Source organism: Panulirus ornatus, chromosome 59 (assembly GCF_036320965.1).
Source record: "Panulirus ornatus isolate Po-2019 chromosome 59, ASM3632096v1, whole genome shotgun sequence".
NCBI classification, from domain to species: Eukaryota; Metazoa; Arthropoda; class Malacostraca; order Decapoda; family Palinuridae; genus Panulirus; species Panulirus ornatus.
The window spans coordinates 24,108,473-24,230,368 of record NC_092282.1 but is presented as its reverse complement, the minus strand read 5'-3'; the positions used below and the strand labels follow the sequence as shown (position 1 = coordinate 24,230,368).

At 41.5% G+C, this 121,896-nt stretch overlaps 1 protein-coding gene across 1 annotated transcript; it reads right to left on the bottom strand.

Moving 5' to 3' along the window:
- Positions 1 to 758: 758 nt before the first annotated feature.
- Positions 759 to 116,499, bottom strand: LOC139767270 (uncharacterized). The gene is made up of 12 exons (XM_071696451.1): positions 116,176 to 116,499; positions 100,334 to 100,486; positions 98,949 to 99,180; positions 93,286 to 93,356; positions 83,017 to 83,217; positions 77,441 to 77,604; positions 76,455 to 76,552; positions 51,826 to 52,073; positions 33,368 to 33,562; positions 20,101 to 20,258; positions 16,915 to 17,003; positions 759 to 10,990 (listed from the first exon to the last, which is right to left on the bottom strand). The coding sequence occupies exons 2-12, from the start codon at positions 100,439 to 100,441 to the stop codon at positions 6,150 to 6,152; spliced, it is 6,405 nt and encodes a 2,134-aa protein (XP_071552552.1). The 5' UTR covers positions 100,442 to 100,486; positions 116,176 to 116,499; the 3' UTR covers positions 759 to 6,149.
- Positions 116,500 to 121,896: the final 5,397 nt, after the last annotated feature.

The window sequence follows — 121,896 nt, the reverse complement described above, 5'->3', positions numbered from 1 at the left end:
GGATGGAACCATGGAAGCGGAAGTGGATCATAGGGTGGGGGAGGGGGCGAAAATCCTGGGGGCCTTGAAGAATGTGTGGAAGTCGAGAACATTATCTCGGAAAGCAAAAATGGGTATGTTTGAAGGAATAGTGGTTCCAACAATGTTGTATGGTTGCGAGGCGTGGGCTACGGATAGAGTTGTGCGCAGGAGGATGGATGTGCTGGAAATGAGATGTTTGAGGACAATGTGTGGTGTGAGGTGGTTTGATCGAGTGAGTAACGTAAGGGTAAGAGAGATGTGTGGTAATAAAAAGAGCGTGGTTGAGAGAGCAGAAGAGGGTGTTTTGAGGTGGTTTGGGCACATGGAGAGGATGAGTGAGGAGAGATTGACCAAGAAGATATATGTGTCGGAGGTGGAGGGAACAAGGAGAAAAGGGAGACCAAATTGGAGGTGGAAGGATGGAGTGAAAAGGATTTTGTGTGATCGGGGCCTGAACATGCAGGAGGGTGAAAGGAGGGCAAGGAATAGAGTCTGGAAATCCTCCCCTCTCTTTTTTTTTTTAATTTTCCAAAAAAAGGAACAGAGGGGGCCAGGTGAGGATATTCCAAAAAAGGCCCAGTCCTCTGTTCTTAATGCTACCCCGCTAATGCCGGAAATGGCAAATAGTTTAAAAGAAAAAGATATATATATATATATATATATATATATATATATATATATATATATATATATATATATATATATATATATATATATATATTATTTATTTATTTATTTTTATTCATTTTGCTTTGTTGCTGTCTCCTGCGATAGCGAGGTAGCGCAAGGAAACAGACGAAAGAATGGCCCAACCCGCCCACATACACATGTATATACATACACATCCACACACGCAAATATACATAACTATACATCTCAATGTACATATATATATATACACACACAGACATATACATATATACACATGTACATAATTCATACTGTCTGCCTTTATTTGTTCCCATCGCCACCCCGCCACACATGGAATAACATCCCCCTCCCCCCTCATGTGTGCGAGGTAGCGCTAGGAAAGACACCAAAGGCCCCATTCGTTCACACTCAGTCTCTAGCTGTCATGTAATAATGCACCGAAACCACAGCTCCCTTTCCACATCCAGGCCCCACACACTTTCCATGGTTTACCCCAGACGCTTCACATGCCCTGGTTCAATCCATTGACAGCACGTCGACCCCGGTACACCATATCGTTCCAATTCACTCTATTCCTTGCACGCTTTTCACCCTCCTGCATGTTCAGGCCCCGATCACTCAAAATCTTTTTCACTCCATCTTTCCACCTCCAATTTGGTCTCCCAATTCTCCTCGTTCCCTCCACCTCTGACACATATATACTCTTGGTCAATCTTTCCCCACTCATTCTCTCCATGTGACCAAACCATTTCAAAACACCCTCTTCTGCTCTCTCAACCACAGTCTTTTTATTTCCACCCATCTCTCTCACCCTTACGTTACTTACTCGATCAAACTACCTCACACCATATATTGTCCTCAAACATTTCATTTCCAGCACATCCACCCTCCTGCGCACAACTCTATCCATAGCCCACACCTCGTAACCATACAACATTGTTGGAACCACTATTCCTTCAAACATACCCATTTTTGCTTTCCGAGATAATGTTCTCGACTTCCACACATTCTTCAAGGCTCCCAGAATTTTCGCCCCCTCCCCCACCCTATGATTCACTTCCGCTTCCATGGTTCCATCTGCTGCCAGATCCACTCCCAGATATCTAAAACACTTTACTTCCTCCAGTTTTTCTCCATTGAAACTTACCTCCCAATTGACTTGACCCTCAACCCTACTGTACCTAATAACCTTGCTCTTATTCACATTTACTCTTAACTTTCTTCTTTCACACACTTTACCAAACTCAGTCACCAGCTTCTGCAGTTTATTACATAAATCAGCCACCAGCGCTGTATCATCAGAGAACAACAACTGACTCATTTCCCAAGCTCTCTCATCCACAACAGACTGCATACTTGCCCCTCTTTCCAAAACTCTTGCATTCACCTCCCAAACAACCCCAACCATAAACAAATTAAACAACCATGGAGACATCACACACCCCTGCCACAAACCTACATTCACTGAGAACCAATCACTTTCCTCTCTTCCTACACGTACACATGCCTTACATCCTCGATAAAACTTTTCACTGCTTCTAACAACTTGCCTCCCACACCATATATTCTTAAAACCTTCCACAGAGCATCTCTATCAACTCTATCATATGCCTTCTCCAGATCCATAAATGCTACATACAAATCCATTTGTTTTCTAAGTATTTCTCACATACATTCTTCAAAGCAAACACCTGATCCACACATCCTCTACCACTTATAAAACCACACTGCTCTTCCCCAATCTGATGCTCTGTACATGCCTTCACCCTCTCAACCAATAACCTCCCATATAATTTACCAGGAATACTCAACAAACTTGTACCTCTGTAATTTGAGCACTCACTCTTATCTCCTTTGCCTTTGTACACTGGCACTATGCCAATCCTCAGGCACCTCACCATGAGTCATACATACATTAAATAACCTTACCAACCAGTCAACAATACAGTCACCCCCTTTTTTAATAGATTCCACTCCAATACCATCCAAACCTGCTGCCTTGCCGGCTTTCATCTTACGTGAAGCTTTTACTACCTCTTCTCAATTTACCAAATTATTTTCCCTAACCCTCTCACTTTGCACACCACCTCGACCAAAACACCCTATATCTGCCACTCTATCATCAAACACATTCAACAAACCTTCAAAATACTCACTCCATCTCCTTCTCACATCACCACTACTTGTTATCACCTCCCCATTAGCCCCCTTCACTGAAGTTCCCATTTGCTCCCTTGTCTTATGCACTTTATTTACCTCCTTCCAAAACATCTTTTTATTCTCCCTAAAATTTAATGATACTCTCTCACCCCAACTCTCATTTGCCCTCTTTTTCACCTCTTGCACCTTTCTCTTGACCTCCTGCCTCTTTCTTTTATACCTCTCCCACTCATTTGCATTTTTTCCCTGCAAAAATCATCCAAATGCCTCTCTCTTCTCTTTCACTAATAATCTTACTTCTTCATTCCACCACTCACTACCTTTTGTAATGAACCCACCTCCCACGCTTCTCATGCCACAAGCATCTTTTGCGCAAGCCATCACTGCTTCCCTAAATACATCCCATTCCTCCCCCACTCCCCTTACCTCCTTTGTTCTCACCTTTTTCCATTCTGTACTCAGTCCCCTGGTACTTCCTCACACAAGTCCCTTTCCCAAGTTACCTTACTCTCACCACTCTCTTCACCCCAACATTCTCTCTTCTTTTCTGAAAACCCCCACAAACCCCGCAAATGCGGGAGACAGCGACAAACCAAAATTAATAAAATATAAAAATATATACATATTATTTATTATACTTTGTCGCTGTCTCCTGCGTTAGTGAGGTAGCACAAGGAAACAGACAAAAGAATGGCCCAACCCACCCACATACACACGTATATACATACACGTCCACACACGCACATATACATACCTATACATTTCAACGTATACATATATATACACACAGGCATATACATATATACACATGCATAATTCATACTGTCTGCCTTTGTTCATTCCAGTCGCCACCCCGCCACACATGAAATGACAACCCCCTCCCCCCGCATGCGCACGAGGTAGTGCTAGGAAAAGACAACATAGGCCATATTCGTTCACACTCAGTCTCTTGCTGTCATGTATAATGCACCAAAACCACAGCTCCCTTTCCACACTCAGGCCCCACAAAACTTTCCATGGTTTACCCCAGATGCTTCACATGCTCTGGTTCAATCCACTGACAGCACGTCAACCCCGGTATACCACATCGTTCCAATTCACTCTATTCCTTGCATGCCTTTCACCCTCTTGCATGTTTAGGCCCCGATCGCTCAAAATCTTTTTCACTCCATCCTTCCATCTCCAATTTGGTCTCCCACTTCTCCTCATTCCCTCCACCTCTGAAACACATATCCTCTTTGTCAATCTTCCCTCACTCATTCTCTTCATGTGAGCAAACCATTTCAAAACACAATCTTCTGCTCTCTCACCACACTCTTTTTATTACCACCCATCTCTCTCACCCTTTCATTTCTTATTCAATCAAATCACCTCACACCACATATTGTCCTCAGATATATCATTTCCAACACATCCACCCTCTTCCGCACAACTCTATTTATAGCTCACGCCTCGCAACCATATAACATTGTTGGAACCACTATTCCTTCAAACATACCCACTTTTGCTTTCTGAGATAATGTTCTCACCTTCCACACATTTTCCAATGCTCCCAGAACTTTCACCCCCTCCCCCACCTTGTGACTCACTTCCCCTTCCATGGTTCCATCTGCTTCCAAATCCACTCCCAGATATCTAAAACACTTCACTTCCTCCAGTTTTTCTCCATTCAAACTTACCTCCCAATTGACTTGTCCCTCAACCCTACTGTACCTAATAACCTTACTCTTATTCACATCTACTCAGCTTTCTTCTTTCACACACTTTACCAAACTCAGTCACCAGCTTCTGCAGTTTCTCACATGAATCAGCCACCAGCGCTGTATCATCAGCGAACAACAACTGACTCACTTCCCAAGCCCCCTCATCCACAACAGACTGCATACTTGCCCCTCTCCAAAACTTGCATTCACCTCGCTAACAACCCCATCCATAAACAAATTAAACAACCTTGGAGACATCACGTACCCCTGCCACAAACCGACATTCATTGAGAACCAATCACTTTCCTCTCTTCCTATTCGTACACATGCCTTACATCCTCGATAAAAACTTTTCACTGCTCCTAGCAACTTGCCTCCCACACCATATATTCTTAATACCTTCCACAGAGCATCCCTATCAACTCTATCATATGCCTTCTCCAGATCCATAAATGCTACATACAAATCCATTTGTTTTTCAATTTCTCACATAAATTCTTCAAAGCAAACACCTGAACCACACATTCTCTACCACTTCTGAAACCACAAGAATCCCATGATGCAATTACCATGAAGACAGGGAGCACTTACTATATTCATTAGCCCTGCTCTCTCAACACATATAAGTATACACATCACAATACTTCATGACCTGTGATCCTAACCTGTGGACACAGCCAGCTATCCGAGTACTGCAAGAGCCTCTTAAGGATGGAAGGAACTATATGTATATATTTCTCATACTTATTCGCCATTTCCCATGCTGTCAAGGTAATGCCAGGAAAAGATGAAGAATGGCCTCATTTGCTTACATCTAATCTCTTGCTGTTATGTACAATGCACCAAAACCAGAGGATCCCTATCCACTGTCAGGGTCAGGCCTCACAGACCTTTCTTTGGTTTCCCCTAATCACTTCATATGCCCTGGTCCAGCCCACTGAGAGCAAATCACTCCCCGTAAAACACACCACTTCAGTTCACTTTATTCCTTCATTGTCTCACGCATTCCTGCTTGTTCAGGCCTTTCCACCTCCTCCTGCACTTCTAATATGTATAATCCCTTTGTCATCCTCTCCTCACTCATCCTTTCCATTTGTTTAAACCATTTCAGCACACCCTTTTTAGCTCTCTCACACATACTCTTCCTGCTATCACTTACTACTACACAGCACCTCTCTTACCCTATGATTTCTTATTCAATCAACCCTCCTCACACCACATATAGTTCTAAAACCTTTCATTTCTAATAAATACATCCACCCTCCACCATACTTTTTCTTTTATCTAGTGCCCATGCTTTGTATCCATACAAGACTGTTGGGACTATACCATGCAAATCCCATCTTTACCCTCAGAGTGACCTCTCTTTCCTCATACTCCTCAATGCTCCAAAGGCCTATAAACATGAAAATAAAAAATAAGTATACATATGTAATCCTCTTTTCCAATAAAACTTAGGGTATGTATGATTTATGCGCTTATGTTATCTTCTATAAACACTATCTGCCTCTTGAGTGGTAAATGAATTATCAGAAAACAAATCCCTATTCTGTAGTACAATCATATTAACATGTGTGCTATCTCGATCTTTTGATAACCTCTACTGTAATCATCCTAAAGTGGATGTAATAGTGCTACATGTAAATTATGATTATACCTGCTTAAAAATTTTTGTCCACACTTGGAGCATCTGAAACTGATATTAGTCATTTCTACCAAAAATTTCTTTGACCTGAATTCTGATGTACTTCCTTTCTTTGGATTCATGTATGGATATGTTCTGGCACAGCTCTTAAATGCCCTTACAAAGTTTGGACCAGAGCAATGACTCTTAGGACTTTCAGTTACCTCCTGCTCTATTTTGCATTCTTCCATCTCCGCAACATTACATGTTTTTCTCCACTCGCTTCTGTGTCTATCAACATGTGAAGAACCTGCTTGCCTAAAATCTTGATCTTGAAGTCTTGTATAAAAAGTTTCTTTACTCTTACTCTTTTCAGAATAAATCAAGCAATTCAATGATGGAACACAATAATTAAGTGAAGGATCATGGCTGATTGCATTATTGCAAAATTCTTCAACAAATGGCTCATTTACACCATGATCTGATACAGCACACTGCTGACAATGGCTATTCATGTGAGGATTTTTGTGATAGCTAAAATGGGCTACTTTTCTCTTAGCACTGGAAAAGGATGGTCCTCCTGTAGACTGATAGGTTGTAGAATCTTGCAACTTCTTCCCAACGAGTTGCCCAATGGCATTGTTCTTTGCCCTAGCTTCTCTCAAATGAGCCTTATAATCACAATTCTGCCTGTTAACACTCTGAGGATCATAAACAAAGTATGGTTTATTTTCTTTTGTACTGTGTTTTGATGAATAAAGTCCACAACCAAGTCCTTCTTTTTTAGTACATCCCTGATTAGCTACAGGCCCTTGTATATAACAATCTTTTCTAAATTTTTTCTTACCAAACTTACTTCCATCGTTAAAGAGGTGGACTTGTTCATTTTGAGAAGGCTGAGTAGATATATCAGGCTCAGTGGCAACTATACTAATGTTATCCACACTACAGTCAACTTTGTCACAACTGAAATTTTCTTTAGTACTACTAGTGCTTCCAACAGACACATCTTCATCTGTACCAAGATCTAAAGATTGCATACTTTCAGTTTTATTACCAGAACTATTGTGATTTATGGGTTTAAAATAATGAATATAGCAATTTTGTACTTTACCAGAACTGTTACTATGACAAAAGGACTTGTTAGGAAAAATATTGGAGTCAGATAATCTACCGGATATGGTACTATGAAAAGAACTACCAGGATTGGCACGGTGATGTGAGAAGTAAGCTGGACTACTATTATTACAATATGGCATTTTAAGACTGCCACACAGATCTGAAAACTTACTAAGGTGTGGAGACTGATTTGAAGACTTGCTAAGACTGACCTTACAACAACAACAAGACATGCTCCTTATGGCATTATCATAATTTGTGGAAACATCTGAGGATTCATGTACACAGACAATCTTGTCTGAAGATATGTTGGGATGGACAATATGATCTGAGGACCATCTAGGTCTGACAACATTATCTGCAGACCTGCTAGGTCTGCCATCAGGGCCTGAGAACAAATTATCTGATAACCAACAGCCAAGATTATCAGGGTACATGCGGGGACTAACATCACGAGTGGAGGACCTTCTGGGAATGACATCATCCGAGGACCTGCAAGGACTGAAATGACCTAATGAAGCTCTGGGATGAACTTTACAAGATGAGTTGTAAGAAATGACAGTATGACATGAAGACTTGTGGGGACTATGAGCACCATTTAAAGAACCAGAGCCTGAGGATCTATTGGAACTGACAGTATCATCTGAAGACCTGATGGGACTGACAACATGATCAGAAAATCTGCTAGGCTTCTCTAAATGACCTGAGTCGGTGGGGGTCATTGAGCAATAACTAACATCATTATTGTGGGGCAGGCAATAAACAGGAGAACTAGAGGTACTGGCAAGGCTGATCTTAGGAGACGAGGAATTCCTAGAACCAACAGGAACAGTGGGTAACTGGGGATAAACACCATGACCAGGATACCTAGTGAGTGAGACACCCAAATCAGAGGAAATGCAAAGATTAACACATTCAGAGGACCTTTTGGAACTGCTACTGGGATCCGACGATTTGTTTAAAGTATCATCATGGTTTATAAATCCACTACCACAAACAGTATGATGTGAAGACCTGTTAAGAGTCCAAAAAAGATCTGGAGATTTCTCAGGATCAACATTATTATCAAGGTAACTGCTACTGCTGACAAGATTAAATGGGCTGCATGAACTTATCTCATTCTCAGATTCATGTCTGACATCAAGATCAGAGACTTTTTTGGGATTCATATCACCATTGCAAGTTCTTTTTGGACTGACATCACAATCAGAAGACTTGCTAGGGCTGGCATGAAATTCATCTGGCTTGCCAGGACTTGATCTAAAATCATTAGGCCCACTGTGACTGACAAAAGGATCATGTGACCTATTGTGACTGACACCACAATCAGAAAATTTTTTGAGACTGACATCAGATTCATTGGGTAAGTTTGGATTAACACTATGATTAAGGGAGTTACTCTGACACATACTGTGATCTAAGGACCTGTTGAGATACGCATGATCATGTGACCTACTGGGACTAACCTCTTGATCTGATGAAACAATAGAACTCACCCCCTGATCAGAAGACCTCTTATGACTGACACCCATGTCAGGCAGCCTACAGGAACTAACCTCATGATGTGAGGAGCTGCTGGAACCAAATACCCAGTCAGAAGAACTGCTGAGACTGACACCATGATCGGTGGACTTGATAAGAAAGGCATCATCAGAACACCTACTAGGACTGAAACGATACTGAAAAGACATGTTGGCACTAACATCATGAACACCAAACATACTTGGACCAATACTATGATTTGGGGACCTCCTAAAATAGTCCTGATCAGGCTGTCTTGTTCCCAGATCAAAAGGCCTACTTGGAATAACCCGATCTGATGAAACATTAGGACTAATCCCCTGATCAGAGGGCCTCCTGGGACTGAAAGGAAATTCTAGAGATATGTTGGAACAGGCCCCATGATCAGTAATCTTACTTGGACCATTAATATGAACTGAGGACCTCTTGAAATAGTCATGATCATAGCATCTACTAGGACTTGACCCCTGTTCAGAGGACACACTGGAACTGACCTTATAGTCATGGGAGCCAGTGTGACTGACCCTTTGATCAAAGGACCTACTGGGATAAATTTCCTGAACTGAAAACCCCTTTGGGCTGACATCCTGCTGAGATGACACAATGAAAATAGCCCCTTCATCACTTGCCACATTGGCAATAGCCCCCTGATCAAAGGGCTTACCGGCACTGACTTCTTGGTCAAGCCTGTTAGGACTGGCATTATGATTAGAGAACACATTGAAACAGGAATCATAACCAGGGGATATTTTGGGAATGGCTTCATGGTCAATAGAATTCTTGGGGCTGGCACTATGATAAAGGGGACTAGCATAATTAGAAACATGATCAGAGGAATGGCTGGGACTGGGATCATAACCAAAGGGTCTATTAGATTTAGTGACATGACTAGAGCCAATGTCTGGAACAGTAGCATAATCTGAGGTCCTGCTGAGACTAGTACCATGACTGAAAGACTTCTGATGACTAGGATCATCATCCGAGAAATTCTTGGGATTAATACCATAAGAAGCCATGTTGGACCTAATAACATGATCAGAGGCCATGTTAGGACTATCACAATGATCAGAGGCCAAGTCTGGACCAGTACCATGATCAGAGGCCAAGTTGGGACCGGTAACATAAGAGGAACTATCAGAACAAGTACCATGATCAAATGACTTGTTGGTATTGGCAATATGACCAGAGAGTCTGTAAAGAGAAGCAGTATCATATGAAGACCTACTAGGACTAACACAAGAAGAATTGGAGCTACCACCAATATTAGATGCCTTGTTAAAACTATCATGATGAGTGGGACTGCTGGGACTAGCAACTTGATCTGATAGCCTGTTGCAACTATCTTCAAGAGCAAAAGAATTACTGAGAGTGGCACCACAATCATTTAAACAAATGGCAGTGCCATTGTTGTCTGAAAACTTGTTGGGAGTACCCCAGGAATCACAGGATCTTTTGGGGCTAGAGCAATGATCCAAGGACCTGCTCGGACTCTTACCATGATCAGAGGGCCTTTCAGAACTATTGCCACAATCAAGGGATCTATTGAAACCAGCATAATGATCTGACAAATTGATGTCATGATTATTACAGTCAAATGGCTTAACAGTACTAGAATCTCGATAAAAGGTATTACTGGGACTACTAACACAATCAGAGGTTCTGTTTGGACCAGTCCCATGATCTGAGGAATTGATGGGACCAGCATCATCATCATTAGAGGACCTGCTGGATGTGACAGAGAGATCTTGAGTCAAATTGTAATGAGCATCATATTCACTGGACCTAATAGAAGTAACACAATAATCAGAGGATCCCTTATGCTTCCTATCATGTTTAGAAGACTTGCCTGTGATGACAGAACTATATGAAGGTGACCTGATCCTTGTGTTCTGACTGGAACACTTTGTTAAGTTTTCATTTTGATTATGAGGACTAGTTTTCATAGCCTGATGTGTTGTCAACTTACTTTTTTCTTCCATGCCTGTTTCCACACATTCTGTATCATATTTTCTTTTTACCTGCCTGCCTTGCTGTCTGTCATGTTTCTTCCTAGTTGCAGAAGGGCCCATGTTGCCATTTCCTTGAACAACCATACCAGTGTTTTTTTTGCATTTTGCCTGATGTTGTAGAAGATATTTTCGGGAGGTGAACAAAATATGACATTCACTGCACCATCGCTGAAGATCCAGCTCTTCAATAGAAAGAAAAGCAGAGATGAGGAATTGTAAAATATCCTGTTTAACAATTAATTTTTCTTTATGTTTAAACTTTCTCATATGTTTTTGCTCTGTCCCACCTAACAAGGTTGTGTCAGGAAATCACAACTAAGAAAAAATAATCATATCAGGCTGATATCAGACAACATGATTTGAGGGGAAATAAAAAGATCTGAGAGGAAAAAGCCTTGGAGACAAATATTCAGTGTATACTGAAAAATTTCTATTACCAGAAACAGAGGGGTGATACATCATCAATACAATCTTTATGTTTAATAACAAGAAATATAAAACATCATATGTGAAGCATCACTTGAAAAAGAAATTATGCAGGGCCTAAACTTGGCTACATGGTTTGTGAGGAAATAAAAGAGCAGAGAATAAACTACACTCAAAGTAGATGACTGTGAAAACTACACAGATCCAAAGTTCCAAAGCTACAATACCAACACTGTTATGGAAGGTTTTGCAAAATTTATGAAGAAATTTTCAGAAGTGGTAGAGGATGTGTGGATCAGGTGTTTGCTTTGAAGAATGTATGTGAGAAATACTTAGAAAAGCAAATGGATTTGTATGTAGCATTTATGGATCTGGAGAAGGCATATGATAGAGTTGATAGAGATGCTCTGTGGAAGGTATTAAGAATATATGGTGTGGGAGGCAAGTTGTTAGAAGCAGTGAAAAGTTTTTATCGAGGATGTAAGGCATGTGTACGTGTAGGAAGAGAGGAAAGTGATTGGTTCTCAGTGAATGTAGGTTTGCGGCAGGGGTGTGTGATGTCTCCATGGTTGTTTAATTTGTTTATGGATGGGGTGGTTAGGGAGGTGAATGCAAGAGTTTTGGAAAGAGGGGCAAGTATGAAGTCTGTTGGGGATGAGAGAGCTTGGGAAGTGAGTCAGTTGTTGTTCGCTGATGATACAGCGCTGGTGGCTGATTCATGTGAGAAACTGCAGAAGCTGGTGACTGAGTTTGGTAAAGTGTGTGAAAGAAGAAAGTTAAGAGTAAATGTGAATAAGAGCAAGGTTATTAGGTACAGTAGGGTTGAGGGTCAAGTCAATTGGGAGGTGAGTTTGAATGGAGAAAAACTGGAGGAAGTGAAGTGTTTTAGATATCTGGGAGTGGATCTGGCAGCGGATGGAACCATGGAAGCGGAAGTGGATCATAGGGTGGGGGAGGGGGCGAAAATTCTGGGAGCCTTGAAGAATGTGTGGAAGTCGAGAACATCATCTCGGAAAGCAAAAATGGGTATGTTTGAAGGAATAGTGGTTCCAACAATGTTGTATGGTTGCAAGGCGTGGGCTATGGATAGAGTTGTGCGCAGGAGGATGGATGTGCTGGAAATGAGATGTTTGAGGACAATGTGTGGTGTGAGGTGGTTTGATCGAGTAAGTAACGTAAGGGTAAGAGAGATGTGTGGAAATAAAAAGAGCGTGGTTGAGAGAGCAGAAGAGGGTGTTTTGAAATGGTTCGGGCACATGGAGAGAATGAGTGAGGAAAGATTGACCAAGAGAATATATGTGTCGGAGGTGGAGGGAACGAGGAGAAGAGGTAGACCAAATTGGAGGTGGAAAGATGGAGTGAAAAAGATTTTGTGTGATCGGGGCCTGAACATGCAGGAGGGTGAAAGGAGGGCAAGGAATACAGTGAATTGGAGCGATGTGGTATACCGGGGTTGACGTGCTGTCAGTGGATTGAATCAAGGCATGTGAAGCGTCTGGGGTAAACCATGGAAAGCTGTGTAGGTATGTATATTTGCGTGTGTGGACGTATGTATATACATGTGTATGGGGGTGGGTTGGGCCATTTCTTTCGTCTGTTTCCTTGCGCTACCTCGCAAACGCGGGAGACAGCGACAAAGCAAAAAAAAAAAAAAAAAAAATGAAGAAATTAGTACAAAGATACCTTTGCCAATGAACATCAAAATGTTTGGAAATCAGAGATTAAATCTGATAACAGATCTCCAAATTTCAAAACATAAAAGACCACAGGGATGTGATACGGAGGAGATAGACAGTACAACAGCCAGTCAACCAACACAAAAAGTTGTAAGAGAGCAAGAACTGAGTATAACAAGGTAAGGAAAGAAGAGCAAAGGAAATTTGAAAAAAGTACCTTGAACAATGCAAGTGATATCATAAACCTGTCACATGATTGCCTAATAAAATTTCAGATTTCAAAAAAGTTTATTCTTGAGAGAAATGGACCATGTCTACAATACACTGAGGTGCCTACATAAAAAATAATCCCAGTTGCAACTGGCTATGCAAAGTATATGTAGAAAGACTCATCATTCATGAGATGTACACAAGTTTAAGAGATAATCATTTTATGAGATAATCATTTCATTATTATCATACTTGATTGTTGTTTCCTGCATCAGCAAGGTAGCACCAAAAAACAAACGAAGAGAGACCTATCCACTCATAAACATACATATATACATACATGCCCATACGCATATATACATTTTTTTTTTTTTTTGCTGTCTCCCACGTTTGCGAGGTAGCGCAAGGAAACAAACGAAAGAAATGGCCCAACCCACCCCCATACACATGTATATACATATGTCCACACACGCAAATATACATACCTACACAGCTTTCCATGGTTTACCCCAGACGCTTCACATGCCCTGATTCAATCCACTGACAGCACGTCAACCCCGGTATACCACATCGATCCAATTCACCCTATTCCTTGCCCTCCTTTCACCCTTCTGCATGTTCAGGCCCCGATCACTCAAAATCTTTTTCACTCCATCTTTCCACCTCCAATTTGGTCTCCCACTTCTCGTTCCCTCCACCTCCGACACATATATCCTCTTGGTCAATCTTTCCTCACTCATTCTCTCCATGTGCCCAAACCATTTCAAAACACCCTCTTCTGCTCTCTCAATCAAGCTCTTTTTATTTCCACACATCTCTCTTACCCTTACGTTACTTACTCGATCAAACCACCTCACACCACACATTGTCCTCAAACATCTCATTTCTAGCACATCCATCCTCCTGCGCACAACTCTATCCATAGCCCACGCCTCGCAACCATACAACATTGTTGGAACCACTATTCCTTCAAACATACCCATTTTTGCATTCCGAGATAATGTTCTCGACTTTCACACATTCTTCAAGGCTCCCAGGATTTTCGCCCCCTCCCCCACCCTATGATCCACTTCCGCTTCCATGGTTCCATCCGCTGCCAGATCCACTCCCAGATATCTAAAACACTACTTCCTCCAGTTTTTCTCCATTCAAACTTACCTCCCAATTGACTTGACCCTCAACCCTACTGTTCCTAATTACCTTGCTCTTATTCACATTTACTCTTAACTTTCTTCTTTCACACACTTTACCAAACTTAGTCACCAGCTTCTGCAGTTTCTCACATGAATCAGCCACCAGCGCTGTATCATCAGCGAACAACAACTGACTCACTTCCCAAGCTCTCTCATCCCCAACAGACTTCATACTTGCCCCTCTTTCCAAAACTCTTGCATTCACCTCCCTAACAACCCCATCCATAAACAAATTAAACAACCATGGAGACATCACACACCCCTGCCGCAAACCTACATTCACTGAGAACCAATCACTTTCCTCTCTTCCTACACGTACACATGCCTTACATCCTCAATAAAAACTTTTCACTGCTTCTAACAACTTGCCTCCCACACCATATATTCTTAATACCTTCCATAGAGCATCTCTATCAACTCTATCATATAACTTCTCCAGATCCATAAATGCTACATACAAATCCATTTGCTTTTCTAAGTATTTCTCACATACATTCTTCAAAGCAAACACCTGATTCACACATCCTCTACCACTTCTGAAACCACACTGCTCTTCCCCAATTTGATGCTTCGTACATGCCTTCACCCTCTCAATCAATACCCTCCCATATAATTACACAGGAATACTCAACAAATTTATACCTCTGTAATTTGAACACTCACTCCTATCCCCTCTGCCTTTGTACAATGGCACTATGCATGTATTCCACCAACCTACAGGCACTTCACCATGCACCATACATACACTGAATATCCTCACCAACCAGTCAACAACACAGTCACCCCCTTTTTTGATAAATTCCACTGCAATACCATCCCAACCCACTGCCTTGCTGGTTTTCATCTTCCGCAAAGCTTTCACTACCTCTTCTCTATTTACCAAACCACTCTCCCTGACCCTCTCACTTCACACACCACCTCAACCAAAACACACTATATCTGCCACTCTATCATCAAACACATTCAACAAACCTTCAAAATACTCACTCCATCTCCTTCTCATTCACCATTATTTGTTCTCACCTCCCCATTAGCCCCCTTTACCGATGTTCCCATTTGTTGTTCTCTTTGTCTTATGCACTTTATTTAACTCCTTCCAAAACATCTTATTCTCCCTAAAATTTAACAAAACTCTCTCACTCTAACTCTCATTTGTCCTCTTTTTCACCTCCTGCACCTTTCTCTTGATCTCCTGCCTCTTTCTTCTATACATCTCCCAGTCATTTGCACTATTTCTCTGCAAAACTCGTCCAAATGCCTCTCCTCTCTTTCACTAACAATCTTACTTCTTCATCCCACCACTCACTACCCTTTGCTCTTTTCCTCTCACTAACCCCTGACTTTGCTCCCAAGACATTCCAAAACCACTTTTTCCTTTTCCCTTGAGCTTTGTTTCACTTAGATCCAAAACATCCAGGTTCCTTTCCTCAAACATACTACCTCCCTCCTTTTTTCTCATCTTGGTTACATTCACACACATTTAGACACACCAATCTGAGCCTTTGAGGAGGATGAGCACTCCCCGCATGACTCCTTCTTCTGTTTCCCCTTTTAGAAAGTTAAAATAAAAGAAGGAGAGGGTTTCTAGCCCCCCACTCCCGTCCCCTTCATTCGCCTTCTACGACACACAGGGAATGTGTGGGAAGTATTCTTTCTCCCCTACCCCCAGGGATATCAACATATTCACATTTAGTACATATACATATGCATACACAGATATATGCATACATACACATGTACATATTCATATTTGCTTGCCCTCATCCATTCTCTGTGCCAACTCATCCCACAGGAAACAGCACCGCCACCCCCTGCATCAGCAAGGTAGTGGGAGGAAAACAGACAAAAAAAAGGCCACATTCGTTCAAACTCAGTCTCTAACTGTCATGTGTAAAGCACCATAACCACAACTCCCTATCTAAATCCAGGCCCTGTTGACCTTTCCATGGTTTACCCCAGATGTTCCATATGCCCTGGTTCAGTCCACCGACAGCATGTTGACCCCAGTATACCACACTGTTCCAATTCACTCTATTCCTAACACGCCTCTCACCATCCTGCCAGGAAACAGACAAAGAAGTACACATCCACTCACACACACACGTATATATACATATACACACATACATAGGTACATTCATAATTCCAAGCCTTCATCCATTCCTAATGCCATCCTGCCCCCAAAAAAACAGCACAAATACAGAGAGGAAAAGAAAATGATAATATATACACTCTTCTTTTTCTCCACACCCAACTGCTGTTCCCTGCTTAAATGAGGTAGCACCAGGAAGCAGACGAAGAACGGCCACGTCTGTTCACATCCATGCACAAGATGTCTTACGTAAATGCATCGAAACAAATATACATGTACACAGGAAGGGGGTTCAAGGAAGAAAATTTAATCAGAATTCAAAATATAATAAAGTAATTTAGGACGTCAATAAGCATAGAAGAGATGTGTAAATAGTAAAAGTATAATAAAGGTATGTATATGAAGTGAGAAAGTATATTAGACTAGAGATGACCGAGCCACAAATTAATGCCTGTATTCAAAGTAATTGGAAAAAGAAGGCTGAATATCTGAAATAAAAAAGTACTCACCTTTCAGTTGAGGTTTGAAAAAGTCCCTTAGTGATATTCCAAGCAACCTTCCATATGCTGCACCATACCATACCATTAATTCTGTACCACTGTTAACAAAGTACTTTGCTCAGTTTATGTTCTAAATCCATTATTAAGCATGTCTAATCGCCTTAAATGATTATCATAGTGGATTATGATTTTTTTTTTTTTTTTTTTTGCCGCTGTCTCCCGCGTTTGCGAGGTAGCGCAAGGAAACAGACGAAAGAAATGGCCCAACCCACCCCCCCCCCATACACATGTATATACATACGTCCACACACGCAAATATACATACCTACACAGCTTTCCATGGTTTACCCCAGACGCTTCACATGCCTTGATTCAATCCACTGACAGCACGTCAACCCCGGTATACCACATCGCTCCAATTCACTCTATTCCTTGCCCTCCTTTCACCCTCCTGCATGTTCAGGCCCCGATCACACAAAATCTTTTTCACTCCATCTTTCCACCTCCAATTTGGTCTCCCTCTTCTCCTCGTTCCCTCCACCTCCGACACATATATCCTCTTGGTCAATCTTTCCTCACTCATTCTCTCCATGTGACCAAACCATTTCAAAACACCCTCTTCTGCTCTCTCAACCACGCTCTTTTTATTTCCACACATCTCTCTTACCCTTACGTTACTTACTCGATCAAACCACCTCACACCACACATTGTCCTCAAACATCTCATTTCCAGCACATCCATCCTCCTGCGCACAACTCTATCCATAGTCCATGCCTCGCAACCATACAACATTGTTGGAACCACTATTCCTTCAAACATACCCATTTTTGCTTTCCGAGACAATGTTCTCGACTTCCACACATTCTTCAAGGCTCCCAGAATTTTCGCCCCCTCCCCCACCCTATGATCCACTTCCGCTTCCATGTTTCCATCCGCTGCCAGATCCACTCCCAGATATCTAAAACACTTCACTTCCTCCAGTTTTTCTCCATTCAAACTCACCTCCCAATTGACTTGACCCTCAACCCTACTGTACCTAATAACCTTGCTCTTATTCACATTTACTCTTAACTTTCTTCTTTCACACACTTTACCAAACTCAGTCACCAGCTTCTGCAGTTTCTCACATGAATCAGCCACCAGCGCTGTATCATCAGCGAACAACAACTGACTCACTTCCCAAGCTCTCTCATCCCCAACAGACTTTATACTTGCCCCTCTTTCCAAAACTCTTGCATTCACCTCCCTAACAACCCCATCCATAAACAAATTAAACAACCATGGAGACATCACACACCCCTGCCGCAAACCTACATTCACTGAGAACCAATCACTAGGTATGCTTACCAAAAATATGCAGCACACCACCCAAACTATAAAGACCAATCAGATTTACTAAGATTTTTATCTTGAATATCCTTACAACCCCATCTAAAGGTTCAAGATTCCAACTCTTAGTAGTAAGCAGCAAAAATACTCCTTGTCTACAACTACTTATAATCAAATGAAACTTCAAAGTACACACATATGCATTTGAGGAGCAATTTGGATTTTGGTTTCTTTGTACCACCCTATCCTTTTGAGTAATTCTCAGTTCAAAGACTAGGTATCACTATCTAGGGTACACCTTGATATTTCCCATACTGAAAAGTGGCATAAGCGGCAGTAGAGGAGTTTCTGATGTTTTCTTATGCCTATCTGGTTCAATCTCTTTACTGAGGTAGCATCAGGCAGAAACAAACAACAGCCTCATTTGCACACATCCACTTTCTAGCTGTCCTGCACAACATATGAGGGTTGACAAAAGAAGAATTACAAGTCAGAATCCTTAAACTAAAGGTGAAACTATGAACCCTTAGAGTCTTACCACCCTATGGCATTAAAGTTCCAAGCTGCTGTATCTCAAATTCCACCAACAATTATCATAGATGAAGCAACTCCCAATGACGACTAAGGGTTTGCGTGTTTTATGATAGAAGCATTAGCCACCCAGTTTAAATACATTTGAGAAAATATATTATATGAAAGTCTTTATCTCATGACATTTCATTCTGTTGAGCTTTATCAAGTCACTGACCAATGAAGCTAAAGCTAGCTTATATGTGAATGATGAAGCAGGGGAAGGGCAGAAGTGGGGAGGGGGGTGTAGGAAAGGGACAGGTATAGGGGTAAAGTTGGAACATTTTGGAGAGCTGTGAAATAGTAAGAGAACAAGGAGGTACATACATCAAGAAAGAAAGGGAGGTGTGAGGGAGATAAGGAAAGCTGGAAAGCAGGATGGGAATAAGGGAGATGAAGAGAAAAATGGAAAGGAGGATGGATGTAAGTCAATGAAAAACAAGTATTGGAGCAGAAAAAGTAAACAATGCAGATGGGCGTAAAGGAAAGGAGGGAAAGCATGGAGCCAAAAACATTTGGGAGAAGGGAGAGAAAAAGTTAAGAGAGGAGGGAAGTAGGATAAGGAGGGATTATAAACTTGAGAAACAGGGTTAAACTAAAGAAGCACTGAGGGAGGAGAAAGGAAGAATGGTGTAGAGGCAGCCAAGGGAGAGCAGGAATGGAAGGATGCTCGGACTGGTACCACGGGTTGCCCTTCTCATTCTTCCTGGATGTTGCATTGTAAGTTACCCATAACAGCTGTTGTTATTTCATACCATTCAACTAATATCTCCCTTGAACTATGTCATCATCATTTGCCAAGCAATTAGCAGTGTTCTTGTCAGTCTAAGTGAATGTCAGTGTTGTCATTAGTCTCCAGATGAAAGTCTCTGGATAATTAACAGTGTCATCATAAGTCCCTGAGAGACTGTCAGTGTCACTGTTAGTCTTTGGTTGACTGTCAGGAAGAGACAAGTGTTTTGAGAGGAGCTGAGATCATATCAGTAATATCTTTGCTTGCAATCGAGTATCTGTGGTGGGAGATTTAAATGTGGGTGTGTGCAAACATACACCTACGCATAGGCAAGCAACTTATCAATCATAATTGCCTTGCATCATACCTACACGCAATCAATTTCAACAAATCAGAATCTTGCCTTCAACACATAATCCAATATTTCTTCAGACATAGTGGCATTCCCTCACCCTTATAACACTTTCCCTCTCTCATAACAGTCACTTCACTCTGTCAACCAACTGCCATATAAAATTGCTGTATTGTTCAAAATATTGTGACTTTAACAACTGATACAAACCTCTTTATTATACAATTGGTGACATAGAAGATTTCATTTTGAATCTGCATTGCAATAATATTCCTTTCTTTATAATTCCTAGCGCAGTTAATGTAACGAGCCCAATTGCTTACAGATGTATCCTCAGCATCAATGTCTATGTCAGGTCTTCCATGGATCTGAAAATTTGACAATAATCTATTTGTTTATCATCTACACATTATAATCCTATGTACCCCTTTAATATCTTTAAAAAGTGTTCTTTTCATACTTATACAAATACCATCAACCCTCTTTCACCTATGCTTCAATGTTCCAGGTCATGCATGATCTTGAGCTTTTGTCCATTTAAAAAGTCAGAATTCCTCACTAAAGTTAGTAGGCTTTGAATGGTGAAAGGAAGCAAAGGAAAAAAAATAAGAAAACAAAATCTTAAAAACAGACAGCTTTGAGCATCTGGGACCTGAACAAGAAAAGAGGGTGTGAGGTGTGCAATGGATAAAGCAAACTGGAGCAATGTGGTGTACAGTGGGTGATAAGCTGTCAGTGGGCTGAACCAAAGCATGTGAAGCAATCAAGGAAAATCACAGAAAGATCTGTGAGGACTGGTTGTCAACGGGGGCTTTGGTTTCCATGCATTATAATCGCATATAAAGAGTGGGTGTGAGCAAATTAGGCCATTTCTTTGTCTGTTCCTGGCACTGCCTCACTCTAGGGGGAAACAATGAAGAAGGATGAAAGAAAAAAAAAGAAGACAGAGAGGAGGTAAAGTATAAAAAAAAAAAACATAAACTTGTAGAAAGTGTCTATCATGTCCTCACTAAGAGGCAGAATTCACCATTACCTTAGCTAACGAATGTTTAAGTCACGTGTCATTCCATGTTGCAAACCCATACCCAAAAGTAATCCATACTAGAAAATTTTGATGAACTAAAGGTAAATGGTAAATTCTGCCAAAGGGTTTGGACTTTTTAGATATTTTGCACACCTTTCTCCTACTTAAAGAAAAAATAAATAAAAGTGTGGTAAAACCATGCATAGCAAATGTTATAGTATAGAAAATTGGAAATTTGGGATGCTGTCCAAACACCCTTTTTATCATTGCCACCATAGTAAAACTGTTCACAGCATCATGTGGATAGGGAGCAGTGGTTTGGTGCATTACAAATGACAGCTAGAGACTGAGTGTGAATGAATGTGGCCTTTTTTGTCTGTTTTCCTGGTACTACCTCACTGAAACAGGAGGTAGCAATGCTGTTTCCTGTGGGGTTTGGTGGTGCCAGGAATGTATGAAGGCAAGCAAGTATGAATATGTACATGTGTATATGTGTATATGTGTGTATATGTTGATATGTATATGTATGTATATAAAAGCGTATGGTCGTTTATGTATATTCATTTCTATTTATTTTGCTTTGTCGCTGTCACCCGCATTAGCGAGGTAGCGCAAGGAAAAAGACGAAAGAATGGCCAAACCCACCCACATACACATGTATATACATACACGTCCACACACGCAAAATATACATACCTATACATCTCAACGTATACATTATATATATATATATATATATATATATATATATATATATATCTCGGAAAGCAAAAATGGGTATGTTTGAGGGAATAGTGGTTCCAACAATGTTGTATGGTTGCGAGGCGTGGGCTATGGATAGAGATGTGCGCAGGAGGATGGATGTGCTGGAAATGAGATGTTTGAGGACAATGTGTGGTGTGAGGTGGTTTGATCGAGTAAGTAACGTAAGGGTAAGAGAGATGTGTGGAAATAAAAAGAGCGTGGTTGAGAGAGCAGAAGAGGGTGTTTTGAAATGGTTTGGGCACATGGAGAGAATGAGTGAGGAGAGATTGACCAAGAGGATATATGTGTCGGAGGTGGAGGGAACGAGGAGAAGAGGGAGACCAAATTGGAGGTGGAAAGATGGAGTGAAAAAGATTTTGTGTGATCGGGGCCTGAACATGCAGGAGGGTGAAAGGAGGGCAAGAAATAGAGTGAATTGGAGTCATGTGGTATACAGGGGTTGACGTGCTGTCAGTGGATGAAGCAAGGCATGTGAAGCGTCTGGGGTAAACCATGGAAAGCTGTGTAGGTATGTATATTTGCGTGTGTGGACATGTGTATGTACATGTGTATGGGGGGGGGGGCCATTTCTTTCGTCTGTTTCCTTGCGCTACCTCGCAAACGCGGGAGACAGCGACAAAGTATGAAAAAAAAAAAAAAAATATATATATATATATACATCTCAACGTATACATATATATAAACATAAAGAAACATACATATATACACATGTATATAATTCATACTGTCTGCCTTTATTCATTCCCATCGCCACCCCACCACACATGAAATAACCCCGTTCCCCCTCATGTGCACGAGGTAGCACTAGGAAAAGACAACAAAGGCCCCATTCGTTCACACTCAGTCTCTAGCTGTCATATACAATTCACCAAAACCACAGCTACCTTTCCACATCCAAGTCCCATAGAACTTTCCATGGTTTACCCCAGACGCTTCACATGCCCTGGTTCAATCCACTGACAGCACGTCGACCCCAGTATACCACATTGTTCCAATTCACTCTATTCCTTGCACATCTTTCACCCTCCTGCATGTTCAGGCCCCGGTCACTCAAAATCTTTTACACTCCATCTTTCCACCTCCAATTTGGTCTCCCACTTCTCTTCATTCCCGCCACCTCTGACACATATATCCTCTTGGTCAATCTTTCCTATATTTTTCTTTTCTTTTAAACTATTCACATTTCCCGTGTTAGCGAGGTAGCATTAAGAACAGAGGACTGGGCCTTTTTTGGAATATCCTCACCTGGCCCCCTCTGCTCCTTCTTTTTTTTTGGGGGGGGGAGAGAGAGAGAGAGAGAGAGAGAGAGAGAGAGAGAGAGAGAGAGAGAGAGAGAGAGAGAGAGAGAGAGAGGAGGATTTCCAGCCCCCTGCTCCCTCCCCTTTTAGTCGCCTTCTATGACACGCAGGGAATACGTGGGAAGTATTCTTAATCCCCTATCCCCAGGGATATTCCTATATTTACGTATATATATATATCAGTGGATGGGCCATTCTTCATCTGTTTCCTGTCCCTACCTCACTGACAAGGGAAACAATTATGCACAATAATAAAATATAAATGTATGTATATGTACGTGTATATGTGTTTAGGTATATATATATATATATATATATATATATATATATATATATATATATATATATATATATATATATATATATATATATATATATTTTTTTTTTTTTTTTTTATATACTTTGTCGCTGTCTCCCGCGTTTGCGAGGTAGCGCAAGGAAACAGACGAAAGAAATGGCCCAACCCCCCCCCCATACACATGTACATACACACGTCCACACACGCAAATATACATACCTACACAGCTTTCCATGGTTTACCCCAGACGCTTCACATGCCTTGCTTCAATCCACTGACAGCACGTCAACCCCTGTATACCACATGACACCAATTCACTCTATTTCTTGCCCTCCTTTCACCCTCCTGCATGTTCAGGCCCCGATCACACAAAATCTTTTTCACTCCATCTTTCCACCTCCAATTTGGTCTCCCTCTTCTCCTCGTTCCCTCCACCTCCGACACATATATCCTCTTGGTCAATCTCTCCTCACTCATTCTCTCCATGTGCCCAAACCATTTCAAAACACCCTCTTCTGCTCTCTCAACCACGCTCTTTTTATTTCCACACATCTCTCTTACCCTTACGTTACTTACTCGATCAAACCACCTCACACCACACATTGTCCTCAAACATCTCATTTCCAGCACATCCATCCTCCTGCGCACAACTCTATCCATAGCCCACGCCTCGCAACCATACAACATTGTTGGAACCACTATTCCTTCAAACATACCCATTTTTGCTTTCCGAGATAATGTTCTCGACTTCCACACATTCTTCAAGGCCCCCAGAATTTTCGCCCCCTCCCCCACCCTATGATCCACTTCCACTTCCATGGTTCCATCCGCTGCCAGATCCACTCCCAGATATCTAAAACACTTCACTTCCTCCAGTTTTTCTCCATTCAAACTCACCTCCCAATTGACTTGACCCTCAACCCTACTGTACCCAATAACCTTGCTCTTATTCACATTTACTCTTAACTTTCTTCTTCCACACACTTTACCAAACTCAGTCACCAGCTTCTGCAGTTTCTCACATGAATCAGCCACCAGCGCTGTATCATCAGCGAACAACAACTGACTCACTTCCCAAGCTCTCTCATCCTCAACAGACTTCATACTTGCCCTCTTTCCAAAACTCTTGCATTTACTTCCCTAACAACCCCATCCATAAACAAATTAAACAACCATGGAGACATCACACACCCCTGCCGCAAACCTACATTCACTGAGAACCAATCACTTTCCTCTTTTCCTACACGTACACATGCCTTACATCCTCGATAAAAACTTTTCACTGCTTCTAACAACTTTCCTCCCACACCATATATTCTTAATACCTTCCACAGAGCATCTCTATCAACTCTATCATATGCCTTCTCCAGATCCATAAATGCTACATACAAATCCATTTGCTTTTCTAAGTATTTCTCACATACATTCTTCAAAGCAAACACCTGATCCACACATCCTCTACCACTTCTGAAACCACACTGCTCTTCCCCAATCTGATGCTCTGTACATGCCTTCACCCTCTCAATCAATACCCTCCCATATAATTTACCAGGAATACTCAACAAACTTATACCTCTGTAATTTGAGCACTCACTCTTATCCCCTTTGCCTTTGCACAATGGCACTATGCACGCATTCCGCCAATCCTCAGGCACCTCACCACGAGTCATACATACATTAAATAACCTTACCAACCAGTCAACAATACAGTCACCCCCTTTTTTAATAAATTCCACTGCAATACCATCCAAACCTGCTGCCTTGCCGGCTTTCATCTTCCGCAAAGCTTTCACTACCTCTTCTCTGTTTACCAAATAATTTTCCCTAACCCTCTCACTTTGCACACCACCTCGACCAAAACACCCTATATCTGCCACTCTATCATCAAACACATTCAACAAACCTTCAAAATACTCACTCCATCTCCTTCTCACATCGCCACTACTTGTTATCACCTCCCCATTTGCGCCCTTCACTGAAGTTCCCATTTGCTCCCTTGTCTTACGCACTTTATTTGCCTCCTTCCAGAACATCTTTTTATTCTCTCTAAAATTTAATGATACTCTCTCACCCCAACTCTCATTTGCCCTTTTTTTCACCTCTTGCACCTTTCTCTCGACCTCCTGTCTCTTTCTTTTATACATCTCCCACTCAATTGCATTTTTTCCCTGCAAAAATCGTCCAAATGCCTCTCTCTTCTCTTTCACTAATACTCTTACTTCTTCATCCCACCACTCACTACCCTTTCTAATCAACCCACCTCCCACTCTTCTCATGCCACAAGCATCTTTTGCGCAATCCATCACTGATTCCCTAAATACATCCCATTCCTCCCCCACTCCCCTTACTTCCATTGTTCTCACCTTTTTCCATTCTGTACTCAGTCTCTCCTGGTACTTCCTCACACAGGTCTCCTTCCCAAGCTCACTTACTCTCACCACCCTCTTCACCCCAACATTCACTCTTCTTTTCTGAAAACCCATACAAATCTTCACCTTAGCCTCCACAAGATAATGATCAGACATCCCTCCAGTTGCACCTCTCAGCACATTAACATCCAAAAGTCTCTCTTTCGCACGCCTGTCAATTAACACGTAATCCAATAACGCTCTCTGGCCATCTCTCCTACTTACATAAGTATACTTATGTATATCTCGCTTTTTAAACCAGGTATTCCCAATCATCAGTCCTTTTTCAGCACATAAATCTACAAGCTCTTCACCATTTCCATTTACAACACTGAACACCCCATGTATACCAATTATTCCCTCAACTGCCACATTACTCACCTTTGCATTCAAATCACCCATCACTATAACCCGGTCTCGTGCATCAAAACCACCAACACACTCATTCAGCTGCTCCCAAAACACTTGCCTCTCATGATCTTTCTTCTCATGCCCAGGCGCATATGCACCAATAATCACCCACCTCTCTCCATCAACTTTCAGTTTTACCCATATTAATCGAGAATTTACTTTCTTACATTCTATCACATACTCCCATTTCACACATATAGGGAAGAGCTGAGCTGCTGCTACTGCTGCGTCCGCCAGCCAGTTGTACCAGCGATGTATGTGACCACAACCCATCATCCAGATTGAGCGGACGGCCTTACTCGGCTTCATCGAGAAGGACCAGGAACCCGAGGGTCAGAAGACGAACAATGGCATCCACTACAGACTGCAGCTCCTCTTCGCCAACGGAACTACCTTGGCCCACCAGTGATGCTACTACGTTTGTGAATCAAGAACCATTGCAACACAAACCTCGCCAGGTGGTAGAGTGTCCCGCAGTGTATCGAGACAGACTCCCCCAGAACTTTTTTTAAAGGGGAAGTAAATGTTTATAGTTGTGTTACTGGAGTGATAGTTTTCATACATGGTGCTTTGACAAGAAAATAGTGAAATTGGAAAAAATGTAGCTTAGACATTGAAGCTTATTGATACAGTGGTTAAATTGATGAGAACTACTATTGACGTTTGTGTAAATAAATTATACATTTCCCTTTTCCATAGCCAGAGGTTGAACCATTATGTGACATTCATTTTTTCATTTCATTTCAAGCTAGAAGTTTCAGTTTTCTAAATTATTTCTTACATTTTTCATATGTATATATATGTATATGTGTGTGTGTATATATATGTGCGTATGTATGTGTATGTGTGTGTATATGTATATATATATATTTTTTTTTTATTTTTTATTATACTTTGTCGCTGTCTCCCGCGTTTGCGAGGTAGCGCAAGGAAACAGACGAAAGAGATGGCCCAACCCCCCCCCATACACATGTATATACATACGTCCACACACGCAAATATACACACCTACACAGCTTTCCATGGTTTACCCCAGACGCTTCACATGCCTTGATTCAATCCACTGACAGCACGTAAACCCCGGTATACCACATCGCTCCAATTCACTCTATTCCTTGCCCTCCTTTCACCCTCCTGCATGTTCAGGCCCCGATCACACAAAATCTTTTTCACTCCATCTTTCCACCTCCAATTTGGTCTCCCTCTTCTCCTCGTTCCCTCCACCTCCGACACATATATCCTCTTGGTCAATCTTTCCTCACTCATTCTCTCCATGTGCCCAAACCACTTCAAAACACCCTCTTCTGCTCTCTCAACCACGCTCTTTTTATTTCCACACATCTCTCTTACCCTTATGTTACTCACTCGATCAAACCACCTCACACCACACATTGTCCTCAAACATCTCATTTCCAGCACATCCATCCTCCTGCGCACAACTCTATCCATAGTCCACGCCTCGCAACCACACAACATTGTTGGAACCACTATTCCTTCAAACATACCCATTTTTGCTTTCCGAGATAATGTTCTCGACTTCCACACATTCTTCAAGGCCCCCAGAATTTTCGCCCCCTCCCCCACCCTATGATCCACTTCCACTTCCATGGTTCCATCTGCTGCCAGATCCACTCCCAGATATCTAAAACACTTCACTTCCTCCAGTTTTTCTCCATTCAAACTCACCTCCCAATTGACTTGACCCTCAACCCTACTGTACCTAATAACCTTGCTCTTATTCACACTTACTCTTAACTTTCTTCTTCCACACACTTTACCAAACTCAGTCACCAGCTTCTGCAGTTTCTCACATGAATCCGCCACCAGCGCTGTATCATCAGCGAACAACAACTGACTCACTTCCCAAGCTCTCTCATCCCCAACAGACTTCATACTTGCCCCTCTTTCCAAAACTCTTGCATTTACCTCCCTAACAACCCCATCCATAAACAAATTAAACAACCATGGAGACATCACACACCCCTGCCGCAAACCTACATTCACTGAGAACCAATCACTTTCCTCTCTTCCTACACGTACACATGCCTTACATCCTCGATAAAAACTTTTCACTGCTTCTTACAACTTTCCTCCCACACCATATATTCTTAATACCTTCCACAGAGCATCTCTATCAACTCTATCATATGCCTTCTCCAGATCCATAAATGCTACATACAAATCCATTTGCTTTTCTAAGTATTTCTCACAGACATTCTTCAAAGCAAACACCTGATCCACACATCCTCTACCACTTCTGAAACCACACTGCTCTTCCCCAATCTGATGCTCTGTACATGCCTTCACCCTCTCAATCAATACCCTCCCATATAATTTACCAGGAATACTCAACAAACTTATACCTCTGTAATTTGAGCACTCACTCTTATCCCCTTTGCCTTTGTACAATGGCACTATGCACGCATTCCGCCAATCCTCAGGCACCTCACCATGAGTCATACATACATTAAATAACCTTACCAACCAGTCAATAATACAGTCACCCCCTTTTTTAATAAATTCCACTGCAATACCATCCAAACCTGCTGCCTTGCCGGCTTTCATCTTCCGCAAAGCTTTCACTACCTCTTCTCTGTTTACCAAATCATTTTCCCTAACCCTCTCACTTTGCACACCACCTTGACCAAAACACCCTATATCTGCCACTCTATCATCAAACACATTCAACAAACCTTCAAAATACTCACTCCATCTCCTTCTCACATCACCACTACTTGTTATCACCTCCCCATTTGCGCCCTTCACTGAAGTTCCCATTTGCTCCCTTGTCTTACGCACTTTATTTACCTCCTTCCAGAACATCTTTTTATTCTCCCTAAAATTTAATGATACTCTCTCACCCCAACTCTCATTTGCCCTTTTTTTCACCTCTTGCTCTTGACCTCCTGTCTCTTTCTTTTATACATCTCCCACTCAATTGCATTTTTTCCCTGCAAAAATCGTCAAAATGCCTCTCTCTTCTCTTTCACTAATACTCTTACTTCTTCATCCCACCACTCACTACCCTTTCTAATCAACCCACCTCCCTGGGGATAGGGGTGAAAGAATACTTCCCACGCATTCCTCGCGTGTCGTAGAAAGCGACTAAAGGGGACGGGAGCGGGGGGCCAGAAATCCTCCCCTCCTTGTATTCTTTCTTTAACTTTCTAAAATGGGAAACAGAAGGAGGAGTCACGTGGGGAGTGCTCATCCTCCTCGAAGGGTCAGATTGGTGTGTCTAAATGTGTGTGGATGTAACCAAGATGTGAAAAAAGGAGAGATAGGTAGTATGTTTGAGGAAAGGAACCTGGATGTTTTGGCTCTGAGTGAAACAAAGCTCAAGGGTAAAGGGGAAGAGTGGTTTGGGAATGTCTTGGGAGTAAAGTCAGGGGTTAGTGAGAGGACAAGAGCAAGGGAAGGAGTAGCAGTACTCCTGAAACAGGAGTTGTGGGAGTACGTGATAGAATGTAAGAAAGTAAATTCTCGATTAATATGGGTAAAACTGAAAGTTGATGGAGAGAGATGGGTGATTATTGGTGCATATGCACCTGGGCATGAGAAGAAACATCATGAGAGGCAAGTGTTCTGGGAGCAGCTGAATGAGTGTGTTAGTGGTTTTGATGCACAAGACCGGGTTATAGTGATGGGTGATTTGAATGCAAAGGTGAGTAATGTGGCAGTTGAGGGAATAATTGGTATACATGGGGTGTTCAGTGTTGTAAATGGAAATGGTGAAGAGCTTGTAGATTTATGTGCTGAAAAAGGACTGATGATTGGGAATACCTGGTTTAAAAAGCGAGATATACATAAGTATACTTATGTAAGTAGGAGAGATGGCCAGAGAGCGTTATTGGATTACGTGTTAATTGACAGGCGCGCGAAAGAGAGACTTTTGGATGTTAATGTGCTGAGAGGTGCAACTGGAGGGATGTCTGATCATTATCTTGTGAAGGATAAGGTGAAGATTTGTATGGGTTTTCAGAAAAGAAGAGTGAATGTTGGGGTGAAGAGGGTGGTGAGAGTAAGTGAGCTTGGGAAGGAGACTTGTGTGAGGAAGTACCAGGAGAGACTGAGTACAGAATGGAAAAAGGTGAGAACAATGGAAGTAAGGGGAGTGGGGGAGGAATGGGATGTATTTAGGGAATCAGTGATGGATTGCGCAAAAGATGCTTGTGGCATGAGAAGAGTGGGAGGTGGGTTGATTAGAAAGGGTAGTGAGTGGTGGGATGAAGAAGTAAGAGTATTAGTGAAAGAGAAGAGAGAGGCATTTGGACGATTTTTGCAGGGAAAAAATGCAATTGAGTGGGAGATGTATAAAAGAAAGAGACAGGAGGTCAAGAGAAAGGTGCAAGAGGTGAAAAAGAGGGCAAATGAGAGTTGGGGTGAGAGAGTATCATTAAATTTTAGGGAGAATAAAAAGATGTTCTGGAAGGAGGTAAATAAAGTGCGTAAGACAAGGGAGCAAATGGGAACTTCAGTGAAGGGCGCAAATGGAGAGGTGATAACAAGTAGTGGTGATGTGAGAAGGAGATGGAGTGAGTATTTTGAAGGTTTGTTGAATGTGTTTGATGATAGAGTGGCAGATATAGGGTGTTTTGGTCGAGGTGGTGTGCAAAGTGAGAGGGTTAGGGAAAATGATTTGGTAAACAGAGAAGAGGTAGTAAAAGCTTTGCGGAAGATGAAAGCCGGCAAGGCAGCAGGTTTGGATGGTACTGCAGTGGAATTTATTAAAAAAGGGGGTGACTGTATTGTTGACTGGTTGGTAAGGTTATTTAATGTATTTATGACTCATGGTGAGGTGCCTGAGGATTGGCAGAATGCATGCATAGTGCCAGTGTACAAAGGCAAAGGGGATAAGAGTGAGTGCTCAAATTACAGAGGTATAAGTTTGTTGAGTATTCCTGGTAAATTATATGGGAGGGTATTGATTGAGAGGGTGAAGGCATGTACAGAGCATCAGATTGGGGAAGAGCAGTGTGGTTTCAGAAGTGGTAGAGGATGTGTGGATCAGGTGTTTGCTTCGAAGAATGTATGTGAGAAATACTTAGAAAAGCAAATGGATTTGTATGTAGCATTTATGGATCTGGAGAAGGCATATGATAGAGTTGATAGAGATGCTCTGTGGAAGGTATTAAGAATATATGGTGTGGGAGGAAAGTTGTTAGAAGCAGTGAAAAGTTTTTATCGAGGATGTAAGGCATGTGTACGTGTAGGAAGAGAGGAAAGTGATTGCTTCTCAGTGAATGTAGGTTTGCGGCAGGGGCGTGTGATGTCTCCATGGTTGTTTAATTTGTTTATGGATGGGGTTGTTAGGGAGGTGAATGCAAGAGTTTTGGAAAGAGGGGCAAGTATGAAGTCTGTTGGGGATGAGAGAGCTTGGGAAGTGAGTCAGTTGTTGTTCGCTGATGATACAGCGCTGGTGGCTGATTCATGTGAGAAACTGCAGAAGCTGGTGACTGAGTTTGGTAAAGTGTGTGAAAGAAGAAAGTTAAGAGTAAATGTGAATAAGAGCAAGGTTATTAGGTACAGTAGGGTTGAGGGTCAAGTCAACTGGGAGGTAAGTTTGAATGGAGAAAAACTGGAGGAAGTAAAGTGTTTTAGATATCTGGGAGTGGATCTGGCAACGGATGGAACCATGGAAGCGGAAGTGGATCATAATGTGGGGGAGGGGGCGAAAATTCTGGGAGCCTTGAAGAATGTGTGGAAGTCGAGAACATTATCTCGGAAAGCAAAAATGGGTATGTTTGAAGGAATAGTGGTTCCAACAATGTTGTATGGTTGTGAGGCGTGGGCTATGGATAGAGTTGTGCGCTAGGGTGGATGTGCTGGAAATGAGATGTTTGAGGACAATATGTGGTGTGAGGTGGTTTGATCGAGTAAGTAATGTAAGGGTAAGAGAGATGTGTGGAAATAAAAAGAGCGTGGTTGAGAGAGCAGAAGAGGGTGTTTTGAAATGGTTTGGGTACATGGAGAGAATGAGTGAGGAAAGATTGACCAAGAGGATATACGTGTCAGAGGTGGAGGGAATGAGGAGAAGTGGGAGGCCAAATTGGAGGTGGAAAGATGGAGTGAAAAAGATTTTGAGTGATCAGGGCCTGAACATGCAGGAGGGTGAAAGGCAGGCAAGGAATAGAGTGAATTGGATCGATGTGGTATACCGGGGTCGACGTGCTGTCAATGGATTGAATCAGGGCATGTGAAGCGTCTGGGGTGAACCATGGAAAGTTCTGTGGGGCCTGGATGTGGAAAGGGAGCTGTGGTTTTGGGCATTATTACATGACAGCTAGACTGAGTGTGAACGAATGGGGCCTTTGTTGTCTTTTCCTAGCGCTACCTCGCACACATGAGGGGGGAGGGGGATGTTATTCCATGTGTGGCGAGGTGGTGATGGGAATAAATAAAGACAGAAAGTATGAATTATGTACATGTGTATATATGTATATGTCTGTGTGTGTATATATATGTGTACATTGAGATGTATAGGTATGTATATTTGCGTGTGTGGACATGTATGTATATACATGTGTATGGGGGTGGGTTGGGCCATTTCTTTCGTCTGTTTCCTTGCACTACCTCGCAAACGCGGGAGACAGCGACTAAGCAAAATAAATAAATGAATAATGAGTATATGAGTGGATAAGATTCTTAATGTTCTTGTAGCATTTAGTTTGGGTGCTGCTATTGTCTTAATGTTCTTGATATAGGGAGTGAATGTCGTGTGTGTCACATGTGAAGCCTAGAATGGTTGGTGCTTTGCTTTGTGGGACTAATTGTCCATTCAAGATGAGTGGATGGGGTTAGCTAGATTCACATCCGTCTGAGGTTAAAAGAGCGACAGGAGACTTATGTGGGTGAGCCATTGTTCCAATCGTGATGTAGAGATGCATGCTTATATTAACGACTGTGGTGTCTAAATGTTGTGATGTGACTATGAGGTTATCAGCATAAAAGAGGATCTGCTGGAGATATCAAAGAGGGTTGGAAGAAGAGGTGCTCCTTAAGGAACTTCAGACTTTATGGATTTTGGAATTATACTACTGTGAGTGACCACTATGGTGGACCACTATGAAACTGGTCAACCACTTTTTGCACTACTGTGGAGGGTGGTGTCAAGTCTTGTGTGAGGATGTGTCAGAGGACAGTGTTAAATGCTTAGTTAATGTCTATTGGTAACAAGTAAGTGTTGGATAATTATATGTGGTTTAAACATAAAATATTACACAAAGCAAAATAATTGACAAGGAGGTCTATAAATAAAACAAAAATAACATACCTTCCATCCATATCCTGATATTTTTTGATTACCTTTGATAATATGACCCTCACAGGGTCCAAAGACAAGGCCTTTAGGAAGAGTAGCACTGGTCCAGATACCATCCCCAGCACCAATCACTTTGGATTTTTCAACATACAGAGGCCATGGAGCCGTAATGCGAGCTCGGTCTTTCACACTCCCATCACGGGACACCTGTAACAAGCAACTGTTCTTGTCATACTTCCTCCAACAGTAAATGGCATCAATCCCTTTCTTTTTATTTTCAATACTCGTACCATATACTATAACCTGAATCCCTATCTATAAACAAGCCCTAAAGACCTTTCTGTGGCTTTCCCTGACTACTTTACATGTTTTGGTTCAGCTCAATGACAGCATACTCGCCCTGTAAACATCTCTCCACCCTGCTCTACTGCTTGCAAGTCTGCCATCCTCCTCTATCTTATGGCTCTTTCACCCCAAATTGCTTGCAAGTCTGCCATCCTCCTCCATCTTATGGCTCTTTCACCTGATATTGCTTGCAAGTCTGCCATCCTCTTCCATCTTATGGTTCTTTCACCCCATATTGCTTGCAAGTCTGCCATCTTCCTCCATCTTATGGCTCTTTCATCCCATCCTTATATCTCAATTTTGGTCTCCCCCTCCTCTTTGTTCCCTCCTCTTCTGAAAAAAAAATTCACTTGATCAGTCTCCCTTCATTCATCCTTTCCATAAGTCCAAACTACTTCAACGTACCCAATTCAGCTCTAAATCATTCTCAGCTTACTACCACATCTCTCTTTTACACTCATTCTCTGCATGATCAACCCTCCTCACACCACATACTGTTCTAAAGCATACCACTGCCAACAAATCCACCCCCTTCTATTCTCTCCTATTTAGGATCGATGGCATGCTCTCATACAGCACCACTGGGACTACTATCCCATCAAACATAACCATCTTTGCCCTTAGAGTAACCCCACTTTCTACACATTCCCGAATGCACCCACCACCTTTGCACAATCTCCCACCTATCTATCTATACCTCTAAAATCCATTCCCTTAGAACTCCCATGAAGTGGGTGGGTGTCCACAGCAACAGAGTCTACACTCAACCCTATCCTTCTATGCCTCCTTCATTTACACCATTCCACAAATTCTTTCACCATTCTCTCCCTCCAGCATTCTTACACACTATTACTCCATGTCAAAGGTGGTATTCCTCTAACACTAACCAATTTAATCATACTATCATACACTATCCTTATAAACTCCCCACCCTGCATTCTTTCCTCAAGCTCAAACCACCTCAGACTAATATGTGCCATCCACTCAACCAATCCACAATTCATTCCCTTTGCATTTCTTGCTATACCAATTCTCTCATACACCCCATCACCCACAGTATAATTCACTCCTGCTTCCAAAATATCATCCACTGCCAAGCTCACTCCCAGGTATCTAAAACATCTTTCTTAACCAGCCTCTCCCTCACCCTTGCTAACCTGGTAACCTTACTTTTGTTTATATTACTTTTGAACAATGCTACCACCTAATTCTTCTGCCTAATGTTTATATCATATAATCCTTCCTAAATGTTCCTACCTACTACTTCTATCAACTGCTGGCTTACTAAGCAGATGTCACTAACCCTCCTGATACCCAGATGGGTAGAACTGGTAATATGCCTAACTGGATGTTGGCTGCCCACCAACTACTAACCAATCAACATCACTGTCACCCTCTTTCTTGAGAAAGCTGAAATCCCTTCCACTCAAGCTCCCTTGTTAGACTTTTTTTTTTTTGTCAAGCTGTTCCCCACCTCCTCTCATTTCACTTAACCATTTGCCATAATTCTCTCACTCAATATATCTCCACATACCAAACACCCTAAATCTGTCACTATCATATACCCTTCAACAGACTTTAAAAAAAAAAAGAAAAAAAAAAAAAAAAAGAGCTGAGCCAAACAATCTTGTTTGTATTCACATTTACTCTCAACTTTCTCCTTTCACACACTATTCCAAATTTCTCCAGTCACCAACTCTATGGTTTTTCACTTACATCAGCCACCAGTGCTGTGTCATTGGCAAGGCAAACAACAACTGACTCACTTCCCTCTCATCCCCAACAGACTAAATATACTCAACAAATTATTACCTCTGTAGTGAGAACAATCACCTTTATCCCTTTTGCCTTCATACAATGGCACTATACATGGACCTTTTTTCAAACCAGATAAGCCCTTTCACCATTCCCTTTTCAGCACATGGACTATGACATGAACCTTTTTTCAAACCAGATAAGCCCTTTCACCATTCCCTTTTCAGCACACAACTCAATAACCTATTCATCATTCTCATTACAATGGTTACCCCATGCCATCCAATTATACCCTCAACTGCTACATCCCACACTTTGCATTCAAATCTTCCTTCCCTAATACTAAATCCTTACTATAAAAACTACTTATATACTCACTTAGCTCCTCCCAACAACTCATTTCTCATTCTCTTTCTTTTCACGATACAGTGCATAAGGGTGACAATCATACACATTTCATATTCCACTTTCATTCTCACCTACATTACTTTGGACCTCACTTCATTACACTCCAATTCACTCCCAAAACTCTTACAGCAGAAGTGCTATCCATTCCTTTGCTCTCACCCACACATTAACCCTACTCTTTACCATTTGGCCATTACCAAATCATTCTTCCCCCTTCCCCTTGGACTTAGTTTCACTCAGTCAGAACATCCAGGCTCCTCTTCACAAGCATACCACCTTTCTCTCCCTTCTTCTCATCCTGGTTACATCCATATACATTCACACACTCACTGAGGAGGAGCTAGAGCATTCCTCATTTGGCCCTTTCTTCTGATCATACTTTTAGAAATGGAAATACAATTCCAGCACCTTTAAGTTGCCCTCTACAACACGCAAGGGATAAGGGGGTAGTATTTTTCTTCTCTTATCCCCATGGATGCATCTGCTGGTCATCAACCTGATCAACCAAGTTTCTAAATGTCTTCAATAACATAAATGGTAAAATATCACAGTCACTTAATCACACATACATTCATTTTCCAAGCTGACAATTTTTCAGAAAATTGACCAATAAATCAATACTTGCCAGAGGGATCCTGAAGTCATTATTATATAATGAAAGAATATTTGCATGAGAAGAAAGATCAAGAGAGGCAAGTGTTTTGGGAGCAGCTGAATGAGTGTATTAGTGGTTTTGATGCACGAGACCGGGTTATAGTGATGGGTGATTTGAATGCAAAGGTGAGTAATGTGGCAGTTGAGGGAATAATTGGTATACATGGGGTGTTCAGTGTTGTAAATGGAAATGGTGAAGAGCTTGTAGATTTATGTGCTGAAAAAGGACTGATGATTGGGAATACCTGGTTTAAAAAGCGAGATATACATAAGTATACTTATGTAAGTAGGAGAGATGGCCAGAGAGCGTTATTGGATTACGTGTTAATTGACAGGCGTGCGAAAGAGAGACTTTTGGATGTCAATGTGCTGAGAGGTGCAACTGGAGGGATGTCTGATCATTATCTTGTGGAGGCTAAGGTGAAGATTTGTATGGGTTTTCAGAAAAGAAGAGTGAATGTTGGGGTGAAGAGGGTGGTGAGAGTAAGTGAGCTTGAGAAAGAGACCTGTGTGAGGAAGTACCAGGAGAGACTGAGTACAAAATGGAAAAAGGTGAGAACAATGGAAGTAAGGGGAGTGGGGGAGGAATGGGATGTATTTAGGGAATCAGTGATGGATTGCGCAAAAGATGCTTGTGGCATGAGAAGAGTGGGAGGTGGGTTGATTAGAAAGGGTAGTGAGTGGTGGGATGAAGAAGTAAGAGTATTAGTGAAAGAGAAGAGAGAGGCATTTGGACGATTTTTGCAGGGAAAAAATGCAATTGAGTGGGAGATGTATAAAAGAAAGAGACAGGAGGTCAAGAGAAAGGTGCAAGAGGTGAAAAAAAGGGCAAATGAGAGTTGGGGCGAGAGAGTATCATTAAATTTTAGGGAGAATAAAAAGATGTTCTGGAAGGAGGTAAATAAAGTGCGTAAGACAAGGGAGCAAATGGGAACTTCAGTGAAGGGCGCAAATGGGGAGGTGAAAACAAGTAGTGGTGAGGTGAGAAGGAGATGGAGTGAGTATTTTGAAGGTTTGTTGAATGTGTTTGATGATAGAGTGGCAGATATAGGGTGTTTTGGTCGAGGTGGTGTGCAAAGTGAGAGGGTTAGGGAAAATGATTTGGTAAACAGAGAAGAGGTAGTGAAAGCTTTGCGGAAGATGAAAGCCGGCAAGGCAGCAGGTTTGGATGGTATTGCAGTGGAATTTATTAAAAAAGGGGGTGACTGTATTGTTGACTGGTTGGTAAGGTTATTTAATGTATGTATGACTCATGGTGAGGTGCCTGAGGATTGGCGGAATGCGTGCATAGTGCCATTGTACAAAGGCAAAGGGGATAAGAGTGAGTGCTCAAATTACAGAGGTATAAGTTTGTTGAATATTCCTGGTAAATTATATGGGAGGGTATTGATTGAGAGGGTGAAGGCATGTACAGAGCATCAGACTGGGGAAGAGCAGTGTGGTTTCAGAAGTGGTAGAGGATGTGTGGATCAGGTGTTTGCTTTGAAGAATGTATGTGAGAAATACTTAGAAAAGCAAATGGATTTGTACGTAGCATTTATGGATCTGGAAAAGGCATATGATAGAGTTGATAGAGATGCTCTGTGGAAGGTATTAAGAATATATGGTGTGGGAGGAAAGTTGTTAGAAGCAGTGAAAAGTTTTTATCGAGGATGTAAGGCATGTGTACGTGTAGGAAGAGAGGAAAGTGATTGGTTCTCAGTGAATGTAGGTTTGCGGCAGGGGTGTGTGATGTCTCCATGGTTGTTTAATTTGTTTATGGATGGGGTTGTTAGGGAGGTAAATGCAAGAGTTTTGGAAAGAGGGGCAAGTATGAAGTCTGTTGGGGATGAGAGAGCTTGGGAAGTGAGTCAGTTGTTGTTCGCTGATGATACAGCGCTGGTGGCTGATTCATGTGAGAAACTGCAGAAGCTGGTGACTGAGTTTGGAAAAGTGTGTGGAAGAAGAAAGTTAAGAGTAAATGTGAATAAGAGCAAGGTTATTAGGTACAGTAGGGTTGAGGGTCAAGTCAATTGGGAGGTGAGTTTGAATGGAGAAAAACTGGAGGAAGTGAAGTGTTTTAGATATCTGGGAGTGGATCTGGCAGCGGATGGAACCATGGAAGCGGAAGTGGATCATAGGGTGGGGGAGGGGGCGAAAATCCTGGGGGCCTTGAAGAATGTGTGGAAGTCGAGAACATTATCTCGGAAAGCAAAAATGGGTATGTTTGAAGGAATAGTGGTTCCAACAATGTTGTATGGTTGCAAGGCGTGGGCTATGGATAGAGTTGTGCGCAGGAGGATGGATGTGCTGGAAATGAGATGTTTGAGGACAATGTGTGGTGTGAGGTGGTTTGATTGAGTGAGTAACGTAAGGGTAAGAGAGATGTGTGGTAATAAAAAGAGCGTGGTTGAGAGAGCAGAAGAGGGTGTTTTGAAGTGGTTTGGGCACATGGAGAGGATGAGTGAGGAGAGATTGACCAAGAAGATATATGTGTCGGAGGTGGAGGGAACAAGGAGAAGAGGGAGACCAAATTGGAGGTGGAAGGATGGAGTGAAAAGGATTTTGTGTGATCGGGGCCTGAACATGCAGGAGGGTGAAAGGAGGGCAAGGAATAGAGTGAATTGGAGCGATGTGGTATACCAGGGTTGACGTGCTGTCAGTGGATTGAATCGGGGCATGTGAAGCGTCTGGGGTAAACCATGGAAAGCTGTGTAGGTATGTATATTTGCGTGTGTGGACGTATGTATATACATGTGTTTGGGGGGGGGTTGGGCCATTTCTTTCGTCTGTTTCCTTGCGCTACCTCGCAAACGCGGGAGACAGCGACAAAGTATAATAATAAAAAAAAAAAAAAAATTTGCAGTAAACTACTGTAATACAAATTATATGATGTTACTGCTGTCCTGTAAAGGGCAAAACCCAGTTTCCATCACTCAAAATAAGAACTCAGCATCCCTTACAGGATAACCACCCACTAAACAGTTTAATGTCCTTAATTTCTATCTCTTAAATATCACTGCAAACAGGAAAACGAAATTTTCTGCACAACAGGTATAAAATATAAAAATAAATCAATGTGTGGAAGGTGAGAACGTTATCTTGGAAAGCAAAAATGGGTATGTTTGAAGGAATAGTGGTTCCAACAATGTTACACAGTTGTGAGGCATGGGCAATAGATAGGGTTGTTCGGAGGAGGGTGGATGTGTTGGAAATTAGATGTTTGAGGACAATATGTGGTGTGAGGTGGTTTGATCGAGTAAGTGTTGAAAGGATAAGAGAGATGTGTGGTAATAAAGAGTGTGGTTGAGAGAACAGAAGAGGGTGTATTGAAATGGTTTGGTCACCTGGAGTGAATGAGTGAGGAAAGATTGACAAAGAGGATATATGTGTCAGAGGTGGAGGCAACGAGGAGAAGTGGGAGATCAAACTGGAGGTGGAAGGATGGAGTGAAAAAGATTTTGAGAGATCGGGGCCTGAACATACAAGAGGGTGAAAGGCATGCAAGGAATAGTGAATTGGAACGATGTAGTATACTGGGGTCGACATGCTGTCAATGGACTGAACCAGGGCATATGAAGTATCTGGGAGAAATCATGGAAAGTTTTGTGGGGCCTGGATGTGGAAATGGAGCTGCGGTTTCAGTGTATTACACATGACAGCTAGAGTCTGAGTGTGGACAATTGTGGCCTTTGTTGTCCTTTCCTAGCAATACCTTGCACGTACGCGGGGGGAGGGGGGTGTCATTTCATATGTGGCAGGGTGGCAGTGGGAATGGATGAAGGCAGCATGTATGAATATGTGCATGTGTACATACGTATATGTCTGTGTATGTATATATGTACGTGTAGGAAGAGAGGAAAGTGATTGGTTCTCAGTGAATGTAGGTTTGCGGCAGGGGTGTGTGATGTCTCCATGGTTGTTTAATTTGTTTATGGATGGGGTTGTTAGGGAGGTAAATGCAAGAGTCCTGGAAAGAGGGGCAAGTATGAAGTCTGTTGGGGATGAGAGAGCTTGGGAAGTGAGTCAGTTGTTGTTCGCTGATGATACAGCGCTGGTGGCTGATTCATGTGAGAAACTGCAGAAGCTGGTGACTGAGTTTGGTAAAGTGTGTGGAAGAAGAAAGTTAAGAGTAAATGTGAATAAGAGCAAGGTTATTAGGTACAGTAGGGGTGAGGGTCAAGTCAATTGGGAGGTGAGTTTGAATGGAGAAAAACTGGAGGAAGTGAAGTGTTTTAGATATCTGGGAGTGGATCTGTCAGCGGATGGAACCATGGAAGCGGAAGTGGATCATCGGGTGGGGGAGGGGGCGAAAATTTTGGGAGCCTTGAAAAATGTGTGGAAGTCGAGAACATTATCTCGGAAAGCAAAAATGGGTATGTTTGAAGGAATAGTGGTACCAACAATGTTGTATGGTTGCGAGGCGTGGGCTATGGATAGAGATGTGCGCAGGAGGATGGATGTGCTGGAAATGAGATGTTTGAGGAAAATGTGTGGTGTGAGGTGGTTTGATCGAGTAAGTAACGTAAGGGTAAGAGAGATGTGTGGAAATAAAAAGAGCGTGGTTGAGAGAGCAGAAGAGGGTGTTTTGAAATGGTTTGGGCACATGGAGAGAATGAGTGAGGAAAGATTGACCAAGAGGATATATGTGTCGGAGGTGGAGGGACCGAGGAGAAGAGGGAGACCAAATTGGAGGTGGAAAGATGGAGTGAAAAAGATTTTGTGTGATCGGGGCCTGAACATGCAGGAGGGTGAAAGGAGGGCAAGGAATAGAGTGAATTGGAGCGATGTGGTATACAGGGGTTGACGTGCTGTCAGTGGATTGAATCAAGGCATGTGAAGCGTCTGGGGTAAACCATGGAAAGCTGTGTAGGTATGTATATTTGCGTGTGTGGACGTGTGTATGTACATGTGTATGGGGGGGGGGTTGGGCCATTTCTTTCGTCTGTTTCCTTGCGCTACCTCGCAAACGCGGGAGACAGCGACAAAGTATAAAAAAAAAAAAAAAAAAAAAAAAAAAAAAAAATGTATATATTGAAATGTATAGGTATGTATATGTGCGTGTGTGGGCGTTTCTATATATATGCATGTGTATGTGGGCGGGTTGGGCCATTCTTTCATCTGTTTCCTTGTGTTACCTCGCTAACACGGGAGACAGTGACAAAGTATATATGCTAGTATATATGCTAGATTTTATACCAGATATCAGTGCCTCTTTGATTTCATAACTTACAATGAATATGGACTATAATTTACATTCACATCCTGCTAGTTCGGTTATCTATAGATGCGAACAGTAAACACTTTTTTCCCAGGCTAATTGTGGGTGCATAATGCACCTTCCTTCCATAACATCCACTTTCTTCCCTCCTCAGCATTCTCCTTTGTACGTGCCATGCACTAGCTGTATCATCCGGGCAAAATAAATCTCAATAAGTACTCATAAACAACACCCTCCTCCCTCTCTCAAACCCTCTACTCTCCCTAACACATCCATCCCTCTCCAACATCCTTTCCTAACCAACTCCTCCCTCCTTAATTACCTCAGTCCTCTCCATTCTTCCCATTCACCAACTCCATCCTCCCCAATTACCTCATTCCTCTCCATTCTTCCCCTTCACCAACTCCTCCCTCCCTAGTTACCTCATTTCTCTTTTCAACTCCCTCCCCCCATCCCTAAAAAAATCTCTTTCTAACAAACTCATGGCCATGATAAAACCTGCTTCTCAAAAATAAGTCTAGATTTATCATCAATATTTGGCACATTCCTCTTTGAGTTTCAGATTATCATAACTGCCAAGTACTGCAGCCTTGGACAATAAAGTTCTAAGAGCAGAAAAGCAACTATTACTGTAAAAAAAAACTGCATGGTTATTCACAACCTATAAAATGTCACCTTGAACTGCCAAGTTTAGTTTGCTACATCAAAACCCAAATGCTTGCTCATTCTTAAGTCCTTTATGTCCAAACAGCTTGCCCAGTTACTTACCTATATGGACTAGTACATGCTCCAAACATTATTTATTCAAGTAGGCTAATGACATCAAGTTCATGAAGATGCAAAACATAAGAAACTGAAAAAATAGGGAAAATAATACAAGAAAATTGCCTAGTTCATGTATCTACCTGTCTGTTTATATCTCTGATGCCCATCCCCTCAAGGAACTACCATCAATGGGGTGGCCACAGCATAGGAGTCTCCACTTACCCCTGTCATTACGTCTCCTTCGCATAAACAATTCCATGCATTCTTCCACAATTTCTTGCCCTCCGGCGCTCATCCAACATATTTCCCCACGTCACAGGTTGTCTTCCTTTCACACCAACCCCATTAATCACTATCATACACTCTCCTTGTAATTATTGCATTCTTTCCACATCCCCAAACCAATTCAAAGTATTGCATTTTACCCACTCTACTACCCCACAATTCATTCTTTCATACACCCCTCATTTCTTTCTTTATTCCATCCAGTCATACCACATGCTGCTCTCAAATTACTCACTTCCACAGCCTGGATTCTTGACTTCTGCGAATCATTCTATGTCCATGTTTCAGTTGCATAGGCAAGGGTTGGGAGGACTGTGCTGTCCCTTTATCCTTTCTTCACTTCCATACTTACACCTTTATCCTTGATTATTCTATTCAGGGACCCAATGACTTCTACCCTGTAATGCTCTTGCCCTTATCTCTCCATCCATATAACCAAACTTACCCAAGACAGTTCCCAATTACTTAAATTCTGTCATCTCTTTTAGTCTTTCTCCCCTTATATCTATAACACAGTTTAGAGGACTTTCTCCTCTCATTCTATAGGGCTTTGTAAAATCTATACATTCACTCTGTTTCAAAAACCATTACTTTACTTTTACTTGCATTTACTTTCCAGTGCCCATGCCTATACACATCATAAATCAAATTCACAATATTCTTCAACTCCTCTTCACTCTCAGCTAACAACAGAGTATCATCTACAAACAGGCTTGTTGACCACCATACCTTACCACCTAAGTCGCATATTACATGAAACTCCTTGTAATTTATATAAACTGTGAAAAGCCTTTTCAACAACAAAGTAATGAAGATGCAAGATGACATAAAAATAGTTTATACACAGCACAACCATAGACATTTCATATTCGTTTGTTATACTAGTGAGAGTTGTAAATAAGGTTATAATGCAACTATATGACAAATAGAGGCAAATGCTCATTAAAACCAACGAAAATTTGTAATTCTATCATTTACCTATTCATGCTTTAACTATTACTAAATGAATACATGAAAAACAAGGAAAAAACTCACAGGTGTATCCAATATCAATGTCATTAAATGTTTAGTACACATGCCTCTGTAGGTCTTTTTGCACTCTACACAGTCTGTTGAATATCAAAAAAGGAAAATCTGTATGACTCATCAAACAAGATATAAAAATCCACTAATAACATATAATTTCTCTCCATCTATCTACCATCATTATACCATTCCTAATTTCATGGGCAAGATCAAGTGCATAAGGATCCTGAAATCACACACACATTATCAGTATGTTAAACAAGAACCTCCACAACAACAAAACTGCTTCTTACTATTTTACTTTACATGCTGAAGTGATTTGGCAAAGGAAAACAGCATCTCCACTCAAACTACCTCCATACACAAAATACATTAAATGCAAATGATTCCAGTCAATTTTCTACAATCTTCATATGAAATATACCTACCCCTAATCAATTTCTCTGCATCTTGAGCATCTCTATGGTCAACCTCTTTTCTTTGTACCTCTTCTAAACTGCTATCTACCTTCTCAACCAACCTATCGTCTGCCACACATTCCATGCGACCATACTAATTCATAATAATCAACGTGCTTTCCTCATTACTTCTTCAAACACATGACATTCTCACATCATTAGTTTCCAATACATCTAGCCTCTTAATTCTAAGTATACTACACAAGTTACTTACTTCTATAGATCTTCTATTTGAACTATACTAATCGTTTTCCATTTGGGCTTCACATTCATACATTACCATCAGAAGTGGTATTCCTCCTCAACACAAATTTTTCCCATTCACTGGTGATCCCAGTGTGCATTCCTGATCTTTCTCCCTGGCATGACTACTTTCATCTTCAGTTTCCTATCTCTCATCCTTACCAAACTTTACTACAAAGTATTCAAACTCAATCACACTCTTCCAGTCCTTCACCTTGTAAACTGACCTTACACTGTTATCTCAAGTCCCTTTTTCATTTTCTTTCAGTATTCTTCTAAAACCATCATCAAAATGACCAATTAATCTATCCAACCCTTCCCATGATTCATCTAACAACAAAGCATTCTACATACAGCAATTTTGATAACTTCCACCTATTTCTTGGTGGATACACACAGGCTGACCCTAAAAATCTCAAATCCACAAAACCTATAGAATTCCCAATTTCTAAATTATCAATATTTCCAAATAAATACTCTACCAAACATTTGGTTGCAAGCAACTGTTATTTTGATCATTTTCTTGGATGTTTTAACATATCTTTCTAAAAATAAAGCACAAATTTATACAATGTAAACTACAGCTTAGACTTGAAATACACAAATCTACAAACATAGTCTTATTTGCATAACTGATCGCTGTTTCCTGCGTTAGCAAGGTAGTATCAAGAGCAGCCGAAGAAAGGCCATATCCACTCGCATTCATTCTCTAGCTGTCATGTGTAATGCTTCAAAACCACAGACCCTTCCTCGGTTCAAACCAGATGCTGCACACGCTCCAGTTACATCATTCCAAATCACTCTATCCTATGTATACTTTTAACCTACCTGAATGTTCAGGCCCTGATTGCTCAAAATCTTTTTCACTTGATCCTTCCATCTTCAATTTGGTTGCCCCATTCTCCTTCTTCCCTCTACTTTTGACACACAGATCAGCTTTGCCAATCTTTTCTCACTCATTCCCTTCATATGACCAAATTATTTCAGCATACCCTTTACAGCTCTCTCAACCACTTTTTATTACCACATATTTCTCTTACTCTTTCATTACTTACTCAGCTAAACCACCTCACACCACATATAGTCCTCAAACATTTAATATCCAACAAATCTAAGCTCCCCTGCATAGCCTTATCTATTGCCCATGGCTCTCATCCATATAATATCTTTGGGACTGCTATTCCTTCAAACATACCCATTTTTGCCCTCCCAGATATCATTCTCTCTTTCCAAATATTCTTCAGCACTCCCTAAACCTTCGTCCCCTCCACCACCCTATGACTCACTTCCAGTTTCATGGTTCCATTCACTGTCATGTCCACTTACAGGTATCTAAAACACCTCACTTCCTCCAATTTTTCTCCATTTAAACTCGTACCCCAACCAACCTGCCCTTCAACCCTGCTAAACCTATTACCTTAATTTTACTCATATTCATTTTCAATTTTCTCCTTCCACACACTCTTCCAAAGTCAGTCACCAACTGCAATTTCTCACTTGAATCCACCACCACTGTTGTATTATCTGCAAACAACAACTGGCTCACTTCCCAGGCCCTCTTATCCCCCAGACTGCATACTCAACCCTCTCTCCAAGAATCTTGCATTTGCCTTCCCTATCATCCCATTCATAAACAAACTGAACAATCATGGTGACACCACACAACCCAGCCACATACCAACCTTCACTTGGAACCATTCATTCTCCTTTCTTCTCACTCATACATAAGCCCTGCATCCTTGATAAAAATCTCTCACTGCTTCTAGCTGCTTTCCTCCCACACCAGATATTCTTCAACCTTCCACAAAGCATCTCTATGACACCCTATCATATGCCTTCCCCAGATCCATAAATGACATGTACAAATCCATCTGTTTTTCAAACTATTTCTCACACATTCAAAAAATTTCAACACCTGACCCACACATACCTAACCACTTCTGAAACTTTACGGTTCCTTCCCGGGAAAGTTTGATTTTTTGTACACGACTTCTCCCTCTTAATCACTGAGAAAATCCAAATTCTATTTGCATAAGATATAAGCCCATTTGTGCAGGCAAGAGTAACAAGAAATGAAATATGTTATTCAAATAAAATTAATAAGCATACATGTTCGCTGATGATACAGCGCTGGTGGCTGATTCAGGTGAGAAACTGCAGAAGCTGGTGACTAAGTTTGGTAATGTGTGTGAAAGAAGAAAGTTGAGAGTAAATGTGAATAAGAGCAAGGTTATTAGGTACAGTAGGGTTGAGGGATAAGTCAACTGGGAGGTAAGTTTGAGTGGAGAAAAACTGGAGGAAGTGAAGTGTTTTAGATATCTGGGAGTGGATTTGGCAGTGGATGGAACCATGATAAAGGAAGTGAATGATAGGGTGGGAGAAGGGGGAAAGGGTCCGGGAGCACTGAAAAATGTGTGGAAATCGAGAACGTTATCTTGGAAAGCAAAAATGGGCATGTTTGGTTCCAACAACGTTATATGGTTGCGAGGCATGGGCTCTATAGCCCACAGAGTTGTGCGGAGGAGGGTGGATGTGCTGGAAATGAAATGTTTGAGGACAATATGTGGTGTGAGATGGTTTGATTGAGTAAGTATTGAAAGGGTAAGAGAGATGTGTGGTAATAAAAAGAGTGTGGTTGAGAGACAAGAAGAGGGTGTTTTGAAATGGTTTGGTCACATGGAGAGAATGAGTGAGGAAAGATTGACAAAGAGGATATATGTGTCACAGGTGGAGGGAACGAGGAGAAGTAGGAGAGCAAACTGGAGGTGGAAAGATGGAGTGAAAAAGATTCTGAGTGATCAGGGCCTGAACAAGCAGGAGGGTGAAAGGCGTGCAAGGAATAGAGTTAATTGGAACGATGTGGTATACCGGGGTCGACACGCTGTCAATGGACTGAACCAGGGCATGTGAAGCCTCTGGGGTAAACCAAGGAAAGTTTTATGGGGCCTGGATGTGGAAAGGGAGCTGTGGTTTCGGTGCATTATTACACGACAGCTAGAGACTGAGTGTGAACGAATGGGGCCTTTGTTGTCTTTCCTAGCGCTACCTTGCACACATGAGGGAGGAGGGGGTTGGTTATTCCATGTGTGGCCAGGTGGTGATGGGAATGAATAAAGGCAGACAGTATGAATCATGTTCATGTGTATATATGTATATGTCTGTGTGTGTATATATATGTGTACATTGAGATGTATAGGTATGTATATTTGCGTGTGTGGACGTTTATGTATATACATGTGTACGTGAGTGGGTTGGGCCATTCTTTCGTCTGTTTCCTTGCGCTACCTCGCTAACGCGGGAGACAGCGACAAAGCAAAATTATTTTTTTTTTTTTTATTATACTTTGTCGCTGTCTCCCGCGTTTGCGAGGTAGCGCAAGGAAACAGACGAAAGAAATGGCCCAACCCCCCCCATACACATGTATATACATACGTCCACACACGCAAATATACATACCTACACAGCTTTCCATGGTTGACCCCAGACGCTTCACATGCCTTGATTCAATCCACTGACAGCACGTCAACCCCGGTATACCACATCGTTCCAATTCACTCTATTCCTTGCCCTCCTTTCACCCTCCTGCATGTTCAGGCCCCGATCACACAAAATCTTTTCACTCCATCTTTCCACCTCCAATTTGGTCTCCCTCTTCTCCTCGTTCCCTCCACCTCCGACACATATATCCTCTTGGTCAATCTTTCCTCACTCATTCTCTCCATGTGCCCAAACCACTTCAAAACACCCTCTTCTGCTCTCTCAACCATGCTCTTTTTATTTCCACACATCTCTCTTACCCTTACGTTACTCACTCAATCAAACCACCTCACACCACACATTGTCCTCAAACATCTCATTTCCAGCATAATCATCCTCCTGCACAAAACTCTATCCATAGCCCACGCCTCGCAACCATACAACATTGTTGGAACCACTATTCCCTCAAACATACCCACCTTTGCTTTCCGAGATAATGTTCTCGACTTCCACACATTCTTCAAGGCTCCCAGAATTTTCGCCCCCTCCCCCACCCTATGATCCACTTCCGCTTCCATGGTTCCATCCGCTGCCAGATCCACTCCCAGATATCTAAAACACTCCACCTCCTCCAGTTTTTCTCCATTCAAACTCACCTCCCAATTGACTTGACCCTCAACCCTACTGTACCTAATAACCTTGCTCTTATTCACATTTACTCTTAACTTTCTTCTTCCACACACTTTACCAAACTCAGTCACCAGCTTCTGCAGTTTCTCACATGAATCAGCCACCAGCGCTGTATCATCAGCGAACAACAACTGACTCACTTCCCAAGCTCTCTCATCCCCAACAGACTTCATACTTGCACCTCTTTCCAAAACTCTTGCATTTACCTCCCTAACAACCCCATCCATAAACAAATTAAACAACCATGGAGACATCACACACCCCTGCCGCAAACCTACATTCACTGAGAACCAATCACTCTCCTCTCTTCCTACACGTACACATGCCTTACATCCTCGATAAAAACTTTTCACTGCTTCTAACAACTTTCCTCCCACACCATATATTCTTAATACCTTCCACAGAGCATCTCTATCAACTCTATCATATGCCTTCTCCAGATCCATAAATGCTACATACAAATCCATTTGCTTTTCTAAGTATTTCTCACATACATTCTTCAAAGCAAACACCTGATCCACACATCCTCTACCACTTCTGAAACCACACTGCTCTTCCCCAATCTGATGCTCTGTACATGTATAAATTGAGATGTATAGATATGTATATTTGCGTGTGTGGACGTGTATGTATATACATGTGTATGTGGGTGGGTTGGGCCATTCTTTCGTCTGTTTCCTTGTGCTTCCTCGCTAACGCGGGAGACAGCGACAAAGCAAAATAAATTAATATACATAAATAATAATAATAATAATAATAATAATAAACATGACCAAAGAAGGGCTGGTGGCCAGAGTACCCAACTTTATGGTCTGAGCCCCTTCTTTCTGAAGTCCTGTTTTCATCCCTATGAAATCAATGTTTTTATCACTTCTACTGTATATCATATCTTTCAAATTTAATAAGCTACATAATATTCAAAACTCATTCTTTTCATCTTTCACAAGTGCATCCATCCAGTTTCTCAAATTCTGAGCAACCCACCTAGTTACCTGTTGTGAATAAACTTACATGCATGACTGTTCCTGTCATATTTTGTAACAAGTCTTACATTGGAAAATGTTGATGCAAGCTTCATCTCCCACAAGTTTTGTCTAGTACCTGTATTATCATAAGTTTCATCTTCATCAGTCTTAACATTTTCAGGTAAGATATATTGTACCTATAAGATAGGAATAAAAGTATCATTTATGATGGTATGTTAAAGAAAAAAATATCACAAAGTTGTTGTACACTTGTAAAATGGAAACTTCACTATTATAGTGTAAAGGTTTGAAAGAAAATCAATCTGATATCACATTCCAACTTATAACAAGATATGGGTACCTGGCTTAGACTACGGTGGTTACTATTTACATATTACGAGGATAGAGTTTTATGCTCATGTTGGCCCATCTTTTTATCTTGTGTGAGTATACATATCCATACTCTAGCTGTCATGAGTAAATCCACTGAAACCACAGCCCCCTATCTACAAACACATTCCACAGACTCTTCCATAATTTCCCCAGCTAATTCACAAGCCCTGGTTCAATCCACTGACAGAGTAACCCCCTCTATATTATACCACTCAGACTCATTCTATCCTATGCACAACTTTCACCCTCAACCTTTTAAAATCTTTTCTATTCCATCCTTCCACCTCAAATTTGGTCTATCCCTTCTTCTTGTCCACTACATTTCAGACCCATATATCCTCTTTGTCAGCCTCTCCTCACTCACTCTCAATGTGTCCAAACCATTTCAGCATACACTTTTTGGCTTGCTCAACAATACTCTTCTCATCACTACACCTTTCTCTTAATCAACCCGTCCGACACCAAACAGTGTCCTAAGTTGACTTTTTTCAACACATCCATTCTTATCCACACATTCACATCTATACCCCGTGTTTTGCATATATACATCATTGGAACTAATATACCTCCAAACACCCATTTTTGTCAGGTTACAACCTCTCTTTCCTCAATGCTCCCAGAACCTTCAACCTCTTACCTAAACCTATGACTTGCTACCACTTCCATTAACTACCATAACCACTCCCAGGTATCTAAAACACCTCACTTCCACCAAATTTTCTCCATTTAAACACATACCGCAACAAACCCATCTCTCTGCCCTGCTAAACCTAATAACCTTACTTTTATTCACTTTTACTCTAAAGTTCCTCCTCTTGCACACTCTTGCAATCTCTGTCACTAACTCCTCCAATTTCTCAATCAAATTTGCTGACAGTGGTTTAATCAGCAAATAACAACTGACTCACTTCCTAAGCACCCCCTTACTCCCACTGTACTGCATACTTGCCCATCTCTAAAAAACCCTTAAATTTACCTTCCTCACCACCCCATCCATAAAAAACAGCCATGGCAACATAACACACCCCAGCTGCAGACCCACTTTCACCTGGAACCACTCATCTTCCTCTCTACCTTCTTACAGAGTTTTGTTTGTAAGTACGGATGCTTGTAAGTCGGACATTCATAAGTTGAGGACTCACTGTATGTATATACCCTCATCACAGGTTGATAGAAGAGCGAATGATACATGATAATCTACAAATGGCAACATACTGAAGGGATTAAGGATCTATCTATCTATCTATATCTCTGATACCTGTTCCCTTTTGGGACTCCCTCAGGTAGGGTGGCCATGGCAATAGTCTCCATAACTAGTGCCACTTCTTAGCCTCTAATGCATCATCCTTAACAGCCTATTTGCAGAGGGCAAGTCTAATACAGTTTGCAGAGGCTCTTACCTAATGTTCCTACTTACTACTTCTACCTTAGGACAATAATAAAAACTTAAAAGCCTCTCAACAAAAACTTAACAGCTTCAAGTCTGCAACAATAGCAAGGGATACATCAAAAAGATATCAAATACAAACAAGAACCCTGCAAAATTACATATATGATACATGCACAGGACAATCATATAAACATTTGAAACTAAACAGCATAAGGCTGAAGTCGGTCCCACATGAACCCAGGATTAATGACTGTGCAATGACAGTTGGGACTGGAGAAGAGTGTACAATGTACTCTAAATGGAGGCAGTGAAAAGAACCATTCCTTGGAGATAAATTGCAAAATTGAATTCAGCCACTTTTGGATTTCTATAGATGATCAAGGTTAACTAATCTATTCCCTGCAGATCAACTATACCTCAGTGCTGTCATTCTTCCCTGGCTTCAGCCTTGCAGTGATAAACAAGTGTTCTAATTCTGACTGAGATTTGCTAAGTTTCTTTATATCATCCCGAGAATCATTCTTTGCAAGTGACTGTGTTGCATCTGCAACACTTAACCCTTCAACTGGTACTTTTGGTTTTTCAGGCTTCATCCTGGATGCTCTATCTGTTACAGGGAACAGCCCAGTTAGAGTTGGGATATCTTGAAGATGATGGGTTTCCTCTGAAAGTGAAATATGGGTAATTTTCAAGTTCAAACTCTCATATACAGCATAAATGATGATGAGCAGGTTCCTCTTGGTAATTTACAGGTTAAATTCATCAACAATTGAGAACATAAACCTTACAAAATTAAGGATTCTAAACACAGCAAAGAGATGTAAATTCCACAAAACCTAGAATTCTTCAAAACTTAAAACTCATGAATGAGCCTTGTGCCACTAAAGGAAACATTAGGAATTGATTGATTGAACTCTTATGGTTCACTGGGCTGTAACTCAAACTCCCCATGAACTAATAAACCTACAGCATCATTTTTAGCATACCCATGTACAGCTCTTTATCTATATCACTGATGCCTCATTTCCCTAGAAAACACACCCTGGGGTGACGAAAGGTAATGGAAGAAAACTCTTCAGACTACCCTATCTTAACACACCTCTCTAGCATAACCCCCTTCATCGAAGTTCCCATTTGTTCTTTTGGCTTTGGCACATTATTTACCACATTATTCATTCTCCCTAAAGTTTAATGATACTCTCTCACCCCAACTCATCTGCCCTCTTTTTCAACACTTGCACCTTCCTCTTGACCTCCTGCCACTTTCTCTTATACATCTCCTAGTCATTTGCAATCCTTACTTGTATGTACTGCCCAAATGCCTCTCTTCTCTCCTTCACTAACAACTTTATTTCTTTATCCTATCTTCTCTCCCCTTCTTTGAAAGCCTCTACAGATCTTCACCTTGGCCCCCACAAGATCATGATCAGACATCCCACCAACTGCCCCTTTCAGCACATTTTACATCCAGAAGTCTCTCTTTTACACACCTATCAATTATCGTGTAATATAATAATGCCCTTTTACCATCTCTCCTATTCATGTATGTATACTTGTGTATATCTCTCTTTTCAGACCAGATATTCCTAATCACCAGTCTTTTTTCAGCACACAAATCCAAAAGCTCTTCACCATTTCCATTCACAACACTGAATACAAGACGCACACCAATTTTACCCTCAACTTCCACATTACTCACCTTCGCATTAAAATTACACTATTAACCAGTCTTATGCACCAAAACTGCTGACATACTCACTCAGCTGCTCCCAAAACACTTGCCCCTCATCATTTTTCTTCTCATGAACAGTTGCATAAGCACCAAATAATCATGATCTTTCTTCTCATGACCAGATGCATAAGCACCAATAATCACCCATCTCTCGCCATCCACTTTCAGTTTTACCCACATCAATACAGAATTTACTTCCTTGAACTCTATCACACAATCCCATAACTCCTGCTTCAAAAGTACTGCTACTCTTTCTTTAGCTCCTGTCCTCTCACCAACCCCTGACTTTGCTCCCAAGACTTTTCCAAACCATTTTTCCCCTTTATCCTTGAGCTTCATCTCACTTGAGCCAGAATATCCAGGTTTCTTTCCTCAAACATACTACCTACCTCTCTTTTCGTCTCATCTAAGTTACATCCACATACATTCAGACAACCCAATCTGGGATATGAGGAGGATGAGCACTCCCTGCTTGACTCCTTCAGTTTCCTCTTATAGAAATCATATCTATTTATAATACTCAATCGCTGTTTCCAGCATCAGTGGGTTGGCGCCAAGAAACAGGTGAAGAATGGCCCATCCATTCATATACATATATATTTTCTTTCTTTCTTTCATACTATTCGCCACTTCCTGCATTAGCGAGGTAGCATTAGGAACAGCGGACTGAGCCTTTGAGGGAATATTCTCCCCTGACCCCCTTCTCTGTTCCTTCTTTAGGAAAATTAAAAAAACACGAGGAGAGGATTTCCAGCCCCCCACTCTCTCCCCTTTTAGTCGCCTAAAACAAGAGGGGAGGATTTCCAGCCCCCACTCCCTCCCCTTTTAGTTACCTTCTATGACATGCAGGAAATACATGGGAAGCATTCTTTCTCCCCTATCCCCAGGGATACTTAATGAAAACAAAAGTAAATTTTTTCTTATATTGTCATATAAGCTTCATCTTGAGAAATAATATTAAGATACTGTTCATCAAGAGTTCAGATTGAATGAATGTATGTCTTACTTCAAACAAGAACAAGTTTTATCTAAAACCTACTGTTCTGCCAAGTATGAATAGTTATGAAAATCATCAAAAATTTACTGGTGTGAAAGTACTATCACCTCTTACCCTCAGGCACATTTGATGCTTAAATACATGTATATATAAGTATATATATATATATATATATATATATATATATATATATATATATATTCCACGAGGCGCTGGAAATCCTCCCCTCTTGCTTTTTTTTTAATTTTCCAAAAGAGGGAACAGAGAAGGGGGCCAGGTGAGGATATTCCCTCAAAGGCCCAGTCCTCTGTTCTCAACGCTACCTCGCTAATGCGGGAAATGGCAAATAGTATGAAAGAATATATATATATATATATATATATATATATATATATATATATATATATATATATATATATATATATATATATTTATCCCTGGGGATAGGGGAGAAAGAATACTTCCCACGTATTCCCTGCATGTCGTAGAAGGCGACTAAAAGGGGAGAGAGCGGGGGGCTGGAAATCCTCCCCTCTCAATTTTTTTTAATTTTCCAAAAGAAGGAACAGAGAAGGGGGCCAGGTGAGGATATTCCCTCAGTGGCCGAGTTCTCTGTTCTTAACGCTACCTCGCTAACGCGGGAAATGCCGAATAGTTTGAAAAAAAAAATATATATATATATATATATATATATTTTTTTTTTTTTTTTTTTTATACTTTGTCGCTGTTTCCCGCGTCTGCGAGGTAGCGCAAGGAAACAGACGAAAGAAATGGCCCAACCCCCCCCCCCCATACACATGTACATACACACGTCCACACACGCAAATATACATACCTACACAGCTTTCCATGGTTTACCCCAGACGCTTCACATGCCTTGCTTCAATCCACTGACAGCACGTCAACCCCTGTATACCACATGACTCCAATTCACTCTATTTCTTGCCCTCCTTTCACCCTCCTGCATGTTCAGGCACCGATCACACAAAATTTTTTCACTCCATCTTTCCACCTCCAATTTGGTCTCCCTCTTCTCCTCGTTCCCTCCACCTCCGACACATATATCCTCTTGGTCAATCTCTCCTCACTCATTCTCTCCATGTGCCCAAACCATTTCAAAACACCCTCTTCTGCTCTCTCAACCACGCTCTTTTTATTTCCACACATCTCTCTTACCCTTACGTTACTCACTCGATCAAACCACCTCACACCACACATTGTCCTCAAACATCTCATTTCCAGCACATCCATCCTCCTGCGCACAACTCTATCCATAGCCCACGCCTCGCAACCATACAACATTGTTGGAACCACTATTCCTTCAAACATACCCATTTTTGCTTTCCGAGATAATGTTCTCGACTTCCACACATTCTTCAAGGCCCCCAGAATTTTCGCCCCCTCCCCCACCCTATGATCCACTTCCGCTTCCATGGTTCCATCCGCTGCCAGATCCACTCCCATATATCTAAAACACTTCACTTCCTCCAGTTTTTCTCCATTCAAACTCACCTCCCAATTGACTTGACCCTCAACCCTACTGTACCTAATAACCTTGCTCTTATTCACATTTACTCTTAACTTTCTTCTTCCACACACTTTACCAAACTCAGTCACCAGCTTCTGCAGTTTCTCACATGAATCAGCCACCAGCGCTGTATCATCAGCAAACAACAACTGACTCACTTCCCATGTGTATGGAGGTGGGTTGGGCCATTTCTTTCATCTGTTTCCTTGCGCTACCTCACAAACGTGGGAGACAGCGACAAAAAAAAAAAAAAATATATATATATATATATATATATATATATATATATATATATATATATCTATATATATATATATATATATATATATATATATTTTCTTTCTTTCATACTATTCGCCATTTCCCGCATTAGCAAGGTAGCTTTAAGAACAGAGGACTGGGCCTCAGGGTATATCCTAACCTGGCCTCGTTCTCTGTTCCTTCTTTTGGAAAATTAAAAAAAACGAGAGGGGAGGATTTCCAGCCCCCCGCTCCCTCCCCTTTTAGTCGCCTTCTACGTCACGCAGGGAATACATGGGAAGTATTCTTTCTCCCCTATCCCCAGGAATAATATATATATATTATTATTATTATTATTATACTTTGTCGCTGTCTCCTGCGTTTGCGAGGTAGCGCAAGGAAACAGACGAAAGAAATGGCCCAACCCCCCCCATACACATGTATATACATACGTCCACACACGCAAATATACATACCTACACAGCTTTCCATGGTTTACCCCAGACGCTTCACATGCCTTGATTCAATCCACTGACAGCACGTCAACCCCGGTATACCACATCGCTCCAATTCACTCTATTCCTTGCCCTCCTTTCACCCTCCTGCATGTTCAGGCCCCGATCACACAAAATCTCTTTCACTACATCTTTTCACCTCCAATTTGGTCTCCCTCTTCTCCTTGCTCCCTCCACCTCCAACACATATATCCTCTTGGTCAATCTTTCCTCACTCATCCTCTCCATGTGCCCAAACCACTTCAAAACACCCTCTTCTGCTCTCTCAACCACACTCTTTTTATTTCCACACATCTCTCTTACCCTTACGTTACTCACTCGATCAAACCACCTCACACCACACATTGTCCTCAAACATCTCATTTCCAGCACATCCATCCTCCTGCGCACAACTCTATCCATAGCCCACGCCTCGCAACCATACAACATTGTTGGAACCACTATTCCTTCAAACATACCCATTTTTGCTTTCCGAGATAATGTTCTCGACTTCCACACATTCTTCAAGGCCCCCAGAATTTTCGCCCCCTCCCCCACCCTATGATCCACTTCCGCTTCCATGGTTCCATCCGCTGCCAGATCCACTCCCATATATCTTAAACACTTCACTTCCTCCAGTTTTTCTCCATTCAAACTCACCTCCCAATTGACTTGACCCTTAACCCTACTGTACCTAATAACCTTGCTCTTATTCACATTTACTCTTAACTTTCTTCTTCCACACACTTTACCAAACTCAGTCACCAGCTTCTGCAGTTTCTCACATGAATCAGCCACCAGCGCTGTATCATCAGCAAACAACAACTGACTCACTTCCCATGTGTATGGGGGTGGGTTGGGCCATTTCTTTTGTCTGTTTCCTCGCGCTACCTCGCAAATGTGGGAGACAGCGACAAAAAAAAGAAAAAAAAAAAATATATATATATATATATATATACAAATATATATATATTTTTTTTTTATACCTCGTCGCTGTCTCCCGCGGTTGCGAGGTAGCGCAAGGAAACAGACGAAAGAAATGGCCCAACCCCCCCCATACACATGTACATACACACGTCCACACACGCAAATATACATACCTACACAGCTTTCCATGGTTTACCCCGGACGCTTCACATGCCTTGATTCAATCCACCGACAGCACGTCAACCCCTGTATACCACATCGCTCCAATTCACTCTATTCCTTGCCCTCCTTTCACCCTTCTGCATGTTCAGGCCCCGATCACACAAAATCCTTTTCACTCCATCTTTCCACCTCCAATTTGGTCTCCCTCTTCTCCTCGTTCCCTCCACCTCCGACACATATATCCTCTTGGTCAATCTTTCCTCACTCATTCTCTCCATGTGCCCAAACCATTTCAAAACACCCTCTTCTGCTCTCTCAACCACGCTCTTTTTATTTCCACACATCTCTCTTACCCTTACGTTACTTACTCGATCAAACCACCTCACACCACACATTGTCCTCAAACATCTCATTTCCAGCACATCCATCCTCCTGCGCACAACTCTATCCATAGCCCACGCCTCGCAACCATACAACATTGTTGGAACCACTATTCCTTCAAACATACCCATTTTTGCTTTCCGAGATAATGTTCTCGACTTCCACACATTCTTCAAGGCCCCCAGAATTTTCGCCCCCTCCCCCACCCTATAATCCACTTCCGCTTCCATGGTTCCATCCGCTGCCAGATCCACTCCCATATATCTAAAACACTTCACTTCCTCCAGTTTTTCTCCATTCAAACTCACCTCCCAATTGACTTGACCCTCAACCCTACTGTACCTAATAACCTTGCTCTTATTCACATTTACTCTTAACTTTCTTCTTCCACACACTTTACCAAACTCAGTCACCAGCTTCTGCAGTTTCTCACATGAATCAGCCACCAGCGCTGTATCATCAGCAAACAACAACTGACTCACTTCCCATGTGTATGGGGGTGGGTTGGGCCATTTCTTTTGTCTGTTTCCTCGCGCTACCTCGCAAATGTGGGAGACAGCGACAAAAAAAAAAAAAAAATATATATATATATATATATATATATATATATATATATATATATATATATATATATATATATATATATTTTTTTTTTTTATACCTCGTCGCTGTCTCCCGCGGTTGCGAGGTAGCGCAAGGAAACAGACGAAAGAAATGGCCCAACCCCCCCCATACACATGTACATACACACGTCCACACACGCAAATATACATACCTACACAGCTTTCCATGGTTTACCCCGGACGCTTCACATGCCTTGATTCAATCCACCGACAGCACGTCAACCCCTGTATACCACATCGCTCCAATTCACTCTATTCCTTGCCCTCCTTTCACCCTCCTGCATGTTCAGGCCCCGATCACACAAAATCCTTTTCACTCCATCTTTCCACCTCCAATTTGGTCTCCCTCTTCTCCTCGTTCCCTCCACCTCCGACACATATATCCTCTTGGTCAATCTTTCCTCACTCATTCTCTCCATGTGCCCAAACCATTTCAAAACACCCTCTTCTGCTCTCTCAACCACGCTCTTTTTATTTCCACACATCTCTCTTACCCTTACGTTACTTACTCGATCAAACCACCTCACACCACACATTGTCCTCAAACATCTCATTTCCAGCACATCCATCCTCCTGCGCACAACTCTATCCATAGCCCACGCCTCGCAACCATACAACATTGTTGGAACCACTATTCCTTCAAACATACCCATTTTTGCTTTCCGAGATAATGTTCTCGACTTCCACACATTCTTCAAGGCCCCCAGAATTTTCGCCCCCTCCCCCACCCTATGATCCACTTCCGCTTCCATGGTTCCATCCGCTGACAGATCCACTCCCAGATATCTAAAACACTTCACTTCCTCCAGTTTTTCTCCATTCAAACTCACCTCCCAATTGACTTGACCCTCAACCCTACTGTACCTAATAACCTTGCTCTTATTCACATTTACTCTTAACTTTCTTCTTCCACACACTTTACCAAACTCCGTCACCAGCTTCTGCAGTTTCTCCCATGAATCCGCCACCAGCGCTGTATCATCAGCGAACAACAACTGACTCACTTCCCAAGCTCTCTCATCCAAAACAGACTTCATACTTGCCCCTCTTTCCAAAACTCTTGCATTTACCTCCCTAACAACCCCATCCATAAACAAATTAAACAACCATATATATATATATATATATATATATATATATATATATATATATATATATATAAGAGCAGTGTGGTTTCAGAAGTGGTAGAGGATGTGTGGATCAGGTGTTTGCTTTGAAGAATGTATGTGAGAAATACTTAGAAAAGCAAATGGATTTGTATGTAGCATTTATGGATCTGGAGAAGGCATATGATACAGTTGATAGAGATGCTCTGTGGAAGGTATTAAGAATATATGGTGTGGGAGGCAAGTTGTTAGAAGCAGTGAAAAGTTTTTATCGAGGATGTAAGGCATGTGTACGTGTAGGAAGAGAGGAAAGTGATTGGTTCTCAGTGAATGTAGGTTTGCGGCAGGGGTGTGTGATGTCTCCATGGTTGTTTAATTTGTTTATGGATGGGGTTGTTAGGGAGGTAAATGCAAGAGTTTTGGAAAGAGGGGCAAGTATGAAGTCTGTTGGGGATGAGAGAGCTTGGGAAGTGAGTCAGTTGTTGTTCGCTGATGACACAGCGCTGGTGGCTGATTCATGTGAGAAACTGCAGAAGCTGGTGACTGAGTTTGGTAAAGTGTGTGGAAGAAGAAAGTTAAGAGTAAATGTGAATAAGAGCAAGGTTATTAGGTACAGTAGGGTTGAGGGTCAAGTCAATTGGGAGGTGAGTTTGAATGGAGAAAAACTGGAGGAAGTGAAGTGTTTTAGATATCTGGGAGTGGATCTGGCAGCGGATGGAACCATGGAAGCGGAAGTGGATCATAGGGTGGGGGAGGGGGCGAAAATTCTGGGGGCCTTGAAGAATGTGTGGAAGTCGAGAACATTATCTCGGAAAGCAAAAATGGGTATGTTTGAAGGAATAGTGGTTCCAACAATGTTGTATGGTTGCGAGGCGTGGGCTATGGATTGAGTTGTGCGCAGGAGGATGGATGTGCTGGAAATGAGATGTTTGAGGACAATGTGTGGTGTGAGGTGGTTTGATCGAGTGAGTAACGTAAGGGTAAGAGAGATGTGTGGAAATAAAAAGAGCGTGGTTGAGAGAGCAGAAGAGGGTGTTTTGAAGTGGTTTGGGCACATGGAGAGGGTGAGTGAGGAAAGATTGACCAAGAGGATATATGTGTCGGAGGTGGAGGGAACAAGGAGAAGAGGGAGACCAAATTGGAGGTGGAAAGATGGAGTGAAAAAGATTTTGTGTGATCGGGGCCTGAACATGCAGGAGGGTGAAAGGAGGGCAAGGAATAGAGTGAATTGGAGCGATGTGGTATACCGGGGCTGACGTGCTGTCAGTGGATTGAATCAAGGCATGTGAAGCGTCTGGGGTAAACCATGGAAAGCTGTGTAGGTATGTATATTTGCGTGTGTGGACGTATGTATATACATGTGTATGGGGGGGGGGGGTTGGGCCATTTCTTTCGTCTGTTTCCTTGCGCTACCTCGCAAACGCGGGAGACAGCGACAAAGTATAAAAAAAATATATATATATTTTCTTTCTTTTAAACTATTCGCCATTTCCCGCATTAGCGAGGTAACATTAAGAACAGAGGACTGGGCCTTTGAGGGAATAACCTCACCTGGCCCAATTCTCTGTTCCTTCTTTTGGAAAATTAAAAAAAAAACGAGAGGGGAGGATTTCCAGCCCCCCACTCCCTCCCCTTTTAGTCGCCTTCTACGACACGCAGGGAAAACGTGGGAAGTATTCTTAATCCCCTATCCCCAGGGATATATATATATATATATATATATATATATATATATATATATATATATATATATATATATATATATTTTTTTTTTTATACCTCGTCGCTGTCTCCCGCGGTTGCGAGGTAGCGCAAGGAAACAGACGAAAGAAATGGCCCAACCCCCCCCATACACATGTACATACACACGTCCACACACGCAAATATACATACCTACACAGCTTTCCATGGTTTACCCCGGACGCTTCACATGCCTTGATTCAATCCACCGACAGCACGTCAACCCCTGTATACCACATCGCTCCAATTCACTCTATTCCTTGCCCTCCTTTCACCCTTCTGCATGTTCAGGCCCCGATCACACAAAATCCTTTTCACTCCATCTTTCCACCTCCAATTTGGTCTCCCTCTTCTCCTCGTTCCCTCCACCTCCGACACATATATCCTCTTGGTCAATCTTTCCTCACTCATTCTCTCCATGTGCCCAAACCATTTCAAAACACCCTCTTCTGCTCTCTCAACCACGCTCTTTTTATTTCCACACATCTCTCTTACCCTTACGTTACTTACTCGATCAAACCACCTCACACCACACATTGTCCTCAAACATCTCATTTCCAGCACATCCATCCTCCTGCGCACAACTCTATCCATAGCCCACGCCTCGCAACCATACAACATTGTTGGAACCACTATTCCTTCAAACATACCCATTTTTGCTTTCCGAGATAATGTTCTCGACTTCCACACATTCTTCAAGGCCCCCAGAATTTTCGCCCCCTCCCCCACCCTATGATCCACTTCCGCTTCCATGGTTCCATCCGCTGACAGATCCACTCCCAGATATCTAAAACACTTCACTTCCTCCAGTTTTTCTCCATTCAAACTCACCTCCCAATTGACTTGACCCTCAACCCTACTGTACCTAATAACCTTGCTCTTATTCACATTTACTCTTAACTTTCTTCTTCCACACACTTTACCAAACTCCGTCACCAGCTTCTGCAGTTTCTCCCATGAATCCGCCACCAGCGCTGTATCATCAGCGAACAACAACTGACTCACTTCCCAAGCTCTCTCATCCAAAACAGACTTCATACTTGCCCCTCTTTCCAAAACTCTTGCATTTACCTCCCTAACAACCCCATCCATAAACAAATTAAACAACCATATATATATATATATATATATATATATATATATATATATATATATATATATATATATAAGAGCAGTGTGGTTTCAGAAGTGGTAGAGGATGTGTGGATCAGGTGTTTGCTTTGAAGAATGTATGTGAGAAATACTTAGAAAAGCAAATGGATTTGTATGTAGCATTTATGGATCTGGAGAAGGCATATGATACAGTTGATAGAGATGCTCTGTGGAAGGTATTAAGAATATATGGTGTGGGAGGCAAGTTGTTAGAAGCAGTGAAAAGTTTTTATCGAGGATGTAAGGCATGTGTACGTGTAGGAAGAGAGGAAAGTGATTGGTTCTCAGTGAATGTAGGTTTGCGGCAGGGGTGTGTGATGTCTCCATGGTTGTTTAATTTGTTTATGGATGGGGTTGTTAGGGAGGTAAATGCAAGAGTTTTGGAAAGAGGGGCAAGTATGAAGTCTGTTGGGGATGAGAGAGCTTGGGAAGTGAGTCAGTTGTTGTTCGCTGATGACACAGCGCTGGTGGCTGATTCATGTGAGAAACTGCAGAAGCTGGTGACTGAGTTTGGTAAAGTGTGTGGAAGAAGAAAGTTAAGAGTAAATGTGAATAAGAGCAAGGTTATTAGGTACAGTAGGGTTGAGGGTCAAGTCAATTGGGAGGTGAGTTTGAATGGAGAAAAACTGGAGGAAGTGAAGTGTTTTAGATATCTGGGAGTGGATCTGGCAGCGGATGGAACCATGGAAGCGGAAGTGGATCATAGGGTGGGGGAGGGGGCGAAAATTCTGGGGGCCTTGAAGAATGTGTGGAAGTCGAGAACATTATCTCGGAAAGCAAAAATGGGTATGTTTGAAGGAATAGTGGTTCCAACAATGTTGTATGGTTGCGAGGCGTGGGCTATGGATTGAGTTGTGCGCAGGAGGATGGATGTGCTGGAAATGAGATGTTTGAGGACAATGTGTGGTGTGAGGTGGTTTGATCGAGTGAGTAACGTAAGGGTAAGAGAGATGTGTGGAAATAAAAAGAGCGTGGTTGAGAGAGCAGAAGAGGGTGTTTTGAAGTGGTTTGGGCACATGGAGAGGGTGAGTGAGGAAAGATTGACCAAGAGGATATATGTGTCGGAGGTGGAGGGAACAAGGAGAAGAGGGAGACCAAATTGGAGGTGGAAAGATGGAGTGAAAAAGATTTTGTGTGATCGGGGCCTGAACATGCAGGAGGGTGAAAGGAGGGCAAGGAATAGAGTGAATTGGAGCGATGTGGTATACCGGGGCTGACGTGCTGTCAGTGGATTGAATCAAGGCATGTGAAGCGTCTGGGGTAAACCATGGAAAGCTGTGTAGGTATGTATATTTGCGTGTGTGGACGTATGTATATACATGTGTATGGGGGGGGGGGGTTGGGCCATTTCTTTCGTCTGTTTCCTTGCGCTACCTCGCAAACGCGGGAGACAGCGACAAAGTATAAAAAAAATATATATATATTTTCTTTCTTTTAAACTATTCGCCATTTCCCGCATTAGCGAGGTAACATTAAGAACAGAGGACTGGGCCTTTGAGGGAATAACCTCACCTGGCCCAATTCTCTGTTCCTTCTTTTGGAAAATTAAAAAAAAAACGAGAGGGGAGGATTTCCAGCCCCCCACTCCCTCCCCTTTTAGTCGCCTTCTACGACACGCAGGGAAAACGTGGGAAGTATTCTTAATCCCCTATCCCCAGGGATATATATATATATATATATATATATATATATATATATATATATATAAAAATATATATAAATATATTTTTTTTTTATTATACTTTGTCCCTGTCTCCCGCGTTTTCGAGGTAGCGCAAGGAAACAGACGAAATAAATGGCCCAACCCCCCCCCATACACATGTATATACATACGTCCACACACGCAAATATACATACCTACACAGCTTTCCATGGTTTACCCCAGACGCTTCACATGCCCTGATTCAATCCCCTGACAGCACGTCAACCCCGGTATACCACATCGTTCCAATTCACTCTATTCCTTGCCCTCCTTTCACCCTCCTGCATGTTCAGGTCCCGATCACACAAAATCTTTTTCACTCCATCTTTCCACCTCCAATTTGGTCTCCCTCTTCTCCTCGTTCCCTCCACCTCCGACACATATATCATCTTGGTCAATCTTTCCTCACTCATTCTCTCCATGTGCCCAAACCACTTCAAAACACCCTCTTCTGCTCTCTCAACCACGCTCTTTTTATTTCCACACATCTCTCTTACCCTTACGTTACTCACTCGATCAAACCACCTCACATCACACATTGTCCTCAAACATCTCATTTCCAGCACATCCATCCTCCTGCGCACAACTCTATCCATAGCCCACGCCTCGCAACCATACAACATTGTTGGAACCACTATTCCTTCAAACATACCCATTTTTGCTTTCCGAGATAATGTTCTCGACTTCCACACATTCTTCAAGGCCACCAGAATTTTCGCCCTCTCCCCCACCATATGATCCACTTCCGCTTCCATGGTTCCATCCGCTGCCAGATCCACTCCCAGATATCTAAAACACTTCACTTCCTCCAGTTTTTCTCCATTCAAACTCACCTCCCAATTGACTTGACCCTCAACCCTACTGTACCTAATAACCTTGCTCTTATTCACATTTACTCTTAACTTTCTTACTTCACACACTTTACCAAACTCAGTCACCAGCTTCTGCAGTTTCTCACATGAATCAGCCACCAGCGCTGTATCATCAGCGAACAACAACTGACTCACTTCCCAAGCTCTCTCATCCACAACAGACTTCATACTTGCCCCTCTTTCCAAAACTCTTGCATTCACCTCCCTAACAAACCCATCCATAAACAAATTAAACAACCATGGAGACATCACACATCCCTGCCGCAAACCTACATTCACTGAGAACCAATCACTTTCCTCTCTTCCTACACGTACACATGCCTTACATCCTCGATAAAAACTTTTCACTGCTTCTAACAACTTGCCTCCCACACCATATATTCTTAATACCTTCCACAGAGCATCTCTATCAACTCTATCATATGCCTTCTCCAGATCCATAAATGCTACATACAAATCCATTTGCTTTTCTAAGTATTTCTCACATACATTCTTCAACGTATACATATATATACACACAAAGTCATATACATATATACACATGTACATAATTCATAGTCTGCCCTTATTCATTCCCGTCGCCAACCCGCCACACATGAAATGAAAACCCCCTCCTCCCGCACGTGCGCGAGGTAGCACTAGGAAAAGACAACAAAGGCCATATTCGTTCACTCTCAGTCTCTAGCTGTAATTTATAATGCACTGAAACCACAGCTCCCTTTCCACATCCAGGTCCCATAAAACTTTCCATGGTTTACCCCAGATGCTTCACATGCCCTGGTTCAATCCATTGACAGCGCGTTGGCGCCGGTACACCACATCGTTCCAATTAACTCTATTTCTTGCACACCTTTCACCCTCCTGCATGTTCAGGCACCGATCACTCAAAATCTTTTTCACTCCATCTTTCCACCTCCAATTTGGTCTCCCACTTCTCCTCATTCCCTCCACCTCTGACACATATATCCCCTGGGGATAGGGGAGAAAAAATGCTTCCCATGTTTTCCCTGCATGTCGTAAAAGGCAACTAAAAGGGGAGGGAGCGGGTGGCTGGAAATCCTTCCCTCTCGTATTTTTTTAATTTTCCAAAAGAGGAACAGAGAAAGGGGCCAAGTGAGGATGTTACCTCAAAGGCTCAGTCCTCTATTCTTAACACTATCTCGCTAGCGTGGGAAATGGCAAATAGTATAAAAAAAAATATTATCTTTATTTCATTTTACTTTGTCGCTGTCTCTCGCGTTAGTGAGGTAGCACAAGGAAACAGACGAAAGAATGGCCCAACCCAACCAAATACACATGTATAAACATACGCATCCACACTCGCAAATATACACACCTATACATCTCAACGTATACACATATATACACACACACACATACATATATACACATGTATATAATTCATACTGTCTGCCTTTATTCATTCCTATTGCCACCTCGCCACACATGAAATAACATCCCCCTTCCCCCGCATGTGCATGAGGTAGTGCTAGGAAAAGACAACAAAGGCCCCATTCGTTCACACTCAGTCTCTAGCTGTCATATATAATACACTGAAACCACAGCTCCCTTTCCATAGCCTGGCCCCACACAACTTTCCATTGTTTACCCCAGACGCTTCACATGCCCTGGTTCAATCCACTGACAGCACGTTGACCCCAGTATACCACATCGTTCCAATTAACTCTATTCCTTGCACGCCTTTCACTCTCCTGCATGTTCAGGCACCGATCACTCAAAATCATTTTCACTCCATCTTTCCACCTCTAATCTAGTCTCCCACTTCTCCTCGTTCCCTCCACCTCTGACACATACATCCCCTGGGAATAGGGGAGAAAGAATGCTTCCCAAGTTTTCGCTGTATGTCGTAAAAGGCAACTAAAAGGGGAGGGATCAGGTGGCTGGAAATCCTTCCCTCTCGTATTTTTTTAATTTTCCAAAAGAGGAACAGAGAAAGGGGCCAAGTGAGGATATTACCTCAAAGGCTCAGTCCTGTTCTTAACGCTACCTTGCTAGCATGGGAAATGGCAAATAGTATAAAAAAAATATTATCTTTATTTCATTTTGCTTTGTCGCTGTCTCCCGCGTTAGTGAGGTAGCACAAGGAAACAGACGAAAGAATGGCCCAACCCACCTACATACACATGTATATACATATACACATCCACACTCACAAATATACACACCTATACATCTCAACGTATACATATATATACACACACAGACATATACATATATGCACATGTACATAATTCATAGTCTGCCTTTATTCATTCCCATCGCCACCTCACCACACATGAAACAACAACCCCCTTCCCCCGCATGTGCGTGAGGTAGCGCTAGGAAAAGACAACAAAGGCCACATTCGTTGACACTCAGTCTCTAGCTGTCATATATAATGCACCGAAACCACAGCTCCCTTTCCACATCCAGGCCCCACAGAACTTTCCATTGTTTACCCCAGACACTTCACATGCCCTGGTTCAATCCATTGACAGCATGTTGACCCTGGTATACCACAACATTCCAACTAACTCTATTCCTTGCACGCCTTTCACCCTCCTGCATGTTCAGGCCCCAATCACTCAAAATATTTTCCACTCCATCTTTCCACCTCCAATTTGGTCTCCCACTTCTCCTCGTTCCCTCCACCTCTGACACATATATCCTCTTTGTCAATCTCTCCTCACTCATTCTCTCCATGTGACCAAACCATTTCAAAACACCCTCTTCTGCTCTCTCAACCACACTCTTTTTATTACCACACATCACTCTTACCCTTTCATTACTTACTCGATCAAACCACCTCACACCACATATTGTCCTCAAACATCTCATTTCCAGCACATCCACCCTCCTCCGCACAACTCTATCTATAGCCCACGCCTTGCAACCATATAACATTGTTGGAACCACTATTCCTTCAAACATACCCATTCTTGCTTTCCAAGATAACGTTCTCAACTTCCACACACTTTTCAATGCTCCCAGAACTTTCGCCCCCTCCCCAACCCTATGATTCACTTCCACTTCCATGGTTCCATCTGCTGCAAAATCCACTAACAGATATCTAAAACACTTCATTTCATCCAGTTTTTCTACATTCAAACTTACCTCCCAATTGACTTGACCCTCAACCCTACTGTACCTAATAACCTTGCTCTTATTCACATTTACTTTCAGCTTTCTTCTTTCACACACTTTACCAAACTCAGTCACCAGCTTCTGCAGTTTCTCACGAATCAGCCACCAGCGCTGTGTCATCAGCGAACAACAACTGACTCACTTCCCAAGCTCTCTCATCCCCAACAGACTTCATACTTGCCCCTCTTTCCAAAACTCTTGCATTCACCTCCCTAACAACCCCATCCAAAAACAAATTAAACAAACATGAAGACATCACGCACCCCTGCCGCAAATCAACATTCACTGAGAACCAATCACTTTCCTCTCTTACTACACATACACATGCCTTACATCCTTGATAAAAACTTTTCACTGCTTCTAGCAACTTGCCCCCCACACCATATATTCTTAATAACTTCCACAAAGCATCTCTATCAACTCTATCATATGCCTTCTTCAGATCCATAAATGCTACATAAAAATCGATCTGCTTTTCAAAGTATTTCTCACATACATTCTCGCAAACGCGGGAGACAGCGACAAAGTATAATAAAAAAATAATAATAAAATATACATGTTTATGGATGGGGTTGTTAGGGAGGTGAATGCAAGAGTTTTGGAAAGAGGGGCAAGTATGAAGTCTGTTGGGGATGAGAGAGCTTGGGAAGTGAGTCAGTTGTTGTTCGCTGATGACACAGCGCTGGTGGCTGATTCGTGAGAAACTGCAGAAGCTGGTGACTGAGTTTGGTAAAGTGTGTGAAAGAAGAAAGTTAAGAGTAAATGTGAATAAGAGCAAGGTTATTAGGTACAGTAGGGTTGAGGGTCAATTCAATTGGGAGGTGAGTTTGAATGGAGAAAAACTGGAGGAAGTGAAGTGTTTTAGATATCTGGGAGTGGATCTGGCAGCGGATGGAACCATGGAAGCAGAAGTGGATCATAGGGTGGGGGAGGGGGCGAAAATTCTGGGAGCCTTGAAGAATGTGTGGAAGTCGAGAACATTATCTCGGAAAGCGAAAATGGGTATGTTTGAAGGAATAGTGGTTCCAACAATGTTGTATGGTTGCGAGGCGTGGACTATGGATAGAGTTGTGCGCAGGAGGATGGATGTGCTGGAAATGAGATGTTTGAGGACAATGTGTGGTGTGAGGTGGTTTGATCGAGTAAGTAACGTAAGGGTAAGAGAGATGTGTGGAAATAAAAAGAGCGTGGTTGAGAGAGCAGAGGAGGGTGTTTTGAAATGGTTTGGTCACATGGAGAGAATGAGTGAGGAAAGATTGACCAAGAGGATATATGTGTCGGAGGTGGAGGGAACGAGGAGAAGAGGGAGGCCAAATTGGAGGTGGAAAGATGGAGTGAAAAAGATTTTGTGTGATCGGGGCCTGAACATGCAGGAGGGTGAAAGGAGGGCAAAGAATAGAGTGAGTTGGAGCGATGTGGTATACCGGGGTTGACGTGCTGTCAGTGGATTGAATCAAGGCATGTGTATGGGGGTGGGTTGGGCCATTTCTTTCGTCTGTTTCCTTGCGCTACCTCGCAAACGCGGGAGACAGCAAAAAAAAAAAAAAAAAAAAAAAAAAAAAAAAAAAAAAAAAAAAAAAATTCTTCAAAGCAAACACCTGATCCATACATCCTCTACCACTTCTGAAACCACACTGCTCTTCCCCAATCTTATGCTCTGTACATGCCTTCACCTTCTCAATCAATACCCCCCCATTACAATTTTCCAGGAATGCTCAACAAACTTATACCTCTGTAACTTAATTACTCAAATTATAAAGTGCCATTGTACAAAGCAACATATACATACACATACATATACACAGGTACATATTAATGCTTGCCTTCATCCATTCCTGGTGCTACCCCATCATACAGGAAATAGTAATTATTTATTTATTTTGCTTTGTCGCTGTCTCCCGCATTTGCGAGGTAGCGCAAGGAAAACAGACGAAAGAAATGGCCCAACTCACCCCCATACACATGTATATACAAACACATCCACACACGCAAATATACATACCTATACATCTCAATATACACATATATATACACACACAGACATATACATATAAACACATGTACATAATTCATACTGTCTGCCTTTATTTATTCCCATCGCCACCTCACCACACATGGAATAACATCCCCTCCCCCCTCTTGTGTGCGAGGTAGTGCTAGGAAAAGACAACAAAGGCCACATTCGTTCACACTCAGTCTCTAGCTGTCATGTAATAATGCCCGAAACCACAGCTCCCTTTCCGCATCCAGGCCCTACAGAACTTTCCATGGTTTACCCCAGACGCTTCACATGCCCTGATTCAATCCACTGACAGCACGTCAACCCCGGTATACCACATCGATCCAATTCACTCTATTCCTTGCATGCCTCACCCTCCTGCATGTTCAGGACCCAATCACTCAAAATCTTTTCACTCCATCTTTCCACCTCCAATTTGGTCTCCCACTTTTCCTCATTCCCTCCACCTCTGACACATATATCCTCTTGGTCAATCTTTCCTCGCTCATTCTCTCCATGTGACCAAAGCATTTCAAAACACCCTCTTCTGCTCTCTCAACCACGCTCTTTTTATTTCCACACATCTCTCTTACCCTTACATTACTTACTCAATCAAACCACCTCACACCACATATTGTCCTCAAACATCTCATTTCCAGCACATCCACCCTCCTGCGCACAACTCTATCCATAGCCCACGCCTCGCAACCATACAACATTGTTAGAATCACTATTCCTTCAAACATACCCATTTTTGCTTTCCGAGATAATATTCTCGACTTCCAAACATTCTTCAAGGCTCCCAGGATTTTCGCCCCCTCCCCCACCCTATGATTCACTTCCGCTTCCATGGTTCCATCTGCTGCCAGATCCACTCCCAGATATCTAAAACACTTCACTTCCTCCAGTTTTTCTCCATTCAAACTTACCTCCCAGTTGACTTGACCCTCAACCCTACTGTACCTAATAACCTTGCTCTTATTCACATTTACTCTTAACTTTCTTCTTTCACACACTTTACCATCTTTTACACACTTTACCAAACTCAGTCACCAGCTTCTGCAGTTTCTCACATGAATCAGCCACCAGCGCTGTATCATCAGCAAACAACAACTGACTCACTTCCCAAGCTCTCTCATCCACAACAGACTGCATACTTGCCCCTCTTTCCAAAACTCTTGCATTCACCTCCCTAACAACCCCATTCATAAACAAATTAAACAACCATGGAGACATCACACATCCCTGCCGCAAACCTACATTCACTGAGAACCAATCACTTTCCTCTCTTCCTACACGTACACATGCCTTACATCCTCGATAAAAACTTTTCACTGCTTCAAACAACTTGCCTCCCACACCATATATTCTTAGTACCTTCCAGAGAGCATCTCTATCAACTCTAATCATATGCCTTCTCCAGATCCATAAATGCTACATACAAATCCATTTGCTTTTCTAAGTATTTCTCACATACATTCTTCAAAGCAAGCACCTGACCCACACATCCTCTACCACAGGAAATAGCAATACTATTATACATGTGAAAGAAGAAAGTTGAGAGTAAATGTGAATAAGAGCAAGATTATTAGGTACAGTAGGGTTGAAGGTCAAGTCAATTGGGAGGTAAGTTTGAATGGAGAAAAACTGGAGGATATGTGTGAGTGGATTTGGCAGCGTGTGGAACCATGGAAGCGGAAGTGAATCATAGGGTGGGGGAGGAGGCGAAAATTCTGGGAGCCTTGAAGAATGTGTGGAAGTCGAGAACATTATCTCAGAAAGCAAAAATGGGTATGTTTGAAGGAATAGTGGTTCCAACAATGTTGTATGGTTGCGAGGCATGGGCTATGGATAGAGTTGTGCGCAGGAGGGTGGATGTGCTGGAAATGAGATGTTTGAGGACAATATGCGGCGTGAGGTGGTTTGATCGAGTAAGTAATAATAGGGTAAGAGAGATGTGTGGTAATAAAAAGAGTGTGGTTGAGAGAGCAGAAAAGGGTGTTTTGAAATGGTTTGGGCACATGGAGAGAATGAGTGAGGAAAGACTGACCAAGAGGATATATGTGTCAGAGGTGGAGGGAACGAGGAGAAGTGGGAGACCAAATTGGAGGTAGAAAGATGGAGTGAAAAAGATTTTGAGTGATCGGGGCCTGAACATGCAGGAGGGTGAAAGGCGTGCAAGGAATAGAGTGAAGTGGAACGATGTGGTATACCAGGGTCGACGTGCTGTCAATGGATTAAACCAGGGCATGTGAAGCGTCTGGGGTAAACCATGGAATGTTTTGTGGGGCCTGGATGTGGAAAGGGAGCTGTGGTTTCGGTGCATTATTACACGACAGATAGAGACTGAGTGTGAACAAATGGGGCCTTTGTTGTCTTTTCCTAGCGCTACATCGCACACATGAGGGGGTTGTTATTTCGTGTGTGGCGAGGTGGCGATGGGAATGAATAAAGGCAGACAGTATGAATTATGTACATGTGTATATATGTATATGTCTGTGTGGGTATATATATGTATACGTTGAGATGTATAGGTACGTATATTTGCGTGTGTGGACGTGTATGTACATACATGTGCATGTAGGTGGGTTGGGCCATTCTTTCGTCAGTTTTCTTGCGCTACCTCGCTAACGCTGGAGACAGCGACAAAGCAAAATAAATAAATACATAAATAACCCCTACTCCAGCAAGGTAGCGCCAGGAAAACGACAAAATAGGCTACATTCGTTCACACTTAAGTCTCTAGCTGTCATGCTTAGAGCACCAAAACCACAGCTCCCTATCCACATCCAGGCCCCACAGACCTTTCCACGGTTTACCCCAGGCATTTCACATGCCCTAGTTCAGTCCATTGACAGCATGTTGACACCAGTATACCACATCATTCAATTCACTTTATTCTTTGCACGCCTCTCACCCTCCTGTATATTCAGGGTGGATGAGTTAGAAATTAAATGTTTGAATACTATATGTGGTGTGAGGGGATTTAATCAAGCAAGTAAAAAGACGATACAAGAGATGTGTGGTAATAAAGTGTGTTTGAGAGAGCAGAAGGTGTGTTGAAATAGTTTGGACATATGGAGAAAATGAGTGAAGAAGGGTTAACGAAGAAGATATATATGTGTCATTTGTTGAGGAAAGGTTGACAAAGATATATGTGTCAGAAGTAGATGGAACATGGAGAACAGGAAGGCCAATTTGATGATGAAGGGATGGAGTAAAAAACATTTTGAGTGATCAGGGTCTGAAAATGCAGAAGAGTGAAAGGCATGCACAGAATGAAGTGAATTGGAAAAAAGTGGCACAAGGGGGCCAACGTGCTGTCATTGGACTAAACTAAGGCATGTGAAATGTCTGGGGTAAACCATGAAAAGTGGGTTGAGGGTCACTTTATTTGGAGTATGTTTGAAACGATAAAAATTGAAGGATGTGAAGTGTTTTAGATAACTGGAAGTACACATGGCAACAAATGGAACCATGGAAGCGGAAGAGAGTGATAAGGTTTAAGAAAGAACTAAGGTTCTGGGAGCACTGAAGAATGTGTGGAAAGAGAAAACGTTACCTTGGAGGGAAAAAAATGGGTATGTTTGAAGGTATTGTAGTCCTAATATCATCATATGTATGCAAAGCAAGGGAAGTATATAAGACTGTGTGGAGGAGGATGGGTGTACTGGAAATGAAATGTATGAGGACAGTAAGTGGTGTGAGGCGATTTGATCAAATAAGTAATGAAAGGATAAGAAAGAGAAGTGGTTATAAAAAGAGTGTGGTTGAGAGAGCTGAAAAGAGTGTGCTGAAATGGTCTGGACATATGAAGAAAATGAGCGAGGAAAGTTTGACATAGAGGATGTGTATCAAAAAAAGAGGGAAGAAGAACGGACAGACCAAAATGGATAAGAAAGAATAACGTGAAAAAGATTTTTGAGTGATCAGGGCCTGAATATGCAAGTGGGTGGAAGGCATGCATGGGAAAGAGTAAATTGGATCAATGTGGTATACAGGAGTCAGCGTGGTGTCAGTGAACTGTACCAGTGAATGTGAAGAGTACGAGGTAAACCAGGGAATGGTTTGTGGGGCCTGGATGTGAATAAGGAGCTGTGATTTCAGTCCATTACACATGACAGCTAGAGAATGGATGCAAGCGGATGTAGCCTTTCCTCGTCTGTTTCTGGTGCTACCTTACTAACACGGGAAATGGTGATAAAGTATGAAAAACAACAATGTCATTTCTTCACCTACTCCTAGTCCTACCATGCTAACACAAGAAATGAGGAACATGTATAAAACAAAGATAGAATCACCTATTAAAAAGTAAACAGACAATCCCATGAAAGAAACTGGAAAGTAAAGTTAAAATGGCAGCAGCAGAAGGGAGGTGGGAGTAAACACCAACACTTTGTTTCTCCCTCCTGCTCACTCAAAACTATGAACTTAATTAAAAAGTACATACAGTAAAATGGTTATTAATTACCAAAAAGATGCAAAACAGAGAGGGAAAATATGTAAATTGTTGATCTAAAAGACCAAGAACTGCCTTGCAAAAAATCAAAATACTGTTTTCAGCAAATGTACACCTATCGATATCTCTAATGCCCATTCCCTCTGGAAACTCCCTGAAGGGGGTGGCCACAGCACTTATGAACTAAATGAAAAACTGATTTTTCGTCATATTTGTCAGACTTGGGACAGACATGCATCCCTTTAACACAATGCAACTCATTGTATGATGTGAGTTCTTATCCATCTTATACCATCTACTGTAGCAGCAGTATTAATTGGTTGGCAGCCAATAATCTCGAAGGGATGTTACCAGTACTACCAACCTAAGTAGCGGGAGGGTTAGTGGTTGTCAAGTTGCACTCCTTTGACCCAGGTAGCTGTCTTTTCTTTCTGCCTCACCCACATGTTAACAGCTGGCATTCTATCTACAAACATACTATCTCTCCTTTGACACAGGTAGCTGTCTCTTCTTTCTGCCTCACCCACATGTTGACAGCTAGCATTCTGTCCACAAACATACAATCTCTCCTTTAACCCAGGTAGCCGTCTTTTCTTTCTGCCTTACCCATTTGTTGACGGCTGGCATTCTGTCCACAAACATACAATCTCTCCTTGTATTACATAACACTTGACAACACTTAACTCATACAACACTTTCTTCGTAACTCTAGGTTTTCATGCGGTAAGTGTTATACACGAGCCCTGCCTTTGGGGAAAACGGTAGGATCAATAGATAAATGTAGTATGTGAAAAGTAGGTATAAACATTAGGAAGAAGTAGTAGGCAGGAACATTTGGTGGGAGCATTTGGTAAAGTAGTAGACTGTTGGAATGTTAAGCATGAACATTAGGTAGACACATTAGGTAAAAACAGTCAGTAGGTAATTTGTTAAGAGCCCCTGGAAACATTGTGCTGGAGTTGCCCTTTGCCAGCAGCCTGTTAAGGGTGAGGCACTAAAGGATTTAAAGCAACACGTGATCTCACCAGTTATGGAGACTCTTTTGCCATTGCCAAACCCTTGAGGGAGTTCCCATGGGGAATGGATGTCAGAGATATAGACAGAAAGATAAGAGGCTTTTCTTCATATTCTAAAAACAAGAAACAATTATGACAAAAATTCTTCCTTGATTCCCCTTCTAATTTGTGTAATGCAGACAATGGAGGTAATCATATTAAGGTGAAGGACTGGAGGTTGAATACTTGTAGGATGCCATCATAAAGGCAAAAAAAAATTAATTAATTAATAAATAAGCAACAAACATTACTACAACCAATTCAAAATCTGAAAACTAAATGCCTTCTGATTTTGGAAGTTCTGACTGGAGATCTTCCATCTACAGGAGTTTGCATTTACGTATGTAGAAGGCAGAATAAAAAAAATGCCCTTGAATACTAAGATTATATCACTGGATATCATTAATAAAAATAAACTATGCATCTCTAACCCCTTCTATTTCTGCAAGCTCCTGGTGCTTGAAATCCCATAAAGGAGATAATAGTGGTCTTGGTACCCTGTTGAATGAATGGAAATTAGTTACTTTAAGGGTAATGGATTATGTCAGTAATGGTTCCTTTCTGATGACTACCAGAAACATCTAGCAGGCAACTATGGACAGTTTCCTCAAAAAGTTGCATCTTTTGCTGACATGTTGACAGCAATAATCAAAATACAGGAAGAGGTTCATTATGTGCTACCCTACAGCAAGAGTTAGGGTTAAAATATAAAGAGAAGACACATCAGCTTACCTTGAGCAGCTGGCACAGATATCTCATTATAGCAAGTGGAGGATAACCCAAGCTCCTTCCCATATTCTTCACCGTACCAAACTAACAGCTCTGTGTCACTGAAAAGAGCTATTCATGTAAACTTCATCATTCCCTGGATTATGTTATGAATTACTCTTAAGTCTACTCTTAAGTCTTGGGAAAATTAAGTACAGGAATAGAGGTAAATGAAAGAGCATTTAGTACAAGATTAGCAGGGAAAGACTGAAGTGAGCATCAGAATATGCTAGAATACAACACAATAAAATACATCCCCTGAGGTAGGGGAGAAAAAATTCTACCTCTGTATTCCCTGCATGTTGTTGAAAGCAACTAAAGGGAATGGAAGTGGGGAGCTGGAAACTCTCCCTTTCTTGTATTTCAATTTCTAACAGAGGAAACAGGAGCATGGCAGGAAGTGCTCATCCTCCTCAAAGGCTCAGACTGGGATGTCTAAATGTGTGTGTAAGTAACCAAGATGAGAAGAGTAGAGAGACAGGTAGTATGTTTGAGGAAAGAAACCTGGATGTGTATCTGTAATGACCTAACTGTACTATTTGGGGAGGGAGTTTACACTTAGTGGGGCCCCATCTCTTAAAGTTTCTAGACTATCATAAAACTTCTCGTATTAAAGTTTGCTGTCTACACCAACAATGTCCTTTGTAATCTTATTCCATTCACACACAACTCTTATTACTTCTCTTAAACATTATCTACTATAATACTACTTTATAAGTATATGATTCTGTTTGCATTAACTAAATCCTCAGTCATTCTATCCCATCCATCCATCATTCTTATATCATTAAAGCACTTTCTTACATCTTTTTTAACAAATTCCAGTTTAATTTCATGTCATGTCCTGTGGTTGCTCTAAACCTACATCTCCCACATTCATTACTAAACTAACAGCAATTTCTTACACATTAATTGATATATTGGTAAACTGGAACAAACTGAAAACTCACCTCTTTATGTCACAGCAAGTAACATAATATATATTTCCCTTATACTGAAAAGCATCAAGGTTCACTTCAGAAGGTGTCTGCGCACAGTTAACATAGCGGAGCCAGTTACTGCTGCTTTTCTTGAAACTGTCCACCAACAATGAGCAACATTTTGAAGATTTTAACTGTAAACATGTAGAAGTCTATCAATAATTTCATTAAAACTCAACAAATGCCAATTAAATGTAAGCATAATGCACATCCAGTAGTGATGCCATGATATCTGCATCTTCTTCAATATCTAAATGCAGATCACTAGGTACAGTGTATATTGAATTTGTTGTCAATATAATTCATGTACCAAATTATCTATCTATCTATCAATATCTTTGATGACTGTTCCAACTGAACTTCCTCAAGGTGTTAGCCATGCAACAAGGTGTTCACAAATAGTGAACTTGTGCCACTTTTTACCCCTTTAGTGCCTCACCCTAGCAGCCACCAGCAGAGGGCAACTCTAGCGCAGTGCTTGCAGAGGCTCCTACTTATTGTTCCTACTGACTACTTCTACCAAATGCTCCAATCTACTACTTCTACCTAATGCTCCTACCTAAATGTTCCTACCTACTACCTCTATATACTGGTCCTACCATTTTGCCAAGAGGCAGGGCTAGCACATTTTGTTCACCAAAGGAAAATCTAGAGCTGTGAAGAATGTCAAGTGCTATGTATGACAAGGAGAGATTTATGTTTGTGAACAGAACTCCTGTAGTCCATGTAAAGGTGAGGCATTACGAAAAGATAGCTACCGGGGTTAGAGGAGTGCAACTTGACAACCACTGAGGTGCTGGCTCACTATGCAGCCATCACTAACCCTCCTGATACCCAGGTGGGTAGTACTGGTAATATACCTCCCTGGTATATCAAAAATCTTCATTCTGTATATCAAAATCTGAGGATATCAAATTATGTAGAAATGGTCATCAATTCATTCGGGCTTTGGATGGGTTTTAACGAAATCCACCTACAAGAGGTTACACTGAAAGTGAAAAGTTTACAGTTCAATGATCTATTTAGTCTAATTAGCTCATCAAGAATCTTAAGTTTGGTCACTATACTCAAAGTAACACAACATAATACAGAAATTTCATTGGAGAGCACCAAAGGAAGAAGCCTAGTATAAAGGTAACCAAGTCACAGTGAAAGGTCAACGGTTATTCTGTACAAACCAACCATGGAAGAAAGGCAAGTTTGAAATTTTTAAATTTAAGAATTAAACTTGCAATGTCAACAATATATAGTTCCTTGAAAATCAACAGTCATAACTAAAATTCAAGAGGAGACTTGCTAGATAAGACAAGAATTACTTTAACAGTATTTAGAGCTGAATTAATGGAAAATCAATATAATGATGCTGTCCATGCAAACAGTTCACGAAACCAAAACAAAGTTTTAAAAGTGAAAATAGTTTGAGATGTATCTTCAAGTGTGCAATCTCCCTGCATGCCTTCTCCCTTCAGGAGATCCCTCAAGGGGTGGCCACGGCAAAAGGGACTCCATAGCTGGTAAACTCCAATACCGCTTCTTAGCCATTTGTGCCTGACCCTAAACAGGATACTGTCAGAGGACAACTCTATCACAGTATTTTCAGAGAACCCTACCCAATGTTTCCACTGAATACTTCTTTTTTTTTTTTTTCGCTGTCTCCCACGTTTGCGAGGTAGCGCAAGGAAACAGACGAAAGAAATGGCCCAACCCCCCCCATACACATGTATATACATACGTCCACACACGCAAATATACATACCTACACAGCTTTCCATGGTTTACCCCAGACGCTTCACATGCCTTGATTCAATCCACTGACAACACGTCAACCCCAGTATACCACATCGCTCCAATTCACTCTATTCCTTGCCCTCCTTTCACCCTCCTGCATGTTCAGGCCCCGATCACACAAAATCTTTTTCACTCCATCTTTCCACCTCCAATTTGGTCTCCCACTTCTCCTCGTTCCCTCCACCTCCGACACATATATCCTCTGGGTCAATCTTTCCTCACTCATTCTCTCCATGTGCCCAAACCATTTCAAAACACCCTCTTCTGCTCTCTCAACCACGCTCTTTTTATTTCCACACATCTCTCTTACCCTTACGTTACTTACTCGATCAAACCACCTCACACCACACATTGTCCTCAAACATCTCATTTCCAGCACATCCATCCTCCTGCGCACAACTCTATCCATAGCCCACGCCTCGCAACCATACAACATTGTTGGAACCACTATTCCTTCAAACATACCCATTTTTGCTTTCCGAGATAATGTTCTCGACTTCCACACATTCTTCAAGGCCCCCAGAATCTTCGCCCCCTCCCTCACCCTAAGATCCACTTCCGCTTCCATGGTTCCATCCGCTGCCAGATCCACTCCCAGATATCTAAAACACTTCACTTCCTCCAGTTTTTCTCCATTCAAACTCACCTCCCAATTGACTTGACCCTCAACCCTACTGTACCTAATAACCTTGCTCTTATTCACATTTACTCTTAACTTTCTTCTTCCACACACTTTACCAAACTCAGTCACCAGCTTCTGCAGTTTCTCACATGAATCAGCCACCAGCGCTGTATCATCAGCGAACAACAACTGACTCACTTCCCAAGCTCTCTCATCCCCAACAGACTTCATACTTGCCCCTCTTTCCAAAACTCTTGCATTCACCTCCCTAACAACCCCATCCATAAACAAATTAAACAACCATGGAGACATCACACACCCCTGCCGCAAACCTACATTCACTGAGAACCAATCACTTTCCTCTCTTCCTACACGTACACATGCCTTACATCCTCGATAAAAACTTTTCACTGCTTCTAACAACTTGCCTCCCACACCATATATTCTTAATACCTTCCACAGAGCATCTCTATCAACTCTATCATATGCCTTCTCCAGATCCATAAATGCTACATACAAATCCATTTGCTTTTCTAAGTATTTCTCACATACATTCTTCAAAGCAAACACCTGATCCACACATCCTCTACCACTTCTGAAACCACACTGCTCTTCCCCAATCTGATGCTCTGTACATGCCTTCACCCTCTCAATCAATACCCTTCCATATAATTTACCAGGAATACTCAACAAACTTATACCTCTGTAATTTGAGCACTCACTCCTATCCTCTTTGCCTTTGTACAATGGCACTATGCACGCATTCCGCCAATCCTCAGGCACCTCACCATGAGTCATACATACATTAAATAACCTTACCAACCAGTCAACAATACAGTCACCCCCTTTTTTAATAAATTCCACTGCAGTACCATCCAAACCTGCTGCCTTGCCGGCTTTCATCTTCCGCAAAGCTTTTACTACCTCTTCTCTGTTTACCAAATCATTTTCCCTAACCCTCTCACTTTGCACACCACCTCGACCAAAACACCCTATATCTGCCACTCTATCATCAAACACATTCAACAAACCTTCAAAATACTCACTCCATCTCCTTCTCACATCACCACTACTTGTTATCACCTCCCCATTTGCGCCCTTCACTGAAGTTCCCATTTGCTCCCTTGTCTTACGCACTTTATTTACCTCCTTCCAGAACATCTTTTTATTCTCCCTAAAATTTAATGATACTCTCTCACCCCAACTCTCATTTGCCCTTTTTTTCACCTCTTGCACCTTTCTCTTGACCTCCTGTCTCTTTCTTTTATACATCTCCCACTCAATTGCATTTTTTCCCTGCAAAAATCGTCCAAATGCCTCTCTCTTCTCTTTCACTAATACTCTTACTTCTTCATCCCACCACTCACTACCCTTTCTAATCAACCCACCTCCCACTCTTCTCATGCCACAAGCATCTTTTGCGCAATCCATCACTGATTCCCTAAATACATCCCATTCCTCCCCCACTCCCCTTACTTCCATTGTTCTCACCTTTTTCCATTCTGTACTCAGTCTCTCCTGGTACTTCCTCACACAAGTCTCCTTCCCAAGCTCACTTACTCTCACCACCCTCTTCACCCCAACATTCACTCTTCTTTTCTGAAAACCCATACAAATCTTCACCTTAGCCTCCACAAGATAATGATCAGACATCCCTCCAGTTGCACCTCTCAGCACATTAACATCCAAAAGTCTCTCTTTCACACACCTGTCAATTAACACGTAATCCAATAACGCTCTCTGGCCATCTCTCCTACTTACATAAGTATACTTATGTATATCTCGCTTTTTAAACCAGGTATTCCCAATCATCAGTCCTTTTTCACCACATAAATCTACAAGCTCTTCACCATTTCCATTTACAACACTGAATACCCCATGTATACCAATTATTCCCTCAGCAGCCACATTACTCACCTTTGCATTCAAATCACCCATCACTATAACCCGGTCTCGTGCATCAAAACCACTAACACACTCATTCAGCTGCTCCCAAAACACTTGCCTCTCATGATCTTTCTTCTCATGCCCAGGTGCATATGCACCAATAATCACCCACCTCTCTCCATCAACTTTCAGTTTTACCCATATTAATCGAGAATTTACTTTCTTACATTCTATCACATACTCCCACAACCCCTGTTTCAGGAGTATTGCTACTCCTTCCCTTGCTCTTGTCCTCTCACTAACCCCTGACTTTACTCCCCAGACATTCCCAAACCACTCTTCCCCTTTACCCTTGAGCTTCGTTTCACTCAGAGCCAAAACATCCAGGTTCCTTTCCTCAAACATACTACCTATCTCTCCTTTTTTCACATCTTGGTTACATCCACACACATTTAGGCACCCCAATCTAAGCCTTCGAGGAGGATGAGCACTCCCCGCGTGACTCCTTCTTCTGTTTCCCATTTTAGAAAGTTAAAAAATACAAGGATAAAAAATACTTCTACCTATTGTTTCTTCTGACTACTTCTACCTAAAGCGTCCATCTAATGTTCCTACCTAACATTCCAACCTACTACTTCTACCTGATGTTTCTACCTAATGTTCATGTCTAATGTTCCAACCTACTACTTCTATCTACTGCTCCTACCATTTAGCTAAAAGGCATGACTAGATTGCAGCAATCAACACAGGAAAATCTAGTTACAAAGAAAGAGTTGTGTGAATTAAGTGCTGTCAAGCATCATGTGTGATGAAGAGATGGCATGTCTGTGGACAGAATGCCAGCAGTCCACATTGTAGGTGAGGCAGAAAAAAAAAGACAGCTTCCTGAGTCAGAGGAGAGCACCTTGATATCAACTGATGTGCTGGCTCGCAATGCACTTGTCACTAATCCTCCTGATACCAAGGCGGGTAGTATCAGCACCATACATTCCTGGTCAATGGCCAACTACCAACTACTATTGGATAAATCAGAAATAGATAATTATGTGTAGGAGCTGCCTCATAGTTTTTTCTGGCAATGGTTTTTCTAAAGGGACTTCTTATAATTCAAAGAGTTGGATAATTCATGAGTCCCTTTTACATTATCACAATGAATCAACAAGTTATGTGTACCATTAAGCACAAAAAATAACTAAATGAAATATCCAACCACTATTATGTTATGAAACACAAACTTATGGTAACTCACACGCCAAGCATATCCTGATTCAGCACCCCTAGGTACATATTTAAATATATGACCTTCATATGGGCCAAAGACAAGACCCTGAGGAAGGCTAGCACAGGTCCACACACCTTCACCTGCAGCTTCCATTTTTGAATCAGAAATGAACAAAGGCCATGGAACTGTTAAACGTGCCCGTTCCCTTACACTTCCATCGCGAGGAACCTGTGATAGAGAAAAATGTATATGCTTTACAACTTAAAAAGTATTTTTGGTGGCTTTGGCATACATACAAAATGGAAGGAGAAAGACAAGATAAATAACCTTGTATAAATAAAAAAAAAAACTGAAAAATAATCACTTATTTCACTAATAATACTATTACAGCCTTCAATGGTCTTGAAGCATCAAGAATCATATTAGAACCCAGATGCCCAGAGGAGATACAAGCTTTTTTGAGCCTATCATATTTTTCAGGGATATAGATCACGATTTACAGTAACACTATCAAACTAAAATAATCTGATGAAATATTTCATGGAGTATAAAATAAACTGTTTCCCATTTTAGACAGTTAAAATACAAGGAGGGGAGGATTTCTGGCCCCCCCCCCCCCCGCTCCATCCCCTTTTAGTCGCCTCCTATGATAGGGGATGGGGGAGAAGAATACTTCCCACGTATTCCCTGTGTGTCGGAGAAGGCGACTAAAGGGGAAGGGAGCGGGGGGCTGGAAATCCTCCCCTCTCGTTTTTTTATTTTTTTTTAATTTTCCAAAAGAAGGAACAGAGAAGAGGGCCAGGTGAGGATATTCCCTCAAAGGCCCAGTCCTCTGTTCTTAACGCTACCTTGCTATCGCGGGAAATAGCGAATAGTATGAAAAAAAAAAATATATATATATATATATATATATATATCAGGTTTGGATGGTATTGCAGTGGAATTTATTAAAAAAGGGGGTGACTGTATTGGGGACTGGTTGGTAAGGTTATTTAATGTATGTATGACTCATGGTGAGGTGCCTGAGGATTGGCGGAATGCGTGCATAGTGCCATTGTACAAAGGCAAAGAGGATAAGAGTGAGTGCTCAAATTACAGAGGTATAAGTTTGTTGAGTATTCCTGGTAAATTATATGGGAGGGTATTGATTGAGAGGGTGAAGGCATGTACAGAGCATCAGATCGGGGAAGAGCAGTGTGGTTTCAGAAGTGGTAGAGGATGTGTGGATCAGGTGTTTGCTTTGAAGAATGTATGTGAGAAATACTTAGAAAAGCAAATGGATTTGTATGTAGCATTTATGGATCTGGAGAAGGCATATGATAGAGTTGATAGAGATGCTCTGTGGAAGGTATTAAGAATATATGGTGTGGGAGGAAAGTTGTTAGAAGCAGTGAAAAGTTTTTATCGAGGATGTAAGGCATGTGTACGTGTAGGAAGAAAGGAAAGTGATTGGTTCTCAGTGAATGTAGGTTTGCGGCAGGGGTGTGTGATGTCTCCATGGTTGTTTAATTTGTTTATGGATGGGGTTGTTAGGGAGGTAAATGCAAGAGTTTTGGAAAGAGGGGCAAGTATGAAGTCTGTTGGGGATGAGAGAGCTTGGGAAGTGAGTCAGTTGTTGTTCGCTGATGATACAGCGCTGGTGGCTGATTCATGTGAGAAACTGCAGAAGCTGGTGACTGAGTTTGGTAAAGTGTGTGGAAGAAGAAAGTTAAGAGTAAATGTGAATAAGAGCAAGGTTATTAGGTACAGTAGGGTTGAGGGTCAAGTCAATTGGGAGGTGAGTTTGAATGGAGAAAAACTGGAGGAAGTGAAGTGTTTTAGATATCTGGGAGTGGATCTGGCAGCGGATGGAACCATGGAAGCGGAAGTGGATCTTAGGGTGGGGGAGGGGGCGAAGATTCTGGGGCCTTGAAGAATGTGTGGAAGTCGAGAACATTATCTCGGAAAGCAAAAATGGGTATGTTTGAAGGAATAGTGGTTCCAACAATGTTGTATGGTTGCGAGGCGTGGGCTATGGATAGAGTTGTGCGCAGGAGGATGGATGTGCTGGAAATGAGATGTTTGAGGACAATGTGTGGTGTGAGGTGGTTTGATCGAGTGAGTAACGTAAGGGTAAGAGAGATGTGTGGAAATAAAAAGAGCGTGGTTGAGAGAGCAGAAGAGGGTGTTTTGAAGTGGTTTGGGCACATGGAGAGAATGAGTGAGGAAAGATTGACCAAGAGGATATATGTGTCGGAGGTGGAGGGAACGAGGAGAAGAGGGAGACCAAACTGGAGGTGGAAAGATGGAGTGAAAAAGATTTTGTGTGATCGGGGCCTGAACATGCAGGAGGGTGAAAGGAGGGCAAGGAATAGAGTGAATTGGAGCGATGTGGTATACCGGGGTTGACGTGCTGTCAGTGGATTGAATCAAGGCATGTGAAGCGTCTGGGGTAAACCATGGAAAGCTGTGTAGGTATGTATATTTGCGTGTGTGGACCTATGTATATACATGTGTATGGGGGGGGGGGGGGGGGGGGGGGGGTTGGGCCATTTCTTTCATCTGTTTCCTTGCGCTACCTCGCAAACGCGGGAGACAGCGACAAAGTATAATAAAAAAAAAATATAATAATATATATATATATATATATTTTTTTTTTTTATACTTTGTCGCTGTCTCCCGCGTTTGCGAGGTAGCGCAATAATATATATATATATATATATATATATATATATATATATATATATATATATATATATATATATATATATATATTCTTTTTTTTTTTTTTTTTTCAAACTATTCGTCATTTCCCGCGTTAGCGAGGTAGCGTTAAGAACAGAGAACTGGGTCACTGAGGGAATATCCTCACCTGGCCCCCTTCTCTGTTCCTTCTTTTGGAAAATTAAAAAAAATTGAGAGGGGAGGATTTCCAGCCCCCCGCTCCCTCCCCTTTTAGTCGCCTTCTACGACACGCAGGGAATACGTGGGAAGTATTCTTTCTCCCCTATCCCTTGGGATAATATATATATATATATATATATATATATATATATATATATATATATATATATATATATATATATATATATAATTTTTTTTTTTTTTTTTTTTAATACTTTGTCGCTGTCTCCCGCGTTTGCGAGGTAGCGCAAGGAAACAGACGAAAGAAATGGCCCAACCCCCCCCATACACATGTACATACACACGTCCACACACGCAAATATACATACCTACACAGCTTTCCATGGTTTACCCCGGACGCTTCACATGCCTTGATTCAATCCACTGACAGCACGTCAACCCCTGTATACCACATCGCTCCAATTCACTCTATTCCTTGCCCTCCTTTCACCCTCCTGCATGTTCAGGCCCCGATCACACAAAATCCTTTTCACTCCATCTTTCCACCTCCAATTTGGTCTCCCTCTTCTCCTCGTTCCCTCCACCTCCGACACATATATCCTCTTGGTCAATCTTTCCTCACTCATTCTCTCCATGTGCCCAAACCATTTCAAAACACCCTCTTCTGCTCTCTTAACCACGCTCTTTTTATTTCCACACATCTCTCTTACCCTTACGTTACTTACTCGATCAAACCACCTCACACCACACATTGTCCTCAAACATCTCATTTCCAGCACATCCATCCTCCTGCGCACAACTCTATGCAAAATGTAAGAAATAATTTAGAAAACTGAAACTTCTAGCTGGAAATGAAATGAAAAATGAATATCACATAATGGTTCAACCTCTGGCTATGAAAAAGGGAAATGTATAATCTATTTACACAAATGTCAATAGTAGTTTTCATCAATTAACCACTGTATCAAACTGCAAGAGTTTTGGAAAGAGGGGCAAGTATGCAGTCTGTTGGGGATGAGAGAGCTTGGGAAGTGAGTCAGTTGTTGTTCGCTGATGATACAGCGCTGGTGGCTGATTTATGTGAGAAACTGCAGAAGCTGGTGACTGAGTTTAGTTAAGTGTGTGAAAGAAGAAACTTAAGAGTAATGTGAATAAGTGCAAGGTTATTAGGTACAGTAGGGTTGATGGTCAAGTCAATTAGGAGGTAAGTTTGAATGGAGAAAAACAGGAGGAAGTAAAGTGTTTTAGATATCTGGGAGTGGATCTGGCAACGGATGGAGCCATGCAAGCAGAAGTGAATCATAGGGTGGGGGAGGGGGCGAAAATCCTGGAAGCCTTGAAGAATGTGTGGAAGTCGAGAACATTATCTCCGAAAGCAAAAATGGCTATGTTTGAAGGAATAGTGGTTCCAACAATGTTGTATGGTTGCGAGGTGTGAGCTATGGATAGAGTTGTGCACAGGAAGGTGGATGTGCTGGAAATGAGATGTTTGAGGACAATATGTGGTGTGAGGTGGTTTGATCAGGTAAGTAATGTAAGGGTAAGAGAGATGAGTGGAAACAAAAAGAGCGTGGTTGAGAGAGCAGAAGAGGGTGTTTTGAAATGGTTTGGGCACATGGAGAGAATGAGTGAGGAAAGATTGACCAAGAGGATATATGTGTTGGAGGTGGAGGGAACGAGAAGTGGGAGACCAAATTGGAGGTGGAAAGATGAAGTGAAAAAATCTTTGAGTGATCGGGGCCTGACCATTCAGGAGGGTGAAAGGCGGGCAAGGAATAGAATGAATTGGATCGGTGTGGTATGCCGGGGTACACGTGCTGTCAATGGATTGAATCAGGGCATGTGAAGCGTCTGGGGTAAACCATGGAAAGTTCTGTGGGGCCTGGATGTGGAAAGGGAGCTGTGGTTTCGGGCATTATTGCATGACAGCTAGAGACTGAGTGTGAACGAATGGGGCCTTTGTTGTCTTTTCCTAGCGCTACCTCGCACACATGAGGGGGAGGGGGATGTTATTCCATGTGTGGCAAGGTGGCGATGGGAATGAATAAAGGCAGACAATGTGAATTGTGTGCATGTGTATATATGTATGTGTCTGTGTGTGTATATAGATGTGTGCATTGAGATGTATGGGTATGCATATTTGTGTGTGTGGACGTGTATGTATATACATGTGTATGGGGGTGGGTTGGGCCATTTCTTTCGTCTGTTTCCGTGCGCTATCTTGCAAACGCGGGAGACAGCGACAAAGCAAAATAAATAAATAAATATAAATAAATATAAAATAAACAAAAGGTATTACCACCAAGAAATCTGGAATGAGGGCCAGAGATGGGTCTGTGCCCATCTGTTCGTCTCTATGTCTGTGTGTTCTCTTTGTATAGGTTAAGTGCTATTCCATGTTAGGGCAAGGGCCAAGGCCTTCCCCCCGCTATTGGCTCGAATTTCGCTTCCCTAACCAAAACATTAATTCTGATGTCTTCCTCATACCTTCGAGAGGGAAACCAGAGATGGCCACACCAGGCCATCAATCCAGTCCCCCTCGGCACTCGGACCTTCCATCCACGGCACTAGGTCAAATTGGGGTCAACCTACGGCCCCCATACAGTGTCGTCGCTGTCAGGACAAGAGAAGGTGGGGCCTCTAGGCAGATGTGGGACGAACCTAACTTCCTCTCAGCCAGTCAGCTGTTTCACGGATGACACCTTCTCCAATCACCGACGTACCTGTGGCCCTCCAGCCAAGTAGGAGTGGCACTTGGAGCCACCCTCCTCCAATCACCATCAGGCCTTAGGCCCATGGCCAATCAAAGGTGGCATCATAGGGTAACAAGGCGGACGCAAGTCCCCTGTCTGTAATAAAAACCTCTGACTCCCCACTGAGTCTCGATTCCTTCAGCAGTCGAGTCCCAGCAAAGGTAATGTGAGCTTTCCCTGTCTCGAACCTTGTAGCCACCGCTGCCCCCAGTTTGTAAGATGTTTACTGTGTCACGTTAGGTTTAGCTAAGTGTAACGATGTTGTTTACTGTGTCACGTCAGGTCTATCTAAGTGTAATGTTATCGAACAAATTGTCATAGGGGAAAGAGACCTCCTGGCTTGAAATCTTATCTGGATCATTAACTCATGTTCAGTGTTAAATGTTTCATGCCTGATTTATGTGTTTATCTCTGTACACCTGCATTCTTTCATTATAAGTAGATTTACTGTAATGCTGGTTTTTAATTCAAACCCATAACTTTCTGATTGTGTTATCCCGTTGTGAAACGTAACGAATCTAGCGTCCTTGCGAAGACGAGGACCAGTAGATTACATGTAACAAATATATGTTACTGGCGACCTTGCTCGAATAAGTATACCAAGTTCGTAACAATATATGTTGATTACGTTGTGCCTGGTACTGTTAAGTTTCATTTCTGTGGTGTTGTTACTGCCTGTAAGCTGTTCTGTAATGTCACTGGTGTTTGAGAAAGGTCTGGATTGATGGATGAGTATAATAATTCCTCCTCATTGTCCTTGTCTTTTGTTTCTTAAAACTGCATAGTTGTAAAATTTCAGACAGTAGATCTGGGTCAGCATAACAAATTTTAATAATAATAATTATTAGTATTATACTTTGTCACTGTCTCACGCGTTAGCGAGGTAGCGCAAGGAAACAGACAAAAGAATGGCCCAACCCACCCACATACACATGTATATACATACATGTCCACACACACGCACATATACATACCTATACATCTCAACGTATACATATATATATACACATACAGACATATACATATATACATATGTACTTAATTCACAGTCTGCCCTTATTCATTTCTGTCGCCACCCTCCACACATGAAATAACAACCCCCTTCCCCTGCATGTGCGCAAGGTAGCGCTAGGAAAAGACAACAAAGGCCACATTCATTCACACTCAGTTTCTAGCTGTCATGTATAATGCACCGAAACCACAGCTTCCTTTCCACATCCAGGGACCATAAAACTTTCCATGGTTTATCCCAGATGCTTCACATGCCCTGGTTCAATCCAATGACAGCTCATCGACCCTGGTATACTACATCGTTCCAATTAACTCTATTCCTTGCACGCCTTTCACTCTCCTGCATGTTCAGGCCCCAATCACTCAAAATATTTTTCACTCCATCTTTCCACCTCTAATTTAGTCTCCCACTTCTCCTCGTTCCCTCCACCTCTGACACATATATATATCCTCTTTGTCAATCTTTCCTTACTCATTCTCTCCATGTGACCAAACCATTTCAAAACACCCTCTTCTGCTCTCTCAACCACACTTTTTATTTACACACATCTCTCTTACCCTTTCATTACTTATTTGGTCAAACCACTTCACACCACATATTGTCCTCAAACATCTCATTTCCAGCATATCCACCCTCCTCCGCACAACTCTATCTTTAGCCCATGCCTCACAACCATATAACATTGTTGGAACCACTATAACTTCAAACATAGCCATTTTTGCTTTCCAAGATAATGTTCTCGACTTCCACACATTTTTCAAAGCTCCCAGAACTTTCACCCCCTCCCCAACCCTATGATTCACTTCTGCTTCCATGGTTCCATCCGCTGCCAAATCCACTCTCAGATATCTAAAACACTTCACTTCCTCCAGTTTTTCTCCATTCAAACTCACCTCCCAATTCACTTGTCCCTCAACCCTACTGTACCTAATAACCTTGCTCTTATTCACATTTACTCTCAGCTTTCTTCTTTCACACACTTTACCAAACTCAGTCACCAGCTTCTGCAGTTTCTCATATGAATCGGCCACCAGCGCTGTATCATCAGTGAACAACAACTGAATTTCCCAAGCCCTCTCACCCACAACAGACTGCATACATGCCCCTCTTTCCAAAACTCTTGCACTCACCTCCCTAACAACCCCATCCATAAACAAATTAAACAACCATGGAGACATCACGCACCCCTGCCACAAATCAACATTCACTGAGAACCAATCAATTTCCTCTCTTCCTACTCGTACACATGCCTTACATCCTCGATAAACACTTTTCACTGCTTCTAACAACTTGCCTCCCACACCATATATTCTTAATACTTTCCACAGAGCATCTCTATCAACTGTATCATATGCCTTCGCCAGATCCATAAATGCTACAAACAAATCCATCTGCTTTTCTAAGTATTTTTCACATACATTCTTCAAAGGAAACACCTGATCCAAACATCCTCTACCACTTCTGAAACCACACTGCTGTTCCCCTATCTGATGCTCTGTACACCCTCTCAATCAATACCCCCCAAATAATTACCCAGGAATACTCAACAAACTTATACCTCTGTAATTTGAGCACTCACTTTTATCCCCTTTGCCTTTGTAAAATGGCACTATGCAAGCATTCCGCCAATCCTCAAGCACCTCATCATGAGTCATACATACATTAAATAACCTTACCAACCAGTTAGCAATACAGTCACCCCCTTTTTTAATAAATTCCACTGCAATACCATCCAAACCCACTGCCTTGCCGGCTTTCATCTTCTGCATAGCTTTCACTACCTCTTCTCTGTTCGCGAAATCATTCTCCCTAACCCTCTCACTTTGCACACCACCTCAACCAAAACACCCTATATCTGCCACTCTATCGTCAAACACATTCAACAAACCTTCAAAATACTCACTTCATCTCCTTCTCACATCACCACTATTTGTTATCACCTCCCCATCTGCCCCTTTTACTGATGTTCCTATCTGTTCCCTTGTCTTACGCACTTTATTTACCTACTTCCAAAACATCTTTTAATTCTCCCTAAAATTTAATGATACTCTCTCACCCCAACTCTCATTTGCCCTCTTTTTCACCTTTTGCACCCTTCTCGACCTCCTGCCTCTTTTTTTTATACATCTCCCACTCATTCGCATTATTTCCCGGCAAAAATCGTCCAAATGCCTCTCTCTTCACTTTCACTAATAATCTTACCTCTTCATCCCACCACTCACTACCCTTTCTAATCTGCCCACCTCCCACACTTCTCATGCCACAAACATCTTTTGCGCAAGCCATCACTGCTTCCCTAAATACATCCCATTCCTCCCCCACTCCCCTTACCTCCTTTGTTCTCACCTTTTTCCATTCTGTACTCAGTCTCTCCTGGTACTTTCTCACACAAGTCTCCTTCCCAAGCTCACTTACTCTCACCACTCTCTTCACCCTAACATTCTCTCTTCTTTTCTGAAAACCTCTACAAATCTTCACCTTTGCCTCCATAAGATAATGATCAGACATCCCTCCAGTTGCACCTCTCAGCACATTAACATCAAAAAGTCTCTCTTTCGCACGCCTATCAATTAACATGTAATCCAATAACGCTATCAGGCCATCTCTCCTACTTACAAACATATATTTATGTATCTCTCTCTTTTTAAAACCAGGTATTCAGCATATAAATCTACAAGCTCTTCACCATTTCCATTTACAACACTGAACACCCCATGTACACCAATTATTCCCTCAACTTCCACATTACTCACCTTTGTATTCAAATCACCCATCACTGTAACCCAGTCTCGTGCATCAAAACTACTAACACAGGGCATGTGAAGCATCTGGGGTAAACCATGGAAAGTTTTGTGGGGCCTGGATGTGGAAAGGGAGCTGTGGTTTCGGTGCATTATACATGACAGCTAGAGACTGAGCGTGAATGAATACGGCCTTTGTTATTCTTTTCCTAGCACTACCTCGCAAGCATGCGGGGGTAGGGGGTTGTCATTTCATGTGTGAAAGGGTGGCGACAGGAATGAGTGAAGGCAGCAAGTATGAATTATGTACATGTGTATACATGAATATGTCTGTGTATGTATATATATGTTTACGTTGAAATGTATAGGTATGCATATGTGCATGTGTGGACGTGTATGTATATAAATGTGTATGTGGGTGGGTTGGGCCATTCTTTCGTCTATTTCCTTGCACTAACTAGCTGCCGCGGGAGACAGCAACAAAGCATAATAAATAAATAATGATAATAACAAGACCTATATTGTTGTCTTTCTCATGATGGCAAATAATTCTATATCAGAGTTAAATAAATACACTTGTGTGTAGTCAATGAGAGAGTTTTAAGTATCAAAATCCATCCATCAAAAGCAGATACACCATCTTAGTTTCACCAGTGAGATTTTTCTAATTCTTTTATGTCCTCCTCTAAACTTTTCCCACAAAAAGTATGTCAAAAGAATTCTTCTGTTACTAGATTAAATTCGGTATCTTTAACAAACACCAACTGCATTACAACTTCAATAGATTAGCCTGTATCACTAAAACAGACACACAAACAAAACTCTACTAATGTTATAATGTATTTACCAAAAGTTTTGTTCTTTTCCTGGATCTCCTAATTTCAAAAATGAAGCTACTCATTATTTTACTACACCCTTTTAACCACTCGAAAAGACAATGCCTTACCTGCTTATTGAGAACCAACATAAAATGAAGGGAACAAACACCTACGTACTCCTTCTCACACTGCTTGCAATCTGAAATATACAACTGGCACTAAGAAAACTAGCACTTTCATCATGAGAAGTATTTTCAGACTGATAACAATGTTATATCATTTTCATCAGAAATGATGCTTCTTAATTACAGGCAAATGAAAACTAGATCTGACAGAACAATTCTATTAGGCATATATAACTCATATATGGCTCACACAAGGAGACTTGTGTGAGGAAGTACCAGGAGAGACTTAGTGCAGAATGGAAAAAGGTGAGAACAAAAGAGGTAAGAGGAGTGGGGGAGGAATGGGATGTATTTAGGGAAGCAGTGATGGCTTGCGCAAAAGATGCTTGTAGTATAAGAAACAGAGGTATAAGTTTGTTGAGTATTCCTGGCAAATTATATGGGAGGGTATTGATTGAGAGGGTGAAGGCATGTACAGAGCATCAGATTGGGGAAGAGCAGTGTGGTTTCAGAAGTGGTAGAGGATGTGTGGATCAGGTGTTTGCTTTGAAGAATGTATGTGAGAAATACTTAGAAAAGCAAATGGATTTGTATGTAGCATTTATGGATCTGGAGAAGGCATATGATAGAGTTGATAGAGATGCTCTGTGGAAGGTATTAAGAATATATGGTGTGGGAGGCAAGTTGTTAGAAGCAGTGAAAAGTTTTTATCAAGGATGTAAGGCATGTGTACGTGTAGGAAGAGAGGAAAGTGATTGGTTCTCAGTGAATGTAGGTTTGCGGCAGGGGTGTGTGATGTCTCCATGGTTGTTTAATTTGTTTATGGATGGGGTTGTTAGGGAGGTGAATGCAAGAGTTTTGGAAAGAGGGGCAAGTATGAAGTCTGTTGGGATGAGAGAGCTTGGGAAGTGAGTCAGTTGTTGTTCGCTGATGATACAGCGCTGGTGGCTGATTCATGTGAGAAACTGCAGAAGCTGGTGACTGAGTTTGGTAAAGTGTGTGAAAGAAGAAAGTTAAGAGTAAATGTGAATAAGAGCAAGGTTATTAGGTACAGTAGGGTTGAGGGTCAATTCAATTGGGAGGTGAGTTTGAATGGAGAAAAACTGGAGGAAGTGAAGTGTTTTAGATATCTGGGAGTGGATCTGGCAGCGGATGGAACCATGGAAGCGGAAGTGGATCATAGGGTGGGGGAGGGGGTGAAAATTCTGGGAGCATTGAAGAATGTGTGGAAGTCGAGAACATTATCTCGGAAAGCAAAAATGGGTATGCTTGAAGGAATAGTGGTTCCAACAATGTTGTATGGTTGCGAGGCGTGGACTATGGATAGAGTTGTGCGCAGGAGGATGGATGTGCTGGAAATGAGATGTTTGAGGACAATGTGTGGTGTGAGGTGGTTTGATCGAGTAAGTAACGTAAGGGTAAGAGAGATGTATGGAAATAAAAAGAGCGTGGTTGAGAGAGCAGAAGAGGGTGTTTTGAAATGGTTTGGTCACATGGAGAGAATGAGTGAGGAAAGATTGACCAAGAGGATATATGTGTCGGAGGTGGAGGGAACGAGGAGAAGAGGGAGACCAAATTGGAATTGGAAAGATGGAGTGAAAAAGATTTTGTGTGATCGGGGCCTGAACATGCAGGAGGGTGAAAGGAGGGCAAAGAATAGAGTGAATTGGAGCGATGTGGTATACCGGGGTTGACGTGCTGTCAGTGGATTGAATCAAGGCATGTGTATGGGGGTGGGTTGGGCCATTTCTTTCGTCTGTTTCCTTGCGCTACCTCGTAAACGCGGGAGACAGCGGCAAAAATAAAAAAAAAATAAAAATAAGAAACGTGGGAGGTGGGCAGATTAGAAAGGGTAGTGAGCGGAGGGATGAAGAAGCAAGATTATTAGTGAAAGAGAAGAGAGAGGCATTTAGACAATTTTTGCATGGAAATAGTGCAAATGAGTGGGAGATGTATAAAAGAAAGAGGCAGGGGGTCAAGAGAAGGGTGCAAGAGGTGAAAAAGAGGGCAAATGAGAGTTGGGGTGAGAGAGTATCATTAAATTTTAGGGAGAATAAAAAGATGTTTTGGAAGGAGGTAAATAAAGTGCGTAAGACAAGGGAACAAATGGGAACATCAGTGAATGGAGCAAATGGGGAGGTGATAACAAATAGTGGTGATGTGAGAAGGAGATGGAGTGAGTATTTTGAAGGTTTGTTGAATGTGTTTGATGATAGAGTGGCAGATATAGGGTGTTTTGGTCGAGGTGGTGTGTTAAGTGAGAGGGTCAGGGAGAATGATTTGGTAAACAGAGAATAGGAAGTGAAAGCTTTGTGGAAGATGAAAGCTGGCAAGGCAGCAGGTTTGGATGGTATTGCAGTGGAATTTATTAAAAAAAAGGGGGTGACTGTAGTGTTGACTGGTTGGTGAGGATATCTAATGTATGTATGGTTCATGGCGAAGTGTCTGAGGAGTGGGGGAATGCATGCATAGTGTCACTGTACAAAGGCAAAGGAGATAAAGGTGAGTGCTCAAATTACAGAGGTATAAGTTTGTTGAGTATTCTTGGGAAATTATATGGGAGGGTATTTATTGAGAAGGTAAAGGCATGTACAGAGCATCAAATTGGGGAAGAGCAGTGTGGTTTCAGAAGTGGTAGAGGATGTGTGGATCAGGTGTTTATTTTGAAGAATGTATGTGAGAAATACTTAGAAAAACAGATGGATTTGTATGTAGCATTTATGGATCTGGAGAAAGCATATGATAGAGTTGACACAGATGCTCTGTGAAAGGTATTAAGAGTATATGGGGTAGGAGGAAAGTTGCTAAAGCAGTGAGTTTTTATCGAGGATGTAAGGCATATGTGTAAGTAGGAAGAGAGGAAAGTGATTGGCTCTCAATGAGTGTCAGTTTGCAGCAGGGGTGCGTGGATAGTGATTGGCTCTCAATGAATGTCGGTTTGCGGCAGGGGTGCGTGATGTCTCCATGGTTGTTTAATTTGTTTATGGATGGGGTTGTTAGGGAGGTGAATACAAGAGTTTTAGAAAGAGGGGCAAGTATGCCGTCTGTTGTGGATGAGAGGGCTTGGGAAGTGAGTCTGTTGTTGTTTGCTAATGATACAGCGCTGGTGGCTGATTCAGGTGAGAAACTGCAGAAGCTGGTGACTGAGTTTGGTAAAGTGTGTGAAAGACGAAAGCTGAGAGTAAATGTGAATAAGAGCAAGGTTATTAGGTACAGTAGGGTTGAGGGACAAGTCATTTGGGGGGGTGAGTTTGAATGAGGAAAAACTGAAGGAAGTGAAGTGTTTCACATATCTGGGAGTGGATTTGGCAGTGGATGAAACCATGGAAGCAGAAGTGAGTCATAGAGTTGGGGAGGGGGCAAAAGTTCTGGGAGCGTTGAAGAATGTGTGGAAGGCAAGAACATTATCTCATAAAGCAAAAATGGGTATGTTTATATGAATAGTGCTTCCAACAATGTTATATTTGCGAGGCGTGGGCTATAGATAGAGTTGTGCGGAGGAGGGTGGATGTGTTGGAAATGAGATGTTTGAGGACAATATGTGGTGTGAGGTGGTTTGATCGAGTAAGTAATGAAAGGATAAGAGAGATGTGTGGTAATAAAAAGAGTGTGGTTGAGAGAGCAGAAGAGGGTGTATTGAAATGGTTTGGTCACATGGAGAGAATGACTGAGGAAAGATTGACAAAGAGGATATATGTGTCAGAGGTGGAGGCAACGAGGGAAAGTGGGAGACCAAACTGGAGGTGGAAGGATGGGATGAAAAAGTTTTTGAGTGATTGGGACCTGAACATGCAGCAGGGTGAAAGGCGTGCAAGGAATAGATTGAACTGGAACAATGTGGTATACCAAAGTCGATGTGCAGTCAATGGATTAAACCAGGGCACGTAAAGTATTTGGGGTAAAACATGGAAAGTTTTGTGGGGCCTGGATGTGGAAAGGGAGCTGTGGTTTCAGTGCATCATACATGATAGATATAGACTGAGTGTAAACGAATGTGGCCTTTGTTGTCTTTTCCTAGCACTACCTCGCACACGTGTGAGAGGGAGGAAGGTGCCATTTCATGTGTGGATGGGTGGCAACAGGAATTAATAAAGGCAGCAAAAGTGAATTGTGTACATGTATATATGTCTGCATTTATATATATGTATACGTTGTAATGTATAGATATGTATATGTATGTGTGTGGACTGGTATATATATACATGTGTATTTGGGTGGGTTGGGCCATTCTTTCGTCTGTTTCCTTGCGCTACCTCGCTAACGCGGGAGACAGCGACAAAGTACAATAAATAAATAAAATCACTCATACCCACCCTGAACACCACCACCCCCAGAATTTTTGTCAAACATGGTCATCTAAACTTAAAAAAGTGCTTCCTGCTTTTCATTCTTCATGCTACTTTGACTCATCGAGTAAAATGAATGTCTCATTCACACCATCTATATACGCAAAATGCATTCATCAAATTCAATCCAAATAATTAAACCGGCATCTTCCTCTGAAATACCTCAACCCCTTATCAATTCTTTCTGCAATCTTCTTGACCTATTTCTATCTGCCAAACATATCAACATAATCACACCATCATAAAGTACTTCCATTCTTTTTCTACACTCATTTCTTGATAAACTCCCTCATTTATTTCATAAGTCTCTCTCACCCCACCAACACATAAATTCCACTACAAAAGCTCTTTGAAGCAATCTTCAATGCAAGGACTATATAGTTAGAACTTGCCGGGAGAGCCTTTCCATGCTTTAGTTTTACTACTGTTTTCTTCCTCCTTCATAAATGTTTTCCTCTCCCATACATCAATTACTTTCATAACTCTAATTCTTCTAAATCAACAGAAATGACTCTTACACCATCATATGCAACTGGTTCTTTAAAATACTCTCTCCATCTCATACATACTTTAACTTATGTAAACAGCAACCTTCTGGGCTTGCCTAATACATTCTCAATCTTACATATACCTAATCCCTAATTTTATCAATCCTTTTTTACAAAAGTTTGTAATCCTCCTTTCTTTTACTCAATAAAACCATCTTTTAATTTTTCTCATCTGAAAAGTAATAGGTTCAAATGAATAGAGATATGTAGAAAAACTAAGAATGGAATCTCAGGTCTAAATGAGGGGCAAGGAACATGCAACTGCATGACCCTTCCTGTCAATGGCTCAAGAGGCAGGTAATAAGATCAAAATATATACTGACACTAGGAATACAAAATGCAATTATGTTTCTTAAATGCTCTCACAGTAGTCTGACCTAATTCTTATTCTTTTACGACCCAACTGCTTCTCCTATCTTGGATAGACAGAGTCAAGAGTCAATAACAAACAATAGCCACATTTGCACACATCCACTCTCGATGTCACGTGTATGTGTTTGCATATCAAATCATACACAAGTTAAAATGGATCCACAAAAATGGTACATTTCTAATGGCAATCAAAGTGAAAAAATATTTTCTCAGAAATTCAATTTTTCTAGAAAAATTTACTTCATGCTCCTAGCCGCATACTGTACAGCTACCCGTAGTGGTAGAACAATCTTCATATGTAGGGACCTGTGAAAGGAGAGTGTTCTCTGAACATGCTGTGATAAAGTAAAATGAATTAATTTTCAGTTTTCAGATTACTGCAAAGAAAATTTCTACTTACACGTCACATCATCCAGCACGTCTGTATCAACGTATGTGCAACCTGCTGAGGCTCTTAAATTGTAAGAACATGGAGATCTGGAGGGTGTAGACTTTTTCTGAACCAATACCCTCTTCTGTAAATTAGTGATGGTTGACTTGGGTAAACATCCAAAATCATGTGAAGCAATTTCCTCACAAAGTGACCTTCGCTCTGCATTATTTGTTGTATCATCTGATCTTGTTAAGACAATCTGAAAATAATCATGCAGTAATTATTTTCCCAATAAGACATACATATCTTATGCAACTGCAAGACTTTTTTCGCATTTCTGAGATTTAAGGACGTATGGGATGTGAGGTTGTTAGCAGGTAACAACCGCATACATGTAACACACCAGAGGAAAGTTTTGACTTAACAAAGTAAGGAGTAGCAGCCAAAATAATGGGCTAGCAATTTAAGTCTTATGACTGTAGAACCAAAGAACAAATCTTTTCCATACAAAAATACTCTTTGATGAAGCAAACATAAATATCTATTACATGAAAATAATCATGTACTGAAGTAAATATGAATAACTATTATGTAAAAATAAATTAATGACAAAGTAAAAAAAATAACATAGATATTATGCACACAACCATATCAAACCATGGAAGAATTCTTCTATTTCTAAGTTAAATTATTGGAAGATACAAGTGCTCCATTTAAACACTTTTCAAGGTGATAAAAAGTGCTAAGAAAAATATTGCACAATTTTCTTCACAATATTTATTCATATTCATCATACTTGATCAACGTTTCCCATGTTAGTGAGGTAGCGCCAAGAAACAGATAAAGAATGGCCCATCCATTCATATACACACATATATATACATAAACACCCATACATGCACATATACATACACATACATATCAACATATAAACATATACATACATACATATACATACACATGTACATATTCATACTTGCTTGCCTTCATCAATTCCTGGCGCACCCCATCCCACAGGAAACAGCATTGCAAAGTAGAGTCAGGACAACAGACAAAAAAGGCCACATTTGTTCACACTCAGTCACATTAAAATTCAAAAATTTCAATGTTTTAGTTTGCCTATCAATCAATCTATGTTATAATTACATTAATTTCCTATCTTCAGGTACATCACAAGCATATGTCTCACAGTTCATACACACATATTAACAAGTCTAGAAAGCTGAGCAAAACAAAGCAGATTTTTCAAAAAATCTTATCCCTTCCATCATTCTAAAGTTTCACGGGAAGAGTCAGTTACATACAGCCCCTACAAATCACTGAAACATATCCTCATCCCAAAACCTGCCAAGCTATAGCAAAAAAAAAAAAAAAAATGAATGTCTTCAAACTGAAATGAAAAACATATTTACCTTAGCACATTGATTGTCTCCAGGTACAAGAGTAACTGGAGTCCACAAGTGTACCACATCATCCTGCTGTTCACTTAACATCAACATGCACCTCCTTGTTTTTCCCATGCTTGTTAAATTTGACTGTGTTTTTCCCCACCAACTACAAATATTCTGTGGACAAATTCCAGACAACAACATTAATCTGATGGGGGCAGTCACCCAACCCTTGAATTATAAAATATACAACAAACTAAATATACAACAAACTTATTCAAGAGTAACATCGTTTTCACCCTTTTAATCCTCTGAAAAGGAAAACAAATGTCTACTGCTCAAGGTTACACTGCCATTGAAAAGTCTCTTCTGGCGACTTTGTATCTCTGGAAATAGTCTCACCAAAGAACTTTTCATTCCAAATGAGTCTACATTTCCCTGCAGCTGGAAGTAGTGCAGCACTGGGCTGCACAAGCCTTAGAAAGGTCCTGAGTAACACCAGGACTCTTTCAAAAAGTTTGACCTGGTGTAAAAGGGGTGTTCAGTGTTGTACATATATATATATATATATATATCCCTGGGGATAGGGGATATATAAATATATCCCTGACGATAGGGGATATATAAATATATCCCTGGGAATAGGGGAGAAAGAATACTTCCCAAGTAATCCCTGCATGTCGTAGAAGGCAACTAAAGGGGGGGGGGGCTGGAAATCTTTTTTTTTTTTTTTTTTTTTTTTTTTTTTTTTTTTTTTTTTAAAGAAGGAACAGAGAAGAGGGCCAGGTGAGGATATTCCCTCAGAGGCCCAGTCCTCTGTTCTTAATGCTACCTTGCTAACGCGGAAAATGGCAAATACTTTGAAAGAAAAATATATATGTATATATATATATATATATATATATATATATATATATATATATATATATATTTATATTATATATATTTTTTTATTATACTTTGTCGCTGTCTCCCGCGTTTGCGAGGTAGCGCAAGGAAACAGACGAAAGAAATGGCCCAACCCCCCCCCCATACACATGTATATACATACGTCCACACACGCAAATATACATACCTACACAGCTTTCCATGGTTTACCCCAGACGCTTCACATGCCCTGCTTCAATCCACTGACAGCACGTCAACCCCGGTATACCACATCGCTCCAATTCACTCTATTCCTTGCCCTCCTTTCACCCTCCTGCATATTCAGGCCCCGATCACACAAAATCTTTTTCATTCCATCTTTCCACCTCCAATTTGGTCTCCCTCTTCTCCTTGTTCCCTCCACCTCCGACACATATATCCTCTTGGTCAATCTTTCCTCACTCATCCTCTCCATGTGCCCAAACCACTTCAAAACACCCTCTTCTGCTCTCTCAACCACGCTCTTTTTATTTCCACACATCTCTCTTACCCTTATGTTACTTACTCGATCAAACCACCTCACACCCCACATTGTCCTCAAACATCTCATTTCCAGCACATCCATCCTCCTGTGCACAACTCTATCCATAGCCCACACCTCGCAACCATACAACATTGTTGGAACCACTATTCCTTCAAACATACCCATTTTTGCTTTCCGAGATAATGTTCTAGACTTCCACACATTCTTCAAGGCTCCCAGGATTTTCGCCCCCTCCCCCACCCTATGATCCACTTCCGCTTCCATGGTTCCATCCGCTGCCAGATCCACTCCCAGATATCTAAAACACTTCACTTCCTCCAGTTTTTCTCCATTCAAACTTACCTCCAAATTGACTTGACCCTCAACCCTACTGTACCTAATAACCTTGCTCTTATTCACATTTACTCTTAACTTTCTTCTTTCACACACTTTACCAAACTCAGTCACCAGCTTCTGCAGCTTCTCACATGAATCAGCCACCAGCACTGTATCATCAGCGAACAACAACTGACTCACTTCCCAAGCTCTCTCATCCACAACAGACTTCATACTTGCCCCTCTTTCCAAAACTCTTGCATTCATCTCCCTAACAACCCCATCCATAAACAAATTAAACAACCATGGAGACATCACACACCCCTGCCGCAAACCTACATTCACTGAGAACCAATCACTTTCCTCTCTTCCTACACGTACACATGCCTTACATCCTCGATAAAAACTTTTCACTGCTTCTAACAACTTGCCTCCCACACATATATTCTTAATACCTTCCACAGAGCATCTCTATCAACTCTATAATATGCCTTCTCCAGATCCATAAATGCTACATACAAATCCATTTGCTTTTCTAAGTATTTCTCGCATACATTCTTCAAAGCAAACACCTGATCCACACATCCTCTACCACTTCTGAAACCACACTGCTCTTCCCCAATCTGATGCTCTGTACATGCCTTCACCCTCTCAATCAATACACTCCCATATAATTTACCAGGAATACTCAACAAACTTTTTTTTTTTTTATATACTTTGTCGCTGTCTCCCGCGTTTGCGAGGTAGCGCAAGGAAACAGACGAAAGAAATGGCCCAACCCCCCCCCATACACATGTATATACATACGTCCACACACGCAAATATACATACCTACACAGCTTTCCATGGTTTACCCCAGACGCTTCACATGCCCTGATTCAATCCACTGACAGCACGTCAACCCCGGTATACCACATCGCTCCAATTCACTCTATTCCTTGCCCTCCTTTCACCCTCCTGCATGTTCAGGCCCCGATCACACAAAATCTTTTTCACTCCATCTTTCCACCTCCAATTTGGTCTCCCTCTTCTCCTCGTTCCCTCCACCTCCGACACATATATCCTCTTGGTCAATCTTTCCTCACTCATCCTCGCCATGTGCCCAAACCACTTCAAAACACCCTCTTCTGCTCTCTCAACCACGCTCTTTTTATTTCCACACATCTCTCTTACCCTTACGTTACTCACTCGATCAAACCACCTCACACCACACATTGTCCTCAAACATCTCATTTCCAGCACATCCATCCTCCTGCGCACAACTCTATCCATAGCCCACGCCTTGCAACCATACAACATTGTTGGAACCACTATTCCTTCAAACATACCCATTTTTGCTCTCCGAGATAATGTTCTCGACTTCCACACATTCTTCAAGGCCCCCAGAATTTTCGCCCCCTCCCCCACCCTATGATCCACTTCCGCTTCCATGGTTCCATCCGCTGCCAGATCCACTCCCAGATATCTAAAACACTTCACTTCCTACAGTTTTTCTCCGTTCAAACTCACCTCCCAATTGACTTGACCCTCAACCCTACTGTACCTAATAACCTTGCTCTTATTCACATTTACTCTTAACTCTCTTCTTCCACACACTTTACCAAACTCAGTCACCAGCTTCTGCAGTTTCTCACATGAATCAGCCACCAGCGCTGTATCATCAGCGAACAACAACTGACTCACTTCCCAAGCTCTCTCATCCCCAACAGACTTCATACTTGCCCCTCTTTCCAAAACTCTTGCATTTACCTCCCTTACAACCCCATCCATAAACAAATTAAACAACCATGGAGACATCACACACCCCTGCCGCAAACCTACATTCACTGAGAACCAATCACTTTCCTCTCTTCCTACACGTACACATGCCTTACATCCTCGATAAAAACTTTTCACTGCTTCTAACAACTTTCCTCCCACCCCATATATTCTTAATACCTTCCACAGAGCATCTCTATCAACTCTATCATATGCCTTCTCCAGATCCATAAATGCTACATACAAATCCATTTGCTTTTCTAAGTATTTCTCACATACATTCTTCAAAGCAAACACCTGATCCACACATCCTCTACCACTTCTGAAACCACACTGCTCTTCCCCAATCTGATGCTCTGTACATGCCTTCACCCTCTCAATCAATACCCTCCCATATAATTTACCAGGAATACTCAACAAACTTATACCTCTGAAATTTGAGCACTCACTCTTATCCCCTTTACCTTTGTACAATGGCAATATGCACGCATTCCGCCAATCCTCAGGCACCTCACCATGAGTTATTATTTTTCTTTTTTTTTTTATTATACTTTGTCGCTGTCTCCCGCGTTTGTGAGGTAGCGCAAGGAAACAGACGAAAGAAATGGCCCAACCCACCCCCATACACATGTATATACATACGTCCACACACGCAAATATACATACCTACACAGCTTTCCATGGTTTACCCCAGACGCTTCACATGCCTTGATTCAATCCACTGACAGCACGTCAACCCCGGTATACCACATCGCTCCAATTCACTCTATTCCTTGCCCTCCTTTCACCCTCCTGCATGTTCAGGCCCCGATCACACAAAATCTTTTTCACTCCATCTTTCCACCTCCAATTTGGTCTCCCTCTTCTCCTCGTTCCCTCCACCTCCGACACATATATCCTCTTGGTCAATCTTTCCTCACTCATTCTCTCCATGTGCCCAAACCACTTCAAAACACCCTCTTCTGCTCTCTCAACCACGCTCTTTTTATTTCCACACATCTCTCTTACCCTTACGTTACTCACTCGATCAAACCACCTCACACCACACATTGTCCTCAAACATCTCATTTCCAGCACATCCATCCTCCTGCGCACAACTCTATCCATAGCCCACGCCTCACAACCATACAACATTGTTGGAACCACTATTCCTTCAAACATACCCATTTTTGCTTTCCGAGATAATGTTCTCGACTTCCACACATTCTTCAAGGCCCCCAGAATTTTCGCCCCCTACACCACCCTATGATCCACTTCCGCTTCCATGGTTCCATCCGCTGCCAGATCCACTCCCAGATATCTAAAACACTTCACTTCCTCCAGTTTTTCTCCATTCAAACTCACCTCCCAATTGACTTGACCCTCAACCCTACTGTACCTAATAACCTTGCTCTTATTCACATTTACTCTTAACTTTCTTCTTCCACACACTTTACCAAACTCAGTCACCAGCTTCTGCAGTTTCTCACATGAATCAGCCACCAGCGCTGTATCATCAGCGAACAACTGACTCACTTCCCAAGCTCTCTCATCCCCAACAGACTTCATACTTGCCCCTCTTTCCAAAACTCTTGCATTTACCTCCCTAACAACCCCATCCATAAACAAATTAAACAACCATGGAGACATCACACACCCCTGCCGCAAACCTACATTCACTGAGAACCAATCACTTTCCTCTCTTCCTACACGTACACATGCCTTACATCCTCGATAAAAACTTTTCACTGCTTCTAACAACTTTCCATGAGTCATACATACATTAAATAACCTTACCAACCAGTCAATAATACAGTCACCCCCTTTTTTAATAAATTCTACTGCAATACCATCCAAACCTGCTGCCTTGCCGGCTTTCATCTTCCACAAAGCTTTTACTACCTCTTCTCTGTTTACCAAATCATTTTCCCTAACCCTCTCACTTTGCACACCACCTCGACCAAAACACCCTATATCTGCCACTCTATCATCAAACACATTCAACAAACCTTCAAAATACTCACTCCATCTCCTTCTCACATCACCACTACTAGTTTTCACCTCCCCATTTGCGCCCTCCACTGAAGTTCCCATTTGCTCCCTTGTCTTATGCACTTTATTTACCTACTTCCAGAACATCTTTTTATTCTCCCTAAAATTTAATGATACTCTCTCACCCCAACTCTCATTTGCCCTCTTTTTCACCTCTTGCACCTTTCTCTTGACCTCCTGTCTCTTTCTTTTATACATATATATATTTATTTATTTATTATACTTTGTCGCTGTCTCCCGCGTTTCCGAGGTAGCGCAAGGAAACAGACGAAAGAGATGGCCCAACCCAACCCCATACACATGTATATACATACGTCCACACACGGAAATATACATACCTACACAGCTTTCCATGGTTTACCCCAGACGCTTCATATGCCCTGATTCAACCCACTGACTGCACGTCAACCCAGTATACCACATCGATCCAATTCACTCTATTCCTTGCCCTCCTTTCACCCTCCTGCATGTTTAGGCCCCAATCACACAAAATCTTTTTCACTCCATCTTTCCACCTCCAATTTGGTCTCCCACTTCTCCTCGTTCCCTCCACCTCCGACACATATATCCTCTTGGTCAATCTTTCCTCACTCATTCTCTCCATGTGCCCAAACCATTTCAAAACACCCTCTTCTGCTCTCTCAACCACGCTCTTTTTATTTCCACACATCTCTCTTACCCTTACGTTACTTACTCGATCAAACCACCTCACACCACACATTGTCCTCAAACATCTCATTTCCAGCACATCCATCCTCCTGCGCACAACTCTATCCATAGCCCACGCCTCGCAACCATACAACACTGTTGGAACCACTATTCCTTCAAACATACCCATTTTTGCTGTCCGAGATAATGTTCTCGACTTCCACACATTCTTCAAGGCTCCCAGGATTTTCGCCCCCTCCCCCACCCTATGATCCACTTCCGCTTCCAAGGTTCCATCCGCTGCCAGATCCACTCCGATATCTAAAACACTTTACTTCCTCCAGTTTTTCTCCATTCAAACTTATCTCCAAATTGACTTGACCCTCAACCCTACTGTACCTAATAACCTTGCTCTTATTCACATTTACTCTTAACTTTCTTCTTCCACACACTTTACCAAACTCAGTCACCAGCTTCTGCAGTTTCTCACATGAATCAGCCACCAGCACTGTATCATCAGCGAACAACAACTGACTCACTTCCCAAGCTCTCTCATCCCCAACAGACTTCATACTTGCCCCTCTTACCAAAACTCTTGCATTCACTTCCCTAACAACCCTATCCATAAACACATTAAACCATGGAGACATCACACACCCCTGCCGCAAACCTACATTCACTGAGAACCAATCACTTTCCTCTCTTCCTACACGTACACATGCCTTACATCCTCGATAAAAACTTTTCACTGCTTCTAACAACTAGCCTCCCATACCATATATTCTTAATACCTTCCACAGAGCATCTCTATCAACTCTATCATATGCCTTCTCCAGATCCATAAATGCTACATACAAATCCATTTGCTTTTCTAAGTATTTCTCACATACATTCTTCAAAGCAAACACCTGATCCACACATCCTATACCACTTCTGAAACCACACTGCTCTTCCCCAATCTGATGCTATACGTGGTGTGAGGTGGTTTGATCGAGTAAGTAACATAAGTAAGAGAGATGTGTGGAAATAAAAAGAGCGTGGTTAAGAGAGCAGAAGAGGGTGTTTTGAAATGGTTTGGGCACATGGAGAGAATGAGTGAGGAAAGATTGACCAAGAGGATATATGTGTCGGAGGTGGAGGGAACGAGGAGAAGTGGGAGACCAAATTGGAGGTGGAAAGATGGAGTGAAAAAGATTTTGTGTGATCGGGGCCTGAACATGCAGGAGGGTGAAAGGAGGGCAAGGAATAGAGTGAATTGGATCGATGTGGTATACCAGGGTTGACGTGCAGTCAGTGGGTTGAATCAGGGCATGTGAAGCATCTGGGGTAAACCATGGAAAGCTGTGTAGGTATGTATATTTGAGTGTGTGGACGTATGTATATACATGTGAATGGGGGTGGGTTGGGCCATTTCTTTCGTCTGTTTCCTTGCGCTACCTCGCAAACACGGGAGACAAGAAAAAAAATTATATATATATATATATATATCCCTGGGGATAGGGGAGAAAGAATACTTCCCACGTCACGTATTCCCTGCGTGTCGTAGAAGGCAACTAAAGGGGAAGGGAGCGGGGGGCTGGAAATCCTACCCTCTCGTTTTTTTTTTTTCTATTTTCCAAAAGAAGGAACAGAGAATGGGACCAAGTGAAGATATTCCCTCAAAGGCTCAGTCCTCTGTTCTTAACGCTACCTCGCTAATGCGGGAAATGGCGAATAGTATGAAAAAAAAATATATATATATATATATATATATATATATATATATATATTATCTCTGGGGATAGGGGAGAAAGAATACTTTCCACGTATTCCCTGCGTGTCGTAGAAGGCGACTAAAAGGGGAGGGAGCGGGGGGCTGGAAATCCTCCCCTCTTGTTTTTTTTATTTTCCAAAAGAAGGAAGGATATATATATATATATATATATATATATATATATATATATATATATATATATATATATATTTTTTGTCGCTGTCTCCCGCGTTTGCGAGGTAGCGCAAGGAAACAGACAAAAGAAGTGGCCCGACCCACCCCCATACACATGTATATACATACGTCCACACACGCAAATATACATACCTACACAGTTTTCCATGGTTTACCCCAGACGCTTCACATGCCTTGATTCAATCCACTGACAGCACGTCAACCCCAGTATACCACATCGCTCCAATTCACTCTATTCCTTGCCCTCCTTTCACCCTCCTGCATGTTCAGGCCCCGATCACACAAAATCTTTTTCACTCCATCTTTCCACCTCCAATTTGGTCTCCCTCTTCTCCTCGTTCCCTCCACCTCCGGCACATATATTCTCTTGGTCAATCTTTCCTCACTCATTCTCTCCATGTGCCCAAACCATTTCAAAATACCCTCTTCTGCTCTCTCAACCACGCTCTTTTTATTTCCACACATCTCTCTTACCCTTACGTTACTTACTCGATCAAACCACCTCACACCACACATTGTCCTCAAACATCTCATTTCCAGCACATCCATCCTCCTGCGCACATCTCTATCCATAGCCCACGCCTCGCAACCATACAACATTGTTGGAACCACTATTCCTTCAAACATACCCATTTTTGCTTTCCAAGATAATGTTCTCGACTTCCACACATTCTTCAATGCTCCCAGAATTTTCGCCCCCTCCCCCACCCTATGATCCACTTCCGCTTCCATGGTTCCATCCGCTGCCAGATCCACTCCCAGATATCTAAAACACTTCACTTCCTCCAGTTTTTCTCCGTTCAAACTCACCTCCCAATTGACTTGACCCTCAACCCTACTGTACCTAATAACCTTGCTCTTATTCACATTTACTCTTAACTTTCTTATTTCACACACTTTACCAAACTCAGTCACCAGCTTCTGCAGTTTCTCACATGAATATATCTTTCTTTTTCTTTCATACTATTTGCCATTTCCCGCGTTAGCGAGGTAGCGTTAAGAACAGAGGACTGGGCCTTTGAGGGATAGCCTCACCTGGCCCCCTTCTCTGTTCCTTCTTTTGGAAAATTGGAAAAAAAAAAAAAAAAAAGAGAGGGGAGGATTTCCAGCCACCCGCTCCCTCCCCTTTTAGTCGCCCTCTACGACACGCAGGGAATACGTGGGAAGTATTCTTTCTCCCCTATCCCCAGGGGAGACAGTGACAAAAAAAAAAAAAATATGTGTAGGTATGTATATTTGCGTGTGTGGACGTACGTATATACATGTGTATGGGGGTGAGTTGGGCCATTTCTTTCGTCTGTTTCCTTACGCTACCTCGCAAACGCGGGAGACAGCGACAAAGCAAAAAAAAAAAACATATAGAAAAGAAGAGTGAATGTTGGGGTGAAGAGGGTGGTGAGAGTAAGTGAGCTAGGGAAGGAGACGTGTGAGGAAGTACCAGGAGAGACTGAGAACAGAATGGAAAAAGGTGAGAACAATGGGAGTAAGGGGAGTGGGGGAGGAATGGGATGTATTTAGGGAAGCAGTGATGGATTGCGCAAAAGATGCTTGTGGCATGAGAAGAGTGGGAGGTGGGTTGATTAGAAAGGGTAGTGAGTGGTGGGATGAAGAAGTAAGATTATTAGTGAAAGAGAAGAGAGAGGCATTTGGACGATTTTTGCAGGGAAAAAATGCAATTGAGTGGGAGATGTATAAAAGAAAGAGACAGGAGGTCAAGAGAAAGGTGCAAGAGGTGAAAAAGAGGGCAAATGAGAGTTGGGGTGAGAGAGTATCATTAAATTTTAGGGAGAATAAAAAGATGTTCTGGAAGGAGGTAAATAAAGGGCGTAAGACAAGGGAGCAAATGGGAACTTCAGTAAAGGGTGCAAATGGGGAGGTGATAACAAGTGGGGGTGATGTGAGAAGGAGATGGAGTGAGTATTTTGAAGGTTTGTTGAATGTGTTTGATGATAGAGTGGCAGATATAGGGTGTTTTGGTCGAGGTGGTGTGCAAAGTGAGAGGGTTAGGGAAAATGATTTGGTAAACAGAGAAGAGGTAGTAAAAGCTTTGCGGATGATGAAAGCCGGCAAGGCAACAGGTTTGGATGGTATTGCAGTGGAATTTATTAAAAAGGGGGTGACTGTATTATTGACTGGTTGGTAAGGTTATTTAATGTATGTATGACTTGTGGTGAGGTGCCTGAGGATTGGCGGAATGCGTGCATAGTGCCATTGTACAAAGGCAAAGGGGATAAGAGTGAGTGCTCAAATTACAGAGGTATAAGTTTGTTGAGTATTCCTGGTAAATTATATGGGAGGGTATTGATTGAGATGGTGAAGGCATGTACAGAGCATCAGATTGGGGAAGAGCAGTGTGGTTTCAGAAGTGGTAGAGGATGTGTGGATCAGGTGTTTGCTTTGAAGAATGTATGTGAGAAATACTTAGAAAAGCAAATGGATTTGTATGTAGCATTTATGGATCTGGAGAAGGCATATGATACAGTTGATAGAGATGCTCTGTGGAAGGTATTAAGAATATATGGTGTGGGAGGCAAGTTGTTAGAAGCAGTGAAAAGTTTTTATCGAGGATGTAAGGCATGTGTACGTGTAGGAAGAGAGGAAAGTGATTGCTTCTCAGTGAATGTAGGTTTGCTGCAGGGGTGTGTGATGTCTCCATGGTTGTTTAATTTGTTTATGGATGGGGTTGTTAGGGAGGTAAATGCAAGAGTTTTGGAAAGAGGGGCAAGTATGAAGTCTGTTGGGGATGAGAGAGCTTGGGAAGTGAGTCAGTTGTTGTTTGCTGATGATACAGCGCTGGTGGCTGATTCATGTGAGAAACTGCAGAAGCTGGTGACTGAGTTTGGTAAAGTGTGTGAAAGAAGAAAGTTGAGAAACTGCAGAAGCTGGTGACTGAGTTTGGTAAAGTGTGTGAAAGAAGAAAGTTAAGAGTAAATGTGAATAAGAGCAAGGTTATTAGGTACAGTAGGGTTGAGGGTCAAGTCAATTGGGAGGTAAGTTTGAATGGAGAAAAACTGGAGGAAGTAAAGCGTTTTAGATATCTGGGAGTGGATCTGGCAGCGGATGGAACCATGGAAGCGGAAGTGGATCATAGGGTGGGGGAGGGGGCGAAAATCCTGGGTGCCTTGAAGAATGTGTGAAAGTCGAGAACATTATCTCGGAAAGCAAAAATGGGTATGTTTGAAGGAATAGTGGTTCCAACAATGTTGTATGGTTGCGAGGCGTGGGCTATGGATAGAGTTGTGCGCAGGAGGATGGATGTGCTGGAAATGAGATGTTTGAGGACAATGTGTGGTGCGAGGTGGTTTGATCGAGTAAGTAACGTAAGGGTAAGAGAGATGTGTGGAAATAAAAAGAGCGTGGTTGAGAGAGCAGAAGAGGGTGTTTTGAAATGGTTTGGGCACATGGAGAGAATGAGTGAGGAACGATTGACCAAGAGGATATATGTGTCGGAGGTGGAGGGAACGAGGAGAAGTGGGAGACCAAATTGGAGGTGGAAAGATGGAGTGAAAAAGATTTTGTGTGATCGGGGCCTGAACATGCAGGAGGGTGAAAGGAGGGCAAGGAATAGAGTGAATTGGATCGATGTGGTATACCAGGGTTGACGTGCTGTCAGTGGATTGAATCAGGGCATGTGAAGCGTCTGGGGTAAACCATGGAAAGCTGTGTAGGTATGTATATTTGCATGTGTGGACGCATGTATATACATGTGTATGGGGGTGGGTTGGGCCATTTCTTTCATCTGTTTCCTTGCGCTACCTCGCAAATGCGGGAGACAGCGACAAAGCAAAAAAAAAAAAAAAATATATATATATATATATATATATATATATATACATATATATATATATATATATATATATATATATATATATATATATATATATATATATATATATATAGATATGTGCGTATATAGTGCACTTTCTTCTCTCACTCTAGAAGGCTCTGTAAAATCTGTATTTTCACTCTTTTCCTTTCAAACACCATTACTTTACTTTTACTTGCACTTACCTTCAGGTGCCTATGCTTAAATACATCACAAAACAGAGAACCTTCTGCAACCCCTCTTCACTCAACAAACAACACACTATCATCAGCAAACAGGCTTGTCACTAGCCACTATACCTCACCACCAACCTCCATCTCTACATTCCCTTTCTCAGTTTTGCTTCCATCTTTCTTATCACTCCATCCATATCTACGTTCAAAAGCTACAGGGACATCACACAGCCCTGCCTCACACTATCAAATATACAGAAACTCATTTAACTCTCCATACACCCTTACACATGCAGTTACTTCTATAGAAGGCTTTCACGCCATCCAACAGTTGTACCTATGCCATATTTCCTCAACATATTCTATAAAGCACTCCACTAGACTCTGACATATACTCTCTTTAGGTCCATAACAGTTGCATACAGCTTCTTGCCTTTTGCTACTTACTATTCTACAGTCATTCTTAATGCAAAAATCTTTTGGTTTACATATCCCCTACCTTTCTTAAAATCCCCATGATCCTTATTTACTCTAAATTCAGTTACTTCCATCAATTTATCAATCAATGCTTTTGCATACACTTTTCCTGTATACTTAGACTTATTCCCCGATAGTTACTACATACATCCATACAATTTTTTCCTTTGAATGAAGGAACAATAATAGCTTTCACTCAATCCCCAGGCACAATGTTCTGCTTCTATGCTAAAGTACAGATCAAATGCATTGACTCTAATAATTTCTCCTCCATACTTTAACATTTCAGCCATAATCCAGGTGCTTTTCCTACCTTTAAATTCATTAACAGCCTTTTTACCTCCCTTCATGCTACAGGCCCCTGCACTTGCATCCTTTTCCTTCCATCCTCCATACCCAGGCATGTAACACTTGCTGCCTCACTTTCTTCCCTGTTAAATTCAAAGTTCTTCCATCTTCCTTTCACTTTCTACTTACTTTTCTCACATTTACATTTCCACACTTACATTTATCTTTTTCCTTTTTCACCTCCTTTTAATATACTTTCTTATTCTTCCTAAACTTTTCTCTCTACTTTCTTCCTAAACCTTCACCTGCTGTGTCGCTGCTTTCCTCTATCAGCTTGCCATAATGCTTACACATCATATTTTCTTCCCTCCATCTTTGCTAAACTTCTACTAATAAATTCCTTTCAAGCATTCTATCATGTCTTTTTCCTCTCTTCCAAAACATTTCTCTGCAACTTTTCTAATCTCACCTGCCCACCATGCATTTCCACTTTTATTCTTAAAACTGACAACCTTGTATACAACTACTAATTCTACAACCTTCTGATGAAATTTACAGTACCTTATTTGCAATAATTGAAAAATACTTGAGTGCATGATATAAATCAAACTGAACTGGAGCAACGTTATATATAGGGAACAACCTGATGTCAACAACATGAACCAGAGCATACAAATTAGTCTGGGGGAACCACAAATAGGTTTATGGCACTTGGCTGTGGAAAGGGGGCTCTAGTTTCAAAGGTTTCAAAGCACTCTGTGTGACAGCGAGAGTAGACATGAGCAAAAATTTGTCTGTTCCTAGCACTATCATACCCACTAACAAGGGAAACAGCAATATGTGAAAAAAATTATTTTTCAAGTTTCATGCTTCTCCATGATACTAAGGTTTGGTCACTGAAAGTTCAATTCTGATAGATCCCTTCAGTTTACAAGTGAAAATGTGGTTAATCAACATAATAGTGAATGAGGATTACGAACGGGAAAAAGAGGAGACAAGGGAAAGTATCTAAAAATTTTGGAGGTGAAAAACCTGTCTTTTGAAATGTGCCAGGTAATAGTTATTGGGAAAGACATGAGATGGTAGAGAGTTCCAAAGCTTCAGGGTGTAGGGAAAGAAACAGTTGTTAAAACAGCCCATCTTTGGGTTGCCATCAGTCAAACAATAATCACATGACACAGCAGCTTGCTGAGTACTGCATGGTCTAATTAGTGATGGTGGGCAAACAAGCAGCCAGCTCTCGGTAGCAAAAACCACAAAGTAATACCTATAGAAGAGCGAAAGTGAACCGACAATGCTGCATAGGGTAAGAGGGTCAAGTTTTGAAGTTAGCCTGAGAAAGTTTATACAGTGATGTCATATGATGATAGCATATCCCAGCAATCAACATTTACCTTCCATTGTCATGCAAAAAATATGCAATCATTAAAGAGGGTGAGTAGTTCCACGGAGGGTTAGCTGCTGAGTTTAAGTCTATGTAAACATCATCACACAAGGTATATTGTACATTTTTACAAGGTGAGAAATGTACATGCAAATGTTATGTATATTTTGAGCATTTAGTAAAATGAGGAAAATCCTGGCTGCAAGAGGAAATTAGATAAGTCTTTGTAAGTCCTACTTTCTGTATGTATTTCTGGTACTTTTTGCATTAAATAACTCCATATTTTCCTAGATTCACATCCTTCCCCATTATTGAATTTGTCCCACAATTCAACAATCCAAATCATTCTCCCCACAAAAATTTGTGGTCTTCAGCACCAAATGAATTATCGATTAAAATCACAAAAAAAATTATAGAAAATCAAAAATTAAGACAGCAAACGTAAAAACTACCATTTTGTTTTACCAAGCAATGCTCAATCCCACACTTCTTAAATTCACAGCCACTTGAGAGGGAACTCCAAGGGTAAAGCCTCCTACAGTGAGACTACACTAACATGTATGTAGTATATTGGAATGGAAATGTACCCTAAGGTTCTCCATCTGTGCACCTTAGAATCGCTTTACACATCAGATTCTTCTTCTTCAACAACATTTTTGGTCCTAGTCACAAAATATCAAGACATGATATATATATATATATAAATATATATATATATATATATATATATATATATATATATAAATATATATATATATATATATATATATATATATATATATATATATGCAATGTTTGTGTGTGTGTATGGGCCATTCTTCGTCTCTCCTGGCGCTACCTCGCTAACGCGGGAAACAGCAACAAATAATAATAATAATAATAAAAATAATAATAATAATAATAATAATAATAATAAAGACAATACAACTTTCGTTTAGTATATAATAAAGAATTTGACAATTTGCACCAGTATTTCCTAACCAATATTGGCAATACATATAATCTGGTACCTAAATAAGACCAATGTGGTTTTACATCAAAAAAAAGTCTTACCACTTAACCCAATCGCTACAAAACATTTACTAAAATGGAATGGGCTCTGAAATACAAAGAAATGGACTAGGAACCAGTAATCAAAACCAATAAGTTTGCCCTTTGACGTCCAGGATTGCATGGTCTCCTATGGGATATTTATCCCATCATCCCACAGAGAAGCTGGTGGCACACCATAGACCTCCTGATGTGCAATAAAGTAGGGAAAATCTTGCTACTGTGGGAATAACTTGAGTTAGGTGAAAGAGGATGACCCTATAACGTCCTCATCACATAACTCGACCGTAAAGTTATCCAATGGCGAACCCATGTCTGGCTGTCAGAGACCAATAATGCATTAACTGGGCCCTTCCTCCTCCTCACATCTGGTGACAGGATGTTAATAGTTACTAAAACTAACTTGCCTGATCAAGGGCGTCCTCCTCGAGATGACATTTCTGGCCGCACACAACATCTCCCTGGTCGACCTGCTAGATGCTCACACACCCAAGATGGCTGCCCTCTGCAGCAGCCTAGGCCAAGATGAACACATGATCTTGCATTAAAATACTCACCTTTATCACTTATTTGCCGATGGTGTCTTCAGCACACAACCCTTGTGAACTTCTGTATATCATGTCTTAACAGAAACTAATATAAATACGACTATGGCGGTTCTTGAGACGGCCGAGGCCTTAAGCGGCAGCCATTCCTCGGGGGGGGATGGGTCGCTGTTGCTGTTGTACAATGTCGCTAAAGTATCGTTTCATGAGGCTACATATTTTCCTTTCTTCTTTGCCTTCGTATTGTCTAAATTATCACTGGCTTACTCATTTTAATACATTCATGAACATGCTTGCATACTTAAAAGGACAAGAGGGGGATGATAAGACGGCATCCGAGAAAATGTAATCGCTCACTTTGTGTTGAATTTCGAGGCGGCCATGATGCTCCCGGTGTAGTTATCACACATTGCAAGAGTAAATTACAAGCGTCAGGAATCACTTAATACATTATTATCTGAAAAACATGGCTGCAAACATCGAACCAGCCCAGTAGAAACGAAATGAATGCAGAAACCACCGGGAATTTTGTAATTTCAGAGAAATAAGAGTTCACAGATTGTACGACGGCGAGTGTACACTTCATCATCGTACTTTCAAAAAAGATATTCAAAAATATGTACACCTAACGGACAAAATAAGATGACCAGGTAAAGGAATATAGAGAAGCATATATTCATGGAATACTAAAAAGACAAAAAGATCAGGAATTCATTCATAAAGACGGAAGGTAGGAGCATGTGCAGAGAATATTGGCTATGCAATGGCTCCTGGCTAAGCTTGTGCATATCATTTATGGTCATATCGTCAATAAATAACCAAATATTAGATACAAGAACTTCAGAGGAAAATATATGGACACAGGCACATATGAACGACTGATTTCAGAGCTTATTCACTTCAAGAACTCTGAAATTCGGATAATCCTGACCTATTTTCCCCTCAGAGAATTCTAGAAAAAATTCGAAATTCATGCCATTGATTCAGCTTGTGTTAAAGTGTTATTTAATTAATAAACAGCAGATTTTACGAAGCCTCTCATGCCACTACAACAACCTGCTCTCCTTATTATAACCCAAGTTACCAGATTCTCCTGTCCTAACATTAATATATTTCTTCAGAAATTTCATTACTGAAACAAAAATTTCAGAAGAGTCCATTCATGTGCGTGGATGGTAAATAATAACTATACTAACATTATGTTCACATATAATATCACAATTGACAATTATACGGAAAAGGGACTAGTTTTTTGGGGTTGAAGGAATAACCTAATTGGAGAATGTCTTAAATGGTGTCTGACGCATATATGGGAGGCCATCACGGCCGGTTTTCATGCTAGTATAATTCTGCAATTTACCATTTATCATTCCTCTACATCTGCTGCACATGGACAGCAAACCATTTTTAAACATAAAGATGCTACATAAATCATGGACCAGAAGATCTGATAGGGATATAATCAGTAAACTCTGATAAATAAGAAATTTGCGAAATTTTAGCGTTGATGAAATTACTTCGAATAAAAAAGGTAAAATAATAGATGGATAGAATATTAGGCTGTTTATAAAACAGTAAAAAATATTGTGTGTAACTACGAAATTAAGTATATATATGACGTAAAAATATGTAGAGAAGGGGGCCAGGTGAGGACATTCCCTCAAAGGCCCAGTCCTCTGTTCTTAACGCTACCTAACTAACGCGGGAAATGGCGAATAGTTTAAAAGAAAAGAAAGAATATATATATATATATATATATATATATATATATATATATATATATATATATATATATATATATATATAGCTGCATACGTGTATTTAAATTAGAATCTAGCAATTTTCCCTCACCATAATCAATGGTTATCTGTGAAAATCACGAAATGTAAAAGTTTTGTAGCCCAGGCTGAAGACATAGTCATCTGCAAGGTCAAGTTCCAATCCAGACAAAGACATTTTGAAGAAAGTACAGGATGCCTAAGAATAAAGTTCCTTTGTCTTGAAGATAAATTTGGATATTTTTTTGTAGGGAATCATAGCATTTCATTTACTATGTCACTAGACTGCTTATGTAGCGTTCTAACTTCATTATTTTTGATAACTGTGATTATGTGTAATTTTCGGACAGCGTGTTAAACAACACTTATAAATCTTGGCCATATAAATTAGTTACTGACGCTTCAAGGGAAATTGAAGCCAAATTGTTAGTAACGCATTATACTTATTGTAGTCGTTTCAGCTTGTTTTATCAGTAAGATATGACAAGAAGTCATGTATAATCATGACCGATAGAAAGTCTTAGTGTTTGTTGTAGCTCAATAATATATATATATATTTTTTTTTTAAACTATTCGCCATTTCCCGCATTAGCGAGGTAGCGTTAAGAACAGAGGAATGGGCCTTTGAGGGAATATCCTTACTTGGCCCCGTTCTCTGTTCCTTTTGGAAAATTAAAAAAAAATAATGAGAAGGGAGGATTTCCAGCCCCCCGCTCCCTCCCCTTTTAGTCGCCTTCTACGACACGCAGGGAATACGTGGGAAGTATTCTTTCTCCCCAATCCCCAGGGATAATATATATATATATATATATATATATATATATATATATATATATATATATATATATATATCTTTTCTTCTTTCTTTTAAACTATTCGCCATTTCCCGCGTTAGCGAGGTAGCGCTAAGAACAGAGGACTGGGCCTTTTTTGGAATATCCTCAACTGGCCCCCTCTGTTCCTTCTTTTGGAAAATTAAAAAAAAAAAAAAAAAACGAGAGGGGAGGATTTCCAGCCCCCCGCTCCCTCCCCTTTTAGTCGCCTTCTACGACACGCAGGGAATACGTGGGAAGTATTCTTAAACCCCTATCCCCAGGGATAATATATATATATATATATATATATATATATATATATATATATATATATATATATATATATATATATAATATGGTTTTTGTAACATTTTGTTACAATAAATTAACATTCATTAATGAAAAATTTTTAAAATATCATTCACCATAAATCATCAAATACTGAGTGACACTGTTAGCAGTGTGAGTGGCAACACAACATGGTGCCTAGGTGACATATGATGGGTGGCACCCTGCTTGTCCTGTTTCTTTATCTCTAATATGTACACGAATCAGTCAAACTCTCTCCAGCCTTCGTGTTATTCTTCAGATCATAAGTGATAATCATAAAAGTGAATAGTATTTAGCCTCATACAGCACAAAATCCATCTCAATAATATATATATATATATATATATATATATATATATATATATATATATATATATATATATATATATATTATATATATATACTTCGTGACAAGGGGCTGAGCGATGGATGCTGGGGGTGTGTCCCCCAGGCTCTCTCATGATCACTACAGTGAGAACGGACGATGGGAGATGGCAACCAATGTGCTGATATGATCACACAATGGAGGAACGAGTCAAGCTGTTGATCTGTACCCTCATGATCACATTTGACTGTGTCTGAGCCACCTCATCATATTAATGAGGCTGGTTGTAGAAGGTCAGGAAAATTCCCAGCAATCTTTTATATATATATATATATATATATATATATTTTTTTTTTTTTTTTTTTTTTTATACTTTGTCGCTGTCTCCCGCGTTTGCGAGGTAGCGCAAGGAAACAGACGAAAGAAATGGCCCAACCCCCCCCCCCCCCATACACATGTACATACACACGTCCACACACGCAAATATTCATACCTACACAGCTTTCCATGGTTTACCCCAGACGCTTCACATGCCTTGATTCAATCCACTGACAGCACGTCAACCCCTGTATACCACATCGCTCCAATTCACTCTATTCCTTGCCCTCCTTTCACCCTCCTGCATGTTCAGGCCCCGATCACACAAAATCCTTTTCACTCCATCTTTCCACCTCCAATTTGGTCTCCCTCTTCTCCTCGTTCCCTCCACCTCCGACACATATATCCTCTTGGTCAATCTTTCCTCACTCATTCTCTCCATGTGCCCAAACCCCTTCAAAACACCCTCTTCTGCTCTCTCAACCACGCTCTTTTTATTTCCACACATCTCTCTTACCCTTACGTTACTTACTCGATCAAACCACCTCACACCACACATTGTCCTCAAACATCTCATTTCCAGCACATCCATCCTCCTACGCACAACTCTATCCATAGCCCACGCCTCGCAACCATACAACATTGTTGGAACTACTATTCCTTCAAACATACCCATTTTTGCTTTCCGGGATAATGTTCTCGACTTCCACACATTTTTCAAGGCTCCCAAAATTTTCGCCCCCTCCCCCACCCTATGATCCACTTCCGCTTCCATGGTTCCATCCGCTGACAGATCCACTCCCAGATATCTAAAACACTTCACTTCCTCCAGCCTCTCACCATTCAAACTCACCTCCCAATTGACTTGACCCTCAACCCTACTGTACCTAATAACCTTGCTCTTATTGACATTTACTCTTAACTTTCTTCTTCCACACACTTTACCAAACTCCGTCACCAGCTTCTGCAGTTTCTCACATGAATCCGCCACCAGCGCTGTATCATCAGCGAACAACAACTGACTCACTTCCCAAGCTCTCTCATCCCCAACAGACTTCATACTTGCCCCTCTTTCCAAAACTCTTGCATTTACCTCCCTAACAACCCCATCCATAAACAAATTAAACAACCATGGAGACATCACACACCCCTGCCGCAAACCTACATTCACTGAGAACCAATCACTTTCCTCTCTTCCTACACGTACACATGCCTTACATCCTCGATGTATATATATATATATATATATATATATATATATATATATAGGGAGAGAATCTTGGCTGTAACTGTGCTAAGAGCAGCTGGTGGGATGTATTATTACCTGTTGGATATGTGGGTAACATTTTGTAAAGGCTTTAAGAAGACAGGAAATAACATAAATGGGAAGAGAGTGGTGAAAGTGAATGAGCTTTGAAAAAAGATGCATGTGAGGAGGTGACAGGAGAGACAGAGAAATGTGGCAAGAGGGAGAAACGAAGATGATTGCTTTCTTAATTGTGGTGCAGCCTGAAGAATGTAGTGTTTCAGTGAATATGGAAGAATCTCCCGGTACTTTTGTTATGATTAAGAAGTCTTTATCGAGAGAGTAAGACAGTAGACAGAGGCTGGAATTCTCCCTCGCTGATCACGTCAATGAAGAAATAATGGCCCAGGGATGTTCGACGACCATGGTTGGATCATTAGAAGATATCCTCTCCGAGTGTTCCTGATAACGTGCTGAGGATGTTTCGTGTCTGGCCTGTTGTATGATGTGATGTCAACATTCAAGGTCACAAGTCAGTTGTATATAACTGACACGAATGGCTGCTGTTACTCCTGTTGTATGATGTAGTGAGAAGGCATCATTCAAGAAAACGGAAGTCCCTGCTGTAGTATGTAATTGACAGGAATGGCTGCTCACATTCCTGTTGTATGATGTAGTGAGAAGGCATCATTCAAGAAAATAGAAGTCCCTGCTATTGAATATAATTGATAGGAATGGCTGCTCTCAAGTACGTTATTATACCAAACCACCACATATTTACCTAATAATTACTTATACCTTGGAGAGGTGTCAGCGTCGCGTCGCCTCGCCGCAGTGTATCGAGACAGACTTCCCCAGAACTTTTTTAAAGGGAAAGTAAATGTTTATAGTTGTGTTACTGGAGTGATAGTTTTCATGCAT

Bases quoted from the DNA above. Each gene is read 5' to 3' on its own strand.
- LOC139767270 (XM_071696451.1), bottom strand. From the start codon at position 100,441: ATGGGAAAAACAAGGAGGTGCATGTTGATGTTAAGTGAACAGCAGGAT. The intron at 77,605-83,016 runs GTGAGTTACCAT...ACATGTTTACAG, and splicing joins AATCAGGATATGCTTGGCGT to TTAAAATCTTCAAAATGTTG. The intron at 33,563-51,825 runs GTATAGTTGATC...TGCTTGTTACAG, and splicing joins GGAAGAATGACAGCACTGAG to GTGTCCCGTGATGGGAGTGT.